We start from the raw sequence: 144,179 nt of genomic DNA on the forward strand, positions 1-144,179 counted from the left end.
AACACTTCTGGCCACAGTGACGAGTGCCTCAGAAGTGCCCCCTTTTTCTACACTGCAAGACTATATAGAGACTTCTTCTATTACATTGAGCACTACCGCAAGATACAACAGCTAAAGGTCCTCCCTGTTATCTAGGCACACACCTTGTAAAGGCTTAAATATTAAATATTTATTTTCAAATTTCTGAAAATCTGAAAGTAAAAAATGTGATAGTTTACTGCAAGACACATTTCAAGTCAAGCGTTATGTGAACAATAACATTTGTTAAAAAAGTGTTTTATAAAACAAAATCCTATGAATTAAAACAAAATGTTAATAAAAAGTATAATACTTCAGTTACATTTTTCATTTTTATGATTAAAACATAAATATAGGACAGATATATTTAACCCATTGAGGACACAGGACCAGTATGCTGGTCCTGATAAGCGGGCTGTTGCTGCTTTAGGAGAAGCGTAGTGGTCCTGCAGTTAAAGGAAAACTCCGGCCATAAAAAAAACTATTTTTAAATATGTTATTTCATAAGCAAAGTTAGACAAGTTCCTAATATGCACTAATTATTGGAAATGCACATATAGTTTTATTTCCCTCAGTTTACTAGATCAGACAGGCTTCAATTTCTCTAAGAAAAAAAGGTGAAGTCACAAATCCCCCGTCTATACCTACAGGTTCAAACAGGGGGCGCATTATATATAGACATTACATGTAAGGACCATTCCTGTGCTTTCTGCTCAAAATTAAGCTACCCCCCCCCAGGTTTCCCCCCCAACATTTACCCCCCCCCCCCAGCCTGATCCAAACGGAAGTAGCAGCCTTGTCCCGTGCAGCTTTTCTATATGGCAGTCCCCTTGCCCTATGCATTGCCGAAGCAGCAGGAGAGAGGCAGAGGGGACCGCCATAGAGCTTCATGGGAATGGGTTGCTACTTCTAATGGGATCGGGCGGTTGGAGTTGTTTGGGGGGCTAGTGGATAGCACTTTGGGCTCCTGTCAGGGTGGGGGGCGAGCTGGGTGGTGTGCTGTTCACTACAATGCATAGGACACAGGGACCACCGTAGAGAAGAGCTGCACGGGACGGGGCTGCTATTTCTGATAAGATCTGGTGGCCGGGGGTGTTTGGGGCTTCTGTCAGGATGGTGTTGATGGTGGTGGGGTGTTGGCGGGCAAGCTGTGTGTGTGTGTGGGGGGGGGGGGTTAGCTAAATTTTGAGCAGAAAGCACAGGAATGGCCCTTACTTACATGGAATGTCTATGTATACTGCGCCCCCTGATGGACCTTGGAAGTATAGCAGGGGGATTCTTGCCGTCACCTTTCTTTTTAGAGAAATTGAAGCCTGCCTGATCTACTAAATTCAGGGAAATAGTACTATATGTGCGTTTTCCATAATTAGTGTATACAGTGATACCTTAGTTTAAGAGTAACTTGGTTTAAGGCTACAAACACACTTGCCGTATCCGCAGCGAGTTTCTCGCTGCGAATACGGAGCGAGATTCGCTGCGGATCCCGGCACTGTGTTCTCAATGGCAGACAGACTCGCAGCAGGGATGTAAATCCCTGCTGCAAGTTTGTCCGCAGCCCGCCCCGTTAACCCCCCGGCTGCTGGAGACCATACATCACCCGGTCCCCGCTCCTGCTTGCTTCGGGGCTCCCAGTGTCTTCACGTCCCACTCAGCCAATCAGTGCGCTGCTGCGGGGATGTGCCAGGAACCGCCAAAGCAAGCAGGAGCGGGGACCCGGTGATGTATTCGCTCCAGCGGCTGGGGGATTAACGGGGCGGGCTGCGGACAAAGTTTGTCTGCTATTGAGAACACAGGGCCGGGATCAGCAGCGAGAAACTCGCTGTGGATACGGCTAGTGTGTTTGTAACCTAAGAGCGTTTTAGAAGAAGAGCTCACAGTTTTTCAAAATTGTGACTTGGTTTAAGAGCATTGCTTTGGTTAAAGAGCTCCCTGTACTGGGTGGGAGCGCGAGTGGGGGAGGGGTATGGTCGGAATAGCGTGGTTTACAGCTGTGTCAGGGCCAGGACAAGGAGTTTTGGTGCCCTAGGCAGAGAAGGCAAATGGCGCCCCCCCCCTTGAACTTAGCGTTATCAGAATCGGTCCTCCCCACACTGTATAATGCCCTGAAAGTGACCCCACACTGTATTAAGAGCCCCAATATATATGGTGATTACATATTACATGAAAACTGCTGTGTACAAAACAGAAAGACATTACCAATGATACCATTACATAATACCGCCACACTATGACCCCTGTCACTACAACCTTATAACAGAGCACAGTTACATCCATATACTCACAGGGGGCGTCTTCTCTCATTAGAGTCTGTCACTTTTTCTTTTTCTCTCCATCCAGCCTGAGCCACCTTATAGTCTCCCCTGGCTGTAAATCTTCTCTACAGAATCTGCCAGAGAAGCATATTAGCCTCCAACACATACAGTAGTTACCCCCCTCTTTGCCCCTATATAGTAGTCACACCCCTCTGTGCTCCCATAGTTTTAAGGTGTCCCTGTGCCCAGTATAGTAGTAGGGCCCCTCTGTACAGCCCCAATATAGTATAGACTGCTGTGTGCTGCCCCCAGTAGTATATAGACCCCCTGTGCGCTCCCCCAGAAGTATATAGATCCCTGTGTGCTGCCCCCAGTAGTATATAGATCCCTGTGTGCTGCCCCGTTATATATAGACCCCCTGTGCGCTCCCCCAGAAGTATATAGACCCCCTGTGTGCAGCCCCCAGTTATATCGACCCCCTGTATGCTGCCCCCAGTTATAGATAGACCCCCTGTGTGCTGCCCCCAGTTATACATAGACCCCCTGTGTGCTGCCCCCAGTTATACATAGACCCCCTGTGTGCTGCCCTCAGTTATACATAGACCCCCTGTGTGCTGCCCCCAGTTAAATATAGACCCCCTGTGTGCTCCCCCAGTTATATATAGACCCCCCGTGTGCTGCCCCCAGTTTTATATATATATATATATATATATATATATATATATATATAATGTCCCTTTGGTGTTGTGCGGTGATATGCTGAGGGGTTGTGTTGCTGGGTGGTGTAGTGCAACCTTAGGGCTCACCTTCTGAAACCTTCCTGTCACAGTGGGGTCCGAGGGTCCTGGGGCCCTTGTCTTCTTCAGTATACACACAGGGAGTAGCGGACTATAATAGGGGCGTTCCGGGCGGCAGCCCGGGGCCCTGAGCTCCTGGGGGGCCCATGACCACCCAAAAAGGCTTATACTTTCAGTGGTGTACTGTCTTCTGGCTACACTTCCGCCATGATTTGCAGAAAATCACAGTTTTTTTAATGGCAATTTTGCACAAATCAGGACATCATGACATTATCTGTCCTGTACTATGAACGCCATTAGTGATTAGTGATGAGCGAGTACTACAATGCTCGGGTGCTCGTTACTCGAGCCGACTATTTCCCGATACTCGAGTGCTCATTTCGAATAACGAACACCATTGAAGTCAAAGGGAGACTCGAGCATTTTTTGAGGGGACCCAAGTTTGGTAGAGGGAAGGTCGTGTAAAAACGACCTGTCAACCTCAGAAATTGATGGAAACACAATGGAAATGGACAGGAAACAGCAGGGGCAGCATGTATGCATGCCTCTGAGGCTGCCTAATGCCACCATTATGCCTAATTCTATGCAACAGCCTGGTTAAAACAGAGGTAGGCATAGGGACCACCCAAAAACTCAGCCTGACACAGCATGGCAATGAGAACACAGGGAACCATTAAAACAGAGATAGCTTATCATAAAACACCCAAAAATTCAGCCTGACACAGCATAGCGGTGAGGACAGAGTGAACAAGGTAGGAGCGGTAGCCAGTCAGCCTTCAAAAAATTATACCAGACCTAGCATGGCAGTGAGCTCACAGAAAACCATTAAAAGTGAGTGAGGAAGAAAGTGAGCCTCCCCAAAATTAGGCCAAACACTGCATGGCATGGAGCACACAGAGAACTGCCGGGATCAGCAGTAGCCAACATGGAGCCCAGAAAGGAGCAACAGTAGCCAACATGGAGGCCAGGCAGGAGCAACAGTAACCAACATGGAGGCCAGGCAGGAGCAACAGTAACCAACATGGAGGCCAGGCAGGAGCAACAGTAGTTAACATGGAGGCAAGGGCAGGTACACCAGTAGTCAGCAGCAGTCAACATGGATGCCAGTTAAGGCCCAGCAGTAGCCAACATGGAGGCAAGGGCAGGTCAAACAGTAGTCAGCAGTAGTCAACATGGATGCTAGTTAAGGCCCAGAAGTAGTCAACATGGATGCCAGTTAAGGCCCAGCAGTAGTCAACATGGATGCCAGTTAAGGCCCAGCAGTAGCCAACATAAAGGCAAGGGCAGGCGCAACAGTAGTCAACATGGATGCCAGTAAAGGCCCAGCAGTAGTCTACATGGATGCCAGTTAAGGCCCAGCAGCAGCCAACATGGAGGCAAGGGCAGGCACACCAGTAGTCAGCAGTAGTCAACATGGATGCCAGTTAAGGCCCAGCAGTAGCCAACATGGAGGCAAGGGCAGGCACACCAGTAGTCAGCAGTAGTCAACATGGATGCCAGTTAAGGCCCAGCAGTAGCCAACATGGAGGCAAGAGCAGGCACCACACTAGTCAGCAGTAGTCAACATGGATGCCAGTTAAGGCCCAGCAGTAGTCAACATGGAGGCAAGGGCAGGCACACCAGTAGTCAGCAGTAGTCAACATGGATGCCAGTTAAGGCCCAGCAGTAGTCAACATGGAGGCAAGGGCAGGCACACCAGTAGTCAGCAGTAGTCAACATGGATGCCAGTTAAGGCCCAGCAGTAGCCAACATGGAGGCAAGAGCAGGCACCACAGTAGTCAGCAGTAGTCAACATGGATGCAAGTTAAGGCACAGCAGTAGCCAACATAGATTCAAGGGCAGTCACACCAGTAATCAGCAGTACTCAACCTGGATGCCAGTTAAGGCCCAGCAGTAGCCAACATGGAGGCAAGGGCAGGCACACCAGTAGTCAGCAGAAGTCAACATGAATGCCAGTTAAGGCCCAGCAGTAGACAACATGGAGGCAAGGGCAGGCACAACAGTAGTCAACATGGATGCCAGTAAAAGCCCAGCAGTAGCCAACATGGAGGCAAGGGCAGCATGGTGGCTCAGTGGTTAGCACTGTAGCCTTGCAGCGCTGGAGTCCTGGGTTCAAAGACGACCAAGGACAACATCTGCAAAAAGTTTGTATGTTCTCTCCATGTTTGCGTGGGTTTCCTCCACCACAGTAGTCAGCAGTAGTCAACATGGATGCCAGTAAAGGCCCAGCAGTAGTCAACATGGATGCTAGTTAAGGCCCAGCAGTAGTCAACATGGATGCCAGTAAAGGCCCAGCAGTAGTCAACATTGATGCCAGTTAAGGCCCAGCAGTAGTCAACATGGATGCCAGTTAAGGCCCAGCAGTAGCTAACATGGAGGCAAGGGCAGGCGCAACAGTAGTCAACATGGATGCCAGTAAAGGCCCAGCAGTAGTCTACATGGATGCCAGTTAAGGCCCAGCAATAGCCAACATGGAGGCAAGGGCAGGCACACCAGTAGTCAGCAGTAGTCAACATGGATGCCAGTTAAGGCCCAGCAGTAGCCAACATGGAGGCAAGGGAAGGCACACCAGTAGTCAGCAGTAGTCAACATGGATGCCAGTTAAGGCCCAGCAGTAGCCAACATGGAGGCAAGAGCAGGCACCACAGTAGTCAGCAGTAGTCAACATGGATGCCAGTTAAGGCCCAGCAGTAGTCAACATGGAGGCAAGGGCATGCACACCAGTAGTCAGCAGTAGTCAACATGGATGCCAGTTAAGGCCCAGCAGTAGTCAACATGGAGGCAAGGGCAGGCACACCAGTAGTCAGCAGTAGTCAACATGGATGCCAGTTAAGGCCCAGCAGTAGCCAACATGGAGGCAAGGGCAGGCACACCAGTAGTCAGCAGTAGTCAACATGGATGCCAGTTAAGGCCCAGCAGTAGCCAACATGGAGGCAAGGGCAGGCACACCAGTAGTCAGCAGAAGTCAACATGAATGCCAGTTAAGGCCCAGCAGTAGCCAACATGGAGGCAAGGGCAGGCACAATAGTAGTCAACATGGATGCCAGTAAAAGCCCAGCAGTAGCCAACATGGAGGCAAGGGCAGCATGGTGGCTCAGTGGTTAGCACTGTAGCCTTGCAGTGCTGGAGTCCTGGGTTCAAAGACGACCAAGGACAACATCTGCAAAAAGTTTGTATGTTCTCTCCATGTTTGCATGGGTTTCCTCCCACACCCAAAAACATACAGATAAATGAAGCGCTGCGGAATCTGTGTGCGCTATACAAATAATAAAAAACAAACAAACAAGGGCAGGTAGAGCAGTAGTCAACATGGATGGCAGTAAAGGCCCAGCAGTAGTCAACATGGATGCCAGTAAAGGCCCAGCAATAGTCAACATGGATGCCAGTTAAGGCCCAGCATAAATCAGGCAAGGGCAGGCCCAGCAGTAGTCAACATGGATGGCAGTAAAGGCCCAGCAGTAGTCAACATGGATGCCAGTAAAGGCCCAGCAGTAGTCAACATGGATGGTAGTAAAGGCCCAGCAGTAGTCAACATGGATGCCAGTAAAGGCCCAGCAGTAGTCAACCTGGATGCCAGTTAGGGGCCAGCAAAAAGGAGGCAAGGGCAGGCACACCTAGTGAGGCTCCCCAAAACTAGGCCAGACACTGCAGGGCCTTGAACACACAGAGAGCCATTACAAGTGAGTGAGGAAGCTAGTGAGGCTCCCCAAAACTAGGCCAGACACAGCATGGCATTCAGCACACAGAGAGCCATTACAAGTGAGTGAGGAATCAAGTGAGCCCACCCAAAAATTGGAGTGAGTCCAGGGGCTGGCATATGTAGTGCACATGAACCCGGGTGCTGACAGCTAACTGGCTAGGCCTGCTCTCACTCACCACTCACCATCAAGTTGAGATAAATAAAATAAAACAGCTGGCTGGTTGGCGGGCCCCTGGCAACCAGTCCCGCTCCTCTGCAGACGTAGTGTGACGTCAGGCAGTGAGGACACAGAACAATACAGTCTTCTTAAGAGGCCCTGGAATTTGAGAACACGGGTAACCATTAAAACAGAGGAAGCATATCATGAACCACCCAAAAATTGAGCCTGACACAACATGGCGGTGAGAACAGAGCGAACAAGGTAGAAGCGGTAGCCAGTTAGCCTTCCAAAAACTATACCAGACCTAGCATGGCATTGAGCACACAGATCTATATAATAAAAATGAAAGTCTGTCTGTCCCAAATAGACTTCCAAACGCCTGAACCGTTTGACCTCAAATTTGGCACACAGATACATTGGGTGCCCGGGAAGGTTTTAGCGAAGGTCCCGTCCCCGTCAGATGTACAGAAGGGGAGGGGGAGGGGAAAGAGCGCCCCATAGAGATAAATGGGAAAATCTCCTCACTGCACACACAGGTGATATAATTAGCTGCAGCTTTGCCCAGAGAATGACCAGACCAGACATGATCAATACCAACACACTGTGACTAAATAACACTGCCATACCAGACCTGACCAATACCGCCATACTGTGACTGGATAACACTGCCATACCAGACCTGACCAATACCGCCATACCCCACTCGAAAAGACACCAGATTTTCTGGCAAGTCTGAACGGGAGGGTACTGCCCCTCTTCAAGGTGCTACCCTACGCACCAGACCATGGGTGCCTAATGGTAAATACGACCCTGCAGGTATACAGGACACTACAGGTATACAGGACCCCAAAACTATACACTACAGGTGCACGGGACCTCCACCAACTATATACTACAGGTATATAGGACCCCAAACTATACTCTACAGGTATACAGGACCCAAAAACTATACAATACAGGTATACAGGACCCCAAAACTATACCCTACAGGTATACAGGAACTCCACCAACTATATACTACAGGTATACAACACCTTCACCAACTCTATAATACAGGTATACAGGACCCCAAACTATACTCTACAGGTATACAGGACCCCAAAACTATACAATACAGGTATACAGGACCCCAAAACTATACCCTACAGGTATACAGGAACTCCACCAACTATATACTACAGGTATACAACACCTTCACCAACTCTATAATACAGGTATACAGGACCCCAAAGCTATATACTACAGGTATACAGGAACTCCACCAACTATATACTACAGGTATACAACACCTTCACCAACTCTATAATACAGGTATACATGACCCCAAAGCTATATACTACAGGTATACAGGAACTCCACCAACTATATACTACAGGTATATAGGACCCCAAACTATACACTACAGGTAAACAGGACCTCCACCAACTCTATACTACAGTTATACAGGACCTTCAAACTATGCACTACAGGTATACAGGACCCCTGAACTATATACTACAGGTATACAAGACCTCCACCAATTATACACTACAGGTATCCAGGACCCTCAAACTATAAACTACAGGTATACAAGACCTCCACCAACTATACATTACAGGTATACAGCACCAACTATATACTACAGGTATACAGGACCCCCGAACTATACAGTACAGGTATACAGGACCTTCACCAACTGTACACTGCAGGTAAACAGGACCTCCCTCAACTATACACTACAGGTATACAGCCCCCCCAACTACACATTACAGCTATACAGGACCCCTTTAACTATACACTATAGGTATACAGCCCCCCCAACTATGCACTACAGATATGCGAGACCCCTAAAAACTATACATTGTGGGTATACAGAACCCCTCCAACTATGCACTACAGGTATACACTAATTTCACTGATTAACTCAGATGAAACAATACCTTTAGCTTGGCCTCCTGGGCACCTTAGAACAAATCTAATTAACACACTGACACTTTATACCCGGGCAGCGCTGGGTACATTTTCTAGTAATCCTTAAAATTGAGTGAGGAAGCATGTGAGCCTCCCAAAAATTAGGGCAGAAGCAGCATGGCATTTAGCACACAGATAACCTGTTAGAGTTCGTTCCCTGTGTGTGAATTCGGCTGGAAGAACCAGCCGACGCCCTACCCATTTGACCTGATTCACACACTTCATACTATGCTGACAGGGAGCCGACACCTGGCTTCATGCTTCTCCTGACTCCTCTCTGGTGCTCGTGGGGTTAAGCCTTCAGGTATTGCATTCTCCTGATGCTTGCTCCTGTCTGAGTACAGGGGAGGGCTCCCTGGCTGCCATTGGTGTCTCATGCTGCTGTCAGACTCCTTGCTCCTATCAGGGGCTGGGGCGGGAGCTCTGGTAGCATTTTAGCTGGTGAATTACTCCCTGTAATTGCCAGTGTATGTTTAATCTCCAGCTACACCAACATATCTTATTGTACTACTTGCTATTTGACATTTGGACTTGGACTTCGCCTCTGCCTCATTCTCTGTACTGCGTTACCTCTTGTGCTTGACCTTGGACCGGACTCTGTTAACCCTTTGTTTGCTGATTTGGATTTTGACGTGACCTCCTGTTGCCGACTCGGACTGCCTGACTTGTTTGTATATACCTGTCTGTGTGTTCTGTTACCTCCCCATATCCCTAGTTAGGCTAGGGACTGTCGCCCAGTTGCTGCCCTAGGGTTTAGCCTAGGGGGGCAAGCAGGTAGGGACAGGGGTTGCGGCTCGAGAGAAGGGACTGCCATCTTCCCAGACCCCAGGACTCCCTGACATAACCATTACAAGTCAGTGAGGGGGCAAGTGAGCCTCCCAAAAATTAGGCCAGAAGCAGCATGGCATTGAGTACCCAGAGAACCATTACAAGACAGTGAGGAAGCAAGTGAGCCTCCCAAAAATTAGGCCAGACACAGCAGGGCCTTGAAAACACAGATAACCATTACAAGTCAGTGAGGAAGCAAGTGAGCCTCCCAAAAATTAGGCCAGACACAGCAGGGCCTTGAACACACAGAGAACCATTACAAGTAAGTGAGGCAGCAAGTGAGCCTCCCAAAAATTAGGCCAGAAGCAGCATGGCATTGAGCACCCAGAGAACCATTACAAGTAAGTGAGCCTCCCAAAAATTAGTCCAAAAGCGGCATGGTATTGAGCACCCAGAGAACCATTACAAGTAAGTGAGGCAGCAAGTGAGCCTCCAAAAAGTAGTCCAGAAGCAGCATGGCATTGAGCAACCAGAGAACCATTACAAGTCAGTGAGGCAGCAAGTGGGTCTCCCAAAAATAAGGCTAGAAGCAGCATGGCATTGAGCACCCAGAGAACCATTACAAGTCAGTGAGGCAGCAAGTGAGCCTCCCAAAAATTAGTCCAGAAGCAGCATGGCATTGAGCACCCAGAGAACCATTACAAGTAAGTGAAGCAGCAAGGGAGCCTCCCAAAAATTAGGCCAGAAGCAGCATGGCATTGAGCACCCAGAGAACCATTACAAGACAGTGAGGAAGCAAGTGAGTCTCCCAAAAATTAGGCCAGACACAGCAGGGCCTTGAACACACAGATAACCATTACAAGTCAGTGAGGAAGCAAGTGAGCCTCCCAAAAATTAGGCCAGAAGCAGCATGGCATTGAGCACCCAGATAACCATTACAAGTCAGTGAGGAAGCAAGTGAACCTCCCAAAAATTAGAGTGAGACCAGTGGCTGGGATATGTAGTGGACATGAACCCGGGTGCTGACAGCTAACTGGCTAGGCCAGTTATCAGTCAGCACTCACCATCAAGGGTACACTTGATGCCTCTCAACCGGGGGTGGTGAGGCTCCGGCCACGGCTACAAAAAAAAAAAACAAAAAAAAAAACAGCAGGCTTGTTGGCGGGGAGCGATCAGCAGGCCCCCGTCAACCAGTCCCGCTGCTCCGCGGACATAGTGTGACGTCAGAGCATGGCAGTGAGGACACAGAGAACCATTAGTGAGGAAGCAATTGAGCCTCCCAATAATTAGGCCAGACCCTGCATGGTGGAAGAAGACTTGGCTGAGAATTGTAGGAAGAGGAGGAGGAGGAGGAGGAGGAGGAGAGGAGATACCAAGAATCTTCATGTTCAGCTGCTTTCCCCGGGTGGACAGTTGAATTCAGGTGAAATTCAGGCTTTGTTCATTTTTAGAAACGTCAGCCTGTCAGTGGACAGGCGGGTGCGCTTATCAGTGATGATGGCACCAGCTGCACTGAAGACCCACTCTGACAACACGCTAGCAGCAGGGAAGGCCAGCACCTCCAAGGCGTAAAGCACCAGTTGGGGTTACTTATTCAGCTTTGAAACCCAGTAGTTGTAGGTAGCAGAGTGATTGGGAAGGACGGTGGTATGGTCAGCAAGGTACTCCCTCACCATCTTCCTGAAGGCTTCCCCCCTACTCTGTCTAGACTGGGGACGGTTGACATAGTCTTGCTGGGGTGCCATGAAACTGTCAAAGGCCTTGGAGAGTGTTCCCCTGCCCCTTGACAAGCTGCCTGCTCCACCGCTCCTCTCCCCCGCTCTTTGGCCCACAGAACTACATCCTCTGGCGCTAGTGGTGTCAGATGAGAAGTATATTTTCAGCTTCTGCACCAGGGCCTGTTGATATTGATTCACTCTCATACTACGTTCCTCGGCAGGAATGAGAGTGGGAAAGTTCTGTTTGTACCGAGGGTCCAGGAGGGTGAACACCCAGTAATCTGTGTTGTCAAAAAATTTTTAACCTGAGGGTCACGGGAAAGACAGCCTAGCATAAAGTCAGCCATGTGCGCCAGGGTCCCAACACGCAAGAACTCCCTCTCCTGACTAGCCTCAATTTCCTCCACCTCCTCCTCCTCCTCCTTCTTCTCCTCCACCAATTCACCCTCTTCAGGCCATACACGCTCAACAAGTAAGGATCGAGCATGGGTACCCTCTTCAGTGGCGGCACCAGTCTGCTCCTCTTCCTCCTCTTCTTCATCCTCCTCATCCTCTACAGCAGCGGAATGGTGAGGCTGATAATGGCGTCATCTCCGCTGACCATCTGTGTTGACTCCTCAAAGGGGCCCAGTACCTGAGAGATAGCAGACATCTACGTCCACTCCTCATTGTAGATTTGAGGTAGTTGACTGAGCTGACTACCGCTTCGCACCGAGGTTGACATCTGGCATTCCACAATGGCTCTGCGTTGCTGGTAAACGCTAGCTACCGTCTGGAAGGTTGAATTCCACCTCGTGGGCATGTCGCACAGCAGTCTGTGAGCCGGCAGTTGCAAGCGCCTTTGCACTGCCCTAAGGGTGGCAGCATCCGTGGTTGACTTGCGGAAATGCGCACAGATGCGTCACACCTTGGTGAGCAAGTCAGCCAAATTGGGGTACGTCTTAAGAAACCGCTGCACCACTAGGTTGAACACGTGGGCCAGGCATGGTACATGTGTGAGGCTGCCAAGTTGCAGAGGTTGCACCAGGTTTCGCCCGTTGTCACACACAACCATGCCTGGTTTGAGGCTCCGTGGAGCCAGACAAAAATCTGACTGTGCCGTGATGCCCGGCAACAGCTCCTGGGCCGTGTGCCTCTTGTCGCCTAAGCTCAGCAGTTTCAACACCGCCTGTTGGAGCTTACCCACCGCACTTCTGATGCTACAAGATGGGGGCGACGAGCTCGTGGAGGGTAATATAGAGGAGGAGGAGAAAGAGGTGTACAACTCATGAGAGACCGCAACTGAGGTAGGCCCCACAATCCTTGGTGTGGGCAGCACATGAGCGGTACCAGGGTCAGACTCTGTCCCAGCCTCCACCAAGTTGACCCAATGTGCCGTCAGGGAGATATAGTGTCCCTGCCCGCCAGCACTTGTCCACGTGTCCGCGGTTAGGTGGACCTTGTCGCTGACCACGTTGGTCAGGGCACGGATGATGTTATCCGACATGTGCTGGTGTAGGGCTGGGACGGCACACTGTGAAAATTAGTGGCGGCTGGGGACAGAGTACCGAGGGACAGCCACCACCATGAGGTTCCTAAAAGCCTCTGTCTCTACCAGCCGATAAGGCAGCATCTCCAAGTTCAGCAGTTTGCCTATGTGCACATTTAGGGCTTGTGCATGTGGGTAAGTGGCAGTGTACTTGCGCTTCCATGCAAAGGTCTGCTGCAGGGACAGTTGAACGCTGCGTTTTGACACCTTGCTGGAGGGTGTGGAGCATAGTGGAGGTGAAGGGATGCGTGTAGGTTGGGAGGCGCTCGTGCCTGGGGCCTGGGCGGGGGGGGGACTAACAGAGCAAGCACGTGACACAGGGAAAGGAGCAGGGGTGCGACTTGCAGTCACTGAACGGCCTTGGTTCCACTGAGTGGGGTGTTTAGCACTCATATGCCTGCGCATGCTGGTAGTGGTTAGGCTGGTAGTGGTGGCTCCCCTGCGGATCCTGGCGTGGCACACGTTACACACTACAGTCCGTCGGTCATCCGCAGTTTCTTTATAAAACCTCCAGACTTCAGAACATCTAGGCCTGGCCACGGGAGTTTGACTCCATGAAACAGTTGCTGATCTACTCGCTCTGCCCTGGCCTCTCCTCTGCCCACCCCTCTTCCTCTTCCAACCAGTCCTGCGGGTGAACTTGCCTCCCCCTCAGAAGCACGGTCTTCACTAGGCTTATCCACCCAGTTCGGGTCAGTCACCTCGTTCTCATCCACGAGCTCCTCACTCTCCTCCTCACTTTGAGTTACATCCATTACAACAACCTCACTGTCTGACAACCGGGTCTCATCGTCATCAGACACCTCTTCCAACCCCGCTTGCAAGTCCCCACTCTCATTACCCACTGACTGCGTGAGCTGCATAGTTTGGGCATCAGGACAGATCGACTGCTCCGGTTGCTCTGACTCAGGGAAGGTTCCAGAAAACAGTTCCTGGTAGCATGGTGGTGGATCTGAATCCCTTCTTCCCCTGGAGGGGCCAGGCTGTGGGGAAGGAGGCTAAGCTAATGGGTTCCACTCCCTTGGGTAGCGTGGGCGGACTGCGTTGAAGACTGGGTGGTGGATAAGTTATCGGACACATTATCCGCTATCCACGTGATCACCTGTTCACACGTGATCACCTGCTGCGGTTTCAATAACGGTCTACCTTGAGACCCCATAAGTTGGTCAAAGAAGCTAGGGAGTGGACGTCTTCGGTGTGCCATTGCTACCTCCTCAAGAGGTGCTGCTGTGTCACCCTGCCCTGAAATACGGCCTCCAGCAACCACATCACTTGGAACCCCACGCCCTCGACCCTTACCCCTGGGGTTCACCATTTTATGGACACTGCACAGTATGGAACTGAGATAGGCCTTGCGTATGAAATACAGATATGTTGAAAAATAGTTGTAGTAACCAATGGTTTGGTGGGGCTCTACGGTGCTATCTGGTATTGGCATCAACTGTACACACTTTGTCACCCCAATACAATGAGCAGTGAAGTAAGTTCTATTCAGGATGCACTACAAATCCCAGATATTTAGGGGGGGCTTGATGGTGCTATCTGGTATGGGCAACAACTGTACACACTTTGTCACCCCAATACAATGAGCAGTGAAGTAAGTTCTATGCAGGATGCACTACAAATCCAAGCTATACAGTGCAGTACACCAGGACCACCAGCCCCAAAATAAAAAAGGAGTACACTGAGCACTTCTTAGGTGTGTATGCAACACCTAATGTCCCCTTTCTGCCAGCAGCCGGTCACCACAGTGTGCTGGTTAAATCGCGGTAGCAGCACTGCAACTCCCAGCCAGCAGTCTGTAGAAATAGTATTAATAAAAGCTTTTAAGCCCTGAAAAGGGCTGTTTGTTTATATTGCTAGTATATTCCCTGCCTACTGGAACGCTAAATCCTACACTGACACTCTCCCTGACCAGCAGCAGCTCTGTCCCTCATCTCTCACAGTATGCGTCTGAAGCGAGCACTGCCGGCGCCAAGTTTTATATGGCAGGGTCATCTGATCTGGCCAACCAATTGCTGCTATCGACATGTATGGGTCCCACATCATCGCAGGATTTACCAAAGAGTCTCCTGCATGTTTATTGGCTGTGAAAAAGCGCGCAAACTTACAGGAAACGGATGATGAGATTTCCTCGAGTATCGCGAGATGCTCGTCCGAGTAACGAGTACCATCGAGTACCCTAATACTCGATCGAGTACCAAGCTCGTCCGAGCACATTCGCTCATCTCTAGTCAGGATCAATTTCACAGCTACACAGATTCCACAATTACTTTCCTCAAACTTTCTTCTTTCTCTGTCAAACCAACCTTCTCTCCCCCTGCCTTTCTTTGCCTTTTTCTACCTCTACCTTTCTCTTTCTCTACAATGTGTGTGTCTCGGAGGAGCGATCTCCGTTACTGATGCCGGCCGGGGACCGCTCCAAGATGGCGCCGTCCCTGGCTCGGCACTCGTTTGTTTTCGGCTGCAGCAGCCGAAAGCAAACGAGTGCCGATCTCATTGATCTTTGCTGTATAACTATACAGCAAAGATCTCAATGAGAGATCAGAGTGTATATACTAGAAGTCCCCCAGGGGGAATAACCCTAACTCCAGGGGGGAACAACCCTAACCCCAGTGGGAATAACCCTAACCGCAGGGGGAATAACCCTTACCCCAGGGGGAATAACCATAACCCCAGGGGGGCTTCTAGTATATGTGTAAAAAAAAAAAAAGTGTTGTTGTCAATCAAAAGCCCCCTCCCCTAATAAAAGTCAGAACCACCCCCCTTTTCCCAGGTTATATATCAAAATAAATAAATAAACATGTTTGCTATCGCCGCGTGCGTAATCGCCCGAACTATTAATTAATCACATTTCTGATCTCGCACGGTAAACTGCATAAGCGCAAAAATATCCCAAAGTGCAAAATTGCACATTTTTGGTTGCATCAAATCCAGAAAAATTGTAATAAAAAGCGAGTCGCATATGCGCAAACAAGGTACCGATAGAAAGAACACATCATGGCGCAAAAAATGACACCTCAAACAGCCCCATAGACCAAAGGATAAAAGCGCTATAAGCCTAGGAATAGAGAGATTTTAAGGAACATATATTTGTTAACAATGGTTTGAATTTTTTATAGGCCATCAGATACAATAAAAATGTATACATGTTATATATCGTTTTAATCATAATGAGGAACATATATAACATGTCAGTTTTTCCATAGGGGAGACGGTGTAAAAACTAATCCCCCCCAAAGAAAAAGATTTTTTTTTCGCAGCATATTTTATGCAAAAGTTCAGCCTGTCATTGCAAAGTACAATTAGTGACGCAAAAAATAAGGGCCCATGCGGGTTTGTAGGTGTAAAAATGCAAATGCTATGGCCTTTTAAGCACAAGGAGGAAAAAACGAAAACGCAAAAAACGAAAATTAGCCTGGTCCTGAAGGGGTTAAGTTACGCTGGCAGGTAAAGTACATGTATTAGTCATAAAGGCTGTAATGAATCTAGTCCATGCCTTTACTCAAAGTCATCCATGTGGTATGAAAAACAAACATTTCATTCAAATCAGATTATTAAGACAAGGTAATGAGTTCTCCTGAATTCCCCCTGCAAAGAAGGGTTGACATGTGATTTCTATATATACTGTAGTTATAACATCTTCCTTCAAAAGAAACAAGTTGAAGAATCCATTTGCTCCCAATTTTCAGATCAAGTTTGCATTCAGTGCTAGCTGTAAGTATAATAATTTACGTTTATATGTTTGTATATATAGCTGGTATTACTATCTATACATTATATCTGTTATCTACAATTCACGTTCCAAGTTGGTTGCACTCGGCACTTTATGAACTTGGGGAAGCCTCTTTGACACTTTGCATTAGAGATATGGCTATATAAAAAGGTACCATGGGGAGATTTAGCAATATCCATCAATAAAGCTGATGATGTCCACTGGTTTTACTAAGAGATGCACGACTCTTAATAAATCTGGTTGAACCTGCACCTGCTGTGAATATATATTTTTTTATGAACAATTACGCCTCATTCACACGTCCGCAAAAATTATCCGTATTTGCAGATCCGCAATTTTTGTCAAAGATAAATCACATTGTTTTCTATATGGCTTTTCACACGTCTGCATTGTTTTGTCCAAAAAATAGGACATGCTGTAAAGCCGATCAGCAATTGCGGAATGGGTCAATGTGTACAATGTAGTGGTCCATGAATTGCAGACCACTACGCTGCTGTCCAAAATCGCGGGTCCGGGATTGCGGACAGCATTGCGGACGTGTGAATGAGGCCTTAAAGTGGAGGGCACTTGGACTTAGCAGCAGTCAGTGATTTGCACCCTAATTACCTTGCATGGTCTGTCCTGTCGAAGTTGTCTTCTATAATCATGCAAGGTGTCAGAAGATATGGTCTAAAGTGCTTCTCAATTCCAGTCCTCATGGCCGCCAACAGTTCATGTTTTGAGGATTTCCATAGTGTTTTACATGTCATATAATTATACTCGGTGCATCAGGTATAATCACAGCTGTTCTTTGTATTGGATAGCCTCAAAACATGACCTGTTGGTGAGGTACAAGGACTGGAATTGAGAAGCACTGAATCTAAATCACAGACTTCATTATGTATCAAATGATAATCCACAGGACACAATTTCTGGTGCAAAAAATGTTGTTTATTCCATTCAGCAAAAAAACAAAACAAAGTGCAGCACAGTAAATTAAATGCATCGATTTGGCTGTGCTGCAATTTGAATGCTGTGGGTTGTTACCCCCCCCCCCCCCCAAAAAAAAAAAAAAAAGGTGACATACCTGCCTTAAGGTTGTGTGTGGTATTACAACTTGGCTCCATTCACTTCAATGGAACTGAGCTGTTATACCACACAAAAACTGAAGATGAGCGTGGTGCTGAAGAGGCAAGCGACCATGTCTTTAGAATCCTTTAGAGGGAAATGTATCAGCTCCGTGCCAGGTATTCTTGCAAACAGGTATAAAGAAGATATGTGTCTGGACATATCTTTTCATAATTAGCTATAGTGTAAAGCAATGGGAGCCACATCACGAAGTCTGTCATTTAGTCAGAGGAGAAAGACCTGTGGTCAGGAGGTGCTGTTAGCTCTGCCTCGGTGACCCTCCAGCTGGCAATGAAATGGACTATTAATTATAAAAATTTACAAGCTGTGATCAGCGGCACTAAAGGTCCAGTCACTTATATCTCCCCAGCATTTGTCTACTGGGATCTGCTGCTCCTTACCTGATAGATTCTCTTTAACCCTTTGAGGACCAGGCCCTAAATGACCCAGTGGACCGCGCAAATTTTGTTCTTTGCGCTTTAGTTTTTCCCTCCTCCCCTTCTAAGAGCTCTAGCACTTTCAGTTTTCTATCTACAATGCCATGTAAGTGCTTGTTTTTTACAGGAATAGGTGTATTATGTAATGGCGTCTTTCATTCTACCATAACATGTATGATGGAATTCCAAATATATTATTTATGAAGATATAAATTGGTGAAATCGTAAAAAAGAATGAAATATGGTAACTTTTGGGGGGTTCCTGTGTCTATGTAATACACTATATGGTAAAAGCGACATGATACTATTATTCTATAGGTCAGTCCGAACACAACCATATGCAGGTTTACACAGATTTGTTTTTTTTTTTTTTTTTTTAATGAAATCCTTTCTTTTTGGCAATTAATTATAAATAAAATGGGACTATTGTGAGGCTTATAACAGTTTTATTTTTACACCTATGGGGCTGTATGGGGTGTCATTTTTTTCCACCATGATCTCTTGTTTTTATTAATACCATATTTGTGAAGATCGGACGTTTTGATCACTTTTCATTGATTTTTTTTTTAAATATATATAATGTAACATAAAATCGGTAATCCACCCACTTTCCCCCCTCTTTTCGTCTACGCCGTTCGCCGTTTGCAATGACGCTTGTTATATTTTAATAGATCAGACAATTACGCAAGCTACGGTATATTATATGTTTATTTATTTTTATATGTTTCATTTATATAATGGGAAAGAGAGTGATTTCAACTCTTATTGGGGGAGGGGTTTTGGGGTAGTGTATTAGTGATTTTAACTGTTTTTTTTACACATTTGAAGTCCCTTTGGGGGACTTGTACATACACTACTTTGGTTTTTACACTGATCATTGCTATGCCATAGGCATAGCATTGATCAGTGTTATCGGCGATCTGCTCATTGAGCCTGCCTGTGCAGGCTCAGTGACCAGAGCGCCGATCGGACCACACGGAGGCAGGTAAGAGACCTCCGCTGGTCCGTTTTAACTATTGGGACCCCCGCAGTCACACTGTGGGGGTCCCGATCGGTAAGTGACGGGACTCCCTCTCTCACTTACACTTAAACACCGTGGCAGCGGCGTTTAAGGAGTTAATGGCACGCTGCAGCGTGTCATCAACGGTGAGGTGCCGGCGGCTGATTGCAGCAGGCCCCCACCTACTATGAAGCGCGCTCCACTCTGGAGCACGCTTCATAGCTCAGGATGTACCAGTACGCCCTTGGTCGTCTGGGCACAGACTTCCAGGATGTATCGGTAAGTCGTCTAGGGGTTAAGGGAGTGTTCACACATGCTTAATCCATTTTGGATTTGATATAGCTAAATACCTAAAATTTATATAATTAAATACGGAACTGATTAAGGTACCCTAATGATAGCTACTCGTGGGCCACTGCTGTGTGCTTGACCCCCAGGCTAATATTTGCCAGTCAGCACCTACCAGTAATGCGCACACAGTGCTGCATGGATTACCAATCAATAACGATCACTGGCAGAGCTGGGTAGTGATGCACACGGTACTCTATGGGGGACATTTTTTACGCTGGACTTTAAAATGTCCCCGCATCTCAGGCGCTACGGAGATTTATGTAGAGGCGGACTGCCTCTACATAAATCACGTGCGCGTCGGTGCACACGGCAGAAAACCTACGCCACCTGAAAGGTGGAGTAGGTTTTCGGCGTATCCTTTGCCGGAGCAAAAGATAAATTGCGCGGACTCTTCAGATGACAGTTGGCTTGTCGACCAATCCCTGTAAAGGTCACCCAAAAATGATACTCTCTTCCCTCCTCGGGCTCCTCTCCACCAATTGTAAAGATCGAGAAAGTCTATAAGTAGAGGTGGCGTGGGCTATGTACTCAGATTAGTCCTGGGTTAGTTCTCAGTCAGTCTGTCTAGCCAGTGAAAGTACAAATCCTAAGTGTCTTCCCAGAGCCTGGCCGCCTGACCAGGGCCCCATTATGGTTCCTATAAAAAAAAAAAAGCTAACCTCCTTCTCCTTCAAGTTTCCTGCTTTTTAGCAATACAGGGCTAGACAACCTCATATGTGCTAAAAGGAGCCTACTAACCTATCTGTAATGAGGGGCTTTGCTGTTTTTCAAAGCCCTGAATTCTCCAGGAGTCTCAGTCTTAAGCCAGTGGATTGGAGAAGAGCAACTACGCTGACATACCCTACTGTAATTCACCAGGACTTAAAAGGAAACCCCAACGGATGGCTAACCTTTAACTCGAATCTGTACTACTGGTTGTTTCACTCTGTGCTCTCACTGAGACAGATCAAAATAGCCACGTGTACAGGTTGTGTCTTCAAGTTTGTCACCACCGAATTGAAAGTGGTTCAAGCCCCTGCAGCAGAGCACATTCCCGTTAGGATAGGTTCCCCATTATAGGGCGAGATGAAACAAATCTGCTGATATGTCCCTTTTGTGCACGGAGCACTGAGGATAAAGGTAAGTTTTTTATCTTAATCCTTGGCATTGTTCCCGTGCACTTAGTAGTTAGATCATTATGCCAATCGGGGGATCTGGAGCTCTGGGGGCAGGCCTATCTCCCCCAGAGCACAAACCCTAATCTGCCTCTCCTAATGGAAATCAACAAAGTGGGCCTGCCAAGTACGGGCCGGAGCTGTGCTCTGGGCCCTGCCCCCCATGCTCCAAACCGCTGAATTAGCATAAGGATCTAACTACTAACTTAACAGGAACGGCGTTGAGAATGAAGGTAAGAGACTTACCTTCATCCTCAGCGCTCCATGCACAAAAGGGACATATTAGCAGATTACTGTAGATTCATCTAACCTGCTGATATTTTCTCTTTAAGGTGGTTCACCAAGTCCTCAAGGCTTGTACCTAAACAAGTCGCCCTTTAACCCCTTAAGGACAGAGCCAATTTGCATTTTTGCACTTCCGTTTTTTTCCTCCTTGTGCTTAAAAGGCCATAACACTTTTTTCACCTAGAAACCCTCATGAGCCCTTATTTTTTTGCGCCATTAATTTTACTTTGCAATGACGTGCTGAATTTTTTCATAAAGTACACTGCAAAACCCCCCAAAAATTCAATGTGGTGAAATTGTAAAAAAAAACCACACACTTTTTTTTTATTTGGGGGGTATTTGATTTTACGACGTTCGCCCTGCGGTAAAACTAACTTGTTATACATGTTCCTCAAGTCATTAGGATTACAACGATATGTAACGTGTATAACTTTTATATTATGTGATGGGTTGTAAAAAATTCAAACCATTGTTGACAAATATATGTTCCTTAAAATCGCTCTCTTCCCAGGCTTATAGCGTTTTTATCCTTTGGTCTATGGGGCTGTGTGAGGTGTAATTGCGCCATGATGTGTTTTTTCTATTGGTACCTTGATTGCGTATATGCGACTTTTTGATCGCTTTTAATTCTGGATTTGATGTGACCAAAAATGCTCAATTTTGCACTTTGGGATTTTCTCCCACTTACGCCGTTTACCGTGCGAGATCAGTAAAGCGGTAAATCAACATTTTGGTCGATTAGGCACGCAGCGATACCAAACATGTTTATTTATTTATTTTCATTTCTAACATGGGAAAAGGGGGGTGATTCAAACTTTTATTAGGGGAGAGGTTTTTTTAATTAATAATAACACTTTTTTTTTTTAAACACATATATTAGAAGCCCCCCTGGGGTTAGGGTTATTCCCCGTGGGGGACTTCTAGTATAGATATACAGGCATTCTATTGCTTTTCGGCTGCTGCAGTCGAAAACAATAGAATGGCGAGCCAGGATCAGCGCCATTACGGCGCAGACCCCGGCCGGCCTCAGTCACGGGGAACGCTCCTCCGCGGCAACGTCGCGGGGTGGCAATCCCCCCACTACTACGGTCAACTTTGCGACTAATAATAGCATGAAGCACCTGGGACCGCAGCGGTTCAGAGTGTGGTTGCCGCGCGGCCCCACTCTTAACTCCCCAAGGCGACCACATATAAATATACGTCCGAGGTCATTAAGGGGTTAAAAGAGATTTTGCAAAACTAAGAGTAACCTTATCAAAACCCTTTATATCTGCTGAAAGCAGTGACCTCAGCGCAATAGGGATCCTGACAAGCCAACTGCTCAAGCTTCTAAACTGTATCTTGCATTTAAAGAAGAAGTCTGGCGAATAATGAAAAAAAAAAAGTGCAAAAATGAAATTGGCTCCTAAAAGTGTTCCTGTTTTTTTTTTTTTTTTTTTTTTTTTGCAGAAATCAATAGTACAGGCAATTTTAAGAAACTATGAAATTGGGTTTATTAGTAGAGATGAGCGAACCGGGTTCGGGTTCGAGTCGATCCGAACCCGAACGATCAGCATTTGATTAGCTGGGGCTGCTGAACTTGAATAAAGCTCTAAAATTGTCTGGAAAACATGGATACAGCCAATGACTATATCCATGTTTTCCACATAGCCTTAGGGCTTTATCCAAGTTCAGCAGCCACCGCTAATCAAATGCCGAAGGTTTGGGTTCGGATCGACTCGAGCATGCTCCAGGCTCACTTAAAGCAGTTTGAAACTCACCCCCCCTTGTCTTCATTGTTCTCTATAGAGAGGAGAGAGGTGGAGGGAGATTAGGGACCAAAACAGGGCAACAAAGAGTTAATTTACAGCTACATCACCGGGCTATCTCCTCTGAAGTCAGCACTGACCTCTCTGACCTCTCTAATCCTTTGTTCTCTGCTCTCTGCTGCCGACTAATCTCCCTCTTCCCCCCTCCCCTCTCCATAGAACAGACAGGGGTAAGCCTGATGCAAGAAGACGTGATTTCCTGATAATGAGCAGTGAATAAAAGTGAGGGAGGGGGTGACCTGGGAAAAGTCTTTTTGAATGCAGATAATGCCATATTTGCCTAATAAACCCAATTAAAAAGTTTCTTAAAATCGCCTGTACTATTGTTTTCCTCAAAAAAAAAAAAAAAACTACAGTGACACTTTTACCCTGGACAGGGCCAATTTTCGTTTTTGCTTTTTCGGTTTTTCCTCCTTGTGCTTAAAAGGCCATAGCAGTTGCATTTTTCCACCTAGAGACCCACATGAGCCCTTATTTTTTGCGTCACTAATTGTACTTTACAATGACAGGCTGCATTTTTGCATAAAGTACACTGCGAAACCAGAAAAAAATTCAAAGTGTGGTGAAATTGAAAAAAAAACGCATTTTGTTTATTTGGGGAAATGTGTTTTTACGCCATTCGCCCTGGGGTAAAACTGACTTGTTATGCACGTTCCTCAAGTCGTTACGATTAAAACGATATGTAACATGTATAACTTATATTGTATCGGATGGCCTGTAAAAAATTCAAACCATTGTCAACAAATATACATCACTTAAAACCGCTCCGTTCCCAGGCTTATAGCGCTTTTATCCTTTGGTCTATGGGGCTGTGTCAGGTGTCATTCTTTGCGCCATGATGTGTTCTTTCTATCGGTACCTTGATTGCGCATATAGGACTTTTTGATCGCTTTTTATTACAATTTTTCTGGATTTGCTGTGACCAAAAATGCACAATTTTGCACTTTGGGATTTTTTTGCGCTCACGTCGTTTACCGTACCAGATCAGGAATGTGATTAATTAATAGTTCGGGCGATTACGCACGCGGCGATAGCAAACATGTTTGTTTATTTATTTATTTATTTACTTTTATTTATAACCTGGGAAAAGGGGGGTGATTCAGACTTTTATTAGGGGAGGGGGCTTTTTATTCACAACAACACTTTTCTTATTTTTTTTACACATATACTAGAAGCCCCCCTAGGGGACTTCTAGTATATACACTTTGATCTCTCATTGAGATTTCTGCAGCATAGATATGCTGCAGAGATCCATGAGATCGGCACTCGTTTGCTTTCGGCTGCTGCAGCCGGAAACAAACGAGTGCCGAGCCGGGGACGGCGCCATCTTGGAGCGGTCCCCGGCCGGCTTCAGAAACGGAGATCGCTCCTCCGGGATAACATCCCGGGGGAGCGATCTCCGCCACTAGACACCAGGGAGATGCTGGATCCGGTAATCGGAGGCAGCTGTCATGTTTGACAGCTGCATCTGATTACTGTATTAGCGGGCACGGCGATCGGACCGTGCCCGCTAATACCTACGGTCCCGGGCTACACGCGGCACCCGGGACCGCCGCGGTTCAGAGCGGGGTCGCCCCGCGGCCCCACTCTGAACGCCCTTACCGGCAATAGGGCGTACCTATACGCCCTTTGTCGTTAAGGGGTTAAGGTGTTAAAGTATTGTGTTGCCCCCCAAAAGTTATACAAATTACCATATACACTTATTATGGGAAATGCTTATAAAGTGCTTTTTTCCCTGCACTTACTACTGCATCAAGGTTTCACTTCCTGGATAAAATGGTTATGTCATTTCCTGGATAACATGGTGATGTCACTTCCTGGATAACATGGTGATGTCACGCCCCGACTCCCAGAGCTGTGCGGGCTGTGGCTGCTGGAGGGATGATGGCAGAGGGATGTTCAGTGTCCCTCCAGTGCCCTGTGTCCCTCAGTGTCCCCCTGCCATCATCCTCTCTAACAGCCACAGCCAGCACAGCTCTGGGAGTCGAGGCGTGACATCACCATGTTATCCAGGAAGTGACATCACCATTTTATCCATGAAGTGACATCACCATGTTATCCAGGAAGTGACATCACCATTTTATCTATGAAGTGAAGCCTTGATGCCGTAGTAAGTGCAGGGAAGTGTATAAAAGTATATTGGTGGTTTGTAAATCTTTTGTGGGGCAATACAATACTTTAATAAAAATTATAAGTAAAAATCCTGTATAAGTTCTCTGGACTCTGTGAATTACTTATCCTGTACCCTACACTACTTTACAGGGACTTCTCCTTTAACCCCTAGGCGACCCTGGACGTACATGTACATCCAGGGGGCTCTAAACCGCCGCGGTCCCAGGTGCCGCATGTAGCCTGGGGCCGCGGCTATTAGTGGGCGCGGTCCGATCACCGTGCCCGCTAATAAAGTAATCGGATGCAGCTGTCAAAGCTGACACCTGCATCCGAATGCAGCCATCCCTGGTGTCTAGTGGGGTGGATCGCTCCTCCGGGCGATCCACACATCCCCCTCCGTCCGGGCTCAGCACCGTGATGGCGCTGGTCCCGGCTCGCCACTCTATTGCTTCCGGCTGCAGTAGCCGGAAGCAATGAAAGTGCCTATCTCATCGATCTATGCTGTATATCTATGCAGCAGAGATCTCAATGAGAGATCAGAGTGCTTATACTAGAAGTCCCCCAGGGGGAATAACCCTAACCCCAGGGGGGAATAACCCTAACCCCAGGGGGGCTTCTAGTATAAGTGTAAATTAAAAAAAAAAAAGTGTTGTTATTAATAAAAAGCCCCCTCCCTTAATAAAAGTTTGAATCACCCCCCTTTTCCCATGTTATAAATAATAATAAATAAATAAACATGTTTGGCATTGCCGCGTGCGTAATCGCCGGCGTAAGCGTAAAAAAATCCCAAAGTGCAAAATTGTGCATTTTTGTTCGCATTAAATACAGAAAAATTGTAATAAAAAGCGATTAAAAAGGCGCATATGCACAATCAAGGTACCGATAGAAAGAACAAATCATGGCGTAAAAAATTACGCCTCACACAGCCCCATAGACCAAAGGATAAAAGTGCTATAAGCCTGGGAATAAAGCGATTTTAAGGAACATATATTTGTTAACAATGGTTTGATATCACATAATATAAAAGTTATACATGTTACATATCGTAACGACATATCGTAATCGTAACGACTTTAGGATTATATATAACAAATCAGTTTTACCCCAAGGGCGAGCGGCGTAAAAACGAAAAACCCCAAATAAAAGAAATGCTTTTTTTTTTTTTTTTTTTAATTTCACCACACATTAAATTTTTTCCTGGCTTTGCAGTGTCCTTTATGAAAAAATTCAGCCTGTCATTGCAAAGTACAATTATTGGCACAAAAAATAAGGGCTCATGTGGGTTTCTAGGTGAAAAAATGCAAGTGCTATGGCCCTTTAAGCACAAGGAGCAAAAAACGAAAAAAGCTAAAATTTAAATTGGCCCGGTCCTCTAAGGGTTAACAGGCATGTGTTGTGACCCAGGGAGGGCTTCTACCACTCCGAGCCCCATGACAAGTGTGTTGTGGTACCACAACTCCAGCCCTTGCTTATAACATCTAGTTCCCCTGGGTCCCCATATACAGTATACTATATCTATGTCTGCATATACTGTATAATAAAAATGTATCTGTATGATATGGGTTTTATATCTTTCTTTATATTCTCTCCCACAGGAAGCAGCCATGACTGCTTATGCACCGGTATGATTTTAAATTATTTTACTTGAGGGCTATACCAAAGCTGGTTCCTTCTATATTGCCTATATTACTAAAGACTATTTCTTTTTATAGCCAGAGCCCTATCAAGCCATTTTTAAAGCAAATTTTGCGGAACGTCAAAAAGTCTATATCAGGGGAACGATTCCTGAGTCCTCCCATGGGTATGTTTCTTCTTGGTTTACCAGCATTTTAAGTTTGTATAGTAGATATACAGTAAAATGTATCACTAAATGGCAGCTGTGTTTGTCCACTGATCACATTTTTGTACTACATGGCAATACATTAGTGTTGCAGGGCCCTCTAAAAATGATCAAGCAAACTCCTTGTACAAGTCACCTAGGAGAACTAAAAATTTAACTTGAAAAAGGTTGAGCAAATGTTTTTACATACAGGTATCTAAAATGAAGTTGAAATTGTCAGGTTTATCCTGCAGGGTAAACATAGTTAGAGGGAAGAAGTAACAATATATATGGACAGGGGCACAAGTCCTAGTCCTACTTACCCAATAAATGAACAAGGGCACATGTTTTTTTTTTTTTAAATAAACTTTTTATTGCAACACAATGTCAGCCGGTTACAGAAAAAAAAACAATATATAAAGCAGGAGGTATATACATCTGTTGCTTTTTTGATATATGGATAAAAGAACAGAGAGACATCCTTATCTCGTCCACCTCCCAAAAAATAATAAAAAATCCACCCAGAGTCACCCGGTCGCCTGAGTAGCTCATCCGAAGTCTGCTGGAAATATGAAAGGGGCTCCTCTTAGGTGTTGTCGTACATCAGTGGGTTAGTCAGATAGCGGACCGGGGGGACAAAACGATGTGTCCTTTGACATTCCATATGCCTCGTTAGTGTCCATGGGCGAAGGGGCGGAGGCGTTTGCAAGCCAACATAGTACCATGGAAGCTAGGACTAACAGTGGACTACTACAACGTGGGTTGTCTCCATGAAGAAAGTATTTGGGGCAAAACATAGTACCTGATACAAAGCTGTCCGCTTCTCGATCCTGTTAGGGGTGAGAGGATGGCCCCTTAGTCCTGCGTCCAGCATAGAAACTGGACAGAGAGAAATAAGGCAATAAAAGAGAAAAGAAAACAGAAAGAACTATCTAAAAAAAAGGAAAAAAACAGATCAACCGATCCTATGCATGAATATTATGTACGCCAGCAGAGTCTATAACTCAGTGGCAGTGAGAGGTGGAAAAGCGAGCAGTAAGAAAGAAGAAGAAGTGAGACTGACCGATTCTCCCTATCCCATCAGCTTAGTCTAGGTGTCGGGGTTTCTAAGTTTCAAAGCTCCTAGGGTGCCTCTGATGTCTTCATTACAGTACCAGCTAGTGAGTCTAAAGTGTTGCATGAGCTGGGTCCTCTCCACTTGAGAGAGACTATGTTCTATGAAACTCCTCCATTTTATCATGAATGCTTTAGTGGAGGTTTCTTTCGTTTTTAGAGTGTATAGTAATTCCCAATGCATTGTTTCTTTGAGCAACCTAGTGAGTTCTGCTATCGGGGGAAGCTTATCTTGTAACCAGTGATGTAGAATACTACGTAAGGCTAGCAGAAGAGTAAGGTGTATCCCTTTACTCGCCACCAATCTACCCAGGGCCTCAATATCGGAGGGGTATGGGATGTAGTGGAATAAAAGGCTCAAGGGGTCCATAGGTAGGTCTACACGCCACGTAGAGGTGACAAGATTCCCAACTTGTCTCCAGTAGTTCTGGGTCTCCAGGCAAGTCCACAGGCCGTGGTACAAGTCTGTTGCTGGGGTTTTACACTTTGGACAGTGTGATATATAGGTAGTGGAGCGAGGGGGGTTATGAAAATTAAACGCATAAATGGCTTTGTGAATCACTTTCAGGTGTGATTCACGCAGTCGCTCGTTTGGTGTGGCGAGCCTCACAAAGGACAGGCCCTTTAAAATTTTCATAGTTAGATCTTCAGCAGCTAGAGTTGTAGCCCAGCGACCCAGAACTTTGTCTATCAGACCTTGGGATGCCTGTTCATTGAGAAGCGAATATAACTGTGATAGTGAGAGGTGAGAATCAGTAGGAGTTAGTAAGAGGTCAAATTGGGTCGTTTTCTCCATCCGGGGAAGAGTATTTACCCTATTTTGGCTAAAGCTACAGATTTGTAAATGTTGCCATTGTTGTTGTTTGGGTAGGTTGTGCTTACTAGAGAGTTCCTGCCAGGTCAAGTAGGTCCCCGACCGCAGATCTAGTAGACTAGTAGATCTGCCATTGTGTTTATATTTTTGGTTTTCCATGTCTGGAAAAATGGGTTAGAGTCTCCTTGCGGGAAGGTAGGATTGTGCCAGAGAGGGAAATGTTTTGACAGGCAATATGGCAAGTGATAGAGTTTATGGACTGCTCTCCATGTTGCCACAGTGTCTCTGAGGAGAATACAGGAGCGAAGGTGTGAAGGGGTCTCAGCATATTTGGCATGGAGAAGGGCTGAGAGGGTCCAAGGGGCCGCTAATTCAGTCTCTAAATGTAGATTAGAGAAATGGCTGGTACGTAGTGTACAGTCCCTCATATGACGAAATAAAGCTGCTAAATTGTATAACCTCACATTGGGTATCTTCGCACCTGTTTCATGAGTTGGAAGGCACAGTGTAGAATAGGCAATACGTACTTTCTTGTTTTGCCAGATGAATTTATTAAAGAGGGACATGAGTCTATTTATGTCCGTGTGCTTTAGTAGGAGGAGGATTGTCTGGAGGGGATATAATAATTTTGGGAAGCTCATCATTTTGATGAGGTGTATCCTACCTAGAAGGGACAGGGGGAGGGACCGCCATCTATGGAGTTCATGTTCTATTTTATTTATGAGGGGTGGATAATTAAGTTCATATAATGAGTGTGGAGTTCTACCTATTTTTATGCCCAAGTAAGTCATGTGTTTCCTAACTACGGTTACTAGGGGTGGGGTGTGGTGGGCAACCGAGGTGGGGGATAGGTATAGTAGTTGGCTTTTATTTACATTCATCTTATATCCCGTGAACGATCCGTAATATTTCAAGGCATCCAGGATTTTGACCATATGGAGGTCTGGATGTTCTAAGAACAGGAGGACATCGTCGGCAAAACAGGCGACTTTCACCTCTCTACGTCCTACTCGGATACCTTGAAAGATCCCGGAGGTGATAAGATGTTCAGCTAACTGTTCCATTGCAAGATTAAATAGTTAAGGGGAGAGCGGGCATCCTTGTCTCGTTCCCCTTTGAAGGGGGAAAATAGCAGAGAGGAAGCCAGGGGTGTGTATTCTGGCTACTGGGGAGGTATAAATTGCAGTAAGAAAATCTCGGAAGGGACCCACTATTCCAAATTGGTCCAGGGATAGGTCCAGCCACTCCCAGCTTACACTATCAAAAGCTTTCTCAGCATCAATGGCAAGCAAAGCTGGGGAGTGGCTGGAATACTCCCTTTTCGCAACGGCATCCTGGACCGCTAAGACCGTGCGTAGGTTTGTGGCCGCCGAACGGCCTTTAACAAAGCCAACTTGGTGTTGTCCGATTAAGTCAGGGAGTCAGTGCTAGGCGGTTGGCCATAAGTTTAGACAGAATTTTTAAATCAACATTAATCAAGGATATCGGGCGATAGGAGGTTGGTTGCGTAGGGTCTTTGCCCTGCTTATGGATAACCTTCATTAATGCTAGATTTCCTGTGGGCATCATGGTCCTGCGGTGTACGATGTCATTATAGACGTTTAGGAGTGGGGGGGCTATCTCAGCAACCAAAGTCTACCAATCGTGGGCCCGGTGCTTTGTGGTTAGGGAGTGATTTAATCACTGATGTAAGTTCTTCCACAGAGACGGGAGCATTCAGGGAAGTTAGGGCTTCGTCATTAAGGTGAGGAAGTTGCAACTGTTGCAAAAAGCGTTTCCCTTCATCTAGATGAAGAGGGGCACATGTTATAGTCAGTGTTAGACTGGCCCACCAGAGGACCGGAGAATTCTCCGGTGGGCCCCCAGCTTTAGAGCCTTTACTTACACTGACTGACATGTCTTTTCTCATTGGTAATTTATTGGTCGTCTCCCAGGATCATTTCCTCTGGTGGGCCCCAGTCCGACACTAGTTATAGTCAGGCCCGTATCTGCCATGAGGCGAGGTGAAGTGTTTGCCTCAGGCAGCAGTTAACACAGCCCTTGAGGGGGGCGGCATCAGCGACGTGTGTCCTTATCATTACAACTAGTTAAGGCTCAGTGCTCAGCCGTGTTTCCTGTCAGTTGCCTCATGAGAAGCGCTGAGGAGGCTGGAAGCCACGTATTCACAGGTATTCACATCACATAAGACATAGATATATTGTCTCCTGCTGTTAACCCTTTCAATAATGCAGAGTTATTATACTCTGCATCACTTACACACTGTAGAAAAGAAAAAGTTAACAGCAGCGGGGACGCTATATTATGTCTTCTCTGCACTGCCAAACTCCGAGCTGACCTCAGCATAGTGCAAGAGCAGGAGAAGAGGCATAAAAGTAATGTTCTGCTCTGCTGTTAACTCTTTCTGTATTGCAAAATGTAAGTGATGCACAGTAATACTCTACATTCTGCAGTACTGAAAGAGTTAACAGAGCAGCCCATTTTATGGCTCTTCTCTGGCTCCTGAGATCAGAGGTCAGCAGTTGCAGATTGTTGTTTGGGGCAGCTGCCTGAAGCTCTCAGGGGGCCCATAGTGGCTCAAACAGTTAAAAAAATGGCGCACACTGTTATCTATAGTGCTGTCCCATACACACTGCGATGCTGCACTGTGCCTGTCCTGGATCTTCTCTCCCTGAATGTGGGGGAACAGGGATATAATGCTGAAATGCAATTTTTCAGCTCATTCAAGTACAGCTGCTAGTTCTGCTTCATCTGTGTCTTGGTGTCTTGTCAGTTCTCGCCTCAGGCGGCAGAATAGCTAGAATCGGCCCTGGTTATAGTCAAACTATTATGACCCTATTACACCAAGCAATTATCGGCTGTATTTGGTTGATTACTGGCCATTCAGGCCAATATTCATTTGGTGTAAATGGTCATGTTAAAAGGCAACGATCAACATGTGAATCAGACCGATCATAACAGCAAAGGTCTGCTGCTTGTCGTTCCATGTTATAGTAGCAGTGCAGCAGAGTGACGCGCTCTTCAATGGGCCACTCAGACAATCTAAAGATTGTCCGGGCAGCCCCTCCCATTGCGTCTAACTGGCAGGTCAGTGCTTGCTTCCTCCTCTAGATCCTGCCGTGTAATATGGCCCTTACTCCAATCCTGTGACACTGCTTCGGCTCAGTGGGTAGACTCGCTGAGATATGTCACAGAATAGGATAGAAGTGGGGATGGGGGGGTTGAGACTTCAGCCCAGGGGGCTTGGGGTATAAGAGTATTACTTTTTTTAAAGCCATACTGTAAATTAAAAAAAAAAAAACTATTTCTGGAAAGCCCCAATTACATACAGGATGTATTTTTCAGATACAGTATTGCCAAGAAGGGGGTGGTTATGGATGGCGGAGGTCACTTACCTCCCTGGTTCCAGCGTCGGGTTCCAGATTGCGGTGGCCCGTACCCCCGTCCCCGTGACATCTCAAGGCAGCTCAGCCATTCGGTGGCCATAGTTGAGTCCCGCCTCGGGGTTTTAGTGTCATTTTTTGCTACATGATCTCTAGTTTTTATTATGATCATATTGGTTTAACCCTTAGACGACCCAGGGCGTATAGTTACGCCATGGAAGTCTGTCCCCAGACGACCTAGGGCGTAACTGTACGCCCTGGGTGTTTCTCCCGCTATGAAGCGTGCTCCGGAGCGGAGTGCGCTTCATAGCAGGTGGGGGCCGGCTGCAATCAGCAGCCGGGACCTCACTGGCTATGACACGCTGCAGCGATCGCGCTGCCGCGTGTCATTAACACCTTAAACGCCGCGATCGCGGCGCGACCGCAGCGTTTAAGTGTAAGTGACAGGGAGAGTCCCCTGTCACTTACCGATCGGGACCCCCGCAGTGTGACTGCGGGGGTCCCGATCGGTAAAACGGACTGCCGGAGGTCTCTCACCTGCCTCCGTGCGGCCCGATTGGCGATCTGCTACACTGAGCCTGCACAGGCAGGCTCAATGAGCAGATCGCCGATAACACTGATCAATGCTGTGCCTATGGCATAGCATTCATCAGTGTAGAAATCAAACTAATGTATGTAAAAGTCCCCCAAAGGGACTTCAAATGTGTAAAAAAAAAAGTTAAAAACACTATTACACTAGCCCAAAACCCCTCCCCCAATAAAAGTTGAAATCACCCCCCTTTCCCATTATATAAATAAAACATATAAAAATAAATAAACAAATAAACATATAATATACCGTAGCGTGCGTAATTGTCCGATCTATTAAAATATAACAAGCGTCATTGCGAACAGTGAACAGCGTACACGAAAAGAGGGAAAAAAGTGCGCGGATTACCGATTTTATGTTACATTATATATAAAAAAAATTAATAAAAAGTGATCAAAATGTCCGATCTTCACAAATATGGTATTAATAAAAACTAGAGATCATGGCAGAAAAAATGACACCCCATACAGCCCTGTAGGTGAAAAAATAAAACCGTTATAAGCGTCACAATAGGCCCATTTTATTTATAATTAATTGCCAAAAAAAAAGGATTTCATTTAAAAAAAAAAATATAACATTAGAGAATCTGTGTAAACCTGCATATGGTTGTGTTCGGGCTGACCTATAGAGTAATAGTATCATGTCGCTTTTACCATATAGTGCATTACGTAGACACAGGAACCCCCCAAAACGTTACCATATTGCATTCTTTTTTACGATTTCACCTATTTATATCTTCATAAATAATATATTTGGAATTCCATCATACATGTTATGGTAAAATGAATGACGCCATTACACAGTACAACTATTCCTGTAACAAATAAGCCCTTACATGGCCTGTAGATAGAAAACTGAAAGTGCTGGAGCTCTTAGAAGGGGAGGAGGGAAAAACGGAAACACTAAGATCAAAATTTGAGTAGGTCCACTGGGTCATTTTGGGCCTGGTCCTCAAAGGGTTAAGAGATCATTTAGATTGTCTTTATACATTTTTTCTAATATATACAGGTTTTTGTTTTTTTTTACCCAGTAATTCAATTCAAAAAGTGACCTAATATATTCTATAGAGTCATTACATACAGAGTGAACTTTTTTAAGCGTTTATTTCTGTTGAAGTTGATGATAATGGATTACAGCATATCGTTCGCAGCGTTTAAAGGGGTTAATGATAGGCAGCTATGTGGCCACAGTCCCACACGCATTTAAACCCCCTTCACTGCAGGAATGTATATATACAGATTGTGGATGTGAAGAGGTTAATATTAAATAAGTCAATGAAGATTCCATGCTATTGATTAATATAGATTTACCATAACACACATCTGTAACATAGGACTGTGTCAACATTAAAACTACTGTCACTGTCACCTTTCCAGGTTTGCAGTAAATCTTATAAACAGTAATACATCCGATGTGTATCTTCATATCAACCCTAATTTCAAGAGAAGAACAGTAGTAAGAAATACTTTGCAAGATGGCAAATGGGGTCAGGAGGAACTAGATACACCATTCATGCCATTCCAATGTGGGAAAGAGTTTACGGTAAGAACCAACCTTGTCAACAAACCTATGCCAGTTATCAGTATTGTGGACCCAGAGATAAAAGTAACTAGTAGACTACAGCAGTAAATGAATCAAAAGAACTCACTCACAGTGGATGTAGAAATGGCATCCAACACATGTTTTGCATGCAAGATGCTTCCTCAGGGGAGCCTGGAATTCAGTCACAATTGTAAAATATAATGGGTTTAGTGCAATAAGTTACACTGCAGTTATTTTACTTATATTCCCCACATGTGAATGTACTGTTGTTGCCTTCTTGTTGATAGGGTCCTACTGTTTACACCTCTGTAGTCATGTATTTTTCTGTTTTAAATTTTAATTTAATAATAAAGTTGATTATTTGGAAAGTTCTGCCCATGTTTCTTCAGTATAAAATGTATTGGTGAGTTTCCTATTTTTTAGGGTATCAATATACTTTTTTTTACCTACATTGAGATTTGTGTGATTTATATTTCTGTCTGTCAAAGAGAGCTATTGTGTACAGCATTTTTCACTAGGGTATGTGTCCTGGGAACTAACAGTTTCTTCATGTTTGCTTATCTGTGAGGATACCAAGGGGGTAGTAGTTCTTGCAAGAAATTGAGGACCAATATTTTTATGACCTTGAAGGTCAGTAAGCATATTTTAAAAGTTATACTCTATTTTATGGTCAGCAGGTGAAGTTATGGAACAATTGGTCATCGACCTGCAGCACTTTTTTTTTTTGTCTGGGAGGCTTATGTATATGAGGTAATAAGTGTTTATATCGGTATTATTCGATCGATTTTGGTGGAATCTTTAACCCCTTAAGGACCAAGCAAATTTTTATTTTTGTTCTTTTGCTTTTTCCTCCTTGTGTTTAAAAGGCCATAGCGCTTGCATTTTGGCACCTACAAACCCACATGAGCCCTTTTTTTTGCGACACCAATTGTATTTTGCAAATGACAGACTTAATTTTTCCATAAAATATTCTTCAAAACTAATAGAAAAAAATTATTTGAGCTGTGAAAAAAAAGCAGACTTTTCCTATTTTGGGTGGTTTGGGGTTTACGCCGTTCACCCTATGGTAAAACCGACATGTTATCGATATGTATGATTAAAATGATAGGCAACTTACAGATTAACCCCTTAAGGACTGGACCTAAAATGGCCTTAAGGACTGAGGCAAATTTTATGAATATGACTTCGGGATGCTTAATTTCGGGATGCTTTTACCTATCCGGCTGATTCTGAGATTGTTTTCTTGTGACATATTGTACTTCACATTTCTGGTAAAATGGAGTCGATACTTTTAACGAATCTTTATGAAAAAATCCAAAATAACATGAAAAATAGCATTTTTCCAACTTTGAAACTTTTCTGCTTATACAGAAAATGGTTATGCCACATAAATTATATATTAAATAGCATTAGCAACATGTCTACTTTATGTTGTCAGCATTTAATAAACTATCTTTCTTTTTTTAGACAATAGGAAGCTTAAAACATTAGCAGCAAATTTCCAAATTTTCAGTAAAATTTCAACATCAGATTTTTGTAGGGACCTGTTCAGGTTGAGGCTATGTTCACACTACGTATATTTCAGATAGGATCTGTTCACATAATGTTGTAATTGAGTGGATGGCCGCCATATAACAGTAAATAACTGCCATTATTTCAATATAACAGCCGTTGTTTTAAAAGAACAGCAAATATTTGCCATTAAATGGCGGCCATCCACTCAATTTCAACATTGTGTGAACAGATCCTTTCTGTGTTTTTAATCCACTCCTGGTTCTGGTTGCAATATGAGGACCACAATACTGACTGAAATATACGTAGTATGAAGCCAGCCTCCAAGTGTATTTGAGGGGACTGTATGTTATAAAGCCCCACAAGGCACCCCATTTCAGAAACTACACCCCACAAACTCTTCAAAAACACATCTAGAAAGTTTGATTAACCCTTTAGGGGAGTCACAGAAATAAAAGCTAAGTGTGTAAGAAATTTTAAAATTTTAATTTTCTGTGCAGAGATTTTATTGTAATCTAATATCTTTCATAATTATAAACCCATTACCAGACAAATGCACCCCAATATTGATTGCACCGTTTCTACAGTTTATAGAAATACTCCATATGTGGCCCTATTGCATTGTTTGACGCAACCACAAGCCTCAGATATAAAGGAGCGCCTAGTGAATTTCAACGCCTCCGTTATATTTTGTCATTTTTGACTGTCCCAGGTTGGCAGAGGCTCTGGGGTACCAAAACATAAAAAACACCCCTAAAGGGACACCATTTAGAAAACTAAACCCCTCGAGGAATGTTACAAGGGGTGCGGTGAGCATTTGGACCCCACAGGTACTTCACAGATTTTCCCAACAATATGGCATGAAAAAAGAAAAATTTATTTTTTACACTAAAACGTTGTTCTAGCCTTCAAGTTTTCAATATCACAAAGGGATAAAAGGAATAACAACTCAAAAAACGTGTAGCGCAGTTTTTTCCCAAGTACGGAAATACCCCACATGTGGACATAAAGTGCCAAGCGGGCGCAGGACGAGCCTCCAAAGGGAAGGAGCGCCAATTGGCTTTTGGAAGCTGGATTTCACTGGAATGGATTTCAAGGGCCATGTCGCATTTACAGAGCCCTCGTGCTGCCAAGACACTGGAAAACCCCCAGAAGTGACCCCATTCTGAAAACTACACCCCTCAAGGAATCTAACAAGGGGTGCAGTGAGCATATGGACCCCACTGCCGATGGGCACAAATGTGGAACAATGTGATGTGAAAGTGAAAAATTTCATTTTTTCACTTTACGGCACAAATGTACCCATCATCAAGGGGTCAATATCCTCACTGCACCCCTTGTTAGATTCCTTGAAGGGTGTAGTTTCCAGAATGGGGTCACTTGTGGGGATTTTTTCACTGTCTTGGCAGCACGAGGGCTCTGTAAATGCGACATGGCGTTAATCATCCATTCTAGCCAAAACCAGCCTCCAAACTCCTAATGGTGATCCTTCCCTTCAGAGGCTTGCCCTGCGCCCACATGGCGCTTTATGTCCACATGTGGGGTATTTACGGACTCGGGGGAAGTTGCTCTACACATATTCTGTGTTTGAAAAAATCAAGGCTAGACCAACATTATAGTATAAAAAATGTAATATTTCTTTTTCACGCCACATTGTTCTACATTTTTTCCCGTCACCAGTGGGGTCCATATGCTCACTACACCCCTTGTTACATTCCCTGAGGGGTGTAGTTTCCATAATGGGGTCACTTGTTGGGGGTTTCAACTGTCTTGGCAACACAGAGGCCTTTTACATGCAACATGACCCTTGAAATCCATTTCAGCCAAATCCAGCCTCCAAAAGCCAAATGGCGCTCCTTCCCTTTGGAGGCTTACCCTGCACCCGCATGGCGCTTTATGTCCACATGTGGGGTATTTCCGTACTCAGGGGAAATTGCTCTACACATTTTTGTGTTTTTTTTTTAATCTTTTAACCCCTTGTTAAAGTGAAAAAATCAAGACAAGATTAATGATTTAGTGTAAAAAATTTTTAAAAAATTACATTAAATGTTGGTCTAGCCTTGATTTTTTTCCATTTCCACAAGGGGTTAAAAAAGAAAATGAATGCAAAACGTGTAGGGTAATTTCCCCTGAGTACGAAAATACCGCAGTAGGACGCGAATTCCGGAAAAAGCCGAAGGGAGCTAAAGATTGCCGAAGCCGGGACCGATGGAAATACCCGAAGACGCAGACAAAGAGGAGGACGCGATCGGGACCCGGAAGACGCGATCGGGACGCCGGGATCAGGTGAGTATGTGCCAATACCTGCTCTGAACACCTCAGCTACCTAGCTGAGGTGCCCAGAGCAGGTATTTAACACTTTTTGGGGACTTATAACGCGTGATCACGGCGATCGGGACGTGGCACCGTGGCCACCATTACTTTTAACAGTAATGGCGGTCGGTGCCGTCCTCGGACACTGATGACCCGGGTCACTGATGACCCGGAAAGCTGCAGATCGCCGCTATTGGCTGATCTGAATTGATCAGCGAATAGCGGCGATCGTCAGCACAGGGGGGGTTAACCACCCCCCATGCCAACAAGCTATGATGGCCTGCTATACACACAGCGATCGGGGAAACCATGCGCGTAAACGCCCGTTTGCGTTAAGTCACGGACTTTGGGGGCGTACATTTACGCCAGTGGTCATTAAGGGGTTAAGGCCATGTTCCCGCTTTGTAAGACACCGGCGTTTTGTGACCAAGCCGGGTCACAGAACGGCCGGTGTCAGAGAAGATCATTCCGGCCGATACTGCACTTCACTCCTGATGAATTGGGATGCGGGCGCACCCGTGCCCGCCCGCATGCCAATTCGCCAATGTACACAATGGAGCGTGCACTGGCATGTCAGTTTTTTGCAGCACCGCTAGGCATCCCGACCGGAGTGTATACTATGTGTATACACTCCAGCCTGAATTCCATAGACGGCAGCACTATGTAAGTTCCATAGTAATCACGGCCGTTGTTGCAAGTTGGCAACAACGGCCATGATTATTACGAAAGTTACCTATTTTGAACACAGCTTTAGCCTGTGTTAACTTGCTCACAATGATGCGTTTAACTCAATTTTCTAATTGACTTAACATACCGCCCTGACAATATTGTTGCTTCAGGGATCATGTTAACCTTCGCTACATCTGTATATGACTTTTCTTTAACTGCTTTTGAAAGAAAATACCTTTACAAAAAAAGCTATTGTTGTGCGTATGCGTTTTGTTTTCTGGCGTTTTTGTCACCTTTTGTGGTCCAGCAGCTAGGTCATATAATGGCAAAGGAAAAAAATTCAGCACACAAAAATGCCTCAAGCACAAAAAAGATGCCAGAAAAAACGTAAACACATGAAAAAAACCACCATGCGCCGGATTGGCTTTTTTCTTTTTTTGCAGGGGTTAGATCAAAGTTTCATTACTTTTTCTTATTCCTTCCCAATTCCTCCTTCGGTATCTTGCTCAGTGAGCAGACTGGACAGGCCTTCAGCTCACTACATGACTCCCATTTCCCAGCAGTTCCCTGCTCCTTTTTCCTGTGGTCTTGATTTTTTTTTAATGGTGGTTTAATGGTGGTTCTGGCAGATACCTTTCAGAGCCACAATGTCCACATTAGACAAACTACTTAAGGGTATGGCGCCCATACCATACCATAATACCCTTCTTTCCCCAGTGGCAGTAAAATTGAACTTTTATTAGTCTTGTTTTAAATGATAAAGAAATGGTGTATTAATTTAAATAAACAGGTTCTCCTCCTGGAGTGTGGGTGTGTGTGTGTGTGTGGGGGGGGGGTATGGTGGTATTGGGTAGGTCTGTTATGTCGGTGTTATCCAGTCACAGTATGGTGGTATTGATAAGGTCTGGTATAGTGGTGTTATCCAGTCACAGTATGGGGGTATTGGTCAGGTCTGGTATGGCGGTGTTACCCTGTCGCAGTATAGTGGTATTGGTCAGGTCTGGTACAGCAGTGTTATCCAGTCACAGTATGGTGGTATTGGTCAGGTCTGGTGGTGTTATCCAGTCACAGTATGGTGGTATTGGTCAGGTCTGGTATGGCAGTGTTATTCCGTCACAGTATGGTGGTATTGGTCAGGTCTGGAGTGACGGTGTTATCCAGTCACAGTATGGCAGTATTGGTCAGGTCTGTTATGGTGGTATTATCCAATCACAGTATGGTGGTATTGGTCAGGTCTGGTATGGCGGTGTTATCCAGTCACAGTATAGTGCTATTGGTTAGGTCTGGTGTGGCGGTGTTATCCAGTCACAGTATAGTGGTATTGGTCAGGTCTGGCGATGTTATTCAGTCACAGTATGTTGGTATTGGTCAGATCTGGTGTGGCAGTGTTATCCAGTCACAGTATGGAAGTATTGGTCAGGTCTGGTATGGCGGTTTTATCCAGTCAAAGTATGGCGGTATTGGTCAGGTCTGGTGTGGCGGTGTTATCCAGTCACAGTATGGCGGTATTGGTCAGGTCTAGTGTGGCAGTGTTACATGTGACGCCTGGGCACTTTTTTGCTGGGACCAGGGAGGAGGTGGCTGAGGGAAAAGACGTCCACTCACCTCCCCGGTTCCAGCGGCGGGTCCCGCATCGCGGCGCTCCGGTCCCCGGTTCCCGCTCGCTTCCAGGTGTCTGACGCGGGCCCGAGACGTGACGTCTCAGGTCCGCTAAGCCACTCAGTGACAGAGGCGGGATCTGAGCGGACTTGAAACGGATCCCGCCTCCTTCACTGAGTGGCTGAGCAGACTTGAGACGTCACGTCTCGGGCCCGCGTCAGACACCAAGAAGCGTCCGGGAACCGGGACTGGAGCGCCGCGATGTGGGACCCGCCACTGGAACCGGGGAGGAGGTGGCTGAGGGAAAAGACGTCCACTCACCTCCCCGGTTCCAGCAAAAAAGTGCCCCCCCCTGCTGGAGTACCCCTTTAAGCCGTTACAAACTATTAAACCAGGCTCCCATTTCTTCCCCAGTAGTCATGTGCTGTTACCAGGATTATTGGCCATACGTCTATTGGTTAACACACGATGGTCTGGTTTCGGCTGTATGTGGTGACGTACAGTAAATGTGGGAACGTGGCCTAAGACTGATCAGATATCAATATGATGTTCAGAAACTAAAAAATCATGATACTAATTGGTGAGTTAAGATGGGGCGTCTGCAGGTTTAGTTCCTAGGGCAGCAGCAGCTGGTAATACGGCCCTGCCTATAGAGAGCAATATCACGATTCTCACTCACTATAATCCTTGTACTTTCCTCCCTCAGGGTAGTTTCACATGTAACGCAATAGTAGTGGATTTCACGCTGTGAGTTTGCAGCGAAACCTGCTGCGATTCCCGCACTGTCAGTTTAAATAGGATTACATACTCACAACGGAATTTTAATCCCGCTGCGAGTATGTAAACGCAAGCCCCCTTAACCCATTCCAGCCAGATGAATACTTTACCGGTCCACTCTTCTTCTTTTTTTTCAAAATATTTTTTATTAGATTTTTCAAATTTTATCTATAACAATACAGTTACATATCAAAGGAAGACATAAATAGGATACAATATAGTAAGTTTGAAAACAATTTTGCTATAAAAAACAATAGAATCTAAAGAACAAAAATTAATGCTCTACAGGATCGAAAGAAATGTAGATAAAGAATCTCTATCTTTAATATAATTAAGGAACTCTGAGTACTCCTAGGGTGCCCCTTGCCTCCGCCGTCTGATACCAAACAGTATTACAAAAGTGTTTCATAACAGCTTCCCTCTCCTCCTACGACTTAACCTTTATGAGAAAAAATTTCCATTTTTTTATGAAATTTTTTGTGGAAACATCTTTGTTGCGGATTGCATCCAGCATTTCCCAATGAAGAGTTTCTTTAAGCGAGGTTGTTAGCTCAGAAATAGTGGGAAGTGTGTCAGAGATCCAGTGGTTTAGTAAGCCTTTTAAGGCTAATAACAGAGTAAGATGAATACATTTTGAGGCTATAGGTTTTTCAGGGGGATCTCCATCCCCGGCCACCACAACATGAAAAACATAACTGAGTAGAGTTAGAGGTATGAATTCATTCCATGTATTCTGAATAAAGGTTTGTACTAATTGCCAGTATGTCTGAATTTGAGAACAAGACCAAACACAGTGTAATAAATCTGCGCTAGGTTCTTTACATTTTGGACAATATGTCAAGAAATCATCTGGCATGGTGGAGTAAGAAAAGTTAAAAGCGTAAATTGCCTTATGGAGTAGCCGGAAGTGGATTTCCCTCAGTTTCACACTGGGAGTGGCTGCAGTAACATATCGGATGCTATTTAGCAATTTTTGTTCCAAATTATCTGTTTGTATTTCTGCAGCCCATTTCCGAAGAAAAGGGGGAGGAGATTTGTGTAAGGAATCAACACATATCCTACCGTATATTTGTGAAAGAGATAAGGTGGGAGAAGAATTGGAGCATAGAAAATCAAAATCATTAGTTTTTTCTGCCTTCGCACAAGATTTAACTCTATTAATAGCAAAAGAACACAGTTGTTCTAATAAAACCTGGTGATGGGGAGGGATATCATACATGTCTCTAAATTTTTCCCAAGATAACAACTCTCCCTTATCTGAGTCCAGTAAGTTACTTAAGTGAGTGATTTGTTTTTGTTTCCATACCATATAGTCAGGATTGATGTTACCATGTAGAAAGAGGGGATTGTCCCATAATGGGAAAAACTTAGAAAGACTAAATGGGAGTTTATACAATTTTCTTAAAGCTTTCCATGTGGCAACGGTATCAGCGATAATAACATTGTGTTTTAAATGTGAGGGTAGTTCTGAAATAGAGAAGTGAAGAAGCGAAGCCAAAGGCCAAGGAGAAGAAAGAGCAGACTCCAAGGAATAATTAGAAAAGAAAGAAGTACCGTTAATCCAGTCTCTGATGTGTCTGAAAATGGAGGCCAAATTATAGAATCTGATATTAGGTAATTGAGCACCACCTTTATGTTTGGGGAGGCTGAGAGTATCATATGCTATTCTTGGTCGTTTTGACCTCCAAATAAATTTGGTAAAGGCTGATCTGAGTCGAGAAATATCCTTATGTTTTAGTAGTAAGGGGATCATTTGTAAGGGATACAATAATTTAGCAAATTACATCATCTTAATAAGATGAATACGGCCTAAGATTGAAAGGGGTGAATTTTTCCACCTATCAAGTTCTTGTTCTATTTTTTGGAAGATTGGGATATAATTTAATGAGTAGAGAGAAGAAGGGGTATGTCCAATTTTAATTCCTAAATATAAAAGGTGTTGTTTTGCTATACCTATACCTTCAGGGTAAATATGGGGAGCCAAGTGTGGTATTAAGGGTAACAATTGGTTTTTAGTAATATTAATTTTAAAACCAGAAAATGAGCCAAAGTTTTTCAAGATTTTTAAAACACCAGGGATGTGTGATGTGGGATTTTCTAGGAATAATAAGGTGTCATCAGCGAAGCAAGCTATACGTACTTCTTCATTGCCTACTTGAATACCTTTAAATTCAGGTGTGAGGAGAAGAAATCTAATTAAGGGCTCTAATGCTAAATCAAAAAGAAGGGGGGACATTGGGCAACCTTGTCTGGTTCCTTTAAGGATTGGGAAAGTGTCAGACAAGAATCCAGGTGTATGAATGCGAGCTATTGGGTTATTGTATATAGTAGAGATAAGATCTTTAAAAGGTCCTGCAATGCCATAACGAGAGAGGGTCATATCCATCCATTCCCAGTTAAGATTATCAAACGCCTTTTCATCGTCTAAGGCAAGCAGTCCTGGTGAATGGTTTGGATTTTCCCTTCGTCGTACTACTTCCTGTACGGTTAGAACTGTCCTAATATGAGTTATCGCTGAACGGCCCTTTATAAAGCAAACTTGGTGGCTACTAATCAACTTAGGGAGAAATAAAGCAAGCCGGTCAGCCATAATTTTCGTAAGAATTTTTAAATCTTGATTTATAAGAGAAATAGGCCGATATGAGGATGGATGTTGTGGGTCTTTCCCTTGTTTATGGAGTAAACTATGGAGTAACATGCATTTATTATCTATTATATGTTGATATACTTTTTGGAGAGTTGGAACCAGATCAGTATTTAGAACTTTATAAAATTCTCCACTAAATCCATCTGGCCCTGGTGTTTTATTATTATGAGTATAGGAGTTGTGGTATGTTGCGAATTAGTGTCGCAAAACTGTGACGACCATTTTTTAAGAAGATTTTTGAAGACTTCATCTGAAGCTAAAACTGCTGGGAATCTCCAAATAATGTCTGTTCCTTTAGGGTAAGAATCACGTAGGGTTAAAGTAATCGGAGAATGGTCAGATATAACCATATCATTTATGACATCTAGTAGGCTCAAGGCTCCCTGTGAGACTAACATATAGTCAAGTCTGGACCAAGCCATCTGAGAACGTGAGAAAATTCTCTTTCTTCAGGATGAAGATGACGCCAGGAATCCACTAGATGAGTACTAGATAACAAATTTGTTAAAAATAATTCAGGAGGAGGAGAATCCCTTGTCAGAGGAGTGGAACGTTTCCTATCTTCATGCGGGTGTAAAACTGTATTGAGGTCACCTCCTACTATTATTTTGGATTCACCATCTTGAAGAAGGGACGATTCTAAGTGTTGGAAAAATGGAGCTCGTCTGTAATTAGGGCCATAAACATTATATAAGCTTATATGTCCAGATGGAGTATCCAAAACCATGTGGTGAAATCTCCCTTCTGAGTCTGAGGTTTGAGAAACAATAGAGTGGACAAAATTTCTATGAATAAGAGTTACCACACCACGCTTCCTATTTTCAGCAGGGGATTCAAAGACTTCACCTACCCAAAACCTTTTCATTCTAACATAATCTGATTCAGACAAATGAGATTCCTGTAATAACGCTACATCCGCTCCCAGTCTTCTAAGGTGTTTAAGGATGAGCACTCTTTTGGAAGGAGAGCGCAAACCTTTTACATTCCAAGAAACGATTTTCATAAAAGCCAGGAGCGGATGAAGTGATAAGAGGCAGGCACCCCAAGAGCACACAGCAGTAGTAGGGATAAGAAAAATATAGATGAGAGATTCATGTTACAATTAGACCTGAGAGCATAAAAACTGAAAAAAACCTTACATAATATATACAGAGAGCAGTATAGCAATAATATTGCAATATATCTAAATCTTACAACTAAATAAGCGAAAGAAAGTTGATATAAGACTTCACTTTTTTCACACAGAAACATACGGAGTATTCGCTGACTCCGAGCGGGCATATAGCCTGGTGAGAAAATAGAAAGATACAAGAAAAAGAAGAAATAGAAAACAAATAGAAACATGGCGAGAAAACGTAACTCGCTAATATCAATAATACTACATAGCAATATCTCTTCCTATACATTTTCCTATTCAAGCAGGATTTGTACAAGTAAACAAATGCCATGACTAATTTGGTAAAGGAAAACTCTTTCTTTAAGGTGAAACCTTAGGAAGTCATAATAGAATAGGAGGAGCATAAGTAAAGGGAGAAAATGATGGAATATAAAGGAATAGGAGATATAAATAAATATCTGAAGTAATATGATGACTCTTGTTAGACATCTTAATCAGTATAGTTCATCACTCCATATCTGCTGAAGGAGATGTAGGACTATCAAGACGTCGTCTCATGTTCTTATCCCCAGGAGGAGTAGCAGAAGTCGGGTCTCTCAAATTCTCTAGGAGAGACGAAGCTTCTTCAGGGGTCTGGTATACACTGGTAGATCCATCTGATTTGAAGACTTTTAGAATAGCAGGGAAGAGGAGTGCAAATCTAATTTGCTGCTGTACTAGAACCGTACATATTGGTGCAAATGCTTTTTGTTTTTGGACTACTGTAGCAGAATAGTCATTGAATATCAGAATTTTGTGACCTCTTATAAGAACTTCAGTTTTCATTTTCCTAAACGCCTGTAAAATAGCAGCTTTATCTGCATAATTAAAATATTTGACTATCACTTGTCTCGGTTTGTTAGTAGTCGCCTTTTTGGAAGGGGTTAAAGTGTTTGCTGGAGGGCCTATACGATGTGCCCTTTCTACTTGACAAGAGCCTTGTAAACCTAGGGTCTGTGGTAATTCTGAGGTACAGATGATGGATAATTGTGACAGTGGTATGCTTTCAGGCAGACCTATTATGCCAAGGTTACTCCGTCTTGATCTATTTTCTAGATCATCTGTCTTGTCCCTTAATGTTGCTGTAAGTTTCATAGTTGTTTGTAGCTTAGATTTAGTCATGGATAGTTCATCCTCCACTAACCCTAGGCGCTCTTCTAATTCATGTATTTGGGAGGTATGATGAGAAATGTCTCCCTGTATAGCAGATAGTGAGGTCATTATAGTGGCTTCCAAGGAAGCAGTAATGTCTGGTATTATTATTTTGGCCACTTCTATGGCTAGTGATTTACAGGAAATAGACAGTCCAGGAATAAAAGATTCAGTATTGGGGTCATTTGTGACCATTTCAGAAGAAGCAGGAGGTGAATGATTTATATTTGTGTCTCCTGAGGTGATCTGCTGCGCTGCTGTGTGAGGAGACACAGCCATCTTGGATTTTGTTTTCTCCCTCTGTGGGAGAGGTATAGAGGAAGAGGGGGCTCTGTGTTGCTTCCCAGCGCGCTGCTGTTGTTTCTCCATGTCCCTAACGGGTAGAGGAGTGTGTCAGGTGTTCTGGTATTTACCGTGGTAACGGGTAACAGCTGGGAGCCGAGTCTATAGCGAGTTACTGTGGGAGCTCCTTCACAGTGCTGCCATCCTGTGCGCGCTGGAACTGGAAGTCTTCGGTCCACTCTTCTTAATCAATGTGCCACAGCCACTGATTGGCTGAGGATGACAACAAGATGCTGGGAGCCACAGAAGAAGGCTGGGACGCGGAGCTGTAAAGTACTCGCCGGGCTGTCATGGGTTAAGGGGGATGGGACTTTACATACTCACGGCGGGATTAAAATTCAGCTGTATGTAATCCTATTCAAACTGACAGTAAAGGAATAGCAGCGGATTTCGCTGCAAACTTGCAGCGTGAATTCCGCTGCCATTCCGTTATGCGTGAAGCTACTCTAAGTTTGTAATATTTCATTGGATCTAAGTTGCTGACCATAAGAATGATTTTAAATCAGATGGCTGACTTTATCAAAGAATTTGGCAATAATGATACCCACGTTACACACCCATTGACTGACAGCTGCAGCTAAGTAGCGAGTAAATGTAAAAAGTAGTGGCTGCCATATTAGTGACAATACCCATGCCCCCCCTCCCCCCGGCCTGTATTTGGGGTTCATGCCGCCCTAGGCACTTTGAGTGCTGACGCCCCAAAGCGACATTCCCAGTAGGTGTAAGTGTTAGACTGTGTTCCTATATTGCAAATTAAAAATGCAATGTGGGAACACTATCTTTCAGCACTCTATGGGTGTTCTTCCCTGTGCTGCTAGCTACCAGGCCTAGCACATGCAAACTGCATGCAAGTCCCACTTAAAGAATCACTGTCTTTTTTTTTTTTTTTCAGAAATCAATAGTCCAGGCGATTTTAAGAAACTTTGTAATTGGGTTTATTAGCCAAATATGCCATTATCTGCATTTAAAAAGCATTTTCTAAGGTGGGGACCCTCCCTCCTTCATTTTCATCCACTGCAAAAAAACAGGAAATTGTGACTTGTTGCATCAGACACACCCAGTCTGGTCTATAGAGAGGGGAGGGGCAGGAAGAAGGAGAGAGTTAGCCGACAGCAGAAAGCAGATAACAGAGCATTACAGGCACAGAGCTGGGTAACAGCTGTAATCAGAGGTCAGAGAGGTCAGTGATGACTGTCAGAGGAGATAAAGGGTGAGGTGAGGTTTGTAGAGTAACTCCTTGTTGTCCTGTTTTGGTGTTTTATTTAGCTCTCTCCATAGGAGAACAATGAAGACAGGGGGGAGAGCTTCAAACTGCTTTTTCATGATAAAAATGCATTTTTCGGCTAATAAACCCAATTACAAAGTTACTTAAAATCGCCTGGACCTATCCTCTCCCCGCTGTGCTGAGGGCAATGCCCCTGGCCAAATGTACTGTGCCACTGACCCCCTAAGGTAATGTGCCACTGAATCCTCAATCATTGTTTTCCAGCCAATAGCTCCTCAGCTGTTCCTAAACTACAACTTCCATTTTATATCTTGCCAGCATATCATGATGGGAGCTGTACTGTAGTACTGTAGCAACTGAAAATTTACAGACACCAATACAATGCAATGACCAGACTTTGGATGCTTCCTGGCAAACTCTCTCTCCCCAATCTCCTCCCATCCCCAGATACCAGTCCTGGCGGTGGGTGGCGCGGGCAGTCCTCTTTACCTTCACCCTCTTCAGTGGGTGGAACCCTATCTCTCAAATTTTGCTGGGAGGAAGGAGGGACAGTCAAGGCAATGCACCATGCCCCCTATAGTCATGCCCTCCACATAACCACGCCCCCATAGCCACACATAGATACAAATGGTGAACAGGCTCTTCACGCCATATTCTTTACACCACATACATGATTATAGTACAGCTACATTCAGTGACTCACAGGGGGCGTCTTCTCTGATTGTAATTGCTCACTTTTTCTTTTCTTCTCCATCTGGTACAGTCCATCATAAAAAAAACACTTCTGGCAATGCCTCGTCCCTAAAGAATCTGCCAGACAAATATTTTAGGCTTTTTGCTTTTGCACCATCCTCACCATCTATACAAGGTCCCCATCTATATTGCTCTGCACTGTAACAGTGCTCACTCTATGCCACCCTGTTGTGTTTAGGCCTACTGAGGACCCTCAAATAGTACTTAGGCCCCTCTGTGCCCTCATATAGTAGTAAGACCCCTCTGTCTTCCCCATATAGTAGCTAAAACTCTCTGTCCCCTGGTAGTAGCAACCCCCCTCCCATGTAGCCATTGCCTCCTGTCCTGGTAGTACGTCCTATCTCCCATGTAGCTACTGTACCCTGGGAGTAAGGCCCCCTGGAGAACCTACATTCAGTCCTGTATACAATGTATCAGTATAGAGAACCTATATCCAGTCCTGTACACAGTGTATGAGTATAGGGAACCTATATCCAGTCCTGAATACAGTGTATTAGTATAGAGAACCTATATCCAGCCCTGTATACAATGTATTAGTATAGAGAACCTATATCCAGTCTTGTATACAATGTATCAGTATAGAGAACCTATATCCAGTCCTGTATACAATGTATCAGTATAGAGAACATATATCCAGTCCTGTACACAGTGTATCAGTATAGAGAACCTATATCCAGTCCTGTACACAGTGTATTAGTATAGAGAATTTATATCCAGTCCTGTGCTGTAAAGTCTGAGTTGTATACAGTGTACCAGTATATATAACATGTAACAGGCAGCAGCTGCAGCTAACAGAGCATTGTCTGTGTCAGGCTTGCAGTCCTCCAGCTGTTGAAAAACTATTATTCCCATCATGCCTGGACAGACAAAGCTTTAGATATCCAGGCCCGATGGGAGTTGTAGTTTTGCAACATCTGAAGGGCAGCAGTTGGGGTTGTAGGTTGGGGTTGTGGAGTAGTATGCAGCTGTCAGGACATGCTGGGGGTTATAGTTGTGGAGCAGTATGCAGCTGTCAGGACATGCTGGGGGTTATAGTTGAGCAGTATGCAGCTGTCAGGACACACTGGGAGTTGTAGTTGTGGAGCAGTATGCAGCTGTCAGGACATGCTGGGGGTTGTAGTTGTGGATCAGTATGCAGCTGTCAGGACATGCTGGGGGCTGTAGTTGTGGAGCAGTATGCAGCTGTCAGGATATGCTGGGGGTTGTAGTTGAGCAGTATGCAGCAGTCAGGGCATGCTGGGGGTTGTAGTTGAGCAGTATGTAGCTGTCAGGGCATGCTGGGGGTTGTAGTTGAGCAGTATGCAGCTGTCAGGACATGCTGGGGGTTGTAGTTGAGCAGTATGCAGCTGTCAGGACATGCTGGGGGTTGTAGTTGAGCAGTATGCAGCTGTCAGGACATGCTGGAGCTGTAGTTGTGGAGCAGTATGCAGCTGTCAGGACATGCTGGGGGCTGTAGTTGTGGAGCAGTATGCAGCTGTCAGGACATGCTGGGGGTTGTAGTTGTGGAGCAGTATGCAGCTGTCAGGACATGCTGGGAGTTGTAGTTGTGGAGCAGTATGCAGCTGTCAGGACATGCTGGGAGTTGTAGTTGTGGAGCAGTATGCAGCTGTCAGGACATGCTGGGGGTTGTAGTTGTGGAGCAGTATGCAGCTGTCAGGACATGCTGGGGGTTGTAGTTGTGGAGAAGTATGCATCTGTCAGGACATGCTGGGGGCTGTAGTTGTGGAGCAGTATGCAGCTGTCAGGACATGCTGGGGGTTGTAGTTGTGGAGCAGTATGCAGCTGTCAGGACATGCTGGGGGCTGTAGTTGTGGAGCAGTATGCAGCTGCCATTGTCCCCTGGTATTAAGCCCTCCCCCCTCAGGTAGCCATTGCCCCCTGGTAGTAAACCCCCCTCAGGTAGCCAATGCCCCCTGGTAGGCAGTCCTCCTCTCTCCCATGTGGACAATTCCCCCTATACAGTAAAAAACAAAAAAAGTCATATACTCACCTCAGCAGCTGAGCTCCTCTGTCCTCCAACGTCTCTTCTCCCTGCTCTGTGTGCATGAGTGACGTCACTTATATGCAGGAGCTACGGGGGAGAGAGCGGCCTTTTGTGGCTGGAGGCAGAATGATGCCTTCAGCCACAAGAGGTTTAGCAGAGCAGGAAGCCGATGTCTCCTGCTCTGCTAGTGTAACTGAGGTGCGGGGGGCGGTGGGACACATGGAGGCTGTCTCAGGACGGCGGGACATGACCCCCAAAACGGGAATGTCCTGCCGGATCTGGGACAGTTGGGAGGTATGGGTGGAACAATTCTCTGTGCTCACGGAGGCAGCAAGCTGTCATCCTCACCAGTGACTTAAGAGACTGTGAAGGCAGAGTAAGCACGGCCTGTACTGACCGCTGCTCTCTCACAGTATGTAAGTGAAAGTAGCATCCAGCAGGGGGCGCTACTTAGACTACGATTTAAGCACCCAACAACCTGCCACCGCAGCCCCCCCCCCCCCCCCCCCCCACACACAAAACCCCCATTTTTGCCATGAAGTATGCGGAGGAGGGGAAGAGGGATTAAAAAAAAAACAAAGAATGAAATGTTGTGGGGCGTCAGGGTCGGCCCCCGCAGGCGGACGCCCTAGGCACCGGACCACTGGTGCCTAGTGGCAAATACGGCCCTGCCCCCCCAATAAACCGGTTCTATTTTGTTTTGTTTCCTGGATAATGTATAATATATATGTGGGTGCCAGTAAGTAATTATCTGTCTTTTCTGTGTATTATTTACTACCAGATGGAAATCAAGAATAAAGGGGATGCTTTATTCGTGTATGTTAATGGAAAAATCCTTTTCATCTTTGTCCATCGCCTGCCTTTTAAAGACATTGATGTTCTTGAAGTTACAGGAAATTGCAAATGCACCTGCGTCCAATTCTAACTCCATGCAAGATCCAGGAATCATTCCATAAGGATCCTTTACCAGATCTATCATTGTCTCCATATCTTAATACAATCCTAAGTTAATGGTAATGGTAAACCTCTATGTCGTTCTATTTTATGCGGCATAATCTCCTATAAGCTATGACATGGATTGTATTTCACCACACAATAAATGCATTGAATCACATATACCGTCTCTGGTGCTTTTGACTACTGAGAAATACTAACATGTAATGTGATCTCAGTCTTACCCAGTTAGTAAATTTAGGAGCTCAGTACTGGTGCCATATAATGTATACCAATGAATGAATCATATGTATAGTGAGATCATTCTGTTATTAAGTTTACCACTGTTGCCTATCTACAGTGAAACCTTGGATTATGTGACCGTTCTGCAAGACAAGCTACATTTAAAAAAAATTGTAACTTAGTTAACGGGCAAAATTTGATAATATTAGCATCCCTGGGGCCTGGTGTGGTGGAGGAGCCCACTGAGACTCTGTGCTGTGCATAATTTTTCTATGTGCAGGAGTTATCCAGGGCCTGTGTTTGCTTATCCTATTGCAGTTTTCTCTGCAGCATCCTCAGATCCTGGCAGTCAGAGTCACATCTACCAGAGAGGAGGGTCTGACAGGCCAATGAGAGCGGGCCGCACACACATGCTCAGTAAGCCTGAGCTTCCTTCTGCACCTCTATAGAAGGAAGATGCTAGGAGATTTTCTTTCCCATGCCCTGCCCACCCCACAACACAAGCCCCACCCACCCCATGACAAAAGCTCCACCCATTTCACTGCCCTCCTGTTACTGGTGTAGAGAACTCTATGGGGGAGATTTAAGGGTGTAGGGTGTAAAATTTAGACTGGTGCAAACTGGCTACAGCAACCAATCACAGCTCCTCTTTCCTTTCACCAGAGCTGGAAGCTGAGCTGTGATTGGTTGCTGTGGCCAGTTTGCACCAGTCTAAATTTTACACCCTTTGATAAATCTCCAACATTTGTGTGAGTACACTCAGTTACAGATGGGGGGAAGGGGGATACACAAGTTGCTGAGAAACCAGGCACAGGCTTCTGGTTGTAGAGAGGAGGGCAAAAGAGCTGACAGCAGATTGTCAATTAAAGTGCCTTCTTTTTAAGCTTAGCCACTACCTGAGTAGAATCCCAGCCACAGAGCTTTTACTTTGACTGCTAAGGTACCCCCTTAAAGTGCTTGGCAGTTTAGAAACAGTTGCTGTGACCCGGGGTCTTAGGTGATATACAGCAAGTCGGCTATGTTTTCTTCTCTGGGGCACGGTGGCCAACAGTGGCGTTACCCACCTCCGGACCCCCTGGCATTGGGTTTTGTAATGGTAGCACAATGTGTGGGTGCAGATGTGGTGGAAATAATGACCACTTGAGTCTTGTTAGGTGCAAGTACAGGTGAAGGTTGTGCTTGAGGTAGTGACTAATATTAGAAGATAGGAATAGAAGAAGTGTAGCTTGAATTTGGATTGGTTCAGGGGCTGTCTTTCAGACCTTGGCTAAGTACTGCAGTACTCTACTGGGCTACTGTGAAGCGTGACTTAAAGGAGAAGTCTGGCAAATTTTTTATCAAAGTATTGTATTGCCCCCCAAAAGTTATACAAATCCCCAATATCCACCTATTACAGGAAATGCCACTACCTGACACCCAGAGCTGTGTGGGCTGTGGCTGCTGGAGAGGATGATGGTAGGGGGACACTGAGGGACACAGGGCAGACTGAGCATCCCTCTGCCATCATCCTCTCCAACAGCCACAGCCCGCACAGCTCTGGGAGTCGGGTCGTGACATCACTAGAGATAAGCGAACTTTTCAAAAGTTCGTTCCGACCGGACTTCCGAATTTTTTTGAAAAGTTCGGTTCGACCGAATTTCGGATTTCTTCGGATTTCATACTTTAAAGCAGTGATTTTCAACCTTTTTTGAGCCGCAACACACTTTTTATACTTAAAAAATCCCTGGGCACACCACCAACCAAAATGGCACAAAATGACACTAAAACTGTACATATTATACATATAGTTAATAAAATAGATTCTAAATGTATTTATACTAACTCAGTGTGAAACCTGGGCCTGTTTTCTTCTCCCCCCTGTGCTTCTCTCCACCATACTTCTCCCCCCTGCTTCTCTCCACCATACTTCTATCCCCCTGCTTGTCTCCTGTGCTTCTCTCCCCTGTGCTTCTCTCCCCTGTGCTTCTCTCCCCTGTGCTTCTCTCCACCATACTTCTCCCCCCTACTTCTCTCCTGTGCTTCTCTCCTGTGCTTCTCTCCACCATACTTCTCCCCCTGCTTCTCTCCTGTGCTTCTCTCCCCTGTTTCACCCCTATCCCCAGGTTTCTCTCCCCCATTGTTTTCTCCTGTTTCACAGGGGCACCATAGTTTGGGGAACTTTCCCCGCGGCACACCCGACCATGTGTCGCGGCACACTAGTGTGCCACGGCACACTGGTTGAAAATCACTGCTTTAAAGCATCTATATGATCCGGGGATAGTGTATTTGGTTGAATTTAGGGCTCTACATGTCAGTAACAACATTATCTTTTCAATATCTCAAAGTCGGGTTTTTTTTAGACTTCAATATTCACCATTACAGGGTCTATGCAGGAAATTCACCATTACAGGGTCTATGCAGGAAATTCACCATTACAGGGTCTATGCAGGAAATTCACCATTACAGGGTCTATGCAGGAAAAAGGTCAAAAATGCAGTGAAGGAGCCGCAGTAGTCATTGGAGGCAAGTGGAGGTCCAGCAATAGTCATTTGAGGAGAGTACAGGAGCAGCAGTAGTCAATTCTACAGTACAGTCAATTCTACAGTAGTTTATTCTACACACAAGGCATATATTTGTGTCTCAGGAAAACACCTATGTCATATACACTCTTCCAAGGGTCCAACTATAGTACTTGTATATCTGTATAGCACTTTTTTTTTAGAGTTTTATTCTACAAACATGCACAAGGTATATATTTGTGCCTCAGGAAAACACCTATGTCATATACACTGTTGCAAGGTGACACTATAGTTCTTGTATATCTGTATAGCACGTTTTTGTTCTGTGCACCCTTTGCTCTCCTATGCCTAATCTATCTACCTATCTATCTTTCGCCCTCTCTATTTTTCTCTCTCAATCACTATATGTTTCTCCTTTCCGCTTTCCTAACAAAGCTTTCCGCTTTCCTAGTTTTTGTCTTTGCTTTTGTAGAATATCTTCTCAGTACAGGAGCGTGCAGCAGCAGCGTTTTGTCACTGACGAGCTCTGTGCACTGCTAACAGTCTCCTTCCTCTCTCTGTGCAGACTGCATTGTTCGGTTAGGTGACTGCTCCTCTTAAAGCAATACCGACGTCACACAGGGGGTGGGCTAGTGCAACATCCCTGCTGATTGGATGTGTTCCGGGCATCATGGGAAAGCGCTTTTCCCGCCCAGAACACTTCCTGCTTTCTAAAATGGTGGCTGCCATGGTGGACTTCCAAAATCCTAATCCGACAGGACTCGGACTTTTGGGAAAATCAGAACCGGATCCCATACCAGCCGAACCGGTTCGCTCATCTCTAGACATCACCATGTTATCCAGGAAGTTACATCACCATTTTATCCAGGAAGTCACATCACCATGCTATCCAGGAAGTGAAGCCTTGATGCAGTACTAAGTGCAGGGAAAAAAGAACTTTATGAGCATTTTCCGTAATAAGTGTATAATGGTAATTTGTATAACTTTTGGGGGGGCAATACAATACTTTAATAAAAGTTTTCGACTGACTTCTCCTTTAATGTTTATGAAGAAATCCTCATATTTACATTGAGAAGAACTGAACTTGTGTAGAAGACCGCCTTTTGCCAAATGAGCCCACCGTGCCTATTCAGATAAAGAATCAAATGAGAGTACTTGTATGGATTTGGAATATAAACTTATAAATAGGAGCTACCGACCACATACTATAAAACGAGCTAAAACAATAGCGCATAACAACGATAAAAGATATCACCTACAAGATAGCAAATCCTGCGACCAGCCCTTTAGTCAAAACAATATATCTACTAGACCCTTTCCTGCTGATTGCACATTAACTACTTATAGACATCAGAAAAATGATTTACAAATACCTTTCCGATGCTGCTACAGGACCCAGCATGTGAACAGATCCTCAGACTGGGAGTGATGCTTGTAGAGTGCAGGAGGAAAACCCTAGGCAACATATTATCTCCAACAGTTCTCAAAGATCTGTCTGTTAAATCTACTAATAATTGGTTGTCCATGCATGGATCATACTGTTGTGCTCAGAGTAGATGTGGACTGTGCAAATATATTTTAAAGGGTATCTGTCAGCTCCTGGGCCCTAAGGTCCTGGCAGTCCCCTAGTAAACATGGTATCTTTTGGTAAACCAAAGATGACTTGCTGGCAGGTCTCTAGAAAGGTGAGTTACCCCTTGACCACAGCTCCACCATATTTGGGGTCAAAGATTCAACAAGTGTTTCTTTCAGACATAAACTGCCTACAGAGGACTGATCTGCAATCAGAGACACTGGCGGAAAACTGAGTGAGCAAGAGGGCGGGCAGCATTGATTATTCATGAAGAAGAGGTAGGAGGAAGGAGTGTTGAGGCATGCCAGAGTGTGGCACAAACAACTCCTCTGACACTTCATTATAGTAGGATTGTGCATAATCTACTGCACGGACAAATTGCCAAAAGGCATCATGCTCATTAGGGGACTGACAGCTACAGAGCACTGTCAGCACCTTAGGTAGAGCCTGGGTGCTGAAAGATTCCCTTTAAAAACTGTTACATTTTCTTCATTGTGACCAATAAGATATATAACATTAAAATTTTTTTTGTAAATATGGCACAATGTAAACGTCAATACAGTACTGTACGGAAACTCATAACTCGTTTACAGGAGCACATTAGAGGTATGACATCAGGGGAGACTCTATGCGGGTCCATGTCAGGACTTACAAAGCACTTTGTGGACTTTTATGAGGGAGATACTAGCAATCTATAAGTGATCCCCATTGAGAAGGTATGTAAACCAAAAAGAGGCGGAGACTGGACTAAGTTGCTTCGTAATAGAGAAAATTATTGGATATTGCGGCTAGACATCCAAAAGGACTAAATGACAAAACAGACTTCTTATATTTTTTCTAATAACATATTTGGATCTATCTATCTATCTATCTATCTATCTATCTATCTATCTATCTATCTATCTATCTATCTATCTATCTATCTTTCTTGCTTTATTAAGTATCCTGACACAGAAATGTAAATAATTGTGAAGTAGATACTGATATCATGTGATGGTTAACTCCTCCCACCTTTAGGGAGGTCTTGCATGATGACGCTTTATTTTGTGCATATAAATGTTTGTCTATTATACTATACCAATGCCATGACTAAGGGGAGAACCCTGAAACGCGTAGGCGCATGTTTTTAATCATGTTTGTTGTTCTAATGCACAAACAAAGAGAATCACACTTTTCTATTGAAGCTGTGGAACCCAGTGTTCTTCTTGCTGTGACTTACCGGGACATGGCCCGAGTTTCCATCCATATGCTCCATTACAGGAACTCTAGACAAGCCGCTGGGATAGAAATATAGGGGAGAGCTGACTACCGCATCATAAGAACTGCATGGGGCTGCACCTGAGTGTTGGTGATATTGATGGATCATATAAAAAATTTTTTGGAGCCAACTCCCTAATACTGTGTTTAAAGGTAAATACATGGATGCAGGGGCGGTCTTGGCATTTCTGGGGACCCAAGCGAAGTTATGTCTGCCTCCCCCCCTTCGACATGCGCTCCACAACAATAGACCGCTGTGTGCTGCCCCCAGTAGTATATACCCCTTGTGCGCTACCGCCAGTAGTATATACCCCTTGTTTGCTGCCCCCAATAGTATATACCCCTTGTGTCCTGCCCCCAGTATTATATACCCCTTGTGTGCTTCCCCCAGTAGTATATAGACCCCTGTGTGTTCCCCCAGTTATATATAGCCCCCCATGTGCTCCCCCAGAAGTATATAGACCTCCTGTGTGCTCCCCCACTTGGATATAGACCCCTGTGTGTTCCTCCAGTAGTATATAAACCTCCTGTGTGGTTCCCCCAGTAGTATATAGACCCCCTGTGTGCCCCACCAGTATTATATAGACTCCTGTGTGCTCTCCCAGTAGTATATAGACTCTTGTGTGCTCCTCCAGCAGTATATATACCCCTTGTGTGCTGGCCACAGTAGTATACAGACCCCTGTGTGCTGCCCACAGTAGTATACAGACCCCTGTGTGCTCCCCCAGTTATATATAGACCCCCTGTGTGCCCCACCAGTAGTATATAGACCCTTGTGTGCTCCCCCAGTCGTATATAGACCCCCTATGTGCTCCCCCGGTAGTATATAGAACCCCTGTGTGCTCCCCCAGTAGTATATAGCCCCCCCTGTGTGCTCCCCCACTTGAATATAGACTTTCTGTGTGCTCCCACAGTTGTATATAGACCCCATTCTGCAGCCCCAAGTAGTATATAGACCCCATGTGCTGCCCCCAGTAGTATATAGACCCCTCTGTGAAGCCCCAGTAGTCTATACCCCCCCTGTGTGCTCCCCCAGTTATATATAGCCCCCCTGTGTGCTCCCCCTGTTATATAGCCTCCCTGTGTGCTACCCCCATTTATATAGACCCCCCCTGTGTGCTACCCCCATTTAAATATTCCCCCGCTGTGCTCTCCCCCAGTTAAACAGACCCCTGTGTGCTCCCCCTTCCATATAGTATATAACACAATAAAACAAACACTTATACTCACCTGGGTCCGGGCGTCTCCTCTTCTCTTTACTCTTGTGGCCGCAGGAAGGGTTTTTCCTGCGAACACAAAAGGCTGCACTCCCCTTGTTCTGGCGCTGATGCTCCAGTGATGTCACTGGAGCACCGACACCACAAGGACAAAGTGGCCACTTGTGACCGCAGGGAAAACACTTTCTGTGGGCAAAAGAGTGATTGACAGGAAGGGAGTCAATGGCTCCCGCCCTGTAAGTGCTGCTTCTGCATGTAACTATGAGCGCTCATTACCAGTGCTCATAGTTACAGTTCAGATCGCAGCACAGAGCAGACTTTACATAGCAACATAGCAAACTTTGGACAACTGGGCCTACATAACATAAGGGCAGAACTGCCCAAAAGGTGCATAGAAGGGAGGCCCTATAACTGTCCGAAATCAGCAAGTCAGAGTCAACATAAAAGATTGACCTCTGGCCCCTCAGACACAGTTCAGAGCCTGTAGATTTAGAAGTGGCAGCCAATATAGTGGACGATATTCCTCTCTGGTTCCAGAGACACGACTGCCACTATAGAAGTAGGTAAGATGGTGTCTGCCGACTTGGGGACTACCACTAAAGGGGTAAGTGAATTGGTGTCTGCCGACTTGGGGACTACTTGGAAGTAGGAGGGAATGGCGAGATTATTCGATTGCTGTAGGGAGGGCTTCGGCTTCTGGCAATGGTCGAAGACACAAAGTTGTATACTTTATCATATTCCTGAAGACGTCTTGTCTCTGTTCAGTGTTCAGGACACTGTTCTCCCAGGTTTGGCTGTCACACACATCATTGCACATCCCACTCCTGCTCTTTCTTTTCCTTGAACCAGTGGCTATAGCTCAGAGGTGGACTGGAGGGAGTAGGTACTGCAACAGGAAGGGGCGTCCACTCTCTTGAACAGTGTTCAGGGCCTGGTTTGGGTCAGTAACTGGGTGAGTTAATGACCTTCTGCCACTGAAGGTACTTGGCGGGAACTCCAAAAAACTTGACAGCCTCACTCCAGGTAGCCATCTCTCTTAGGAGCACCTACACCACATTCCTCACTGTTCGCCATACTTTCCTCTAGTTTACTATTATTTTCATGTAGGGGCAGAGACACAGCTCCCTAGGGGCAGAAACATAAGGACAGAGAGGCAGCTCTCTATTAATGTTCATCACACTTTTCTGTCGCAGGTTTTCATTTCAGCACAATGTTGCTGCAAAAGCACAAGCCGAAATGCTCCAAAGAGCCGTTTCTCCCATTGAAATAAATGAGACATTAAAAGCACATTTTTGCCACATAAAAATGTGTGTTCGTGTCAAAAGATTGCTTATAATCCCCCTATTGTACTTAACAGGATTATCCAGGCTTAGAAAAATATGGCTGCTTTTTTCAAAAACAGCACGACTCTTGTCTTCAATTTGGGTCAGTTCCATTGAAGTGAATGAAGCTCAATTGTAAAACCACAGCCCAATTGAAGACAAGAGTCGTGCTGTTTTTGAAAGAAAGCAGCCAAGTTTTTCTAAGCCTGGACAACCTCTTTAAAATCATTTGGCTTTTTAGTGCGGGTTGTTTAAGATTTGTCAACCTGCCAAACTGAACTTTTGAAAGTTCCCTCATCTCTAGCTTTTATCTGACAAATACATTTAAATCATTAACATTAGTGATGAGTGAGCATGCTCGTCCGAACTTGGTACTCGATCAAGTATTAGGGTACTCGATGGTACTCGTTACTCGGACGAGCATCTCGCGATACTCGAGAAAATCTCATCATCCGTTTCCTGTAAGTTTGGGCGCTATTTCTCAGCCAATAAACATGCAGGAGACTCTTTGCTACATCCTGCGATCACGTGGGACCCATACATGTCGATAGCAGCGATTGGTTGGCCAGATCAGATGACCCTGCCATATAAAACGCGCAGTTGGCAGTGCTCGCTTCAGACGCATGCTGTGAGAGATCAGGGACAGAGCTGCTGCTGGTCAGGCAGAGTGTCAGTGTAGGATTTAGCGTTCCAGTAGGCAGGGTATATACTAGCAGAGACTAGAGACTGCTGGCTGGGACTTGCAGTGCTGCTACCGCGATTTAACCAGCACACTGTGGTGATCGGCTGCTGGCAGAAAGGGGACATTAGGTGTTTTATACAGACCCCTAAGAAGTGCTCAGTACTCTTTCGATTTTTTGGCTGGTGGTGCTGCTGCACTACATTGTATCGCTGGGAGTTGTAGTACACCTGCATAGAATTTCACTGTTCATTGGAAAGGGTTGTCAGAGAGTGTGTATACGTCCAGTCACTACTGGATTGAATCCCACAGACCCCCCAAACTAGTGGGGACCCCAATAATTTTTCCTGATTTCTGTATTTAATACGCAAAGCCTATCTAAGTTCACAACTGCTTGCACAGAGTAAAGGTGGTGTCACAATCACAGAGTGTGTATAGGTGCAGTCACTACTGGATTGTATCCCACAGACCCCCCTTCAATTCTCAGCCAACAGCCAAATCTTCTTCTGCCATGCAGGGTCTGGCCTAATTATTGGGAGGCTCAATTGCTTCCTCACTCACTTCTAATGGTTCCCTGAGTCCTCACTGCCATGCTCTGACGTCACACTACGTCTGCGGATAAGCGGGACTGGTTGCCGGGGCCCGCCAATCGCGCCCCCTGTTTTATTTATTAATTTTTTGGTCTAGCCGTGGCCGGGGCTTCACCACCCCCTGTCGAGAGGCATCAGGTGTACCCTTGATGGTGACTGACAGCTGGCCTAGCCAGTTAGCTGTCAGCACCTAGGTTCGTGTCCACTTAAAATCCCAGCCCCTGGCCTCACTCCAATTTTTTGGGAGGTTCACTAGCTTCCTCACTCACTTTTAATGGTTCTCTGTGTGCTCAATGCCATGCTGTGTCTGGCCTAATTTTTGGGAGGCTCACTAGCTTCCTCACTCAATTTTAATGGTTCTCTGTGTGCTCACTGCCATGCTATGTCTGGCCTAATTTTTGGGAGGCTCACTAGCTTCCTCACTCACTTTTAATGGTTCTCTGTGTGCTTAATGCCATGCTGTGTCTTGCCTAATTTTTGGGAGGCTCACTAGCTTCCTCACTCAATTTTAAAGGGGTTATCCAGCGCTACAAAAACATGGCCACTTTCCCCCTACTGTTGTCTCCAGATTGGGTGAGGTTTTGAAACTCAGCTCTATTGAAGTAAATGGAGCTTAATTGCAAACTGCACCTGAACTGGAGACACCAGTAGGGGAAAAAGTGGCCATGTTTTTGTAGCGCTGGATAACCCCTTCAATGGTTCTCTGTGTGCTCACTGTCATGCTATGTCTGGCCTAATTTTTGGGAGGCTCACTAGCTTCCTCACTCACTTTTTAATGGTTCTCTGTGTGCTCAATGCCATGCCATGTCTGGCCTAATTTTTGGGAGGTTCACTAGCTTCCTCACTCAATTTTAATGGTTCTCTGTGTGCTCAATGCCATGCTGTGTCTGGTCTATTTTTTAGGAGGCTCACTTGCTTCCTCACTTCCTTCAATGGTTCTCTTCACTGCCATGCTCTGACGTCACACTACGTCTGCGGAGGAGTGGGACTGGTTGCCGGGGGCCCGCCGATAGCGCCCCCGCCAACCAGCCAGCTGTTTTTCTTTTTTGTCTAGCCGTGGCCGGGGCCTCACCACCCCCGGTCGGGAGGCATCAGGTGTACCCTTGATGGTGACTGACAGCTGGCCTAGCCAGTTAGCTGTCAGCACCCGGATTCTTGTGTAATTAGCAGTGAGCTTGGTTGCGTGTGACAAGGGGCAGAACCTGGTGGCGGCTATGCAATTCACCAGCCTTACACATGTACCATGCCTTGCCTACGTCTTCAACCTAATGTTGCTGCGGTTCCTAAAAACTTACCCCAATGTGGCTGACTTGCTCAACAAGGTGCACCGCATCTGTGCGCATTTCCGCAAGTCAAGCAGTTAAACTAACCCCAACTGCTACAGTCAAAGTCAAACTCAAAACAATGGTGGGGGGAGAAGTGGGGAGTCACATGATGCAGGGAATGTTACCACAACTGCTACAGTCAAGTTCTTAGTCAAATTCAATTTACCTTCCTTGTCTTGTCCATTTTGAACCATATTATCTGTGGATGTCATCTTATCTTAGGGGTGTCCTCTGCCATTCTTTCACCAGTACCTTCGACCTTTTTTCAATGTTGTAGCCGTTTTTAAGGCAGGATTGACCACAGCAATAATGGACATCCATATTGACTACTGCTGTGCCTGCCCTTGCCTCCATGTTGGCTACTGCTGGGCCTTAACTGGCATCCATGTTGACTACTGCTGACTACTGGTGTGCTTGCCCTTGCCCCCATGTTGGCTACTGTTGGGCCTTAACTGGCATCCATGTTGAATACTGGTGTGCCTACCCTTGCCTCCTTGTTGCTGGGCCTTAACTGGCATCCATGTTGACTACTGGTGTGCCTGCCCTTGCCTACATGTTGGCTACTGCTGGGCCTTCACTAACATGCATGTTGACTACTGCTGTGCCTGCCCTTACCTTCCTTGTCTTGTCCATTTCAAACCATATTATCTGTGGATGTCATCTTATCTTACGGGTGTCCTATGCCATTCTTTCACAAGTAACTTCAACCTTTTTTAAATGTTGTAGCCGGTTTTAAGGCAGGATTGACCATAGCATTAATAGACATCCATGTTGACTACTGCTGTGCCTGCCCTTGCCTCCATGTTGGCTACTGCTGGGCCTTCACTGTCATCCATGTTGACTACTGCTGGGCCTTTACTGGCATCCATGTTTACTACTGGTGTGAGTGCCCTTGCCTCCATGTTGGCTACTGCTGGGCCTTAATTGGCATCCATGTTGACTACTGCTGGGCCTTTACTGGCATCCATGTTGACTACTGGTGTGCCTGCCCTTGCCTCCATGTTGGCTACTGCTGGGCCTTCACTGTCATCCATGTTGACTACTGCTGGGCCTTTACTGGCATCCACGTTTACTACTGGTGTGAGTGCCCTTGCCTCCATGTTGGCTACTGCTGGGCCTTAATTGCCATCCATGTTGACTACTGCTGGGCCTTTACTGGCATCCATGTTGACTACTGGTGTGCCTGCCCTTGCCTCCATGTTGGCTACTGCTGGGCCTTAACTGGCATCCGTGTTGACTACTGGTGTGCCTGCCCTTGCCTCCATGTTGGCTACTGCTGGGCCTTAACTGGCATCCATGTTGGCTACTGGTGTGCCTGCCCTTGCCTCCTTGTTGCTGGGCCTTAACTGGCATCCATGTTGACTACTGGTGTGCCTGCCCTTGCCTACATATTGGCTACTGCTGGGCCTTCACTGGCATGCATGTTGACTACTGCTGTGCCTGCCCTTACCTTCCTTGTCTTGTCCATTTCAAACCATATTATCTGTGGATGTCATCTTATCTTACGGGTGTCCTATGCCATTTTTTCACCAGTAACTTTTACCTTTTTTAAATGTTGTAGCCTTTTTTAAGGCAGGATTGACCACAGCATTAATGGACATCCATGTTGACTACTGCTGTGCCTGCCCTTGCCTCCATGTTGGCTACTGCTGGGCCTTCACTGTCATCCATGTTGACTACTGCTGGGCCTTTACTGGCATCCATGTTTACTACTGGTGTGTGCGCCCTTGCCTGGCCCACGTCTTCAACCTAGTGTTGTTGCAGTTCCTTAAAACTTACCCCAATGTGGCTTACTTGCTCATTAAGGTGCACCTCATCTGTGCGCATTTCTGCAAGTCAAGCAGTTAAACTAACCCCAACTGGTACAGTAAAATTCAAAGTCAAATTCAAACTCAAAACAACGGTGGGGGGAGAAGTGGGGAGTCACATGATGCAGGGTCATAGTCAAATTGAATTTACCTTCCTTGTCTTGTCCATTTCGAACCATATTATCTGTGGATGTCATCTTATCTTAGGGGTGTCTTCTGCCATCATTTCACCAGTACCTTCTACCTTTTTTCGATGTTGTAGTCGTATTGAAGGCAGGATTGACCAGGCCTTTCACCAGTACCATCTACTTTCCTTGGATGTTGTAGCCTTTTCGAAGGGAGGATTGACCAGGTCTTTTTAATAGACACTTGCCCTCTCTTAGAAACTCTTTAAAGGATTGAAAGTGTATTCATTTGTTCAAATCAAATTCCGGGGCCTCTTAAGAAGACTGTATTGTTATTCTTCAGCCCTACCTCCAAAGATATGCCTCTCACACACAACTGCATGTGGGTGTGAGGCTAAATCTAGCCATAAATGTATTGTCCTTCTTGGTCTGGGTCTGTGGCTAAGTTTTTGGGTGGTCCATATGCTACCGGTGTTTGAATGGTTCCATGTGTTGTCACCGCCATGCTGTGTCAGGCTAAATTTTGGGTTGGTTCAAATGCTAACTCACTTTTAATGCTTCTCTTTGTCCTCACTGCCATGCTCTGACGTCACACTACGTCTGCGGAGGAGCGAGACTGGTTGCCGGGGGCCCGCCGATCGCGTCCCCGCCAACCAGCCAGCTGTTTTATTTTATTTTTTTGTCTAGCCGGGGCCTCACCATCCCCCTGGTTGAGAGGCATCAGGTGTACCCTTGATGGTGACTGACAGCTGACCTAGCCAGTTAACTGTCAGCACCTAGGTTTGTGTCCGCTAAAAATCCCTGTCCCTGGACTCACTCCAATTTTTGGGTGGGCTCACTTGCTTCCACACTCACTTTTAATGGTTCTCTGTGTGCTCAATGCCATGCAGTGTCTGGCCTAATTTTTGGGAGGCTCACTTGCTTCCTCACTCACTTTTAATGGTTCTCTGTGTGCTCAATGCCATGCTGTGTCTGGTATAAGTTTTGGAAGGCTCACTGGCTACCGCTTCTACCTTGTTCACTCTGTTCTCACCAGCTGTGTCTGGCTGGTTCATGATATGTAACCTCTGTTTTAATGGTTCCCTGTGTTCTCACTGCCATGCTGTGTCAGGCTGAGTTTTTGGGTGGTCCATATGCCTACCTCTGTTTTAACCAGGCTGTTGCACAGAATTAGGCCTAATGGTGCCATTAGGAAGCCTCAGAGGCATGCATACATGCTGCCCCTGCTGTTTCCTGTCCATTTCCGTTGTGTTTCCATCAATTTCTGAGGTTGACAGGTTTTCACACGACCTTCCCTCTACCGAACTTGGGTCCCCTCAAAAAATGCTCGAGTCTCCCATTGACTTCAAACGAGCACTAGAGTATCGGGAGATATTTGTCTCGAGTAACGAGGACCCGAGCATTTTAGTACTCGCTCATCACTAATTAACATTGTTCAACAATTTTTGATGCGTGATACAGCTCTAAATTTGTCATATACAATAGTTACCAAATAATATATAAGGAATAAGCATATAACAAATAAATATTATTACCATATATATTAACAATATACTGTTACTGACCAAATCCAGTATACCGAGACCAATATTGCCAATAATGCAAGTATTTAAGGGGCATGTATTACCACCACACCATAACCATGACTATTTCTACACTGTTGCTGACCAAATCCAGTATACTAAGATCTATAATATCCCATATTGTACCATTTACAAGAGACACATATTGCCACACATAGTGACCACATAATGACTAATACCGCTACACTCTTAGGCTTGTTCACACATCCCGTAATCTAAGGATGCAAATTTTCATATTTGGGTTACTGCACATTGTTGTATATTAGTCTATTCAAACGACCAGTAGATTACAAGGACGCATACCATTGCTGAAAAAAAGTAAGCATTTGCCCCAAATGGTGCTCATATAAAGAAAAGATACCAGCTCTACATAGGCCCTGTAGTGATTACAGTGCAGCTACATCCAGTGACTCACAAGCTGTCTGAGTAAATCACAGGTGACTTCTTCTTTTCCTTCTCCTCTCCATCTGGCTCAGCCCATCCTGAAGACTTCTTCTGGCCATGACTCATCTCTGCAAAGTCTGCCAGACAAACATTTTACAATTCTCATTCTACCATCATCCTTATCTCTATACAACCCCTCATGTGTATTGTCCCCTCTGTGTCCTAATAAGGTATTTAGCCCAACCTCCCATAGTATTATCCCATGTACGAAGTCCTGTGTGGTATTAAGCGCCCCTGTTAACCCCCATATACCATTAACCCTGTCTATGCAGCCCTATTTAGTATCAAGCCCCACTGTGCAGTCCCCATATATTATTATCCCCCTCTATGCAGCCACTGTGTGGTATTTAAACCCCTCTATCTGCATAGTATTAACTCTCTCTGTAGCCCCTAAACAGTGTTTACCCCCACTGTACAGGCCCCATATAGTATTAGGTCTCCTCTGATCAGCCCCTCATAACATTAATGCCCTTTATGTAGCCCCCACAGTATTAACACTCTCTGTGTAGCCCCCAATTGTATTAACTCCCTCTGCACAGCTCCCCCTATAGTATTAAACCCTCAGCATATAGTATTACATCCCACTTTGCAGTCCCTATATAGTATTAATCCCCTTTGTGCAACACTGTATACTGTTAACCCACTTTGTGTAGCTTCTCTATAGTATTAACCCACCTCTTTGCAGCACAATATACTATGGGAATTCATACACAAAGGGGGTTAATATTTTAATACTTTATGGACCTGCACAGACAAAGGGCATATACTGAAGTATCAACACCTTCTATCTGTACAGCCCCTAATAGTATTAACTAGAGATCAGCAAAAAGTTAATTCCTCCAAACTTTGCGGCAAAGTTTGAGTTTGTCCTAACTGAACTTTAAAGAACATCCTTAAGGCCATATTCACATATGGCAAACACGTGTCACAGAATGGTCGGTGTTTACCTGGCCACTCCACTCCAATTAGCCATAGCACACAATGTAAAGTATGGCACCCGTCTATTTTGTGCGGCCGCGGTTTACTGAATAGCGGCTGCACAAAATAGACGTTAGTTTTTCTGTGTGGCCACAGAGAACATCGGCCGCAGTGTATACACATTGTTGTTCTATAGGATCTAATGCAAAGCCATAGTGTCAATAAGCAGTGGCCAGTGTTGCAACCTGCAACAATGGTACAAGACAACAGAGGGTAGCCACCCCTCCTCCCCACATACAACTGAAAAAAGCAATCACTGGCAGCACCCCAATGCCTCTGTTCACACTGTAGGTTGCACATTGCAAGTGGCTTAAGTACAGACAAAACAATAAATAAAAAGTGCAACAGCAACCTAAAGGTGCAAGTGCTTACCGTACATACTCCTCCTGGCATACACACAATAAAAACCTGCTCTATAGATGGGAAGATTAGGATCTTAGCAAACCATTTGATCAAACAGAGTTTACCATGTCACCACGTTAAGGTGTCCTCAGAGACATGGTCCTACTCTAGCATTCCCACACTAGCAATGGCCTCTCCTGGGCTACCTCCTGTTAGCTTGAACTCCACCCATGTCCTGCGGGTGGTATAAATAGACATTTGGATCCTATCTGCCCATTTGTAGGCTTATTGTTAGCCCAGGAGAAGCCATTGCCAGTGTGACAATGCTAGAGCAGGACCATGTCCCTGAGGACACCTTAACATGGTGACATGGTAAACTCTGTTTGATTAAGTGGTTTGTTAAGATCCTAATTTTTCTATATCTATAGAGCAGGTTTTTATCACGTAAACTCCAGGGGAAGTATGTACAGTAAGCACTTGCACCTGTAGGTGGCTGTTGCACTTTTTGTTTTTTTGTCTGTACTTAAGCCATATGCAGCGTGCAACCTGCAGTGTGAACAGAGGCATTGGGTTGCTGTAAATTTTTGCTTTTTCTGTTGTAAGTGTTAGTAGTTTTGGATGCTATTAAAACTTGACGCTGGCAGGTGAAGCACAAATACTAGTCATACCAGCTGTAATGAATCTAGCCCACATGTTTACTCAAAGTCATCCATGTGGTGGGAAAAACTAACATTTCATTTAAATCAGATGATTAAGACAAGGTAATGAGTTCTCCTGAATTCCACCCGCAAAGAAGGGTTGACATGTGATTTCTATATATATATACTGTAGTATATACGTCTTCCTTCAAAGGAAACAAGTTGGAGAATCCATTTGCTCCAAATTTTTACATCAAGTTTGCATTCAGTGCTAGCTGTAAGTAATAATTTACATTTATATGTTTTTATATATAGCTGGTATTACTAACTATACTATATATAATTGAATCTGTTATCTGCAATTCACGTTCCAAGTTGGTTGCACTCGGCACTTTATGAACTTGGGAAAGCCTCTTTAAATCTTTGCATTAAAGATATGGCTATATAAAAAGGTACCATGGGGGAGATTTAACAATATCCATTAGATAGATATCTGGCAGATAGATATATAGATGTATCTTGTACTGTATCTTGCATTTAAGTACTTTGCATTTGTTGTACTGCACCTTTAGGAGAACTATAAGTAAAAATGTTATCCTGTGTAAGTACTCTGCACTCTGTAAAATAACTTATCCTGTACCCTACACTACTCTACAAGGACTTCTCCTTTAACAGGATTGTGTTGTAACCTAGGGAGGGCTTCTACCACTTTGAGCCCTGTGACAAGTGCAAAGTGGTACCACAACTAGCCATTGTTTACAACATCTAGTTCCCCTGGGTCACCATATATACTGTATATATGTCTGCACATATAAATATAGTAATAATAATAATAATAATAATAATAATTTATCTGTATGATATGGGTTTTATGTCTTTCTTTATATCCTCTCCCACAGGAAGCAGCCATGACTGTTTATATACCGGTATGATTTTATATTATTTTACTTGAGGGCTATACCAATGCTGGTTCCTTCTATATTGTCATACTAAAGACTATTTCTTTTTATAGCCAGAGCCCTATCAAGCTATTTTCAAAACAAATTTTGGAGAACGACAAAATGTCTATATCAGGGGAACGATTCCTCAGGGGTCAGACAAGTATGTTACTTCTTGGGTTACCAGCATTTTTAGATTGTATATTGGATATAAAATGTATCACTAAATGGCAGCTGTGTTTGTCCACCAATTACATTCTTGTACAGGCAGAGAATGGACATCGAAAAACGACAGTACATTTGTCATGACAGGGAGGTAGGGATAAGACACGACAGTGAGCCCTAGGCCTGAACCTACCCACTGTCCCTACCTACTTGCCTCAAATGGCCCTAGGCTGCCGCGAAAAACTACGAAGGCGGTCCCTGCTCTGGTGTAAGTGTAACACAGAACGAGACAGACAGACAAACAAACACAAAGGAGAGTCAACAAGCCAAAGTCAAAACCAAACAGACAAAATCAGTAAACAATCGGATAGTCAAAGGTCAGGCAGGAGGTCGGATAGCAGGTAAATCGTGAAGAGGAATTAGGCATGGGGATCGCAGGAATAGACAGGGGGAGCTGGGATCAGGGTATGAACCTTAATAGCCAGCGATGAGAGACTGTCCACTGCTTTCTTTTATGAGGATCAAGAGCCTGGTCTGGATCCCCATTGGGGCTCTGACCCTCAAGGTTCCGGACAGGCAGAGGAAAAAGTAAATCAAAAGTCTTGCTCAGCTGCAGCAATCAAGTCTAGCAGAGCTCATAGTAACTCTGGCATTGCCAGTAGATGAGAAGCAAGCGGGTGTGTCACGCAAAGGAAAAAACAGGCCCAGTTCACACCAGGGTACTGCACATTCCTGACAAAATTGCAATTAGAGATGGGCGAGTACTAAAATGCTAGGGTGCTCATTATTCGAGTCAAATTTTTCCCGATGCTCGAGTGCTCGTTTCGAATACTGAGCTCCATTGAAGTCAATTGGAGACTGGACCATTTTTGCAGGGGACCAAAGCTCTCCACAGGTGAGGGTGCATGAAAACCTGGAAACCTCAAATAATGATGGAAACACCATGGAAATAGAAAGGAAACAGCAGGGGCAGCATGCATGGATGCCTCTGAAACTGCCTAATCACACCATTATGCTAAATTCTGGGCAACAGCCTGGTGATGACCCTCAAGACAATTTTGGGCGACAGTGTAGTGGTGAACCTCCATAAAATCATGTGTGAGAGCCTGGAGGTGACCCTCAGAAACAATTTTTTTGAAAAAGCACGGTGGTGCACCCCTGAATGACAGTCTGTGACTGAGATTGCAGGTGAACCCCCTAGAATTGCAGTCTGGCACCCCTTAATTACATAGTTTGACTGAGATTGCAGTTGACAGCATGGGGATGAATCCCAGGGTGACTTTTTAAGACTAAGATTGCATTTTACAGCATGGCGCCGAACCCCAGAATGGCTTGGTTAGACTGAGATAGCAGCTAAACCACCCAAAAGTTTTGCCTGACACAGCATGGCGGTGACAACAGAGTGACCAAGTTAGATGAGGTAGCAGCTGAACCACCCAAAAATTCAGCCTGACACAGCATGGTGGAGAAAACAGTGACCAAGTTAGATGAGGTAGCAGCTGAACCACCCAAAAATTCAGCCTGACACAGCATGGCGGTGACAACAGAGTGACCAAGTTAGATGAGGTAGCAGGTGAACCACTCAAAAATTCAGCCTGACACAGCATGGCGATGACAACAGAGTAACCAATGAGATTGCAGTCAAAAGGCTGTAGCTGATGCTCCTAAAAAATTGTTTTTGAGTGTCTGTAGTTGACCCTCCTAAAAAATTGATTGTAGAGAGGGCCTGTAGGTGGCCCTCCGTAAACATTGTTTGAAGAGAGCCAGTTGGCCCTCTGAAAAATTGCCTGTTGACTCAGCGTTTGTGTAAGAAGAGATGGAGGAGGAGGATGAGGAGAGGAGAGGATATATGAAGAATCTTCATGTTCAGCTGCTTTCCCTCGGTGAAGAGTAGAATTTTGGTGAAATTCAGGCCTTATTCATTTTAATAAGCTTCAGCCTGTTAGTGCTGTCAGTTGACAGGCGGGTATGCTTATCAATGATGATGCCACCAGCTGCACCGTAGACCCATTCTGACAACGCGCTAGAGGCACGGCAGGCCAGCACCTCTAAGGCGTACAGTGCCAGTTGGGGCCACGTGTCCAGCTTTGCAACCCAGTAGTTGTAAGGAGCAGAGGGATCATGCAGGACATTGGTATGTTCAGCTAGGTACTCCCTCACCATCTTTCTGAACAGCTCCCTCTTACTCAGTCTAGACTGGTGAGGGGTAAGATACTTGTGCTGGGGTGCCATAAAACTGGCCTTGGAGGATGTTCCCCTGCCAGTGCTTGACAAGTTACCTGCTCACCTCCTCTCCTGTGCTAGTTGGCCCACAGAACTAAGTTCCCTGCTGCTAGCATTGTCAGATGGGTAGGATAGTTTCAGCTTGTGCACCAGGGCCTGTTGATATGGTGGTGCATGGCGGTGAAAACAGAGTTACCAAGTTGGATGAGGTAGCAGGTGAACCAACCCAAAAATTCGGCCTGACACAGCTTGGCGGTGACAGCAGAGTGACCAAGTTCGACTGAAGTAGCAGGTGAACCACCCAAAAATTCAGCAAAACACAACATGGCGGTGACAACAGAGTGACCAAGTTCGACTGAAGTAGCAGGTGAACCACCCAAAAATTCAGCCATATATATATATTTATATATTTTTTTTTTTTTTTTAAATGAAGTTTAGATAAGCGATTGTTCAGATGAGCGATTTGCTCATCTCTAATGGCAGCACTAGTGTGGTGTTCACAATATGCGATACATAATGTCATATTTACTGTGTACCTGGAATGTTTTTATGAAGAATGATTATCAGGCAGCTCTGGGCTCAATCAGCATTTTTAAAAGTACTTTCATTTTTCCCATTTAAAATTTGGTCCCTAAGTACCTTAACAGATGCGCCGTTGTCTCCGCTCCCTGCTGTCTGTACCTGAGGAGGCACCGTTGTCTCCGCTCCCTGCTGTTTGGACCTGAGGAGTCGCCGTTGTTTCTGCTCCCTGCTGTCTGTACATGTGAATTAGGAGGCAAAGCTTCCTGATCTATCTCCAGTGTGACACCCAGTGTAATGTGATTCTATGGTGCCATCTCTTAATGCACAGGAACACTCAGCAGTAGAGTTGATCGAACCTCGGGAAATCCTAGGTACATTCATGAACCTGCCGCATTAGATTGCTGATGCCTTACCGGTCCATGGGGAAGGGGGAGAGTGCCCGGGTACCGCCTGGAATTCCGGTATTCAGCCTATTACCTAGGCTGAATCCCAGAATTCCAGGCGGTACCAGGGTAGTCTCCTCCTTCCCCACGGACCAGGCAGGCATCACCAATCTAATGCGGCAGGTTTGTGAATGTTCAAGTTTGATCGAACCTAGGATTTCCCGAGGTTTGATCAACTCCACTCAGCAGCGGAGACAACAGCAGTAATACCTCCAGTAAAGTATTCAGTCACCAAATTCAAAATAGAAATAATTTAGAGAAATTACTCTTGTATCATGGTCGCTGTATATACAGATACAGATGCTTTATAGATTGGCGTAGGGAACCTTGGCTCTCCAACTGTAGCAAAACTACAACTCCCATCATACATGGACAGTCAAAGCTAAAACTTTGGCTGTCCAGACATGATGGGAGTTGTTGTTCTGCAACAACTGGAGAGCCAAGGTTCCCTACCTCTGCAGATAGTAGGTGAGGTTTATATAAATGTGATATATATTTGGAGAGGGCAGATATTAAGGGGTTAAGACTGGTGTCACCCTGTACCCCCCTGCCCCCTCCCCACTCCAGACTGGGCACCCTTCACTCTCTCCTCACACTGTGCACCCCTCACCTCCTCCCCAGACTGGGCACCCTTCACTCTCCTCCCCAGACTCCTCCCACACACCTGTATTTTCTTTCTTACTCCTCCATAGTGCAGTGTGCATACAGGACCTGCGGTGACATCATAGTCACATGTCAAGGTCCTTCACCATCTACACAGTAAATTTGCTGTATTGTCTCCTGGCTGCTGTTTAGCCCTGATTTGTGCAAAATCTCGGTACAAAAGTAGAAATTTTGCGCAAATTATAGCTAAAAAGCAGCCAGGAGACAGTACAGTATGGAAAATACCTGTGCTGATCAAGTTAAAATCGTCTCCGGCCTCCCCACACTGACAGAGGGCTTCCAGGCTGCCTCATCCACTGTGATGCTTCTCTCTCTGCTCCCTGGGATGGCGCCCCCCCCTGGTCTCTGCGCTGCCCCCCCTGCCCCCCCTCCCTATGGCCCTGCATGAAGGGGCAATGCTGGGGGGAAAGAGGTTGTAACTAGAGGAGCCACAGTTCCACTCCCTTGGCTAGCGTGGGTGGACTGCGCGGAAGACTGGAGTTAATGTAACTGAGAGGACACACTGATTTACTGGACTGGAGTGAATGTAACTGAGAGGACACACATATTCACTCCAGTGCAGTGAATCAAACAGATAGCAAAAACTGTGGTTTGTGTACCGCAGAGCACAAACTTGTTCACTGGACTTAAGTAAATTTATCTGAGAGCAAACATGTATTCATTAGACTGTTGTCAGTAGTACGGAAGAGCACACACCAGTATTTGGCAAGCCCAAAATGTACCGCTAAAATGCTTTGATAACTAATAGACAGCACTCATCAGTATTAGGGCTCGTTCACACAGAGCAAAAGGGGCGGATTACGCAAGGAAATATTTCCGCCTGAAATCAACTGACGCTGAATTCCGAGCAGAATATAAGCAGAATGTAAGCAGAATCCCTGCGTATTCTGCTAGGAAAGTGTTCAGCTCGTAATCAGCTCTTGACAAATTCAGCGCGGAATACTCGAGGAATCCGCGCTGAATCCGCATGCATTCAGCGCTGAAATTCAGCGAGTATTTGGTGAGTAAACTAGACTATACCAGAACATATACTAGAATCCTCCTCCCCCCCTTTTCCTCATTTCCGCGCTGATTCAGCGAGTAATTTCCACTTGTATTACGCTTGTATTCCGCGCTGAAACAGAAAATCAGAGCCCCATTGATTTGTATAGGCTTCCGCTAGCGGAAGAATGAACATGTTCATTCTTCTGGCGGAAAGCGGATTAGTTCAGTGCGGAAATTCCACTGTGTGAACTGCAGAGCAGAATTTTCATTCAACACAATGGAAATTAGCTCTGCACCTATTTTAACGGCTGAAATTTCAGCGCTGATTCAGCGCAGAAATTCAGCTGCTTTTGCTCAGTGGGAACGAGCCCTTAGGCAAGCCAAGAATATACCACTGTTTTTGTGAGGACTTTTGTTGTTGTCTATAGAGTCTGTGTGTACCAGGTGCTGTATGTTTTAGAGCACCTGTTACGCTGCACAGCCAGGATAGGTGTAGCTGCACTACAGGTCCCAGCAAGCCAAGGTGCTGCAGCAAAAAGGAGTACTGAGAGGACTTTTGTTGTAGTCCATGGAGTCTGTGTGTACCAGGTATAAGGTGCTGTATGTTTTAGGGCACCCGTTGTAATGGACACTGCACAGCCAGGATAGGTGTAGCTGCACTACAGATCCCAGCAAGCCAAGGTGCTGCAGCAAAAAGGAGTACTGAGAGGACTTTGGGCAATTTCTTTGGGGTCTATGTGGACCATGTGCTGTCCCCTTTCTGGCACCAGTCGCTCTGCAGTGTGCAGCCAAGATGGCGGTAGCTGCACTACAAGTCCCAGCCAGCAGCCAAGAGGAGGCCAAAAAAAGTGTAGTTGTAGCCCTTAGAAGGACTGTTGAGTTCTTTGTGGATGATTCCTGCCTAACAGACACTATTTTCCCCACCCTAACACTCTCCCTGAAAGTCAGCAGCTCTCTCTCTAAGCTCATCCAGCCTGCGTCTGAAGCGAGAATCACGGTACCTAATTCTTATATGCCCAGGTCATCTGATCTGGCCAGCCAATCACCTTTGAATACCCTTATACTCGAACGAGTACCAAGCTGGGACGAACATGTGCGCTCATCTCTAATTGCAATACATTACCAAGAAGAACCTAGGATTGTCTAGGCAGCCCCTCCTGATGCTTTCTTCTTCTTTTTTCTTCTTCTCATTATGATGATTATTATTATTTATTTTTTATAGCCGTATTGTAGACAAAATTCCTGGAAAGCCTTTTTAATATTAGATAAGTCAATGAAGATTCCATGCCATAGGTCAATATAGATTTACCATAACACACATCTTTAACATAGGACTGTGTCAACATTAAAACTAATGTTACTATCACCTTTCCAGATTTGAAGTAAATCTTATAAACAGTAATACTGGCAATATTCATTTTCATATGAACCCTTATTTCAAGTTAAGAAGCGTAATAAGAAATACTAAACAAAATGGCTCTTGGGATCATGAGGAAAAAGATACACCACATATGCCATTCCAACATGGGCAAGATTTTACGGTAAGAACCAACCTTGTCTCAATGTGCCAGATTCCAGTATTGGGGACCCAGCAGTACACCGCAGCAGTAAATTAATCAACAGAACTTATTCCCCAGTGGATATAGAAATGGTGCCCAACATGAGTTTTGCATGCAAGATGCTTCTTCAGGGGGGCCTGGAATTCTTACACAATAGTCAAATATAATGGGTTTAGTGCAATAAGTTACACTACTGGTATTATACTTATATAACCCATATGTAGAAGTCCCATTGTTGCCTTCCTGTTGATTTGGAAAGTTATGCACATGTTTCTTCAGTATAAAATGTATTGGTAAGTTTCTTATTTTTTTTAATGGCATCAATATACGATTGTTTTGCACTGGCACTGAGATTTGTGTGAATTATATTTCTGTCTGTCAAAGAGAGCTATCATGTACAACATTTCTCACTAGGGTATGTATCCTGGGAACTAACAGTTTCTTCATGTTTGCTAGGCTATGTTCACAAAACGTGTGAGACTGGCCGTTGCATGACCCGGCCGGGTCACGGAACGGCCGGTCTCTGCCCAGATTATCCTGGATTGTTCTGATGCAGGCGCATCAGCGCGCGCCTACATCAGAACTTGCCACTGCACACAATGAAGCAAGAGGCCGGAGCCGCTCACTTAATTGTGTGAACCAACAGGGTTTCCTACGGCCGCAATTCACTGAATTGCGGCCGCAGAAAACTGACATGTCAGTTATTTGTGGGTCCGCATGGGATCCCGGCCGGAGCGTATATGATGTGTATACGCTCCGGCCGGGATCCCATTGAACTAAAGGCAGTGTTCACAGGTGCATAAAGTATGGCCGATGGCAACAACGCCCATACTTTTACGTAGTGTGAACATAGCCCTAATCTGTGAGGATAACAAGGAGGTAGTAGTCCTTATAAAAAAAATTGAGGACAAAGATTTTAAGGACATTGACAGTCAGTAAGCACATTTTAAAAGTTGTTCTCTATTTTATAGTCAGCCGGAGAAGTTATGGAACAATTGGTTATCGACCTGCAGCACTTGTGATTTGCTTTGTCTGGGAGGCTTAAATATATGTATGAGGTTATAATTGTGTATATCAGTGTTTTTCAAGATTCTGGTGAAGTCTTTAACCTCTTAAAGGGGAACTCCAGGTAGAGGTAAAAAATAAATAAATAGACCTGCTGTAGAAGCAAATAGCATTGCTTACCTGTCTAACCCAGTTTTGAAACTACCAAAAATCCACTTTTTTTTATTTATTTATTTATTTATTTATTTATTTATTTATTTTTTTTGGGGGGGGTGTCTGTTTTGTGTGGCTGTACTTCCTGGTTGAGCAGTTGTACACAGTACTACAGGTTCCAGAAAGCATTGCTTTCCCTCAGCTGTTCATCACATTCCTCTACCCTGCCTATTCCAAAACTGTTGCAAAACATCTATGCTAATCGTTCTAACCTAATCGATTAGTGCTTTATTAAGTATACTGCTCAAATCTATATGAGAGATCAGAGCAAAGATAGTCAAAATCACCCAGGTTAAAGTAAAAAAAAAATCACCTACCCTAATAAAGGTTTAAATTACCCCCCCCCCCTTTCCCATTTTTAAATAAATAAACAAACATATTTGGTATAGACGCATCCATAATCGCCCGATCTATTAACCCTTAGAGGACCGGGCCAATTTGCACTTTTGCACTTCCGTTTTTTTTCCCTCCTTGTGCTTAAAAGGCCATAGCACTTGCATTGTTTCACCTAGAAACCCACATGAGCCCTTACTTTTTGCGCCACTAATTGTACTTTGCAATGACAGGCTGAATTTTTGCATAAACTACACTGCATAACCGGGAAAAAATTCAATGTGTGGCAAAATTGATTTAAAAAAAAATGCATTTTTTTATTTGGGGAGTATTTGTTTTTATACCATTCACCCTGGAGTAAAACTGTCTTGTTATATATGTTCCGCAAATCGTTACGATTACAACAATATGTTACATGTATAACTTTCGTTGTATCTGATGGCCTGTAAAACATTCAAACCATTGTTAACAAATATATGTTCCTTAAAATCGCTCTATTTCTATGCTTATAACGATTTTATCCTTTGGTCTATGGGGATGTAATTTTTTGCGCCATGATGTGATCTTTCTATCGGTACCTTGATTGCGCATGTGCGACTTTTTGATCGCTTTTTTATTACAATTTTTCTGGTTTGATGCGATCAAAAATGCACAATTTCGCACTTTGGGATTTTTTTGCACTTACGCTATTTACCGTGCAAGATCAGAATTGTGATAAATTAATATTTTGGTCGATTGCGCACACGGTGATACCAAACATGTTTATTTATTTATTTTTATTTATAACATGGGAAAAGGGGGGTGATTCAAACTTTTATTAGGGGAGGCTTTTTTTTTTTATTAATAACAATTTATTTTATGTTTTTAACATTTAGGCTATGTTCACACAACGTGAAAACCAGCGTCAGCATCAGCGCGCGCCCGCATCAGAGCTTCCCACAGCCCACAGTGAAGCAAGCGGCCGGAGACGCTTGCTTCACTGTGTGAACTGACAGGTCTTTCTGCAGCCGGAATTCACTGAATTCCAGCCGCAGAAAACTGACATGTCAGTTTTTTCCAGCCCTGGATGGGATCCCGGCCGGAGCGCATACGATGTGTGTACGCTCTGGCCGGGATCCCATTGAAAATAAGGCTATGTTCCACTTCTCAAAACTACGGCCATAGTTCTGCGGCGAGAACTACGGCCGTAGTTTTACGTAGTGTGAACATAGCCTTATACTAGAAGCCCCCCTGGGGTTAGGGTTATTCCCCCTGGGGTTAGGGTAATTCCCTTTAGGGGGCTTCTAGTATATGCACACTGATCTCTCATTGAGATCTATGCAGTATAGTAATACTGCACAGATCAATGAGATAGGCACTGGATTGCTCGAGTGCAATCAAGTGCCGAGCCGGGATCAGCACCATTATGGTGCAGACTTCTGACGGTGCTGGATGTAAGGATCGCCCCTCCATGACTATGTCGGGGGGGGGGGCATCCAACCCTCTAAACACCAGGGAACTGCTGCAATGAAGTCTTCAGATGCAGCTGTCAAGTCCCCTAGGCGACCGCTGGACGTACGGGTACGCCCAGGGTCTTCTAGGGGTTAAATTATCACACTTCTGATCCCTCATGGTAAACGGCGTAAGCTCAAAAACCCTCCAAAGTGCAAAATTGCAGATTTTTGGTCCAAATCCAGGAAAAATTTAATAAAATGTGATAAAAAAAAAAGTTGTATATATGCAATCTAGGTACTGTTAGAAAGAAGAAATCATGGCGCAAAACATTACACCTTAATCAACCCTATAGACCAAAAAAAAGGTGTTATAAGGATGGGAATAGAGCAATTTTAAACACATTTATTTTTGTTTTTAAAGGTTTTCATTTTTTAAAGGCTGTCAAATAATATAAAACTTATACAAGTTACATATGTGTCTAATCGTATCGACTTGAAGGACATACATGACATGTCAGCTTTACCATAGGGTGAACAGCGTAAACATGAAACCCCCAAAATCAAAAGAATTGCACTTTCTTTTCAATTTCACTGCACAAATCTTTTTTTCCGGTTTTACAGCATATTTTATAGAAAAATTAAGTCTGTTATTGCAAAGTACAATTGGTTTTACACAAAATAAGAGCGCTTGTGCATCTGTAGGTGTCAAAATGCAAGCACTATGGCCTTTTAAAACAAGGAGGCAAAAACTCAAAATTGGCCCGAGAGGAAAGGGGTTAAGGACCACACCGATTTTAATTTTTTCCACCTCGCCTTCTGAGAGCTATACCTCTTTTATTTTTCCATCTACAGGGCCATGTGAGGTCTTGTTTTTTTTCAGGAGCAGGAGTACTTTGTAATGCACCCTTCAATCTACCATTAAATTAATGACAAAACCCTGAAAATATTATTTATGGGGTGAAATTGGGATTTTAAAAATATGCAATTCCGTTTTTTCTTTTTTTTTTTTTTTTTTTTTGGGGGGGGGGTCCGTGTTTACGTAATGCACTTTACGTCTAAACTGACATTTTATCTTTATTCTATAGGTCTGTCTGAGTACAGTGATATCTATGTTTACGGCTTTTCTAATGTTTTACTATTTTTGTTAACAGTAAAACTTTTTTTATTTAAAATGTCCCTATTGCGACTCTTATAACGCTTTTATTCTAAAAAGACGTCCGTTATTGTTGCAATTTAATTGCTTCCATGTAATGCATTAAAGTCAAGGAGATGACGGACGTCCAATGCACACGGGGAGATTTATCAAACATGGTGTAAAGTGAAACTGGCTCAGTTGTCCCTAGCAACCAATCAGATTCCACCTTTTCATTCCTCACAGACTCTTTGGAAAATGAAAAGTGGAATCTGATTGGTTGCTAGGGGCAACTGAGCCAGTTTCACTTTACACCATGTTTGATAAATCATCCCCACAGTACATAAAACAATGGACGTTGGCAGATGTTTGTTTTTTTTTGTTGCTATTTGCACACAGTTTTTCTTTTTCTATCGTCCTTTCTCCCGTTTTACTATTAAATTCAATGGACTTTCCAATTAAAGACACCCAATTAGTATACCTAAGCTAGAATAATGTACCAACAGCCGTCATTGCACTGACAGGTGGCCTAAAAGCTAAATGACGTCCGTTTAAAGCAGAGCTAAAAAAAAACAAACAGTTGTGTGAACATAGCCTAGGTTTATAATATTTTGTTGGATCTAAGTTGCTGACCACAAGAATGGTTTAAAATTACCATGCCGAAACTAACATGGCTGACTTTATCAAAGAACGTGGCAATGATGATACCCACATTACACACCCACTGACTGACAGCTGCAGCTAAGTAGCTAGTACATGTGAAAAAGTTGTGGCTGCCATATTAGTGACAATAACCCCCCCCCCCCACACACACACACACACACACACACACCACCACCACCACCAATAAACTGCTTCTGTTTTGTTGTGTTTCCTGGACAATCTATATCATAAAAATGAAAGTCTGTCTGTCCCAAATAGACTTCCAAACGCCTGAACTGTTTGACCCCAAATTTGGCCCACAGATACATTAGGTGCCCGGGAAGGTTATTGCGAAGGTCCCGTCCCTGCCAGATGTACAGGAGGGGAAGGGGGAAGAGTGTTGCCCCATAGAAATGAATGGGAAAATCTCTACACTGCAAACACAGGTGATACAATTAGCTGCATGTCTCCAGCAGTAAACGGCAGTTGAGAGCCTTAGCAACCAATAGGATTACTACTTTCATTTTCACAGGGAGCTGGAATCTGAATGGTTGCTAGGGAAGCTGCCTCACAACATCCTCAGTAATAACTGGTAGACCCCTACTCCATCTATACAGTACATGTATACAGTACCCCCTACTCCATCTATACAGTACATGTATATACAGGACCCCCTACTCCATCTATACAGGACATGTATATACAGGACCCCCTACTCCATCTGTACAGTACATGTATACAGGACCCCCTACTCCATCTATACAGTACATGTATATACAGGGCCCCCTACTACATCTATACAGTACATGTATATACAGGACCCCCTACTCCATCTATACAGTACAGGTATATACAGAACCCCCTACTCCATCTATACAGTACATGTATACAGGACCCCCTACTCCATCTATACAGTACATGTATATACAGGGCCCCCTACTCCATCTATACAGTACATGTATATACAGTACAGTATTACCAGCTGCTGCTGCCCTAAGCACTAAACCTGAGGATGCCCCATCTTCACTCACTAATTAGCATCATGATAGATTGGTAGATAATAGCTCCAGAGGTCACATTTAACACCACCATTTCAGACCTGACCAATACCGCCATACCAGACCTGACCAATACTGCAACACTGTGACTGAATAACACTGCCATACCAGACCTGACCAATACCACCACACTGTGACTGGATAACACTGCCATACCAGACCCGACCAATACCGCCACACTGTGACTGGATAACACTGCCATACCAAACCTGATGAATACCGCCATACTGTGACTGGATAACACTGCCATACCAGACGTGATCAATACCGCCATACTGTAACTGGATAACACGGTCATACCAGACCTGACCAATACCACCATACTGTGACTGGATAACACTGCCATAAAAGACCTGACCAATACCGCCATACTGTGACTGGATAACACTGCCATACCAGACCTGACCAATACCGCCATACTGTGACTGGATAACACTGCCATACCAGACCTGACCAATACCGCCATACTGTGACTGGATAACACTGCCATACCAGACCTGACCAATACCACCATACTGTAACTGGATAACACTGCCATAACACACCTGACTAATACTGCCATACTGTGACTGGATAACACTGTCACACCAGACCTGACCAATACCGCCATACTGTGACTGGATAATATCGCTATACCAGACCTGACCAATACCACCATACTGTGACTGGATAACACTGCCATACCAGAACTGACCAATGCCGCCATACTGTGACTGAATAACACAGCCACACCAGACCTGACCAATACTACCGAAAAGACACTAGATTTTCTGGCAAGTCTGAACAGGAGGTGAAAGAGTAGAAAAATAAAAAAAATTAAAAAGTTGTTTCCTTCCCCCTGCTCCCTGATGCTGCCACCATGCAAGGTGTTGCCCTAGGCAGACCACGAGGGCCTAATGGTAAATACGACCCTGCAGGTATACAGCACACTACAGGTATACAGGACCCCAAAACTATACACTACAGGTGAACGGGACCTCCACCAGCTATATACTACAGGTATACAGGACCCCAAACTATACACTACAGGTATACAGGACTTACACCAACTCTATACTACAGGTATACAGGACCTCCACCGACTATACTACAGGTATACAGGACCCCAAAACTATACACTACAGGTATACAGGACCTCCACCAACTCTATACTACAGGTAAACAGTACCTCCACCAACTATATACTACAGGTATACAGGACCCTCAAACTATACAGTACAGGTATACAGGACCCTTGAACTATATACTACAGAACACTACAGGTATACACGACCTTAAAAGTATACATTACAGGTATACAGGACCCCAAAAGTATATACTACAGGTATACAGGACCATCATCAACTATATACTACAGGTATACAGGACCGCAAACTATACACTACAGGTATACAGAAAACCAAAACTATACACTACAGGTATACAGCACCCCCACCAACTCTATACTACAGGTATACAGGACCCCAAACTATACACTACAGGTTTACAGGACCCCAAAACTATAAACTACAGGTATACAGGAACTCCACCAATTATATACTACAGGTATACAGGACCCTAAAACTATACACTACAGGTATACAGGACCCCCGAACTGTATACTTCAGGTATACAAGATCTCCACCAACTCTATACTACAGGTATACAGCACCTCCACCAACTCTATACTACAGGTGTACATGACCCCAAACTATACACTACAGGTATACAGGACCCTAAAACTATACACTACAGGTATACAGAACCTCCACCAACTATATACTACAGGTATACAGGACCCCACATTCTACACTACAGGTATACAGGACCCCAAAACTATACACTATAAATATACAGGACATCCACCAACTATACACTACAGGTATACAGAACCTCCATCAACGATATACTACAGGTATATGGGACCCCAAAACTATACACTACAGGTATACAGGACCTCCACCAACTATATACTACAGGTATACAGGACCTCCACCAACTTTCTACTACAGGTATACAGGACCCCCAAACTTTACACTACAGGTATACAAGACCTCTACCGACTATAAACTACAGGTACACAGGACCCCAAACTATACACTACAGGTATACAGGACCACTGAACTATATACTACAGGTATACAAGACCTTCACCAACTATACACTACAGGTATCCAGGACCCTTAAACTATAAACTACAGGTATAGAAGACCTCCATCAACTATACATTACAGGTATACAGCACCTTCACCAACTATATATTACAGGTTTACAGGACCCTCAACTATACAGTACAGGTATAGAGAACCTCTACCAGCTATACACTGCAGGTATACAGTACTTCCCAAACTATACAGTACAGATATACAGCCCCCCCCAATTATACACTACTGCTATACAGGACCTCCCTCAACTATACACTACAGGTATACAGCCCCCACCTCAAACACACAAGACAGGTATACAGGACCCCCTCAACTATACACTACAGGTATACAGCCCCCCCAACTATACACTACAGGTATACAGGACGGATTTTTGACATTTTTAGTTTATTTCTAATGTGCATAAGCTACAATTTACATAAACAGTGCAGACCTGTCGGTTATATAGGGACATATAGGGCTACTGCCGATTTCCCCTTAAACAAAATAAAACGAGGACATAGATTGGCCTCCTGGGCACCTTAGAACAAATCTAATTAACCGGTTAAATTTTTTAGTGTATAATATATGTGGGGGCCAGAAAGTAATAATCTGTCTTTTCTGTATATTATTTACTACCAGATTGAAATCAAGAATAAAGCGGATGCTATATCAGTGTATGTTAATAGAAAAATTCTTTTCATCTTTGTCCATCGCCTGCCTTTCAAAGACATTGATGTTCTTGAAGTTAAAGGAGATTGCAAATGCACCTGCGTCCAGTTCTAACTCCATGCAAGATCCAGGAATCGTTCCATAAGGATGCTTTACGAGATCTATCATTGTCTCCATATCTTATTACAATCCTAAATTGATGACAAAATACACTGAGAGATGTTGGTAACATTACACTTACATTTTATTCTTTTGGCTTATGTTTTCTTGCTTAACCCCTTAGCGACCCATGTCGTATCTGATACGTCATGATGCCGTGGGGGGGGGGGGTTCCCCCGCTCTGAACTGCGCTGCTACCGGCTGTTATGTACGTGGGGGGGGGGAGGGAGAGGGGGATCCATCCCTCTGCCCATGCTGGGCCTCAGCGTCGCAATGACGCTGATCCCGGCTAGGCGATAGATTGCTGTGGCCTGCAGCAGGCCAAAGCAATCTATCGCCGATCTAATCAATCTTTGCTGTGTATATACACAACATTGATCTCTGAGGGATCAGTGCTGTGTATATACAAGCCCCAAGGGGGACTGCTAGTTAATGTAAAAAAAAAAAAAAATTATTAATAAAAAATCCCCTCCCCTAATAAAAGTCCAAATCACCCCGCTTTCCCATTTTATAAATATAAATAAATAAACAAATAAATAAACATATTTTGTATCGCCGCGCGCGTAATCGCCCGAACTATTAATTTATCACATTCCTGATCTCGCACGGTAAACGGCGTAAGCGCAAAAAAATTCCAAAGTGCAAAATTGCGCACTTTATGTCACATCAAATCCAGAAAAAAAATGTAATAAAAAGCGATCAAAAAGTTGCATGTGCGCAATCAAGGTATCGATAGAAAGATCACATCATGGCGCAAAAAATGACACCTCACACAGCCTCATAGACCAAAGGATAAAAGCGCTATAAGTATGGGAATAGAGCGATTTTAAGGAACATATATCTGTTAACAATGGTTTGAATTTGAAGTCATCAGATACAATAAAAGTTATACATGTTTTATATCGTTATAATCGTAACAAATTGAGGAACATATATAACAAGTCAGTTTTACCCCAGGGTCAAAGCCAATTTTCATTTTTGCACTTTAGCTTTTTCCACTTTATGTTTAAAAGGCCATAGCACTTGCAAAAAATTTTTTACCTAGCGACCCACATGAGCCCTTATTTTTTGCGACACCAATTGTACTTTGCAATGACAGACTTAATTTTACCATAAAATACCGGCCTCTGTTCGCTACAGCCGCACAAATAATTGACTTTTCTATTATTTGCGGCTGCTAGTGCACTAACAACGCCCATTGTTCCTGCTCTGTGCACACACTGTATGGCCGCTCTAACAGGCGTACATTACACAGAGATCTATGGTTAATTGGATTACAGGCATGCGCAAATGTGCCCGCATTCAAATAGAAATAAAATTATGTTCTTGCGACCGATATGGCAGTATTGGCTGCAGGAACATGTATAACTACAGCCGTACATCGTGTGAACATGGCCTTATAAAGAAAATTTTCGTTGTTAAGTATTTCTGATCTTACATATGATATCTAATGGCTTCCTCTGGGGCACTCTTATGGTAAACCGCTATGTCTTTCTATTTTATGCTGCATAATCTCCTATAAGCTATGACATGGATTGTATTTCACCACACAATAAATGCATTGAATCACATATACCGTCTCTGGTGCTTTTGACTACTGAAAAATGCTAACAAGTAATGTGATCTCAGTCTTACCCAGTTAGTAAGTTTAGGAGCTCAGTACTGGTGCCATATAATGTATACCAATGAATGAATCATATGTATAGTGAGATCATTCTCATAGTAACCCCTTCACGTCAGCAATCTGTATATATATATTCCTACTGCCCATACGCCGTGCAGTAGGAATGTACATATACATTCCTGACTGTGAAGGGGTTTGATGTGTTCGGGACCGCTGCAGTGAGAGTCGTTCCGCACACATCAGTCCAGGGCTGAGGATAATGAGAGGCAGCTGCGATCCCATAGCTACCTCTCATTAACCCCTTAACCCTATACTATAAGCAGATGATGGGAGGAGTAGTATAGTGTATATGTGTCCCACCACACCGAGCAGGGAGGGAGGGGTGAGGTAGTTAGATGCATAGGCACCTCTCTCCCTCCCTGCTCGGTGCCCTACAAATGTATTGATTGAATACATTTATGGAATACTTGCTCCCCAAAGTATTCCATAAATGCATTTAATCAATAAAGCATAGTGTACATACTGTACATTACATACTTTACATACACTTCTATAGGCACAATACAGTGCCATAGACTTCTACATATAGTGCGCGCCCTGCTGGACACTCCATTGGAATTACAACTGATTTGTGATTAAGGGAAATAGCAGTATATGTGCATTTCCCATAATTAATGTACTTTAGGAATTTATCTAACTTTCCATAAGTAATAACATATTAAAAAATATGTTTTGTTGTCCTTTAAGACAAGCAGGATAAGAGCAATCCTGGTTCAGAATGCCCCCTGACCATATCCTGTAGGGAGACCCTCAGTGGGATGCACATATTTTCTCCTCCAAAAGTGGTCATACAGGTCCTGTTTAGTGTGCTTGTGGACACGTTTATAGTTTGCACTGTGCATTTACCTGTATGTGGTAGTATTTTTTGTATATTTAGTGTAACGAATTTCCTGTCCTTCAATTATTTCATATGGAAATTTGCTTTAATATAACATTGATTTGAATTAAGTGCATTCCCGGAATTAATTATGCTCATAATCCAAGGTTTTACTATAAATATTATCATATTATTATTAGTTAATAAGATAGTGTTAGTTAAGAAACAAACAAACTACTGTACATTGCATTTCGGCTGGAGAAGCTTTGCTTCATGTTAAAAACTTAAGTGGGTTCCTTGTCAACTAAAATGCCTTTTTATTCTCAAATATGCAAAAGAACACTCCAGAGATCACCATTACAGGTCTCAACGTAGTGAGCTAGCCAGACCTTTCCTCCGGGAAGGAACAACCAAGCCAAGGAATGTCTCCAGTTAAGGAAACCACCCAAGCAAGGTATGCATCCACAGACAGCTGTTTCGGGGTATTTGTCCCTCATCAGTGTGGAGTAGGTTTCTGGCTAGTGGGAGCAATGCTAGTAAGTGCATGCAAAAAGGGATGATGGTTGACCTCAGGGAGATCAACCAAAAAACACCACAGAGACCCATCACAGGTCTCGATGTGAGTGTATTCTAGTACATTGCCCCCTGGGAAATCAAATATGCAAAAGAACACTCCAGAGATCACGATTACAGGTCTCAACGTAGTGAGCTAGCCAGACCTTCCCTCCGGGAAGGAACGACCAAGCCACGGAATGTCTCCAGTTAAGGAAACCACCCAAGCAAGGTATCCATCCACAGACAGCTGTTTCGGGGTATTTGCCCCTCATCAGTGTGGAGTAGGTTTCTGGCTAGTGGGAGCAATGCTAGTAAGTGTCAAAAATTGGAAAAAATAAATTTAGTAAAGTCAATTAGCCTGTCAATCATTCAATTTCCACTATGGACACCAGTAGACATTGGTGGATCAGTGGCGTAAAACCATCTTTGTCCCAGGACAGCAGTGGACATTGCTAAATTAATGGTGTCAAATGATGCTTTCTCCCTGGAGAACAGTGGACATTGGTGGATCAGCAGCATAAACTGAGTCTTTCTCACAGGATAGCATTAGACATTCTAAAGCGGAAGCGCCATCGGGGCAATGTCTTAGCCCATTGTACTAAATTTTCTTCAGAAAAATATGGCAGAAATGATGTCTTCCAAAACCTTACTGAATCTGGGCCTCTTGTAGTGTTTAAGCTGTCTCCGGCTTAAATGAACAGGGAATGGGGTATGGGAGTGACCTTCCCTTAATTGCTTTGGTCATTCTCAAAAAAACTCACCCTAATTGTGCACTCACATGTTGCTCCAGGGCTGCCTGTCAGTACTATGTAGACTTTTCGGAATACGCCCTTTCAGTGTTGAACTTGGTAGTTCTGCAATAAACTTTGTGTTATCTGCCCTCCCCATAGTACTGACAGTAGCTGAAAAGCAGCTGCACACACACTGAAGGTTTTAAGTAGAAGAAACCGAAAAGCAACTATGGACGGATGAATGCACTGTAAACAAGGCAAAGTAAGCTGCCTTTCAAAAAACAAATAGTTGCCGGTAGTAGCTATTGATGTTTCTTATTTCATAGTTAGAGGACATCAGCCCCTGTGATATATACCCCATCAAGAACCCTTCCTCTAGCTCAAGAGACCACAAGAATCATTAAAACGTCACTTAGCAATGACCTTATCAAGAACCATTGTGTGGGCTCTAAGTGTTCTCGTGGTATCTAAAAAAAACCCAAGAACAGTTATTGTCCAGTTACCATGCGTGTCTGGAAAAATGTGACATGAAGGGTAAGATTCCTTGGCACAACTGCCAGGGTTGAAGCCCCACGGCTAGGGTTAACAAAAAGGAAAATGCCCTCATTGTGAAACCTAGGCATGGGGGTGTGTGTCTGGATAATACTGTTTTTGGGGCAAGGGTTTATTTATTGTCTTTTGGCAAAGCATTAAGCTGGTGTGGTTAATATATGCCTGGCAATGTTGGTAATATTTGGGCATGGGCAATAATTTTAAAATACAAAAAAAAAGGGTTTCCACAAATGGATAGAAAAATTTCAGACGCGTTTCGGAACAATAATTACAAGGTTGAGCTTAACAGACTTATACACACAAAGGATAAACGCCAATGGTGAAAAACACACCCACATATAGGTGGGGAAAGGCAAACACGTGATGCAGAACATGTGATACAGGTACATTACACATTATCTCAGCGAGCAAACCAGATAAGTAACAATACACAATAAATAATTAGTTACAATATATAATAAAGTGCAAAACATTCCTGGTGCTGCTGAGACGATAGTACAAAACAACAACTTACTAGACAGGAGCTGAATAATAAATGTATAGGAGATCATTCTTTGAATTCAGACCTGCTGGAACTCTGGTACCTAGGCGTAGGATCCAGAATGCCTCTCTTTTATGCAAGATGTGAACACGGTCACCAACCCGTTTAGGGTAATAGACTTTTTCAATGGCAAAGACTTTCAGATGAGAGAAGTTTCCCCCATGAGCCTCGGCAAAGTGTCATGACAAACCCGACATTCACCTTCTAAATTGGTTGCAAGTTGTTGCAAGATGCAAGAGATGCATCCGATATGTGCTTCGAAATTCTCAATTGAGCTTCCGTTTGGTGGATCCAACATATTTCAGATGACATATAGAACACTCTGCTAAATAAACAACGTAAGTAGAGTTACAATTAATAAAAGTCTTAATAACAAAAGTAGCAGAGAAAAAATGAGTTTGTTTAACAGAAAACGCACATAAACTGCATCGGGGCAGTCCACACTGGAAAAACCCCTTCAAATGCAACCAAGTGTGCTGAGGATTAGTATCATTAGGTAGTTTACTAGGTGAAAGTACATTACCCAAAGTAACTCCTCAACACAGCATACTCCAGTCTTTAGAATTTTTTCTAGGGTATCGTCCTGATATAGCAGAGGAAAATATCTCCTGATACGTTGTATGGATGAGAATGGCCCTATTCCACGGAGCGATTATCGGCCGTATTTGGCCGATATCGGCCATTACGGACAATAATCGTCCCGTGGAATAGAAGGCAAGTGGAATCAGCCGCCATTGTTCATGTAGTCGTTTGTGTTTCAAACATGTTGAAAAATAAACGACTGTGATAGCAGCGATTTGCTGCCGTCTCTCTGTTGAAAAGGAGTGACGGCAGCAGACTGCCACTATCCTCTATGGGCTGCCCAGACGATCCAGCGATCACCCGGGCAGCCCCCCCGCAGCTCCCTGTGGCCCCTCCCACACTCACCCACTCGCTGCTGTCGCGTGTAATAGCAGTAGCAGAGAGCGGGGAACGAGGGGCAAACAAGCACTGACAGCGCCTGTTTGCTCCTCACAGTCGGCCCGTGGAATAGAGCCATTAGCGTATGGGTTGTTGGAACTGTACAAGACGACCTCCTCCTAATATGACATGAATAGGTTAGCCAAAGTAGGGGAGAATTTCGCTCCCATAGGACAACCAAAAAAGTTATCCTCAAAACGAAAAAAATTATGTGTTAGTAGGAACAATGTAATCCTGTAAAGCTGCACTATAATTGCTGTATTTCAAATGGTGCTGCAGTGCAGTAAGGGCTTTCTCCTGAGGGATGCTGGGGTATAGTACTGTCACATCACATGAAAGCCAAAGATCATGGGGACCAACAGAGAGCTTCTCCAAAGAATTCAGGAGGGATTTACCGTCGCTGATATGACCCATTGTTCTTGTTGCGAGTGGCTGTAGCAAATCATCCACCCAGGCACAGAGAAGTTCCAGTAATGACCCTGTATCAGAAACAATAGGATGTAGGGGTGGAGGAAAGACACCATCATCACACTTTTATCCAAGACCTCCTTGAGTTTCAGCTTGACTTTAGGTATTGGACCAGAGGGGGGGGGGGGGGGGGGGGGGGTCTGTACAAGGTAACATCACCTAGAATAGACAAAACTTCCTTAATATATAAAGACTTATCCAGAACCACAACAGACCCACCCTTGTCGGATAACTATGTGTAGTACTAATTTTAAAACTTAGTTTTTTGAAAATATCCAAAATGACTATGGGTATTTATTATGGGATTATATAAACCCCTTAAGGACCCATACCATACCGGTACTTCATGGGATCCTGCCATGCTGTACCAATACGCCAGTGGGTTCGATGGCGCTATGAAATGAGCTCAGCAGCTGAGCTCACTTTATAGCACGCGGGAACCGGTTGCTATTAGCAGCAAGGTCCTCACTGTTAATGATAGGCTGCCATATGGCGGTGACTGCAGAGGTTCCGAACATTATATCTGACTGCTGGAGGTCCCTCACCTTCGTCCCGGCAGTCTAATTAGCGCTCATTGTATAGAGTTTTCCACAAGCAGGCTCTATGCAATGATCACAGATAACACTGATCAATGCTATGCTATGGCATTACAATAATCAGTGTATATAATGTAATTTAAAAAGGTTAAAGTCCCATAGGGGGACATGAAAAGTTCAAAATAAAAACTTAAACCAAAAGTGTAAAACAAAAACTTAAACCAAAATTGTTCCCGCTCGGTGAACAGTGTAAACAAACAGCGGTAACAAAATGCCCTGTAGATGGAAAAATAAAAGAGTTATAGCTCTTAGAAGGCGAGGAGGAAAAAACGAAAACGCAAAACTGAGACAGAGCCCATTAATGCACAAAAGTCCGGGTCAAATTAATGCAATGTTCCTCTTCGCCTCCGGTGACTTCGTCAGGAGGGTGACGATACGCGTGGGGTTCTTTGCCGGGGGTAGCAGCTCCATGACCCTTTATTCATTTAGGCACCGACATTTTTTTCCTGTGTTGCTCTGGGTGACATTTTTCTTTATATACAGTTACATATCTTTATGGTGCAGTATCCTGGTTCTTTGCTTTGCCGATATTTGGATTTATGCCATTATTATTATGATCTTGGACTATATTTTTTGATTTGATCTAGTTCTTTCTTTGTTTAATTCTGTTTCTCCAGGCAACACTGGTTTCTTGCACGGAGTGCCTAGGGATTTTATTCCTTTACTTTTTGACATCCTATATATTCTATTTGGGTCATGTTGACAATATTATTTGTTTGCTACCCCCCGTAGGTCTGATACCCTATATTAATTGTGTGGGTAGACCGTAGATTTGCATGTTCCTGACTGGAATTTTTTAAATGTTTTTAAGTGTATTGTGTAGTGTTCTATGTGAGTGTTCTATGTGAGTATATTCAATTAATAAAATTATATATTTTTTCAATATATATTTTTTTCCATTAATTATATGGTGGAGTGCACTCTTTAACTTTTGTCTAGCTCCTTGTCTCTTCTTGGGTTAATACTATGGGCTTTTAAGCACATGGAGGAAAAAACTAAAACGCAAAAACGAAAGTTAGCACGGTCCTTAAGGGGTTAACATTGTTTGGATGTTTGAAGGCTGAAATGATTACCGTGGCTACTGCTGACCCTCAAGCTTGTGCTGCTAGTCGACTGGTCCTCCTGACTTTTTAGGCATACAGGACGGTGCTGTTTCTGATAGGCTTCAACCAAATAGCTTTACAGTAGCTGATGGCACTGTTAGACTTTTGCGACCCTGTCCGACGGTGCAGAAAAATCCGGCATTTTCGGATGGAAATGAGGGTCAACCAGAGTAGCCAGCCATAACATGGCCCTCCTACGCATGTCCTTCAAGTGCGTGTCTTAGCACAAGCATTCCAACAGGCACATGGCTATATAAAAAAGCTTGATTGACTGCTGTTTCTCCACGGTGTAAATCCAGGGTGCACTATGGCCATCCTCTTTCTAAACCGATTTCTCCATCTCCTCTGTTGGTCCAGGCCAGAGATGGTAACTGGTGGTTTTTGAACACTTGGTCGTATACCTCCTCCTCCATCACCAATTGGTCCATCTCCAGGCTCAGACTGACATCATACAGAAAAAAAGGAAAAATTGGCAGCACATCTATGCCTCTGTTGACACTGTAGGTTGCACGCTGCATGTGGTTTAAGTACAGACAAAAGAAAACTGAAAGTGCAACAGCAACCCACAGGTGCAAGCTCTTACCGTATCTACTCCTCCTGGTGTACACATGATAAAAACCTGCTCTATAGATATTTTAAAATGAGGACCTTAGCAAACTATTTAAACCATGTCAATATGTTAAGGTGTCCTTAGAGACATGGTCCTACTCTTGGGCTGAACAAGCCTACAACTGGGCAGATAGGATTAAAATAATCTCTTTTTTTTGCAAATTGCAAAACTACAGGGGTCATCTACCTAGCCTCTTGTCCCTGTAACCGTATATATGTGGGCAAAACTAAGTGGGAGTTCCGTAGACGCATTCTGGAGAATGTTGGAGATATAGAACATGCATGGGACAAACCAATAGCGCTCCATATGTGTCAATTGCGTTCTCATTGCCCCCTTTCCATACAATTTCAGGTCATAGATGTGGTACGTCCTTCTCCCAGGGGTGGTCATTTTGATAAAAGATTATTACAAAAAAGAGACCCAGTGGATCTATCGATTTAAATCGGTGCACCCAAAAGGATTAAAGGATTAAATGAAGCTTTTTCTTTTGTATAGTTTTTATGTGTAGTTTTTTAACTCATTTACGTATCATTATTTTCTTCATTGTATAATATTTTTTCAATTTTTGTATATTTATATTTTTTAGATATTGTATATTATTTTGGGCTCTGTCCTGTCATTAATTATATTCTTTATTTGCTAGCACAGAATTTTAGGCTTATTCCCTCACTCATTATATATTTTTTTGCTACTTTTCAGCCACTAGGGTAGCCATTGACGCTTTCTGTATTGTATGATTAGCACCACACTTGGCCACTAGGGTGAAAATCCTACTCTCCGTATAGCTGAAACACAAATTGCATTCCATAACTTGCGTTCTTGTTTCACATTTCATCTGCAGACCGCCTGCATACGCTTGTACATGCGATGTGAGCAGCAGTGGATTTGGTGGAACACATTTGCGTTCCAAATACCAGAACTTACGTTCTTCCACCTCTGGGAGCTGAAACTTGGTGGAACGCTCTTGCATTCCAACATCTGAACTTTTGTTGTTCCTATTCGGGGAGCACAATTATTTAAAGGGTAAATGGTGACCCCAGCACATTGGGCGCCTGGTACCAAGGCGCCACACTTATCCTTAGCAGTGAGTCCTCCAGTAGCTTCCCTCCAGCAGTACAGCAGCGGAGTATGCAGCATTTACATTGTTTACCAACTATGTGATCCATCTTATTTCAGTATTGTAGTTTCCTGAATAATCATGCATTCAGGTGTATATACATTGTTGGGGAGTTTGCCCAGGTCAGATACCAGTAGTTGGTTAGTTACATGCTGGCCTCTTCCATACATATTAAGGCTAGGTTCACACAACGTCAAAAAACGTCCGTTTATGTATTAAAAATAACAGCAAAAACGTCCGTTATTCTTAATACAAAAACGGCAGTTTTTTGACGTTGTGTGAACCTAGCAATATGGTGTTTTATTATCACTGCACATAATTCTATTACGTAAAGCAGTCTCTGATTATTCCATACTTTGGCTATCAGTATAGACCCATTTTCAGGATCTATATTCTGTATCATTTAGTATATGGTTCATATTGCATGATTGAACATATCCAATATTAGCAGTATATTTATCTCCAATCTGGGGGAGCATTAGTATATCGCCCTGCCATAAGTGTATCTTGTAGAATAGAGAAGAAATCAGGCGATACCTTTTGGAGGCTAACTGAGTATATTTGAGTGTAAGCTTTCGAGAGTCTAGCTCCCTTCGTCAGACAAGATCTTGTGCAGCATAAATCTCTGTGCTTCTATCTGAAAAGTGCCGTCACTTAGGTTGGGGGTATATATTTATGTTCATCCTGTACTGCTCAGTCTATTTATGTAAATAGTGTACAGCACCGTGTTGACACCAATTGTTGCCTGATGAGCCTGTATTATCCTGCAGGCAAAACATGTTGGATTGTTTGTATCTGTGGTGTTGTGTTCTTCATGTTTTTTCTATTTTTCACATAAATGTTGTATGTATTTCTGTTTGTTTCCCATTCTGCAATTAAAATAGAATAGGGAACATCACCGTGGTTGGGGCCACCCTTTTAAGGAGGTAGGTACTCCCAAAAGGCAGGGTAAGGTTTATAAGACTGGCTGCTGAACTTGAATAAAGCCCTAAGGCTATGTGGAAATCATGGATATAGTCATTGGCTGTATCCATGTTTTCCAGACAACCTTAGAGCTTTATCCAAGTTCAGCAGCCCCAGCTAATCAAATACCGAACGATCGGGTTCGGATCGACGAACCCGAACCCGGTTCGCTCATCTCTAAATAAAAGTTATGTTTTAAGGCCTAAGTGCTTGTTCTGTTGCTGTGGACTTTGTCTTGAACCGAAAGTTCATGGACAGCCTCGCAAGGTTGGGCTTAGGAAGCAGTACAGATTTGCGACAGTCCTCATCCCAAAGCAGCTATTGTGAAATGATGGGTGCTTCCGGACTCGGGGGGCCTCAGCATGACAATGGTTGGCTTCATTGCGGGTACCTCAGATGTTTCAGACCATGTCTACGCTTGCTCCATCAGGTCACTCAAACTGGATGATATGGCTTTGCTGTGGGTAGAGGAGCTGAAGGAGAAGGTACATGACTCACTTGAGATGGCTCAGGGTTAGGCTTAGGGAGCAGTACAGATTTGAGACAGTCCTTGTCCCCAAACAGCCACTGTGGAATGACGGGTGCTTCTGGAGTGCTTCTCGAGAGAAGAAGTTAAACGCCTCACTTGATATGGCTGTAGTATTCAGCGGCATGTCAGGTGTGGCTTGTGCGGGAGTGCCCTCACGGTGCTGCTCTCTACTCCACATGCTGACTACTTTTGAACTCTCTCCTCCCATTCAGGCAGGGCCACAGTCTTTTATTGGGGCATCAGGCAGCGCTGTGTGAACTCCGGATGTTTCATAAGTAAACTTCAGACCCCGAGTGGCAGTTACTAGAGAAGTTTGGTTCTCGTCTTTGTAAACTTTTCTTCCCTTGAGGAGAGGCAGGTCTTGGTTCTTCCTGTGCTTTGGACAAACCTGTTACACTATATTAAAGGGCAGCGACCATCAATAGGAGAGACTTTGAGCTGTAATGACACTAATAAAAGTGATTAGGGATAATCCCATGCTCAGGCCACTGTCCTAAAACATCTTTAAAAAGTTTTAAAACCTAAATTTTTTTAAAAGGTTGGACCGAACTCAGCCAAAAGTTCAGTTTGTTAACTAACCGAATTATGTCAAAAGTCATTATGTCAATTATGTCAAAGTTTGAAACAAACCCGGGTTCAACAGGTTTTGTTCGCTCAACTGTAATAATAATAATTCTTTGCTTTTTATGTATCTCAGCAGTTATAACATTTGTTATTATAGCTACTTTTAATAGTTAAATAACTTCAAGACACTTGTGATTGTTATGTAGCAGCTTGTGACTTAGTACCAGTTCTCACAAACTTTCAGCATATGACTCAGAGCACATGGCATTATCCCATGAGAAGTGTTCATATTCAACAATATAGCAGCTTGAAGAGGTAGAAAATCAGATCAGATCAGATCAGAATAGGGGACAAGTAAGAGATTGCAGGGGGTCTAACCTTTGTTATGATTACAGCTGCGGGTATGGCATGTGACCTGCGGCTCTATTCATTCCTATGAAGTTGCCAGAGAGAGATGAGTACAGCGATCAGCTCTTTCTGGAATACATGATTTTTTACTGTGAATTCTGTCACACTTAAAGGAGTATTGTATTGCCCCCCAAAAGTTATACAAATCACCAATATACACTTATTATGGGAAATGCATATAAAGTGCCTTTTCCCTGCACTTACTACTGCATCAAGTCTAGAGATGAGCGAACATTTCAAAAGTTCGGTCCAACCGGACTTTCGGATTTTTTCGGAAAGTTCGGTCCGACCGAATTTCGGATTTCTTCGGATTTCATAGTTTAAAGCATCTATATGATACGGGGGTAGTGTATTTGGTTGGATTTAGGGCTCTACATGTCAGTAACATCATTATCTTTTCGATATCTCAGTCAATTCAAGTCAATTTTTTTTTTTAGACTTCAATATTCACCATTACAGGGTCTATGCAGGAAACTCACCATTACAGGGTCTATGCAGGAAAAAGGTCACAAATGCAGTGAAGGAGCAGCAGTAGTCATTGGAGGCCAGTGGGGGTCCAGCAATAGTCATTTGAGGCCAGTACAGGAGCAGCAGTAGTCAACATGGAGGCAAGGCAGGAGCAGCAGTAGCCAACATGGAGGACAGGCAGGAGCAGCAGTTTTCAACATGGAGGCCAGGCAGGAGCAGCAGTAGCCAACATGGAGCACAGGCAAGAGCAGCAGTAGCCAACATGAAGGGCAGGCAGGATCAGCAGTAGCCAACATGGAGGCCAGGCAGGAGCAACAGTAGTCAACATGGAGGGCAGGCAGGATCAGCAGTAGCCAACATGGAGGCCAGGCAGGATCAGCAGTAGCCAACATGGAGGCCAGACATGGTGACCTGCACCAGGTATTTTTGTCTATCAGGATAAGACGGATGTGATATATACACTTTCAATCAGAAGGGTACAAGTATAGAAATTGGGTATATAGCATTTTTTTAAGATACAATACTATACACCTGAATCAGGTATTTTAGTCTCTCAGTATAAGACGGATGTGATATACACACTTTCAATCAGAAGGGTCCAAGTATAGAAATTGGGTATATAGCACTTTTTTTTAAGATACAATGCTATACACCTGAACCAGGTATTTTTGTCTCTCAGGATAAGACGGATGTGATATACACACTTGCAATCAAAAGGGTCCAAGTATAGAAATTGGGTATATAGCACTTTTTAAAAATACAATGCTATACAACCGAACCAGGTATTTTTGTCTCTCAGGATAAGACAGATGTGATATACACACTATCAGAAGTATAGGACTTGTATATCTGTACTGTACGTTTTGGTTCCGTGCACCCTTTTCTGTCCTATGCCTAATCTATCTATCTTTCACCCTCTCTATATTTCTCTCTCAATCACTAGATGTTTCTCCTCTCCGCTTTCCTAATCTTTCCTTTCCCACAATATCTTCTCAGTAGTCTGTAGTACACAACAACAGCTTGCTTCCTCTCTCTCCCTCTACACACTGCGTGGTACGGTCATGTGACCGATCCTTTTAAAGCAATACTGACGTCACACAGGGGGTGGGCATCATGGGAAAGCGCTTTTCCCGCCCGGAACACTTCCTGCTTTCTAGAATGGCGGCTGCCATTTTAGAAAGCAAATAAAAAAAAAATCGGAGCGGATTTTCAAAAATCCAAATCTGATCAGACTCGGATTTTTGGGAAAATCCAAACCGGATCCCATACAGGGTGAACCGGTTCGCTCATCTCTAATCAAGGCTTCACTTCCTGGATAAAATTGTGATGTCACGACCCGACTCCCAGAGCTGTGAGGCTGTGGCTGCTGGAGAGGATGATGGCAGGGGGGCACAGAGGGACACAGGGCACTGGAGGGACAAAGAGCATCCCCCTGCCATCATCCTCTCCAACAGCCACAGCCCTTTATGTGCATTACCCATAATAAGTCTATATTGGTGATTTGTATAAGTTTGGGGGTGGGCAATACAATAGTTTAGTAAAAATTTTCGCCTGACTTCTCCTTTAAGTAAATAAGGGTCCATTTACAGATTATCTGCCAAAGATTTGAAGCCAAAGCCTGAAGTAGACTATAAACAGAGATCAGGTCATAAAGGAAAGCCTGAGATTTCTCCTCTTTTCAAATCCATTCCTGGCTTTGGCTTCAAATCTTTGGCAGATTTGGCAGATTGGCGACGCAGCCTCGCCGAACCTCCAGCCACACTACGCGGACCGCCACCTGGTCCTGCCATCCGGTGCCTCATTCCCCACATGTACTGTGTGGAAACTATCATCGCAGCCTTGCCAGCACATCTACACCTACATCCCCTGTTGATATGCATTATACAGACTCCTAGAGAAAGGTGCCTTCACCAAAACGTCGGATTATGTCTGTGTTCACCAGTGTTACAAAATAAATTATGCACAAAGCACTTGCAATTACATACTCCAGACTACCTTGTCCTTAATATTCTATAAGTGAACCGGTGGATTACTATCTATACTAGATATACTCGTTTCCACCTGGAATATACTACTGAGTGATACTCCTTCCTCCCACAATAATTTGGCAGATAATCTGTCAGATAATCTTTCTGTGTAAATGGACCCTAAAATCTCCAAACTAAAATTCTATTTAGTTAACTCAGCCTTTTATAGTAGAGCTGAAAGAGTTAAAAGGCAGTGGATGGCAGCTTGGAAGGATTTGCGCTGTAATAGGAACATGTCTCTCATGGATGCCTCTTTAGGGTACGTTCACACTTACCGAATCCGCAGCTGATTTTCAGATCTGCAGCAGATTTCATTTAAATAACTGAACACAGCATCAAATGTGCTGCAGATCTGCTGCGGATCCTGTAGGTGTGAACGCACCCTAAAGCATATTGTCAGAAACTAGTAGGGTTAACAGATAATCTTCAGCAAAATGCTCATGACGGGATTGAGCTCCCCAGACTGCTCACCTGCTGTTTCCGAAAGTGGGCCTTTGTTTGTGAAAGATGGAATTAATCCCGGACATGATCGGGCGTCCAGGGGGTGCTTCAAGGTCTTTATGCACTTTGGGGAGTAGATATAGAATCGTTACCCTGGGATGTGTGTTAATAAGTGCGCTCATGACCTCTCTTTCCATAATCCCCTCTTCATTACTTATATATGTATTTGGAAATCATTGCAAAATGGCACAACGGACAGAAATAGAGCAGCATGTAAATAACCACCTGTTCGACTATAGATACCTATGTACCTTATGTAGGAATCTGCTGATCGTTTTCATTCAATGGACCTCTAGGGGAGTTAGATCTGGAGAGCCTTCCTGCATAATCGAGAGACGCTGTTGTCAGTGCTACTGTGGTCAATGAAGGAGGGGATCTGTATTAGGCTATGTTCACACACAGTAGTTTTGCTCAGTATTTTGCAACCAAAACCAGAAGTGGATTGAAAACACAGAGAGGCTATATAGACACACTGTTGAAATTGAGTGGATGGCCAGCATTTAACCCCTTCGTGCTGCAGCTAGTTTGGGCCTTAATGACCAGGCTAATTTTTCAAAATCTGAGCTGTCTCACTTTATACTCTTATAGCTCAGTGATGCTTTAACGTATGCTAGCGATTCTGAGATTGTTTTTTCGTCACATATGGCTTTTTATGTTAGTGGCAAAATTTGGTGACTACTTTGTGTGTTTTTTGTGAAAAACATCAAAATGTAATAAAAAATATTTTAAAAAATTGCATTTTATGAACTTTGAAATTCTCTGCCCTTAAAAAAAGTACGTCGTAGCACATAAATTAGTTACTAAGTCACATTACCAATATGTCTTCTTTATTCTGGCATAATTTGGTAAACATATTTTACTTTTTTAGGGTGTTATGGGGCTTAGAAATTTATCAGCAAATTATCACATTTTCGTGAAAGTTTCCAAAACTGATTTTTTTAGGGACCAGTTCTTTTTTTAAATGGATTTAGAACTCTGGTATCCTGAAAACCCACATAAGTGACCCCATTTTGCAAACTACACACCTTAAAGAATTAATTTAGGGGTATAATGAGCATTTTAACCCTACAGGGGCTGGAGGAAAGTATTCAAAATTAGGCAGTAAAAAAATGGAAAATTAAAATTTCCAATAATATATATGTTTAGATTAAAGTTTCTCATTTTCAAAAAGGAACATGAGAGAAAAAGCACCCCAAAATTTGTAACGCAGGTTCTCCTGAGTACAATGGTACCCCATATGTGGGCGTAAACCACTGTATGGGCACACAGCGGGGCTCAGAAGGAAGGGAGCGCCAATTAGCTTTTCCAATGCAGATTTTGCTGAAGAAGTTTCGGAGCGCCAGGTGCGTTTGCAGTGCCCCTGTAGTGTCAGCAGAGAGAAAACCCCCCCCATAAGTCACCCCATTTTGGAAAGTGCACCCTTCAAAGAATTCATCTTGGTGTGTGGTGACCATTTTGAACCCACAGGTATTACAGGAAAGTATTCAAAAGAAGACAGTAAAAATGAAAAACTCGAATTCTTCCAATAATATGTTCGTTTAGTTTGAAATTTCTCAATTTCACGAGGAACAAGAGGAAAAAAGTACCACAAAATTTGTAACACAGGTTCTCCTCAGTACAAAGGTACCCCATATGTGGGCGTAAACCACTGTATGAGCACACAGGAGGGCTCAGAAGGAAAGGAGCGCCAATTAGCTTTTTCAATGCAGATTTTGCTGCAGAAGTTTCCGAGCGCCAGGTGCGTTTGCAGTGCCCCTGTAGTGCCATCAGAGTAAAATCTCGCCATAAGTCACCCCATTTTGGAAAGTGCACCCCTCAAAGAATTCATCTTAGTGTGTGGTGAGCATTTTGACCCCACAGGTATTAGAGGAAAGTATTCAAAATTAGACAGTAAAAATGAAAAACTCAGATTTTTCCAATATTATGTTCTTTTAGTTTAAAATTTCTCAATTTTATGAGGAACAAGAGAAAAAAAGTACCCCAAAATTTGTAACGCAGGTTCTCCTAAGTGAAAAGGTACCTCATTTGTGGGCGTAAACCACTGCATGGGCACACAGGAGGGCTCAGAAGGGAAGGAGCGCCAATTAGCTTTTTCAATGCAGATTTTGCTGAAGAAGTTTCCGAGCGCCAGGTGCGTTTGCAGTGCCCCTGTAGTGTCCGTAGAGTAAAATCTCCCAATACGTCACTCCATTTTGGAAAGTACACCCCTCAAAGAATTCATTTTGGGGTGTGGTGAGCATTTTTACCCCACAGGTATTAGAGGAAAGTATTCAAAAATAGACAGTAAAAATGAAAAACTCGAATTTTTCCAATAATATGTTCCTTTAGTTTGAAATTTCATAATTTCACGAGGAACAGGAGAGAAATGTTACCCCAATATATGTAACGCAGGTACTCCTGAGTAGAACAGTACCCCATATGTGGGCATAAACCACTGCATGGGCACACAGCCGGGCTCAGAAGGGAAGGAGCGCCATTTAGCATTTTCAGTGCAGATTTTTCTGAAGAAGTTTCTGAGCGCCAAGTGCGTTTGCAGAGCCCCTGTAGTGTCAGAATAGATTCCCCCCAAAAGTCACCCCATTTTGGAAAGTGCACCCCTCAAAGAATTCATCTTGGGGTGTGTTGACCATTTTTACCCCACAGGTATTAGAGGAAAGTATTCAAAATTGGCCAGTAAAAATTTAAAACTCGAATTTTTCCAATAATACGTTGGTTTAGTTTGAAATGTCTCAATTTGACGAGGAACAGGAGAGAAAACGTACCCCAAAATCTGTAACACAGGTTCTTCTGAGAAAAATGGTACCTCATATGTGGGCATAACCCACTGTATGGGCACACAGCAGGGCTCAGAAGGGAAGGAGCGCAAATTTACTGGAGCAAAACCGCAGCTAGTAATGGTTATTAGAATAGCGCAGTTACTAAAATACAATAAAAAAATGAGATTACAGGTAATGTGGGGTGGTTACGGACAGTCTGGGGTGGTTATGGGCAACCTGAGGTAGTTACAGGTAATCTGGGGTGGTTACGGACAACATGGGGTGGTCATGGGCAACCTGTTGTGGTTACGCAACCTGGGGTGGTTACAGGCAACGTGTGGTGGTTACGGGCAACGTGTGGTGGTTATGGGCAACGTGTGGTGGTTACGGGCAACATGCAGTGCTTACAGACAATCTGGGGTGGTTACGGGTAACGTGGGGTGGTTACTGGCAATGTGGGGTGGTTACGGATAAACTGAAGTGCTTATAGGTAATCTCGGGTGGGTACCTGTAATCTGGCATGGTTACTGCAATCTGGAGGGGGTCATTGGCAATTTGGGGTGGTCAGAGGCAACTTGCAGTGGTCAGTGGCAACCTGCGGTGGTCAGAAGCAACTTGCGGTGGTCAGAGGCAACCTGCGGTGGTCAGAGTAGACGTGGCGTGGTCAGAGGCAACGTGGCGTGGTCAGAGGCAACGTGGCATGGTCAGAGGTGACGTGCGTTGGTCCCGGGCAACCTGCTGTGGTTACGGCAACCTGGGGTGGTTACAGGCAATGTGCGGTGGTTACAGGTAACGTGGGGTGGTTACGGGCAACCTGCTGTGCTTACAGACAATCTGTCAGGAATCAGGTGATACGGACACGACAAGACAGTGAGCCCTAGGTCCCACTGTCACCTGCCTGCTTGCCTCAATCGACCGTAGGCGGTCGCGGACAACCACGAAGACGTTCCCTACGCTGTGTAAGTTAACACACAGAACAATACAGACAGACAAACACAATAAAGAGTAATGAACGATCCGGGTCAAACCACACTAGCAACAAGGTACAGAATCAGGAAAACAAGGAATAGTCTAAGTCCAGGCAAAGGTCAAAACACGAGTAGTCAAGCAAAAGGAATCAGGACGGGGATAACAGGAAAAGGACAGGGAGAGCTGGGACTAGAACTGATCTATGAACTGATCTAATAGCCAGCGATGTACTGCTGGCTGGCTCTGAACTATATACCAGAGGGAGGGTCCTGGACCAGAGCTAATTGGTCCGGACTCCTAATGAGCAAAACACAGCAGCTGCACCGCTGCATGCAGAGTGGCTGAACTGAAAGCCACTCACCCTGAGCGCAATGCCACTCAGCTGTGTCTCGGCCGTCCGACAGCCAGTCACGTGACCCCACGGCGTCTCCGGTCGCTAGGGACGCCGTCGGGTCTCCGTGACGTCACTCGGCCCCGGCCGCCGGACATCGCTGGAGCGCGGTCAGGTAAGTTGCTGACACAATCTGGGGTGGTTACGGGCAACGTGGGGTGGTTACGGGCAACCTGCAGTGCTTACAGACAATCTGGGGTGGATACGGGCAACGCCGGCTGGTTACGGGCAACCTGCAGTGCTTACAGACAATCTGGAGTGGATACGGGCAACGCCGGCTGGTTACGGGCAACCTGCAGTGCTTACAGACAATCTGGGGTGGTTACGGGCAACATGGGGTGGTTACGGGCAACCTGCAGTGCTTACAGACAATCTGGGGTGGGTACGGGAAACATGGGGTGGTTACGGGCAACCTGCAGTGCTTACAGACAATCTGGGGTGGTTACGGGCAATGTGGGGAGGTTACAGATAAACTGAAGTTCTTATAGGCAATCTGGGGTGGGTACCTGTAATCTGGCATGGGCACCGCAATCTGGAGGGGGTCATTGGCAATTTGGGGTGGTCAGAGGCGCCGTGGCGTGGTCAGAGGCGACGTAGCGTGGTCAGAGGCGACGTAGTGTGGTCAGAGGCGACGTGTGGTGGTCAGAGGAAACGTGCAGTGGTGAGAGGCAAGGTGCGGTGGTCAGAGGCATTATGGCGTGGTCAGAGGCAACGTGCGATGGTTACGTGCAATCTGGGGGGTTACATGTAATCTGGCGTGATTACGGGCAACCTGGGGGGTTATGTGCAACCTGGAAGGGTTACAGACAATCTGGGATTGTTACTGATAAACTGAAGTGCTTATAGGTAATCTGGGGTGGGTACATGTAATTTGGGGTGGTTACGGGCAATCTGGAGGGGGTCACTGGCAATGTGCGGTGGTTACGGGCAATGTGCGGTGGTTACAGGCAACGTGCGGTGGTTACGGGCAACGTGCGGTTGTTATGGGCAACGTGCAGTGGTTACGGGTAATCTGGGGGGGTTAGGGGTAATTTGGGAGTAAACTGCAATTATTACTATAATAAAAAGTGTGTGTTTTATTTTTTTGTATGTTTGTCACTTTTTGTACTTTATACATTCATTTTCACTGTATTACTATGATTACTGTGATATTTTCTATCACAGTAATCATAGTTCAGTGACAGAGACCAAATTGGTCTCTGTCACTTTAAATTTTCAGAGCTGGCTGGTTGTGGAGCGCATGCGCACTTCATAACCAGCCAGGACGTCGAGGAGGAAGGAGCTCCAGGATCAGGTAACGTAAATGGGGAAGGGGGGGTGACTGTGGGTGACTGGGGGGTGGGGGGCGACTTGGGGGACAGGACACATCACTTTTTATCCCCTGTAACCAATCATTCATGGTGACAGGGGATAAAAAGTGCCGGGATGTACGTGGCACAAGCGATCAGCGGTATATAGTATATACTGCTGATCGCTTGTACCGGGACCCCACAGGGGGGTCCCCGATCACTGCCCCATGCTCTCCGCTACCTCCGGTGGCAGAGAGCATGGGGTTTTCATTCATTTTAACTTTTCCATCGCTGTGAACAGACATTAGTCTGTTCACAGCGATGGCGGCGGCCATCTTGGAAATGATGGCCGCCGGGGGAGGGGGGTTAGTTATCGGGGCACTAGGGGGGTCTGATCTGGGGTCTGATGGACACCCATTTCATCTCCCCCCGCCGTGGATTCACGGCGGGGGGAGATGAAAGGCGGCGGCGGCACCGGTAATCCCCTTTACCGACGGCTGCCGCTATAACGGTAATAGCGGAGATCGTCGGTAAGGAGGGGGGGGGGGCGGGACGGACCCCACACACTGCCCCAACCCCTCAGCTACCTCCGGTAGCTGGGGGGATGGGGTGGGGGCCGTCCCGGCCCCGCAGCCTTATTCTCTGCCATCGCTGTAAAAAGCTGATGGCAGCAGAATAAGGACCCTTAGTGACCGCCGTATAAAGCCGTATCGGCGGTCACTAAGGGGTAAATGGCAAATAATGGCTGTTATTTCAAAGCAATTGCCGTTGTTTTAAAATAACGGCAATGATTTGCCATTAAATGTCAGCCATCCACTGAATTTCAACATTGTGTGAACATAGCCTCTCTGTGTTTTCAATCCACTTTAGTTTTGGTTGCAAAATACTCAGCAAAAATACAGTGTGTGACCACAGCCTTATTGGGGATTTGGTGGGAATTATTTACCCACTTGGGACCTACCTATCTGCCTTTACCCAATTCCCGTCCCCCTATAATATTACTTTTTATTAATTTAGTTTAATCTAATTAATTTAATTTAGGAATTCTTTCTTATACAATACTGACCTGCTGGAGAACATAATAAACATGTTGTGCTTACCTCTCTGTGCCCCCTCTATGTCTTGTTGTGGCATTTCTAGTGCCACTGACTGCAGGTCCCACCCTTTTAGAGATGATCTCTGAAATGCCATAAGTAGTGACAACCTGCTCAGCCAATCACTGACTCACATGGGACAGCGCTGCAGTCAGTGGTTGGCTGAGCCGCCTGTCAATTCATTTCGGAAGTGGTCGTGGCTGCTGTCAGTGGAGGATAATGAAGATGCCGCAACAGCACACCGGGGGAGCATGGAGAGGTAAGCATAACGGGGATATTTATTAAAGAAGCAGTTCACAAAAAAATATTATTGGCCCACCGGTAGGCGCTGGAATGTATACTCATTGCAGCTGATCGGTGTCCCGCGGTTCGGCTTTGTTCTGGTCCTGCGGAGCCGTTTAAATCCGGGGAGCGCTCACATCCGCCTCTGCTGTGACTCCTCCTCTCTGTCCTGTGATTATACGCCGGAACTAACACGCTTTCATGCATTCTCTATGGAAGCGTGTGACTTTTAGCGTTCAATTACAAAGCAGAGGAGTCATTGCAGAAGCTGAAGTGAGCGCCGCCCGGGGGACACCGATCAGCTGCGGTGACTATATGTTCCAGCACCTACCGGTGAACTGCTTCTTTAAGACTGGATTTTTGTTTGCTGCACAACTGGCACTAAAATCTACAACTGCTCCTAAGCAGATGTAAATTTCTGCTATGATTTACAGGTTCCAGCAGGAGCAAATCATGGTAGATAAGGCATGGGAAGAGACCTCCTTCCAATCTTGCCGTGCCTCACCACCTACTCATTAGGAGAGTGAGGGTTACGGCTGGTGTACGCCACAGAGAAGATAGGAATTTGCATCTTTTCCTTATGGAAAAGGAACTCAACAATAATAAATGTCCCACAAAAAGTTTATTATGTTCTCCAGCAGGGCAGCATTATATGTATTGAAAAAAAAAACCCAAAAACTCCTAATGCTAGACAACCCCTTCTGTATCAAAGATCCCACGATACCATTGGTTGGGGTCCCAATGGCGGGATAAATCCCCAAATACATTTTCACTCTGATGCATGTAATATCCCCAAAACCAATACCCCTATGGCAGAAACATCTCTTAACACTCCCCACCTCTATACAATGTTATTCTTCTCTCTCTTACAATAACAACTGCGATGCCTGGGCCCCTAGGGGCCACTCCGCTGAGAGGTGTTGTTGCAGGCAGGAACCAGGGCAGCTGCTGAGCAGATGATTGTCACGGTTTTGGCACGAGGGCAACACAGCTGAGATCCGGGCTCCTGACCATGCGGAGGCTGGGCATGCGATTCTTCGTTGTCCTTAGTCAGGGCACCAATTATCACACCAATGCCAAGGTTCAGAAACAACGGTAGTTGTATATTTATTGTAACGGTGGTAACTAGTAGCAACAGTCTCTCCGGATGCAACCGGGTATAAGGCAGACTTGGACAAAGCAGAGTAATGGGTGATGCTGCAATAGGTCGTGATGATAGCGTACTGAATGATGGGAGTAGTAGTGATACTGAGGATAAGAATCTGGGCGGAATGGAACCGAGATGAATACTTGCTGTTGATGATTAGAGAAGATGATGAGAGGAATGACTGAAGAACAGCACCAAGATCTTAAGAATAGATGAGATTCTTGAGGACTTGAGAATAGAACACAGCCAGGAACACTTCTGGTAATGCTGCAGCAGATACTGCAGGGTTGGGGCCTTGTGACACAGGAGCAGCAGCAACACACAACCTATCCCCCTGTGGTAAAATATAGACTGAGGTACAGCAGGAAGTCACATAGTATTTCCCAGCCAAAGCACGATGGCCATTGGAGTTACCATGGAAGCAGGAGCAGTCACGTGACATCCAGCCATTGCATCATCACACCATTAGGCATATTGGACTAAATATACATGAGAAGTACCATACTTGAACACTGGGGGGCGACATAATACCCTTAGGCACTGATAACTGAATATGCATGCAAGAAATGAATGGAATAGCAGACCTGAACACTGAGAGGGGTGACACAATACACACAGTTTGCAGTGAACCATAGCTTTCCAGAACAGGAATGGTTATAATAAAAGTGTGAGGATAAGAGGGCCTGTTATGGGACACTGCATACCTCCCTACTAGAAATGAGCCGACCTCGGCGAACCACAAGTTGAGGTAGATGTGGATGAATGAATTATAAAGGACCAAGACAACAAGACGAGAGGAAGGAATGTGAGTGTGAGTGAGTATGTTTCCCACGCTCAAGGCACAGGTGAGAGAAGAAAAATATGAAGAGAAAGAAAAACCCTAGTGGCAGGACTTCACCTAGGGGTGCCTAACGTATTCTGGTTACAGGTAGTTAGCGCGTGGATCATCTGACATGTAAGTCAAGACTACTCAACTGCTGGCGGGTGACCCTCAATTCCAGTCAGTTTGGACAGTAGGTTTCCAATGAAATACGTTACCCTAGTGGAAAAAGAACGTGAAGACCTGTGTACTGCCTTGGGTGTCTGTGTGAAGTGACTTGGACACCTGGAAGAGAAAAGAATAAAATAACAAACACAAGCATACATTTTGAAGCTTCCGTACACACCAAACAGTCATGCAACCTAATTGCTCAAGAGGCCTCGCACATGAAAAGGTATCCAAGGTGCAATATGTATGGACAAGGGTAAGTGTTGAGTGGGACTATGTGTAGCAACTACCGTGTGTTTGGACAAAACAAAGATAGACAAACAATGGAAACACAAGGAAGGGAAACATGGAAGACAAACACTGCGAGGTCCTGAAGAACACTGACTCAGAGGAATCTTTCCAGAGGAGAATACCACAATACAATACATGAAGGAAATAGAATATCCTTGTGAGAAAACACACTCTTTGGAAAATATACTCTTTAGAAAATAGACTTTCTCTGAGGCTATAGATATATACTGACTTCTTACTCAGAGGAGGAGGAAAAATATCTGACTTTGATACCTGACTATGAGAAGATATACTTTTTCAAAAGACACACTTTACTGTGAGACTATCTAAATGACTTTTCTTCTTACTCAGAGGAAGAAAATATATACAGTATATGACTCTGTTACGAAAATATCCTTTTTGACTACTGTAGTGCAATAATAGAGTGCAATAATGAACTTCTGACAATCATTTAATCATGAAAGTGCTTTAGGAAGAACTGGGTAAGTGTCTCTGTTTGGTAGAGTCTCTTTCAGGCAATGTAGACAATTGTCCATGTAAAGGCTCTGGGACAGGCACTAGAGAACAATGTAACAAGTTGAGTGTCCATCAGCACATAGCTGGATGAGAAACAAGGGACCTTGGTCAGGAGGACCATGTGCGAACCTTAAACGTTGCAGAGAACTGTTTTAATCATACAATAACAGCAAACAAACAGGAACAGTTAGATGAACAGTTAAGAACTTTGCTCTCTGTAGTGAAGCTTAATGAAAGGATGCAGGAGGGCCCTGAGTAGGCTTCTTCTGCTTCTTCTCCCACGGGTAGTAGAAGCGTGGAGGGCCTGGAGCAGAAGCATCGCTGGATGCAGTAGTGACCACGATGCTAGGCGTCACTGTGGTGATGGGAGAAATGACGGGAGCCACGTGGTATGTCACTGAGGTGGTCGAGCAGGTGGATTTAGCCACAGCAGCAGGAGCAGTGGAGTGAGCAGTGGTAGTGGCGGAACCTAGGGCCTTGGAAGCAGCAGTGAAAGAGCCTAGAGGTTTAAAATCCTGCCAATCCTCTTCCCAGTTCTCTGACGGAGTTGGTAGGAAAGGCCGTTGTATTGGATTTTTAGGCCTTGTAACTGCTGCAGCCCATGGACCTTTTGGGGACCCTACCAGGGTGTACTCAATGACCTCTCCAGGAATAAGGTTGTTGAGGTAGGCTGGCTGGTAATCCTGTATCACTACTCGTCTGTTGACCAGCACCAGTAGTCCGGTGTATAAGTCCATCACCAGACCATAGCCCCGCTGCTTGTCAAATTTTGTGACAGTTCCCCTTCTCCTCTCCAGAGGAGCTGCACCTGGCCTGGGTCTTTCCAATTTGCGGAAGAAGAGCCGCTCGGTCGTGGCATTAGACTCCAGGTAGGGGGTATATGGATGACCCCAGAGTGGGGCGTAATCAGGATAGGGCATGGCAGGAGAGGGTTCTGGCGCTAGGCCGGTTTTGACAGGGGGTACCTCACTGGCACTGGAAGCTGTGGTGGTTTGCCAGGCAGAAGTAGAGGCCGCAGGTACCATGGTAGCCATGGTGGGATCAGTCTTAGTGGCAGGCGGCAAGAGGGAGAGGGCCCGCTGGATGTCATCCACGATCTGCATCACCTTGGGCTCCTGCCCAAACACCCATTGCGGCAGCGGCGGGGAGTTGCGCCCAGGAGGCCGCCATAAGCCCGCCATAAGCCCGAAGAGATAGGGCCTCTTTGAAAAGTCTTTTCCCCAGGATCAGTGTTAAAAGGTACCTGAGGAGACTACACCCAGAATTCGGTCGCCCTCGGAGGAGAGGGATGGCCCGGTGGAGAAGGTGTACTTAGAAGAACCGGAGGAGTAAGGGCTCGAGGGGCCGCTAAGGCCCGAAGAGGCTTCCTTGCTTGCGCCGGGGCTGCTTGGAGTAGAGGCCCGGCTTTGATTCTTCGGACCGGATGAAACCCCAGCTCCTGTCACTGTCTGAGGGCAGCGGGGCCAGCAAGCAGGCTGGATCGAGTTCTGGCAGAACCGCAGTAAGCTCCGGTAGAGGAAGTACTGCAGCTGCAGAGTTACACTCCTCACAGATCGCCATCTTGCTGCGCACTGGCGTGGTCTTGAGGACCTGGGAGGAGGCGGAGCACAGAGACTGAAGTTCCGGCCCAGCAGTCTGCCCAGCAACAGTGACGTCACTCGGCACGGGCAGCCAATCAGGAGCAGTCAATGCAAAGTTTATGGCGCGATGGTTAACCCCCTCCTCTACGGGGTATGGCACAGTTAGAAATTTAAGAAGACAGCGGCCATCTTGTGTACAGTCTAGGGCCCTGAGCGCCTCTTTCTGGGGATCGGTAGCGTACCTTTGGAATTGTTGACAGTCGGCACAACGTAGATAAGATCCTGTTTGTGACGCCAAAAATGCAATGCCCGGGCCCCTAGGGGCCACTCCGCTGAGAGGTGTTGTGGGCAGGAACTGGGGCAGCTGCTGAGCAGAGGATTGTCACGGTTTTGGCACGAGGGCAACACAGCTGAGATCCAGGCTCTTGACCATGCGGAGGCTGGGCATGCGATTCTTCATTGTCCTTAGTCAGGGCACCAATTATCACACCAACGCCAAGGTTCAGAAACAACGGTAGCTGTATATTTATTGTAACGGTGGTAACTAGTAGCAACAGTCTCTCCGGATGCAACCGGGTATAAGGCAGACTTGGACAAAGCAAAGTAATGGGTGATGCTGCAATAGGCTGTGATGATAGCGTACTGAATGATGGGAGTAGTAGTGATACTGAGGATAAGGTGCTGGGCGGAATGGAACCGAGATGAATACTTGCTGTTCATGATTAGAGAAGATGATGAGAGGAATGACTGAAGAGCGGCACCCAGATCTTGAGAATAGATGAAAATCTTGAAGACTTGAGAATAGAACACAGCCAGGAACATTTCTGGTAATGCTGCAGCAGATACCGCAGGGTTGGGGCCTTGTGACACAGGAGCAGCAGCAACACACAATCTATCCCCCCTGTGCTAGGAGATAGACTGAGGTACAGCAGGAAGTCACATGGTATTTCCCCGCCAAAGCTCGATGGCCATTGGAGTTACCATGGAAGCAGGGGCAGTCACGTGACATCCAGCCATTGCATCATCACACCATTAGGCATATTGGACTAAATATACATGAGAAGTACCATACTTGAACACTGGGGGGCGACATAATACCCTTAGGCACTGATAACTGAATATGCATATAAGAAATAAATTGAATAGCAGACCTGAACAGGGGTGACACAATACACACAGTTTGCAGTGAACCATAGCTTTCCAGAACAGGAATGGTTATAATAAAAGTGTGAGAGGGCCTGTTCTGGGACACTGCACAACCACAATGTTTAATATTTTTTACTCTCGTGTGACCCGCTTGCTTCTCAGCTTCGGTCAATGCAGGAGTTACACTGAGCTCTGCCAGACTCGATTGCTGCAGCTGAGGATCCTTGAGGATCAATGCGCCGGTCCAATGGGGATCCAGACAAGGCTCTTGATCCTCATAAAAGAAAGCTGAGCCAGTCCTTCTCTGCTGGCTATTAAGGTTCATACCCTGATCTCAGCTCCCCCTGTCTATTCCTGCGATCCCTGTTCTTAATCCCTCTGCCTTGCTCGACTTGTTACCTGACCTCCCGCCTGACCTTTGACTATCCAATTGTTTCCTGTTTTTGTACTGCGCTGCCCGTTTGGTTCTGACTTGGCTCCCTGACTTCCCTTTATTATGTTTGTCTGTCTTTATTGTTCTGTGTGCACGTATCTAGTACAGGGAACGTCTTTGTGCTTGTCCGCAGCCGCCTAGGGCCGTTTGAGGCAAGTAGGTAGGGACAGAGGGTGGGTTCAGTATCAGGGCCCACCGTATCATCTTGTCCTCATCTAACTGTCCTGACAATTTCCTTTTTATTTATCATAGCATTTATCATTATAGAATCTTTTATTGTAGAACGTAATACTAAGGCTCCGTTCACATGAAGAAAAAAAAAACGTAATTCCGCAGCGGAATCCCACCAGCCTCCCTGTTATAATGACAGTCTATGGGAGGCTCGCGCGCCTTCTCTCTCTGCGTCTCTCTACGCTGAAGAATGGGCATGTCCATTCTTTAGAGGGTGAGTGGAGGCGTGAGAGCTTCCCATAGACTGTCATTATAACAGGGAGGCTGGCGGAATTCCCACGTGGAATTACCCCTGTTTTGCTCCGTGTGCATGAAGCTTTGTACCAGCCCAGCTGATCCTGTAATGGCTTCAGGGCACTAGGTGATTGCTTTGTAGCAGCTTGTGGTTTAGTAACAGCCATCACAAGCAATGTAACATATGACTCATAGCTCACAGGCATTATCCAATGAGAAGTGTTAAGGCTTAACACTATAGTAGCTGAACACGACCGCTGTATACCAATGGGGAACAGCATAAATGGTAAAATTATGCACCTAGCTAGGGCCGGCGTCAGCACCTGGCATACTCGGGCAAGTGCCAAGGCCCATGGCCGCCCAAGGGGCCCCCGACACTTGCCCAAGCAGTGAGACAGACGCCCGCCGCATCACCGACCCCCGGGGGAGTGGGTGTTGCCGACCCCAAGTCCCGGGGAGGGCTGGTGGGGCTGGGGAAGGACATGCCGTGTTTGCTGCACTGGGGAAGGACCTGTGGTGATGTCATAAGGGGGCGGGGCTGAGAACGGGAGAGGCTGCATATGGATGAAGGACCTGTGATCATTGTCATGTGACATGAGGAGGCGGGGCTCACTAATACCTTCCCTCTGTATACTGTGAGTTTTAGTCCTTCTCTTATATCTCCTTCTGTAATGGCTCTGATCTCCCATAATAACAGGCTGTCCATGCTGGGAGTTGTAGTCCTCTTATATCTCCTTCTGTAATGTCCTCTGATCTCCCATAATAACAGGCTGTCCATGCTGGGAGTTGTAGTACTCCTCTTAAATCTCCTCCTGTAATGTCCTTTGATATCCCATAATAACAGGCTGGACACGCTGGGAGTTGTAGTTCCCCCTGGTATACCTCATGTAATGTGTCTTATTGTAACTCCATTCTAGCCTGCTCTATGGTGAAGAAGCTAGAACACAGACTTCAGGGGGACGACCTCCTTCTAGCACCCCCATTCTAGTCCATTCTAGCATGGATGCGCGCTCACCAACAGGCGCAGAGCGATGACGTCATCACGCCTGCTGGTGGATCCACAAGGTGCACACAAGGGAGAAGAGGACAGAGGGCATTATTACTATATGGGGGGCACAGCACGGGACCCACAAACCTCCTTACTTTACTGCACATGACACCAAAAGTGCAGTTACTACTGTATAGGAGCCTATGGGTGGGAAAAAGGGAAGGAAGTTGCTGGAAAAGTGCGGAGCCTAACATGTTTGTCTGACAGGTCCTGAAGAGATGAATTGTAGCTTGACGATATCATCATGGAGGTCTGGGCCAGATGGAGAGGAAATGGAGAGTGATCGCCTCAGATCAAAGAAGACGTCACCTGTGAGTTACTGATTTACGTTTTTTTTTCGGTATTTTCTCAAACTTTATTTGGTAGGTATGCCCCGAGGTGTGCTATACAAAGGGGCCCGCTGAGGCTCTCTCGCCCAAGGGCCCACAAAAACCTGGAGCCGACCCTGCACCTAGCCCCCCTCCCCCATGTGCTTTTCTGAACATAATCAGAAGTTTAGAAACTAATAAGACACTGATGATTCTATTATTTAAATGAGACTGCAGAATTTTGCTGATATTACAAAGTGGGAACATAGCATAAGAAATAAAAATAAACTAATAATAATAATTCTATATGCTGGGGTATGTTCACACATGTAAGCTAGTTCATGGACTGAATACATCCCTGTGAATGGGCCTCCCTTCTAAATAGCCAGAGTTCTACACAGCTTACCTGAAAGCTTAAATGCTAAAATATTTTCTCAGGTAAGATTCTCCATATGATCAAATAGTAATGTCGTTCAGTGACTGAATAAATCCTGCATGCAGCAACCAAATAAAAAGGACCAGACAGGAGTCACCGTTGTTTGAGGGGTACTTCTTACATTCATATTTTCTGATATATTGTTGTGGCTTCGCAGAAAATAAAAACTAGCCTATTTTCACCTACCTCATCCCCTGCGGATCCTCCTGTCATTTCCTTGGGTTCCTCATCAACTGCTCAGGCTACTTCCGAAATGGACTTATCTCAGTAGTAACAGCTCGCTCAGCAAATCACCAGCCGTGGTGCTGTCTCGTCAGTGGTTGGCTGAGGGAGCTGTCTCTGCCGAGACAAAACCGAGGAGCCTTGTTAGGTAGAGACAGGACATTAATTATTTTCTGTACTGTCCCAGTATATGAATGCTGGGAGCATCCAATTTAGTGGAACCAAGAGACCAATCATCTAAAAATAAATCCAAATGCTTGGATATCGTCTTTACCTAGCCCTAAATATTACAATATTGCTAAAAAGATAGGGACTTTGACATCTGAGACCTCTCTTGGGGAATAACATACATATTTCTAGTATAGCCTACACATTTGCAAATGTGGACATTAGGAAATGGGTTGTAAACCCACTGGGCTCATACACAGGGGTTACCTTTTTATTGGGTAGGATATGTGTAGATATGTGTAATAGTAGTTTTGGGTGCCATGAGAACTACTGGCCATGAGCCGGGGTAGCTATGCGGTGTTATGGCTGCTGCATGGGTTTAGGGTCAATTGGGCACTTGAGTCATCGTGGCTAGGAGTGGTGTTGGAATCCACCCCCGGACAAACAGACTCTGCGCTTGAGGTTTGGATAGCCCAAGTGGGAACAGGTGTAAAGGTGCAGGTGCGAAAATTATAGATATAAGTCCAGTAGCTTAACCAGGACAATTTTGTTTACTGATAAGAACTTCAGTGCAATACAAGTTAAGTACACTTTGGTAGCTGCAGGTGCAGGCAGGAGGTATTAGTAGTAACAGTTGTAACAACAGGGTAGAGTAGCGAAGCGTCTTGAGGGCCATGTCCAATGTAGCAGTATACTCTGCCGGGATAGAGTAGTGGAGAACAAAAGTAAAAGAAGAAGACACTCATATTTATGTATAAATTTGCTAATATGACCGGCTTTTGCAATATAGTGTCGGCTTCCCGTCCTGCTAAGGTAGTACAAGGTCCCAGGACCCTGTGCTGCGTTGAGCAGATTTTACGAGACTTCCCAGAATAGCTGTGCGTTGCAGTAAGATATGTTAGCTTTCTTAATGATATTCATTCTACTAGGGGCAGTACCTAACTTAAGGTATACTGCCCTGTGTGTCGCAGATAGAGATGAGCTAAGCTTGTTAATCGTTTGATTATTAGGGTAATCAAAGGTACCCGTTACTCAGATGAGCATCTCGCGATTTAGTGTGCGGTTAGGCAGGAATCTGACACGAAGAAACCAACAGTCCTTCTAAGGGCTTAACATTTTTAAAACATATTTTCTTTTTCTACTCTTAGCTGCTGGCTTGGCATGTAGTGCAGCTCTCAGTAGTCAACTTGTCCTGTTGCTGACATTCTCTTTGCTGGCTGGGATGTCTAGTTTAGCTATACCTATCCTCACTGTGCTGTGTCCTGTGCACGTAATGGCGTAATGTTGCGATTAGCCAGCCCCAGAGGAATTAATGCATGCTGCCCCTGCTGTTTCCTGTCTATTTCTGTGGTGTTTTCATCATTTTCTGAGGTTTTCAGGCAATCTTCCCTGTGCAGAGCTTTCGTCCCTTGCAAAAATGCTCGAGTTTCCCATTGACTTCAATGGGGTTCGTTACTCGAAATGAGTACCCAAGCATCGGGAAATATTCGTCTCAAGTATCGAGCATCCAAGCATTTTAGTACTCGCTCATCTCTAGTCGCAGAACATATCCCTGGCGTAAACAAGGTTTTCCTCAGAGGACGTCACTCCCTCCTAGGTTTCTAGCACTGCATGCCAGAGGTAGTAAGTTGCATAAAAGAATAAGTCGCTTGGTTCCTGACAAGGGTCCTGGCCGAAGCCAGGCACTGGCTTCACTGCAGCAGGAACTGTGCTCTCTCCACCTCTACTGACTAAAGACCCTCCCACCAGAAACTAGCTCCTTTTTATAGGGGTAGCTCAGTTAGTGTGTGATTTGTGGGTCTATGTGTGCGTGAGAGAGAAAAGATAGGATAGGAGGAAAGTGAAGGAAACAAGCCAGTACCTGTAACAGGAGGAAACACAACATATGACATCAAATAGTTAACCTTTGGACCTTCAGCTGTGTATAGTACAGTACATATAATAAATACAGCAGTGACAGCTAGTGGGGAAAACACATAATACAATCTCCTTCATCCCCTTTTGTGTTAACCTGAGAGAATTACTTTACCCAAGTGTATAAAGGTTAGTGGCAAACCTGTGCTGGGACACTAGATTTACACAGAAAGATTTATCTGACAGTTCCTTAAAGCCGAAGCCATGAACAGCGAACAGGTCATAAAGGAAAGACTGAGATTTCTTCTCATTTCAAATCCATTCCTGGCTTTGGCTTAAAAAAATCTCTCAGATAAATCTCTTATGCTGGCAGGTAAAGAACATGTACTAGTCATGCCAGCTGTAAAGAGAAGGCTGGACGCGACGTAGTTAAGGGAGGCCAGCATGACAGGGGAGCTGGCACGGAAGGGGTTAATTGGAGAACTGTTCTGGCTCTGAGCGGGAGTTGCTAAGGCTAGGTTCACACTGCGTTTTCAGCATCCGTTTAACGGATCCGTTTTTTTTAACGTCCACAAAAATAGGGTCAGCAACGTTTTTTGGTCCGTTTTGGTCCGCCAAAAAAAACGGATCCGTTTTTTTTTATAATGGAAGTCAATGGAAAAACGGATGCACACAAATGAATCCGTTTTTTGCAATCCGTTTTTCATGCGTTTTTTGCAAAAAAACGGATGCGTTAAACGGATGCTGAAAACGCAGTGTGAACCTAGCCTAAGGGGAGGGGTAAGGGAGTTAGGGGAGGGTATATATATAACTGGCTCTTCCTGTATCTGGTCAGCACATGCGGAGCAGCAGTGAAGAGTGCAGTGCAGTGTGCTGACCAGAGCGTGTGTGAGGAGAACCTTTTTTGGCAGTGGGGACCAGGCAGTGCTGAACTAGGAGCTTACCTTATGGCTCTCCCCCTGAATGAGATCCTGCGGCAATTGCAGGAAGCAGTGGCAGGAGCTGACGACAGGGCCTGGCTGGACAGTCAGCTGCAGGCCATCATGGCGACCCCTCCTGCTGCTCCCTGGGCGGTGAGTTCACCATCGCTTGCCGCCCCCGGTCCCTCCTCGGGGGCCTCCACTGTTGCGGGACCTCCCTCCGGCCTTTGGGATGCCTCCCCGCCGGGCCCATCTGGTTCGGCCGAGACTCCGCCCCCTCTTCGGCAACGGAGTTCCCGGTGGACTCGGCCTCCTGCCCGCCTCAGCCCCGATGCTCCTCCCAGGACCCAGCAGCGACGCAGGAGCCCCTCCGGGGACCTTCCAGGTCGGGGGACTCACCCCAACTCCCGGGGTCGGGCCTCCCGGCCTGTGAGGAGTCCGAGAGCGCGGCCGGGCCTTGCGGAGCAGGTGAGGTCTCCACCCCCTTCTAAGAGTATCCTCTCCTCCTCCTGTCTTCAGCTGTCTCCCGGGGTTGCGGTGGGCTCTCCTGGTGATGTCCGGGCCAGAGAGCCTGCCAGAAATGCCACTGGCGGGGGAACTTCCGGTAGCGGAGCGCGCCGGTCGCAGTCGGCGGCCGGGCGCGGGGGGAGTGACGTCACTGCCAGCGGCCGCCCCCAGGCTTCCTTGCGGTCTTTGGTGGTCCTGCCTCCCAGCAGCCTTCCTGCGGGTGGGGGGCAGCCTGCCCCTGCCTCAGTCTCCTCCTCTGTGGCCTTCCCTTTCGGCGCTGGAGAGGACTCCTTGCTGCCTGGTCTGGACCGACTTGGACCTCCGGCGGCGTTTGGATCCGGATATCCCGGCTGGCGGGCCCACAGCACCCGGGCAGCCTGGTGAGTGCTCATTACTGATGACTGTTGGGGGGGAGAGTCTGGGGTGGCTGGGGGGCTGGCGGCAGGGCAGAGGGTGGGGGGTCCTTTGGTTAATCTGGGGGCAGAGTTGCAGGAGTTGCTGTCGGGCCTGCGGCGGCTGGTCTCTGGGGGCGGTGGGGGGTCAGGGGTTGCGCCCGATTTCAGTGTTGATAGTCGCGGGGCTGCGCAAGCGCCGGCGGGGGGGGGCGGTCCCGGTTGCAGCGTGGGTGGGTGCGCCTAAGGCCCCTGCGGTCGCGCCAGAATGCGTGGGTGGGGCGGTGGCTGGTGCTGTGGGGGTGGCTGTATCTGTGCAGACGGACAAGGAGGTGGATTGGGTGCGGTTGGACGACAGGGCGCGCGGGGAGGTCTATGTGTGTTTTGAGGGGCCTTTGGGGGCACATTTGAAGTTGGAGGTTATAGAAAAAATCTGGCGGGATGAATATGTGGAGATTTTCTCCCTTCTCCCGTTAGAAAAATTAAATTTGAACAAGACAAAGCGTTTTGAATTGAAGAAGGAGGAGGAGGAAAAACGCTGGTGGCGTCTGATCCCTCAGACGTTCTCCAATTGGCTCCAGGCATTTGCCATTCTGGCAAGCGTGATTGGGGAGAAGGCTCCCGATAATTGTTCGGGTCTCTTCTGCTACCTGGATTCAATTGGAGAAGCGTATCGGGTGTACGGGGGGCAGGCTTGGCTCCGTTATGATGAGCAATTTCGTCAGCGGAAAGCGGTGCGGCCAAGTATAAGATGGGACCAAAAGGACATTGGTCTGTGGTTGCGGGTCATGGGGCCGGCCCGTCAGAGGCAGTCCTTACCCGGGGGGGGGGCGGCTTCGCCGGCCAATCTTCACAGTTTGGGGAGCCAGGGGATCTCAGGGGCAGTCGTCCCAGGCCGTGGGAGGAAAGGCCGGTTTGTGCTGGCAGTTTAATGACGGCCAGTGCAAGTACGGGACAGCCTGTAAGTTTAGGCATGTCTGTGGCACGTGTGGCGGATCTTCCCATGGCTCCGCCCGGTGTTACAGAGAAGGAAAAGGGCGGAGTACTGGCCTTGGGGATGACTCCGGTGAGGGTGGACGCGATGCGCCCCTTCTTAGACAGATTTCCGGACAGGGCCAAGGCGGCTCTGCTCACTGACGGGTTTACTGACGGTTTTGTTATTCCTTCCCCTTCTCACACGGTCCCCTCTTCGCACCGTAATTTGCAGTCGGCGTATCAGTACGCCTCCGTAGTGTCTGAGAAGTTGGCTAAGGAGGTGTCCTTGGGCAGGATGGGTGGCCCCTTTGATTCCCCCCCTTGGGAGGATTTGGTGGTGTCCCCCTTGGGTGTAGTCCCCAAGAAGGAGCCAAACAAATTTCGGCTCATTCACCATCTCTCTCACCCGCGCGGGCGGTCGGTGAACGCTGGGATTGATCCCAAACTTTGTTCGGTGGTTTACACCTCGTTCGACTCGGCCGTGGCGTGGGTGAGGGAGTATGGTCAAGGGGCTTTGCTGGCGAAGACGGACATTGAGTCCGCGTTTCGTCTTCTCCTCGTACATCCGGTAAGCATGCGACTGCTGGGCTGCTTTTGGGAGGGCGCCTTCTTTGTAGATAGGTGTCTTCCCATGGGTTGCTCTTTTTCGTGCGCTTATTTCGAGGCGTTTAGCTCCTTCCTCGAGTGGGTGGTTCGGGATCTGGCTGGTGTGCGGTCGGTCATTCATTATTTGGATGACTTCCTTTTCATCGGTCCCCCCGGGTCTCTCATTTGTGGGAATTTGCTGGGCACGATGGAGTGGGTGTCGGGTCGTTTTGGGGTGCCGCTTGCCCGAGACAAGACGGAGGGCCCGTCGTCGGTGCTTAAATTCCTGGGAATCACTATTGATTCTGTGCGGATGGAGTGCCGGTTGCCCGCCGACAAGCTGGAGGCTCTGAAGGAGGAAGGACAACGAGCTCTGGCTTGGCGGAAGGTAACGTTACGGGACCTTCAGTCCCTGCTTGGCAAGTTGAATTTTGCCTGCCGGATAATGCCCATGGGAAGGGTTTTTTGTCGGCGGCTGGCGGGGGCGACGGCAGGGGTCCGGTCTCCTCATCATTTCCTCAGGGTGACTAGGGAGCTGCGAGAGGACTTGGGGGTTTGGGCTTGGACAAGTATAATGGCCAGTCGTTGTTCATGGCTCCGGTGGTAGACAGTTTTGATTGGGAACTGTTTACGGACGCTGCAGGGGGGGTTGGCTTTGGGGCGTATTGTCAGGGCCAATGGTGTGCGGAGAGATGGCCTAGCGCATGGAGCGACGGGGGGTTGGTGCGGAACCTTGCTCTCCTGGAACTTTTCCCTATAGTAGTCGCGGTGGAGATATGGGGAGAGATGTTCCGGGACAGGAAGGTCCGTTTCCACTGCGACAATATGGCGGTGGTCTCGGCAGTTAACTCACGGTCGGCGTCTTTGCCCCCGGTAGTGCGCCTGCTGCCTCATCTGGTCCTTTGTTGTTTGTCCCTTAATGCGTGGGTGGTGGCGGTTCATGTACCGGGTGTCAAGAATTCAGTGGCTGACTTTTTGTCTCGTCAGGAGTGGGAGCGGTTCCGGGAGTTGGTGCCGGAGGCGGCGGAAGAAGGGATCCCATGCCCCTTCCATCTGTGGCGGCTTGTCTGAGGACGGCGGGGGAACTCGTGAGTTCGCTGGCTGGTAGCACTTGGAGGGCATATTCGGCGGCTTGGGGGGAGTGGGTGGCCTGGGAGAGGGAATGGGGTGTCGTACAGTCTGATGAAGACCGGGTGTTGGCTGTGCTTGGGTGGCTGGGTACCGTGGCAGCGGCAGGCTGGTCGGTTTCTAAGGTCAATCGTTTTGTGGCGGCTCTGGCCTTTGGCCTTAAGGTGCGGGGGCTCAGGGACGTCACAAAGAATTTTCTAGTGGGCCAGGCCCTGAAAGGTTTTCGTAAGGGGAGGTCGCAGCCTGATATGCGGCGGCCGGTGTCTTTTGCTCTGTTGGAGCGGCTGGGGGTGTGTTTGAGTTTGGTGTGTAGGTCGGAGTTGGAAGTGGTTCTGTTTCGTTTGGCTTTTTCTTGGGCGCTTTTTGGGGCGTTGAGGGTGGGGGAGCTTGTGTCCCCGTCAGTTAGGGAAGCTGGTGGTTTGATGTGGGAGGATGTTTGTCTGGAAGAGGACATGGTGGTTTTTCGGATACGGCAGTCAAAATTCGATCAGCGGGGGAGGGAGTGGGCCGTTGTTGCGGCATGCGGATGGGTCGTTTTTATCCCGTTACCAGTTTATGGCCGTTTTTAGGAGGTGTTTGGGCGAGTTGGGGTTGGAAGGCAGGTCATTTGCCCCTCATTCCTTCTGAATTGGGGCGGCAACGGAGGCCGCGAGTTGGGGCTTGAGTGCAGAGGTGGTGCGGCGTATAGGGAGATGGGAGTCAGGTCGGTTTAGATCATATTTTAGGCCCCGGCTGGTACTGGTTTAGTTGCGTGGGGGGCGGTTGCTGAGCTGTGGTAGTGGATTGTGTTGCAGTTTTTGTTTTTCCTGGAGATAGGGCTTGTTTATTTCTCTCTGCTTTGTTTTGTGTGTTTGCAGGTGGCGGCCCGGCTCTGGTCTGGATCATGGGTCATTCGTACGTCGCACGAGGTGCGCAGCGGGCGGATGTCCAGGGCGGCGGCAATTGTGCGGTGGATCGGAGTCAGGGGCATGGTGTGGAATAGAGTTCTGCTGGAGTTTCACCGTTTTGCACGGCTGGACAGGCCCCCGGATATCTTGGTTTTGCATATTGGAGGTAATGATCTGGGGGTCCGCCCATTCCGTGAGTTAATTGGGGATGTGCGCTATGATCTCCTGCGCCTCTGGAGGACTTTTCCGGGGGTTCGGGTGGTCTGGTCGGACATTGGACTTGGAGGACTTGGAGGGTGGCCAGATCGGTGGTGAATGGAGGTAATGGAGGGATCAGCTTTCCCATGTCAAGAGAAGGCCGGACGCGACGTAGTTAAGGGCGGCCAGCATGACAGGGGAGCTGGCACGGAAGGGGTTAATTGGAGAACTGTTCTGGCTCTGAGCGGGAGTTGCTAAGGGGAGGGGTAAGGGAGTTAGGGGAGGGTATATATATAACTGGCTTTTCCTGTATCTGGTCAGCACATGCGGAGCAGCAGTGAAGAGTCCCGCCCTCCCTCCCTTAGTTGGGGAGCAGGGTTGTATGGGTTGTGGTTGGTTTAGTTCGGGATGAGGGTTGGGGTGTAATTTTTGTCATAGCAGCTGTTGGCGGGTTAGGGGGTCCTTGGGGTTGGGAAAAATTGAAGTAAAAGGGGGGTACACGAGGTAAGGTGCACCCCCATTCCCCCTCATTTTGATTAAGGATTATCGGGGGACTTGGAGGAGTCTGGGCTCCTGACTGGGTGGTGTCCCGGGGAGTAATGGTTTGTGGATAATCGGCCAGTGCCATTGGACTTGGGGTAGGGCTCCTGAGCCTGTTGGAACCGGCTGGGGGTCGGAAGTGAGTGGTAACAGCCAGATACTTTGTGGCACAGTTATGGGTGGCCGGTTATAGTTTTAGCCTCAAGGACCTCCTTCCCGTTCTGGGGTTTTAGATAGCTGGGGGGTTAGTAGTGGCTGTATCATTTTGCATAATGTTTTATGTTATTTGTATGTTTGTTAATAAAATTTGGCTGCTGTGGCCAAAACTTTTCCAAAAGCTGGGTCTTCGTCTTCATTTTCGGGTAGGGTGGGGGTGGGAAGGGGGGGGGGGGTTGAAAGGGGGGGGTGGAGGTAATGGAGTTATCAGCTTTCCCATGTCATGAATCTAGCCCATATGTTTACTCAAAAAAAAAAAAATCATCCTTGGTGTGAGAAACTAACATTTCATTCAAGTCAGATGATATTAACAAAGAAGGGATTACATGTGACTTCTATATATAGTTATGCTGTTCTAACATCAGCTTCATAGGTAACAGGTTGAAGATTCTTTTGGCTCCCTTTTCTCACATTAAGTTTGCAGTGTTAGCTGTAAGTATAATAATTTATTTTTAAATGTATTTATTTATTTAGTTGTATCTATAGGTTGTTATAAGAGCTATACTTAACCCCTTAAGGACAGAGGCCATAATGACCATAAGGACTGCAACAATTTTCAATTTTGTGTTTATCTTTTCTCCTCCTCACCTTCTAAGATCTATAACTCTTATTTTTCCATCTACACGGCCATGTGAAGGCTTGTTTTTTTTCCAGAAATAAGTATAATTTGTAATGTCGCCTTTCAAACTGCAATAACATGTAAGACGGAACCCCCAAAATATTACCTATGGGGTGAAATTGGGGGAAAAAATACAATTCTGCAAATATGCATGTTTGTATAGTTTTTCTAATGTTTTAGGCTGGGTTCACACTACGATTTTCCTATCTGTTCTATCTGTTTTTATTTGGTTACTTTTTAACGGACAGAAAAATGTGGTCAACCCTATTTTTGTGTACGTAAAAAAAAATGCATCCGTTTCGATCCGTTTTTTAATTGAAGTCAATAGAAAAACGGATCCAAACGGATGGCACACAATTGCATCCGTTTTTGCATCCATTTTTTCCCATAAAACGTATTTGTTATACGGATAGGAAAAACGTAGTGTTGACCCAGCCGTACTATGTTTTAACAGTAAAACATTTTTATTTTTTTTTGCAAGTAAGTGTGATTACAATAGCCCTATTGTGACTTTTACAGCGCTTTTATTTTTTTCATGTACAGGGCTCTATGGGATGTCATTTTTCCGCCATGATCTCTAGTTTTTATTAGTATAAGATGAGGCGTATTGATCAATTTTTATAAAAAAAATGTATATTATATGTATATTTTTTTTTACCTCTTTTTGTTTACGCCATTCACCAATGTTAATTTATTTTAATAGATTAGACAATTGCGCACGCTATGGCATATAATATGTTTATTTTTTTATTTTTATGTGTTTTATTTATAAAATGTGAAAGTTTGGTGATTTCAATTTTTATTGGGAAAGGGGCTATGTCATGTTGTTTAAAAAAAAAATTATTTCAAATTTTTTAAGTCCTTCTAGGGGACTTTTACATTTTTAGGCTACGTTCACACGTAGTATGAGACCGGCCGTTCCGTGGTCTCAAAAAAGATCATCCTGGCCGGTACTGCAACACCGGTCAGATGATCTTTGGCGTCGCTGAGTTCTGATGCGGGCGCTTCCCTGTGCGCCCGCATCAGAACTCCCCACTGCACACTATGGAGCGTGCGGCCGGAGCCGCTCACTCCACATGGTTTTCTGCGGCTGCTGTTCACTGAATAGCGCCGCTAAGTATCCCGGCTGGAGTGTACACTATGGGAGGCATTTATTAAGTCCGGCGTTTTTTACGCCGGACTTAAAAATGCCCCCGCAGCTCCGGCGGTACGGGGATTTATGTAGAGGCTGACTGCCTGTACATAAATCCTGTGCGCGCCGGTGCGCACCGCCGAAAACCTACGCCAGCTGAGGACTGGAGTAGGTTTTCGGCGTACATTTGGGCGGAACAGATGATAAATTGCGCGGACTCTGAGTCCGCGCCCTCCGTTCCGCCCACTTCCCGCCTACTTTCCGCCCCCTTTCCGCCCCCTGGCGTACTCGGCGGAAAGTGCCGATTTGCGAATATTTTATTCGCAAATCGGCCATTTGCGTATAAAATAATACGCAAATCGGCACTTTCCGCCAAAAATCATCCGTTCGCCGGATGATACATGTGGCCCTATGTGTATACACTTCGGCCGGGATTCCCTCAGCCTGCAGCACTGCGTAAATACCGCAGAAATCATGGCCATTGTAACAACGGATGTGATTTCTGCGGAACTTATGTAGTATGAACATAGCTTTACATTAGACCAGTAACATTGACCATTGCTATGCCATGACACATTGTGCCTCATGTTAGTGGTACATTATGGTTAATCTTGAGCATTTGTTCATGGAAAAACTCCAAAATTTTCCCAAAAAATTAAAAAAATTGATTGCATTTACTAAATTTAAAATTCTCTGCTTGTAAGAAAGATAGTTATTAAAGATGAGCTAAGAGTTCATCTGAACCCGAGCATTCGGCATTTGATTAGCGGTGGCTGCTGAAGTTGGATAAAGCCCTAAGGTTGTCTGGAAAACATGGATACAGCCTATGACTATATCCTTGTTTTTCAGATAGTCTTAGAGCTTTATCCAACTTTAGCAGCCACCGCTAATCAAATGCCGAACGCTCGGATTCAGACAAACTCGAGCATGCTCAATATTCGCTCATCTCTAATAGTTAAGTCACATAAATAAGTTTATAATGCATATTTACAATATATCTATTTTATGTTGCCATCATTTTTTGGTCTCCTTTTTCGTAGAATGTTCAAAATGAACCATGGTGGGTTTGTAAAGGAGTTGATGTGCCAAATCACAATAAACACCTCCAATGTACCCTATTTTGGGAACTACACCCCCAAGCAATTTATCTAGGAAGGTAGTAGTTATTGACCCCCACAGAAGTTTTATAGAATATGTGTCCCCCTCCATTGATTATCATTAGAAGGGGCGGGCCAAATGGCACAGCAGTGCTCCAAACGGTGTGCTGGAGCGGAGATTACCCCAAGTTAGAGGTAGGTGGAGGGTCCCTAAAAACAATTTAAGGGACTCAGACAGGAAGCGTAAGACAAGGACCTCCAAGGTAATATTTTTTTAAATATTACCTGCACTATGAGCCACACCAGAAAGATTAGGGAGGTAAATAAGTGGTGAAAAAGCTGGTGTAGGATAGAGGGTTAATGGAGAATTGGGGTGACTTCTCTGTCGGTTACAGGCTCTACAGTAGGGGTGGGCTGCATCTCAATGGGAAGGGTGCGTCTGTGCTGAAGGAAAAGATGGCTAAGAGGCTGGAGGAGTGTTTAAACTAGGGACTAGGAACGGGGGGAAAGGCAACTACAATATAGTAGGTAAAGACAGAGAAGACTGAGAGATAGGGCTAGATTATGGAACTGGGGGTGGAGCGGCAGAGGGGTATAGAACAGTCACTAGTAATAAGAGAAAAGGAAATATGGACAAATGACAAAATGCATATATACAAATGCTAATCGATCAATTAGTGCTGTATTGCTCTGGGCTGCTGCAGCCCAAATCTATGGATTACCGATATTATCGATTATCAGTGCAAAGCAGAGGCCTGGCGGGGTATGATGAAGGGATTGCTCTTCAGTGATTGCATTGTTGGGGGAGTGATCCCCCCAACTAGGCACCAGGAATGGGGGGAAAAGAGCCATTTAAATGCAGTTGTCAGTTTTGACAGCTGCATTTAAATGAATAATTAGCTGGGAGCAGCAGTTCAGAGCAGGGTCACAGCGCAATGCCTCTCTGAACCCACCCCCACCCACAGTAGGACGTTTCAGCATGTCCTTTTGCAGAAAGGGGTTAACAAAGTGTGCAATTATGGTTTAACTTAAAGAAGACCCCTTTTGTGGCCTATAAAGTAGACCTAAACAATTTCACCACCATCATTGTTCCCTGAAAAAGGCTGTTATTAAATGGGTACTTCAGCGTGGGGGCACTTTTGCGCTAGGACCGGGGGCGAGGTGGCCGAGGGAAAAGACGTCCACTCACCTCCCCGGTTCCAGCGGCAGGTCCCGCATTGCGGCGCGTTCGGCCGCTTCCGGGTGTCTGACGCGGGCCCGAGACGTGACGTCTCAGGTCCGCTCAGCCACTTAGTGAAGGAGGCAGAGGCGGGAACTGGGCACCGGAGCGCCGGATGCGGGACCTGCCGCTGGAACCAAGGGGGGTGAGTGGACGTCTTTTCCCTCGGCCACCTCGTCCCCGGTCCCAGCGCAAAAGTGCCTTCACTCTGCAGTACCCCTTTAAAGTTTTGTGGCCTACCTAGCTCTCCCTGCCTGCAGCGTCAACCTCTCCATACATAAACCAGCAGCAAAATTACAGTGGCAACAAGTGTCCTGTCTGATACGTGACCCTGGAGTAGGGGTATGGCTGGGATTGCCAGGGCAATGGTAACATCTAGAAGCTTGCTGATTGGCTGATTCGGTGCAAGGACCAACATTTGGTAATGCTCTGTAGAATCCAACAAAGAATACGAATGATCCAGCACTTGCAGTAAAAGTTTTTTTCTTTATTTCCAAAGCATTAAAAACAGGACAGGTTTCACACCACGATGCAGCACACCTCTAGTCTCTAGTGACGCGTTTCAAGCGCATGTGCTGTTTTTACTCCTTTGGAAATAAATAAATTAAAAGTTTTACTACAAGTGCTGGAGCATTTGTATTCTTTAATGTAAGAGAGTCCATGCAGGCAGCAGGCTGTGTAAATGTAGGTACAAATATAAAGAGATTAGCTGCAATTTGGCAATTCAATGCAGTTAAAATGTGGTTAAAAAAAAATCTCAAGTATGGCTACACCTTTCACTTTTGAGTTTTTCTTACTGAGTTGTGTAGCTATATTGTATATATTCATGTCTGCTTTTATAATATTAATGTATCTGTAGAATATATACAGTATGTGTTATATGTTTCTTTATATTCTCATTGACAGGAAGCAGCCATGGTTGAATATAAACCGGTATGATTTTACTCTATTTTATGTCTGGGCTATAACAAAGCTCATTCCTTGTATATTGTCATACTAAAGACCATTTCTTTTTATAGGAAGGGCCCTATCAAGCTCTTCTTACAGGAAAGTTCAATAATTTTGTATCTTTGACTCTCTCTGGAACCATTCCTGAGGGAGAAGACAGGTATGTTTCTTCTTGGATTATCAGCATTTTTTAATTGTATAGTGGATGTATAAAGTACCATAAACTATAGCGGTGCGCGGCCGACGATTTGAGGAGCGCAGCATACATTACCTGTCAGGTCTTCTCCTACGCTCTGTCTTCCTCCCCGGGTCCCGCGCGCTCTAGCTTCAGAATGGCCTGTCAGCTGACGGAGCGCTCAGCCAATCACAGGCCGGGACCGCCACGGCCTGTGATTGGCTGAGTGACCTGTCAGCTGACAGGCCATTCTGAAGCTAGAGCGCGCGGGACCCGGGGAGGAAGACAGAGCGGAGGAGAAGACCTGACAGGTAATGAATGCTGCAAGGGCTGCAAGGACATCTGTAACGATGTCCCTGCAGCCCTCGCTCAACGATCATCGGGCCGTGGAATAGGCCCAGTAAACGAGCGGCGATCTAGCAGATCGGCGCTCGTTTACATCGTTGATCGGGCCCTGCTCGGCCTGTGGAATAGGGCCCTAAGGGTGCCCTCACACAGTTTATTTTTAGGATTTTTTAAAATACATTTTTTTTATTGTTTTTTTTATATCATTATTTTACAACACAAACACATCTGTCCAAACAATCCTTTTCAGAATACAAAATTAGGAAAAAGCATCCTCCAAAAGTAGCAGTATCGTAGCTGTATCGTATCGTAGCAGCATCGTAGATGACATCATCTGTGCAAAAGTACAGCTACTCAGATGTGTACACAATCAAATATTAAACTGGTCACTGTATAGCTAAGAAAGCAAGATAACAAGAAGCCCCACACAGACCCACATAAACAATTGGAAAAAAAGAACCATAAAATTAATGACGAAACCCCCAAAATATCATTTATATCTGTCCTTAAGGGGTTAAAGAAAAATTATTTCTGAACAGTCCCTTTAGTATTAGATAATCCAGTAAAAGCTCCCTGCTATAGATCAATGTGGATTTAACCACACATCAGTAACACAGGACTGGGCCAACATTAAACATGATGTCCTTGTCACCTCTACAGGTTTGGAGTCAATTTTATAGACGTCGACGGAAAGGTTTCCCACCATACTACCTTTCGTTTCGCAGAAGGAGAAGCTAAGCTTATTGCGGGAAATAATGAAGTACTCATTCCATTGGAACCTGGAACAGACTTTGTGGTAAGTACAATAAATGTTATCAAAACTAAAGGAGCTGTTTATAGATAGAAAAATATTGCTTTTCTTTTCCAAAAACAGTCACGTACCTGTACAGAAGTGATGTGTGGTACTGCACCCAGCTCTGTTCACTAAGGCTAGGTTCACACTGCGTTTCTGCAATCAGTTTTTTTCATAATTTTTTTTGCAAAAGACGGATGAAAAAACGGATGCATTTGTGTGCATCCGTTTTGACCCGTTTTTCCATTGACCTCCATTGTAAAAAAAAACAGATCAAAACGGATCTGTTTATTTTGTAACGGACACAAAAGTAGTGACAGCTTCGTTTTTGTGGCCGTCAAAAAAAAAAACGGATCCGTTTTTTTTTTTTTACAATGGAAGTCCATGGAAAAACGGATGCACACAAATGCATTAGTTTTTTTCAGCTGTTTTTTTTTTTGCAAAAAACGGATTGCAAAAACGCAGTGTGAACCTACCCTAATCTGACAGAACAAGGGGTGTGCAGCCTGTTAAAGTAAGGGCTGTATTACAGGGCCAGATGCACGTGGTAAGCGATCGCCCATCTGCTAGAGCAGCGATCGATGACAGAGCCTATTACATGGCTGCATGGCGATGTCCGTGCAGCCCTTGCTATTACAAAGGGCGAGGCACAACCAGTGGCCGATGATTTGTTTAAAGATTATGATTAGCCGATGAGCGATCGTTTCCTCGCTCCTTGGTTGAGAACTGTCTCCATAACAAGGATCTCTGTGTTATACTTTACTGAGATCCAAGATTTTTAATGACCTTGACAGTCAGTAAGCAGACTTTAAAACGTATTCTCTACTTTATATGCAGTCGGTAGATGCGGCCAGATATTGTCAACAGGGCACTTCACTAAAATGCATAAACATAGTATTATTATTGCTGTTTATATTGACCAATAAGCTGTATCCATGTTATTCAGGCCTTTTCCAGGCGGTCCCCAGGCAGTATCCTCCCTCTGCACGGAGACGGCAGCCTGAGGGAGATGAGCGCAGATCAGTTTTTCTTTGTACGAAGTAAAACTAATCCGATTCGCTCATCTCTGACTGTTATCATGAGAACAGACATTACATTTGGGGTAGCTGTTTGTGTCAGTAGCGCTGCAGCATCCTGTAGCTGCCAATGACAGTTATCCCCATTTGGTCTGCTGCAGAGTGTCATGGCTGCAGTGCTCCTGACACAGGCTGCTTCTCTAAGTGTAATGTCTGTTCTAATACTTATATTATAATATTGTAATCTGAATATAATATTATATAGCTTTATTAAAGGAGAAGTCCAGAGGATTATAAAGGTGGGCAGCCGGCAAGGAGAAAATTGGTTACAAGTACTAACCTACCTCTCCCCAGGGGCGTAGCTAGGATTCACAGGGCCCCAAAAACCTCTCCTGCTCTGGACAGTTCCTGTCTTGGCCAGAGATGTCAGCAGAGAGCACTGTGTCAACAGAATAGTGCCAACCTACTGTGCAGTTAGGGGAAAGGAAACACAGTTGTTTTTTTCTTTCGCTGTCTCTTTCTAATCTATCTATGTAGATGGATAGTTATTTTATTTAGAATGTGAAAGCAGATTTAACCAGCGATGGGCAGATACTACAAGATGACTCTGAGGTAGTTGGCAGTTGGCTCTGAGGTGCAATGCATGCAGGGAAATTTGGTATTCCTGAGGGCACCATCTTGGATATAGAACGGCTTTAAGAAAAGCTTATAAGTTAGGAAGCAGCCGCTAGAAAGATGGCTCAAAATACTCAGGGGGACTTGGTGAGTATGACCAACTAGGTTTGGGACCATTTCATTTTTTTAGCTCTTGGGTGAAATACCACTTTAGGTCCAAAATTAGCTTGGTCCTGAAGAGGAATAGTTAGTACAATAACACAATACAGTATAAACAATAATGAACATTAGGCAATGTGAGAACAACATGAATTATAACCATAGTTACCACATTATAAACTCTTACACACACACAGGTCTCTATTCAATCCACCCTCAGGTCCTCCTTGAGTACTCCTCCACATGTCTTGACTCTCTCACTTTTCAGCTTCCATCTTGCCTCCTGACTTGCCATGTTTTTTTATTCTTTTATGGGGGGGGGATCTGGTCAAAGAACAAAGTATAGAAAATGCGGAATACAGTGTCTAATTGAAGCAGGAACATATACAGCAGACATTAAAACAAAAATAATTAAGAAAGGGCACATAATGTACTTTATGCGTACTTCCCTACATATGGGAAGCATTGCCCAGACTGAAAACTGTTATTGGAACTGAATAACATACAGTATAACTTAAGTACAGTTACAGCTGTATACAACTTTCTATTCCATCACTGGTATCAGTATCTATTCACCATTCTATTTCATCACTGGTATCAGCTCTATATGCCATTCTGTTACATCACTGGTATCAGCTCTATATGCCATTCTGTTACATCACTGGTATCAGGATCTATTCACCATTCTATTTCATCACTGGTATCAGGATCTGTACACCATTCTGTTACATCACTGGTATCAGCTCTATATGCCATTCTGTTACATCACTGGTATCAGCTCTATACAGGGCCGAATTTACCACTAGGCACCCGTGGTCCGATGCCTAGGGCAGCACCTTGCAGGGGGGCAGCACCAGGGAGCAGGGGGACAGAAAAAAATAATATTTTTGTTTTTATTTTTTTAGTTTCCCTCCTCCCGTTCAGACTTTCCAGTAAATCTGGTTTCTTTTCCAAGGGTGGGGGGTATGGTGGTATTGGTCAGGTCTGGTATCGCCAATAGGTGCGTGAAGATGGGGCGTCTTCAGGTTTAGTGCCTAGGGCAGCAGCTGTTAATACAGCCCTGGCTCTATACGCCATTCTATTTCATCACTGGTATCAGCTTTGTACACCATTCTATTCCATTACTGGTATCAGCTCTATACGCCATTCTATTTCATCACTGGTATCAGCCCTGTGCACCATTCTATTACATCACTGGTATCAGCTCTGTACACCATTCTTTTTCATCACTGGTATCGGGATCTCTACACTGTTCTATTACAGTACATCACTGGTATCAGCTGCCAGTGTCAGGAAAGAGGGGGGAGGGGCATAGATTGCAGCAGTGCACTCCGCCAGCCCTCTTCTCTCTCCCTGTCAGACTCTGTAACCAGCCAAGAAACCCCTCCCCTCTCTCCCTGTAGCCTCTGTAAACAGCCAGAACACCCATCCCCTCTCTGTACACAGTCAGGACACCCCTCCCCTCTGTCCTTGTCAGCCTCCTCTATCTTCCTGTTGGCCTCCCATCTCTCCCTGTCGGCTTCCGTAAGCAGCCAGGACCTGAGAGGCCTGAGGCCTCCGGTGTCTATGGCTATAATGGAGACTCTATGATCACATCGCAGATGATGCAGTCATGCTCACTGCAGCATTTATACAGTTAATTGTCAGCACCAGAGTGTGGCTGACAGTTGTGGCAGCTCCAGCTATCACTGACAGCCGGGATCAACCACGCATGACACAGGCCCAGAGAAATCATCCAGAGGACACAAATTACTAGGGGAAAGGGGAGGGGGGGTGTCAGTCTGGGGGGCCCGGTGGCTGCTGGAGCTGCTCCCCACACAACGCCACATGGCCACTGTGGGTGCTTTTACTCAACTCCTTCTTCCTCCTCCCGCAGCAGATGAGCTGCTGTTTTTCTGCCATCGTCAATACTATGGGGTGGGGGAATATAAAAAAGGTTAGTGTGGAACTACCTAGTTCAACACTGAAACTGCATATTTCTAAAAGTCTACAAAGTACTTAGCTGCTTAAAGGACAAGTGCCATGAAAAACTTTTTCCCAGTAATTGAAGCACATTACAAAGTTATAGAACTCTGTAATATGCTTCAATCACCTATCTGCCTTCCTTCCCTGTCTTTTCCCCCCTCCACCCCCCACCAGGAAGTGCACTAAACTCACACAGACCTAATGACTGCCGTCACCAGGCAGCTCCTTGTGAGGATGAGTCATCAGCAGGAGGGCTGCTCTAGATCCTGTTACAACAGCCCCCCCTCCCCAGTCCAAGTAATGGCTTGCAGTTGTTCAGCCAATAGGAGCTGAGCAAGCTGAGTCACCTGACAAGGCAGGGGAGGGGGGGGGGCTGCTGTAACAGGAAAAGAAGCTGAGAGAAGAGCTTGGTGATGGTGACGACAGTAATTAGGTCTGTGTGAGTTAGGACACTTCCTGGTGGGGGGTGGAGGGGGGAAAGACAGGGAAGGGAGGCAGATAGGTGATTGAAGTATATTACAGTGTTATATAACTTTGTAATGTGCTTCAATTACTGGGAAAAAGTTTTTCATGGCACTTGTCCTTTAAACATCTGCTGATGGTTTTACGCAGCAGCCTTGGAGCAACATGTGAGTGCACCACTAGGGTGATGTTTTTTTGGAGTGACCAAAGCTAGGGTGGGAAGATAACTCCTTTCCCCCCTTCCCTGTTCATTTAAGCTAGACACAGCTTAAACTACCCAAGAGATCAATGCATAGGATGTGTCTTGCATTGTGTTGAAGCATAAAGCCGGTGTCGATATGTATGCATGTCTTGGAAAAAGCCAGAGGCCCAGATTCAGCAAGTTTTTTCAACACATCATTTTCACCATAAATTTATTTTTTGTTTGTTTGTTTAAAGAAGACAATACAGTGGGAATTTTTTTTTCCAACTTATGGTTGTTAGAAAAAAAAGGTGTCTGTTCTAGAACCTTCTAGGACTAAGACATTGCCCGTAATGGGCCTGCTGCTTTAGAATCTCTACTGCTGTCTTGGGAGAAAGATTTTGCGTCCACTGATGCCCATGGAGAACATTTGATTTGAAGCTGCTAGTCCACCAATGTCCACTACTCTCCTGAGAGAAAATGCCATTTGATGCCAAAAATTTAGCAATGTCCACTGTTGACCTGGGACAAAATTGAGTTTAAGCCGCTTATCCACCAAGGTCCACTGCTGTCCATGGTGGAAATTGAATGATTTACAAACTGATTGAAATTTTTTTTTAAAAAATTCACATTTTCCAACTTTTGACACTGTCACAGCAACAGCTGTTGAAAGTATTGATAGTCTGTAATAGTCCCACTATTGTAGCTACTATAGTTTGCCAGTTTTAAGCAAATTGGTTCGTATGCAATTTGCAAATATTTGCAAATTGCGTGCAAATATTCTCAATGTTCGTGAAACGAATTTCCAAGTGATTCGCACATCTCTAGTTGCTACGGAGACACCGAAGGTAGGTTGCAAAAATAGATTACATAAATTATTGGGGAAAAGCATTTAGGGTACAAACACACACACACAGTATACGCAGCAGATACGCAGCAGACTTGATGGTGCAGATTTGATGCTGTGTTCAGTTATTTAGATCTAATCTGCTGCGTATCGCAGCAGAAAATACGCTGCGTATACGGGGTGTGTTTGTACCCTTAAAGTTGTTTTTCCCCCCTCACTGCACTGTTGTAATGTAGAATAACCAATGGATCAGTGGATCAGGAGTTCACTTTCCTTTCATGGTTCAGTAAGTTTTTTTTACCCTATGGTGCGCCTTTGTCTTTTTCTCTACCCTAAATTGTATTATTTTTCCTCTACCCTAAATTGTATTCTTATTTTTTGCAAGCCTTCGATCCCTTACCAGTACCTTACCCCTCATTTTTTTTTGCATTGGTGTAGATATCCCATAAATTTATTTATATTTTAATTTTTTTTTTACATTTTTCAATGGATGTTAATAAAAGATTGTTTCTTATCTAATATTTATGTGACTATTTAAAGCGACTCTGCACTCACAATCTGACCCCCCAAAACCAGTTGTTCCGTCAGATAGCTGCTTTTAATCCAAGATCTGTCCAGGGGTCCATTCGGCAGGTGATGCAGTTATTGTCCTAAAAAACAACTTTTAAACTTGCAGCCCTGCGCCCAATGGCCGGGGCTAAAATTGTGTATGCATTAGGCTGGCACAACCTCTCTGTCCCTTCTCCCCACCCTCTTCATCATTAGGAATGCCCTTAGAACATTTTCTCCTGTGTGAACATTGCACAGGTGCCTTAACGATACAGCCCATGTGCCGTGTTCTCACAGCTGACGAATAGGAGACAGTCTACCTGGAGCATTCCTAATGATGAGGAGGGCGGGGAGGAGGGACAGAGAGGTTGTGCCAGCCTAATGCATACACAATCTAAGCCCCGGCCGTTATGCACGGGGCTGCAAGTTTAAAAGTTGTTTTTTAGGACAATAACTGCATCACCTGCCGAACGGACCCCAGGACAGATCTTGGATTAAAAACAGCTATCCGAAGGTGGTTTGGGGGGGGGGGGGGGGGGTCAGATTGTGGGTACAGAGTTGCTTTAATTTCTTACTAGTTTGACATGTTATTGGGGGGGTTTGGGTGCTGAAACCTATAAACCCCTAAAAATCTTTATACCCCTCTATGTGTGCAGCTTTGCACATGAGCACTTCAGCAATCAGTGACCTCCACCAATCAATACTTTTAATATGTCACAATAATATATGAGAAGTTTGTTACAATCATAGTTACCCCTTTAGTACCATAACAAGAACAAACAAAAGTAACATCAGACCTCAGATATAAGATTGTTCTGCAAAGACACAGATCTAAATGTAACTGTAGATGGAGTTCGATTAGAAATGTATTTTTTTTTTTTAAGAAAATCCCTGCACATTTAAGAAAAATATATTTTATACACACCCACTGACTGACAGCACCAGCTATGTAGCGAGTAAATCTAAAAAGTAATGGCCGCCATATTAGTGTCCATATCCCATAACACCCCCCTCTCCTTTATTACAATGCTGTTTCTTTTTTGTTCTCTGAACAATCCATAATACCTGTCTTCTCTCTATATATTTTTTATTACCAGGTCAAGATTTATGGGAAAAAAAATACTTTTCGGTGGCATGTTAATGGAAAACTGATTGGCGACTCTAAACATAACTGGGATATCAATGCAGTTGATCTTATTGAAGTTGAAGGAGACGTCAAGTTCAAATGTATCCACCTGTAACTTCCAGCAAAATAGAAGAACTGGTCCATAAGAAGCCTTTACCAGATCTATCATTGTCTCCATATCCTAATACAATCCTAAATCAATGAAAAACATGTTGGTAAAATTACACATGCATTTGATTCATGGGGATCTCTCTCTCTCTTGGTTTACGCTTCCAGAATGTGATGACAGGATCGGCTTCTCTTTCCCTCCTTATCCCATCAGTTATAGACGTCTCCAGCATTACATGATTTTTATAGTGGGAATTTTTTCTGTTAAGTATTTCTGATCTTACATATAATATCTATAAATCAATGGCTTCCTCTGGGGCGCTCTTATGGTAAACCGCTATGTCTTTCTATTCTGTGCTGCATAATCTCCTCCTATAAGCTATGACATGGATTGTATTTCACCACACAATAAATGCATAGAATCACATATACCGTCTCTGGTGCTTTTGACTATTGAGAAATATAACATGTAATGTGATCTCAGTCTTACCCAGTTAGAAAGTTTAGGAGCTCAGTACTGGTGCCATATAGACAGAGATGAGCAAATTTACATTAAAGGGGTTGTACACCAAAAAATTTTTTCTTTCAAATCAACTGCTTCCATAAAGTGCCAGAGATTTGTAATTTACTTCTATTAAAAAATCTCAAGCATTCCAGTACTTATTAGCTGCTGTGTGTCCTGCAGGAAGTGGTGCTTTCTTTCCAGTCTGACACAGTGCTCTCTGCTGCCACCTCTGTCCATGTCAGGAACTGTCCAGAGCAGCAGCAAATCCCCATAGAAAACCTCTCCTGTTCTCCAGACTGGAAATTTTTTTATTTTTTAATAGAAGTAAATTACAAATCTCTGGCACTTTATGGCAGCAGTTGATTTGAAAGAAAAAATTTTTGGGTGTACAACCCCTTTAATAACGAAGTGAAGAGCCTCATTATCTCTGCCCTTCGCTCATCAGCCGGCTGCCTTCTAACTCACTGCCGCTCCTCCCCGGGTGCCTGGAAAAGCTGGATCCAGTCCTGGGAAAACTTCTCTCAGATTCCCAGGACTGTATCCAGCTTTTCTGCTGTGATTTAGAAGGCAGCCGGCTGATGAGCGGATCGCAGAGACAACAAAGCGCTGTAAATTTTCTCATCTCTACATATAAAGTTTATCAATGGATTAATCATATGTATAGTGAGATCCTTCTCATATTAAGGTGACCACTGTACATTGCTATGTAAGGGTTATCACATTATTAGTTAAGAATATGGTGTGAGTAGAGAAGCAACAAATTATTGTACATTGTGCATTTTTGTTGGAGCAGATTTGCTTCATGGTGGGTGCCTAGTTAGGGGGTGCCTAGTTAAAGGGGTAGTCTTGATTTTAAAAAAAATCAAATAAACTGGTGACAGAAAGTTACTCAAATTTGTACAGTATTTCTATTTAAAAAATCTCACTCCTTGTGTACTTAGCTGCTGCATTGTTTTGCAGGGAGTGATGTTTTATCTCTAGTCTGACACAGTGCTCTCTGCTGCCACCTCTGTCTGTGACAGGAACTGTCCAGAGCAGGAGAGATTTACTATGACAATTTTCTACTGCTCTGGACAGTTCTTCTCATGAACAGAGGTGGCAGCAGAGAGCACTATGTAAAACGGGAAGAAATACAACACTTTCTGCAAGACATACAGCAGCTGATAAGTACTGGAAGGCTTAAGGGTTTTAAATAAAAGTAATTTACACATTTGTGTAACATCAGGTAATTTGAAAATATTTTTCTTATTGTTAGCCAATATTGATTTCCAATCATAGTACTTCTTACTTTTTTGACCAAAGTATACTTTTAGGGTGCCTTCACACCTACCGTATCGCAGTAGAAAATCTGCTGCGGATCCGCAGCAGATTTAACTAAATGAATGAACGCAGCATTAAATACGCACTGTCAAATCCGCTGCGGATCCGCAGCAGATTTGTAAGTGCGGATTTAGTGCTGTGTTCATTCATTTAGTTAAATCCGCTGCGGATCTGCTGCGGATCCGCAGCGGATTTTCTACTGCGATACGGTAGGTGTGAAGGCACCCTTAGGGTATGTTCACACTGAGTAAACCAGGTGGAAAGTTCCGCCACAGAATCCCGCCTGTGTATGGGAGAGCTCATGTGCCTCCACTGCTGCCGCTCTCCGCTCGAAGAATTGACATGTCAGATCTTTACTCACCTTAGGGTATGTTCACACTGAGTAAAACAGGTCGAATCCCCCACTGCCGCCGTTCTCCGCTCAAGGCAGTGACATGTCACTTTGAGCGGAGAGTGGCGGCTTCGGAGGAGCGTGAGCTCTCCCATAGACGGGCTATGGGACATTGAGACAGACGGGATTCTGTGAATTCCGCCTATTTTACTCAGTGTGAACATACCCTTGGGCTGGAATCACACATGGCAGTTTTCGTGCCAACGCCAAAGTGGTTGTAAAATTACACATACCGTCTCCCGGTGCTTCCCCGTGTCCCCGGCCGGCACACAGCCTTTGTGTGTGGGTGAGAACGGTCAGTGCGGACATCGGGAAGCACCGGGAGCCGGTATGTGTGAGGGGAGAGCAGTGGCCGGGCTGGGAGTCAGCCATGGGAAAGTGGCAACTTTCCCCGGATCCTGAAAGAAAAAGGAGGGGAGAGCGGAGGGGGCATGATGGCTGTACAGAAGCCCCTGTGTGATGAGCATCTCCCCCCTGTGCCCAGCATGTGATAGGATAACCCAGCTACTCTTCCCATCATCTGCTCATACTATGAGCAGATGATGGGAATAGTAGTTCAGTGCGACGGCGGGCGGGTGTCTGTTCGGCCGGCTTACCGGTGATGAAGATGGCCCTTGTACTACTTCCCCATCATGGGAGATGATGGTAGGAGTAGTACAGTGTATATGTGGCAGCAGCAGCAGCACCGAGCAGGGAGGGAGGGGGGAGGTAGATGCACAGGCACCTCTCCCTCCCTGCTCGGTGCCCTCCTAATGTACACTTGCTCCCAAAGTATTCCATAAATGTGTTCAATCAATAAAGCATACTATACACTACATTTCATTACTTTACATAGACATCCATAGAAACAATAAAGTCCCATAGACTTCTACATATAGAGCGCCCCCTTCTGGACACTCCATAGGAATTACACCCTGGGTCGTGACGTCAATGTATCTGAGAGAATTCTAACACTCCATGATCTACTAAATTAAGGGAAATAGCCCTATATGTGCATTTCCCATAATTAATGTACATTAGAAATTTGTATAACTTTCCATAAGTAATAACATATCAAAAAATTATTTTGGCCGGACTTCTCCTTTAAGAAGGGGAAGGGGCTGGCAGGGACTGGAAACACATAGTGGAGAGAGTGTGCATACTAAGGAGGGGGTGGGGGGACTGGGAACAAATGGTGGAGACAGGCTACATACTAAGGAGGAGGGACTAAAAACAGTGTGGATGGAGTGTGCATACTAGAGGGGTTACAAGCAGGGACTGGACTTGTAATTATAGGGGTGCAGGCTTTGGAGGATAAGCAGGTGCTGGTGTATGGGGGGAGAGGTTGGCCTCCTGCACCAGGGACCATCAGATGTTAGCTACGCCCCTGGCTGTTACCCTCTCCTGCCCTGAATACTCCACCTATCACTCATGGAAGGATACCAATAGATAATACACTTGTCTGCTTGTAAAGGACTTCAGGCAAAATACCACAGCTGTAAGGAGAAAGACAGGGCCACACATGCACATGTTATACAATGACCTACTGCAACCAGGGCGATTCTAGGTTTCCTTCTGCCTGGGGCGAAAATAAAACAGTCTCGGCAAAGATTACTATTATAGAGAACATATTATATACAGAACTATATACCAGCAGTGCATACATTGCATACAGAACTATATACCAGCAGTGCATACATTGCATACAGAACTATATACCAGCAGTGCATACATTGCATTCAGAACTATATACCAGCAGTGCATACATTGCATACAGAACTATATACCAACAGTGCATACATTGCATAAGGAACTATATACCAGCAGTGCATACATAGCATACAGAACTATATACCAGCAGTGCATACATTGCATACAGAACTATATACCAGCAGTGCATACATTGCATTCAGAACTATATACCAGCAGTGCATACATTGCATACAGAACTATATACCAACAGTGCATACATTGCATAAAGAACTATATACCAGCAGTGCATACAGAACTATATACCAGCAGTGCATACATTGCATACAGAACTATATACCAGCAGTGCATACATTGCATTCAGAACTATATACCAGCAGTGCATACTTTGCATACAGAACTATATACCAACAGTGCATACATTGCATAAAGAACTATATACCAGCAGTGCATACATTGCATACAGAACTATATATCAGCAGTGCATACATTGCATACAGAACTATATACCAGCAGTGCATACATTACATTCAGAACTATATACCAGCAGTTAACATATTACATACAGAACTATATAGCAGCAGTGCATACATTGCATTCAGAACTATATACCAGCAGTGCATACAATGCATACAGAAGTATATAACAGCAGTGCATTCATTGCATACAGAACTATATACCAGCAGTGCATACATTGCATACAGAACTATATCCAAGCAGTGCATACATTGAATACAGAACTATATACCAGCAGTGCATACAGAACTATATAGCAGCAGTGCATACATTGCATACAGAACTATATACCAGCAGTGCATACATTGCATACAGAACTATATACCAGCAGTGCATACATTGCATTCAGAACTATATACCAGCAGTGCATACATTGCATACAGAACTATATACCAGCAGTGCATACATTGCATACAGAACTATATACCAGCAGTGCATACATTGCATACAGAACTATATACCAGCAGTGCATACATTGCATACAGAACTATATACCAGCAGTGCATTCATTGCATACAGAACTATATACCAGCAGTGCATACATTGCATACAGAACTATATACCAGCAGTGCATACATTGCATACAGAACTATATACCAGCAGTGCATACATTGCATACAGAACTATATACCAGCAGTGCATACATTGCATACAGAACTATATAGCAGCAGTGCATGCATTGCATACAGAACTATATAGCAGCAGTACATACATTGCATACAGAACTACAGTATATACCAGCAGTGCATGCATTGCATAAAGAACTATTTACCAGCAGTGAACATATTACATATAGAAGTGTATGCAAAATAAATTAGAATCAGCCTTAGACTCAGTTTTGATATAGAGAGACCCCCTAATAGTGCCAACCTCAAAGAAATAATAAGTATGTTAGCCTCAGAGACCCCTACTCCCTATATATTGCTCCTTTTGCCACCCCCAATATCTTGCCCCTAATGATCCCCTCTTTTCTATATATACTGCTCCCATGGCCCATTTCTCTTATATAAAGCTCTCAGATCATATGCTGCCATCCGTCAAGGACCACCCCGGCCCATTAACTATTATAACCCTCCCCACATCAGGAAGGTAGATGGAAACCCGGACCTGTGTAACGCCCGGAGTAGTGGATCCACTGGACCGGCACCAGCGATGGCACAAACCTCACCAGGGAGCGGAGTCTAAGGGGCCGCTGGTTTTCACCAGAGCCCGCCGCAAGGCGGGATGGACTTGCTGCGGCAGACGACCCCCAGGTCGCTACCCCTGGCTTGGTTGCTGGTGTCGGCAGGCGAGGCGTGGCAGAAGATGGCACAGGCAATGGTCTGCAGGTGAGAGCGCACGTGACAGGCTGGACACGGGAACAGGTGGAGTGACAGGGAAACAGGAACCAGGAACAGGGACTTGGGACCAGGTAACGGACAGGACTCAGGAACAGGGACTTGGGACCAGGTAACGGACAGGACACAGGAACAACAGGGAGCTGGGCCAAACGCTATGGGAAGCATGTAGAGGCTCCAACCCAGGGGACAGGGCATGCTGGGATTTATAGGGGAGTGATTAGGTGCAACTACCAATTAGGAGCGCACTGCCCCTTTAAATCTGAGACAGCCGGCGCGCGCGCGCCCTAGGAGGCGGGGACGCGCGCGCCGGCCGGCACAGCGGGAGACAGGAGCGTGGAGAGGTGAGGCGCCCCCCGGGGCCGAGGTGATAGCAGCGCCGGGTCCCCGACTATGGACACCGGCTGCTGCATGGGGCAGGAAGCGGTCGCGGCGGCGGCCCGGAACGCGGGACGCCGCCGCGGCCGTGACAGTACCCCCCCCCCTTTGGCCTCCCCCTCTTTCTTGCCTGCAGATGGCACAGGAAGCCACAAAGTCTTTGACATCTTGAAACAGACTAGGCCACCAGTAGTGGCGAGAGATCCGTTGGCCGGTCTTACGGACTCCAGGGTGCCCGGCCTCCAACGAGGAATGACCCCACTTCAAAATACCTCTTCGAAGCGCAGGGTGAACATGAGTCTTACCGGGGGGTACTCTCTGAAGCGAGGAGGTGACGACTGGTGCTAGGCGATCAGGCGGTAAAACATGGCAAGGGACTGTGGGTCTGTGGACGAGGACCTTCTGTAAGTTCTCCCGGTGGTGAGAGGACACGACCTTAGTCTTGGGTACGGAGAGAGGGTACACCTCGGCAGAGAAGGCATCCGCCGAGTCTTGGTCTTCTGCCGGTAGGTCGGGTAGAGGCTTGGCTGGGACAGGAAACGACATAGTACACTTGGTCTGAGGTGACCTGAGACACTGGTTGGAACAGTCCTGACCCCAACTGAGAATCTCCCCGGTTCTCCAGTCCAGTTGAGGGGCATGTTCTTGCAGCCACGGGAGTCCCAGGAGGACCGCGGGGGAAGAATGGGGCAGGACGTAGAAGGATATCTCTTCTTGATGTAAAGGACCCACCTGGAGGACTAAAGGTGCGGTCTGGTAGTACACACGGTCGGTAAGAATTTCGCCTGTGACCGAGGAGATAGACGGGGGCCTGGCTAGTCGGGTCACGGGTAGCCGCCATCTTTGGACCAATGTTGCCGCAATAAAACTGCCTGCTGACCCAGAATCGAGGAAGGCAGTAGTCTGATGATTTCGTCCTGAGAGAGTCCGGATGGAAACTGGCATAGACAGACTTGGAATGGTGGCATTCACACCTAGGGACACCTGTCCCACCGGACCTAGGTGCGAGCATTTTCCGGATGTTTGGGGACGTAGGGGACATCCCAGCCGGAAGTGATCGGAACCACCGCAATAGAGACAGAGATTCTGCTCCAGGCGCCGGATTCTTTCATCAGGCGTCAGGTGAGCCCGTTCCACCTGCATAGGAATCTCAGGAGAGGGTTGGGACATCGAAAGGTCAGGATTCTGGAAAACCGGCGCCAGCTGGGGATGGCGACGGGAACGGGTTAGTAAATGTTCATGCCGAACCTCCTCCTCCCTCTCCGAAAAACGAGTATCAACTCGGGTGGCCAGTAGAATGAGTTCGTTCAGGGAGGTAGGCAGGTCTCGGGCAGCGAGCACGTCTCTCACACGACTAGACAGGCCCTTCTTGAAGGTGGCCAATAGGGCGGCCTCGTTCCAGTCCAATTCGGCTGCCAGGGTGCGGAACTGGATGGCGTAGTCACCAACAGAGGAGCTGCCTTGAGAGAGGTTGAGGAGAGCAGTCTCGGCTGAAGAAGCACGGGCAGGTTCCTCAAAGACGGAGCGAAACTCGAATAGGAAGGCCCGGAGATTGGCAGCAACTGGATCATCACGGTCCCACAGTGGCGTGGCCCAGGCCAGGGCTCTACCTTCTAATAGGCTGATGATGAAAGCCACTTTAGAGCGCTCGGTGGAAAACTGACTACTCAAAA

The 144,179-nt window shown here is 45.2% G+C and overlaps 2 protein-coding genes across 2 annotated transcripts; both read left to right on the plus strand.

Annotated features, from left to right (window-relative positions):
• Positions 1 to 16,521: 16,521 nt before the first annotated feature.
• LOC138769850 (galectin-4-like) lies at positions 16,522 to 51,374 on the plus strand. The gene is made up of 5 exons (XM_069948552.1): positions 16,522 to 16,608; positions 26,477 to 26,503; positions 26,594 to 26,682; positions 33,973 to 34,138; positions 51,049 to 51,374. The coding sequence occupies exons 2-5, from the start codon at positions 26,486 to 26,488 to the stop codon at positions 51,190 to 51,192; spliced, it is 417 nt and encodes a 138-aa protein (XP_069804653.1). The 5' UTR covers positions 16,522 to 16,608; positions 26,477 to 26,485; the 3' UTR covers positions 51,193 to 51,374.
• A 17,353-nt stretch (positions 51,375 to 68,727) lies between these two features.
• On the plus strand, positions 68,728 to 84,283 carry LOC138769538 (galectin-4-like). Its single transcript, XM_069948084.1, has 4 exons — positions 68,728 to 68,748; positions 68,835 to 68,923; positions 75,136 to 75,301; positions 83,901 to 84,283. The coding sequence occupies exons 1-4, from the start codon at positions 68,731 to 68,733 to the stop codon at positions 84,042 to 84,044; spliced, it is 417 nt and encodes a 138-aa protein (XP_069804185.1). The 5' UTR covers positions 68,728 to 68,730; the 3' UTR covers positions 84,045 to 84,283.
• Positions 84,284 to 144,179: the final 59,896 nt, after the last annotated feature.

Source organism: Dendropsophus ebraccatus, chromosome 12, assembly GCF_027789765.1.
Source record: "Dendropsophus ebraccatus isolate aDenEbr1 chromosome 12, aDenEbr1.pat, whole genome shotgun sequence".
Taxonomy (NCBI): Eukaryota; Metazoa; Chordata; class Amphibia; order Anura; family Hylidae; genus Dendropsophus; species Dendropsophus ebraccatus.

Coding starts and splice junctions, on each gene's coding strand:
- LOC138769850 (XM_069948552.1), top strand. Junction 26,683..33,972: donor ATTCCTGAGTCCTCCCATGG/GTATGTTTCTTC, acceptor TCACCTTTCCAG/GTTTGCAGTAAATCTTATAA. Junction 34,139..51,048: donor AATGTGGGAAAGAGTTTACG/GTAAGAACCAAC, acceptor ATTTACTACCAG/ATGGAAATCAAGAATAAAGG.
- LOC138769538 (XM_069948084.1), top strand. Junction 68,924..75,135: donor ATTCCTCAGGGGTCAGACAA/GTATGTTACTTC, acceptor TCACCTTTCCAG/ATTTGAAGTAAATCTTATAA. Junction 75,302..83,900: donor AACATGGGCAAGATTTTACG/GTAAGAACCAAC, acceptor ATTTACTACCAG/ATTGAAATCAAGAATAAAGC.